The 144179-nt window shown below is 45.1% G+C and overlaps 1 protein-coding gene across 1 annotated transcript; it reads right to left on the bottom strand.

Annotated features, from left to right (window-relative positions):
• Positions 1–6071: 6071 nt before the first annotated feature.
• Positions 6072–46461, bottom strand: PYM1 (PYM homolog 1, exon junction complex associated factor). The gene is made up of 3 exons (XM_082245662.1): positions 46337–46461; positions 23724–23817; positions 6072–6971 (listed from the first exon to the last, which is right to left on the bottom strand). The coding sequence occupies exons 1-3, from the start codon at positions 46365–46367 to the stop codon at positions 6524–6526; spliced, it is 573 nt and encodes a 190-aa protein (XP_082101788.1). The 5' UTR covers positions 46368–46461; the 3' UTR covers positions 6072–6523.
• Positions 46462–144179: the final 97718 nt, after the last annotated feature.

Raw genomic sequence — 144179 nt, forward strand, 5'->3', positions numbered from 1 at the left:
GAGCATGTGACAGGGTGTCTTTGGGTGGGAAGCTAGGTCCCAGGAGGAGGGTGATGGCTGTCTCTCCTCCTGTTGCTGAGGAAGGTGGTCCAGGCAGTCGGCCTAGGGACCAGGGGATGAGCTGTGCTGTAGAGGATCCAGTGTGTGCTGACCAAGTGGAGCTGTGGGGCAGGATTCTTCTGGAAAACAGTATCGTTAGTACCTAAGCATCTGCCCAGGGGTCTGCCTAAGAGAGGGGACCACTCCAGAAAGGTCAAGGGGATCCAAGAGCCAGCTAGTGTTATTGTAAAATGGGGTGCCAAGTTGTAAAGCCCTGAAGATTAGGGGGTAAAGGGGCGCCAGGAAGGGCCCTGAAGTTGCACAGCTGTACAGTCTACTTTAGAGGACAGCTACCTCAGGAAAGGAGTGCCTTAGGAAGCTAAAGGACTCTTTCACAGTCAAAAAGGCAAAGTAAATTAAGCGGCCTAGCTGTGACTAGCTTAACTCATCATTTAATCAGCGTTAAACAGCATTTATCAGATCGTCCCTTCTAATTGTGCATAGTTTAGTTCTGTTGGGAGTATCCCATTCATCCCTTCTCCTATCCAAGTTCCTAATGAAACAGAAAAACCAAAGAAACTAGACTGGACCTTGTCTGAGGTAAAATCACTTGGAAATATGTCTGAATGTTCTACTGTTGCTAATGGTAACCCGTCTTCAGCAGCTCCCTTGGGAGTAGTGCTACACACTAAATTGAACATTCGTTCAGCCCACAGGCGACATGAAAGAAAAAGAACATTCAATATATGCCCAAATGGAACACTTTGTTGTTTTATTGTAATTCTTCCGCACTGAATCTAAAAGCCAGTTATTTTAGATGTGCTGACCTGCAGCATGCTTGATCCAGTTAACAGACCCTATGGTAGTGCAGTCATAGGATTAGCATGATAGCCAGTCAGAGATGGCACCTTCCATATTTATATGTAGACAGGTCTACTCTTCAATAGGGTACTGTAATATACATCTTCTTAAACATAATGGTTGTACCAAAGCAGATAACTTTGTGCTCTGAACTATAACAAATAGTCTCTGGTGTGATTTCCTACAATGTGCAACTTGAAGACAACAGAATTCTGGTGCAAAAATGTACATTTATTACACCTATTTTATTACAAAAAGTAGTAACAAACAGTAAAATATAGGAGTTTAAATAAATGTGATGGTTTAGTTTTTTCACAAAGAAAATGTATACAGAAATGAGACTGGAAAACAGGAATATAGTGGCAGCAGATGCTTCCTAAGTCACTGACAGTATATGTATATCTATGTACATTACATTACCGGTTGAGTGGACATAGCCACTGTTTTCCATATATTTGGTGATGTACAAGTGGCTCTCATTTCCCTCCTGTTGCTCACAGCTGCTTCTCTGCAGGTAACCAGTATATACCTATCTGAACAACTGGTACATTATACTATCTTCAGAAAATAACCAGACATTATCTAATGTACTTTAACATGAATAGACAACAGTTTCTGTTTGACATAATTTTAACACTAAACGTGATCCATGATCAACATTTAGTGTGGCTCAAAATAAATTGGGCTGCTCAGCTCTTGGCAAATCACAGATGTAATTTAAGCTATAGTGTCATCTTATAGGCAAAACATAATTGAGGTGTCCTGGAGTATTATGGAGACAGAATAATGGTGTTTAAAACAGGCCTCAATTTTCTCCTACTGTATCCCATGATCCCCAGCAAAGACTCTTGTTGCACCCCACCTTAGACTCTGAATGTTACTTGACTGCTATAAAAGGAAAACTACAGTGTATTTTCAGTGAGTACACATTATATTAGGGATAGACCAATTATCGGCCTGGCCGATATGCACTTTCCTCAATATATCGGTATCGGCCCCGGAACTAGACAATATTTCCGATATTTTGGGACGTCATTCTGCCTTCTTAGGCCGCCTCCCTCGCCTTGGACAGCCTCGTCTGGAGTCGGGCTAGTCTCACAGGGTGCCAGACAGCCAGTCACCCACAGACAGGGTGCCAGAAAGCCAGTCACCCACAGACAGGGTGCCAGAAAGCCAGCTAGCCACAGGCGCTGTACCAACCAGCAGTTCACAGGCCCTGTACCAGCCAGCCACCCACCTACCTACCAAAGGGTGCCAGCCAGCCAGCCACCCACCCACCAAAGGGTGCCAGCCAGCCACCCACCACAGGGTGCCAGCCAGTCAGCCGCCCACCACAGGGTGCCAGCCAGCCATCCACCACAGGGTGCCACCCATTCACCACAGGGTGCCATCCAGCCACTCACCACAGGGTGCCAGCCAGCCACCCACCACAGGGTGCCAGCCAGCCAGCAAGCATTAAACAAAAATTAACATGTTCAGTACCAGATTTGTGTAAAAAATTGTCTTTATTTTTCAAAACTTTAAATGTATAAAATATCGTTCAATACCGATACGTTGTGACCAAAATATCGGTATCAGCCCTGAAAAAAACATATTGGTCTATCCCTACATTATATGTCATTACTTTTACCTAAACATACTATTTTATGCAAGTATAACATTTTTACTTGCTTGCAGATTTTAATTATGGTATATTACACAAACACAAGAACATGTTCCCTCTAGTGGTCATCTGTATGCACTTTTTCAATAGCAAGAAAAAAAAAAAAAACTGGATTTTTGACTTACCGTAAAACCCTTTTCTCTGAGGTTCACGGACAGACACAGCTTCAATTCTTCAGACCATTGGGTATTATGATGTCTCTCTTCAGGAGTAGGACTAGGCAGAAACCTTTTTGGTTATGCCCCTGGGGCAGTCCCAGAGGGTATACCATCACTTCCTGCTGTAGGACTCCAGTTTGTAACAAGCAGTGTCAGAAGAACAAATAACTCAACCTAACAGAGGGGCAGGTGCTGTGTCCATCAGTGAAACTCAGAGAAAAGGATTTTACAGTAAGACAAAAATCCAGTTTTCGCTGTCATTCACTGACAGACACAGCTTCAATTCTTCAGACCATTGGGATGTCCCAAAGTAGTATCATTATGAGGGGTAGGGAAAATACACAGCAAACGCAGAATTCCCAACAAGGCTAAACATAGCAAACCAGGTAACAACGGGAGCTCAACTAGGAACTGGAGCTCACCACCAGGAAAAAAAATTTCACCCTCAAGAATCGGAAGCTTCTGCAACCGCCGCCTGCAAAACTTTGTGGCCAAACGCTGCACCCGAAGATACAAGTACATCCACCTTATAAAATTTTGAGAATGTGTGTACAGACGAACACGTAGCCGCATTGCACAGCTGAACCACCGACGCCGGATGATGGAAGGCCCATGAAGCACTAAGCACCCTCGTACAATGCACTTTAACAGGGAAAGGAGGAACTTGACCCTTAATGGATTAGGCCTCCACCACCGTGTGCATCATCCACTTGGAAATGGTTGCAGCAGATGCAGCCTGCCCCTTACGAGGTCCATCCATAAGAACAAACAAAGAATTGGATTTTCTAATCGGTTCAGTCACCGCCAGGTAAACCCAAATCGCCCCTACCACATCTAAAGAATGTAAGACAATTTCCTTAGGATGTATAGGCTTGGGACATAGGGATGGTAGCACAATGTCTTCATTCAAATGAAACCCGAGACAACCTTAGGAAGGAATGCCTGACAGGGTCACAACACCACTTTGTCCCTATGAATCACCAAGTAAGGTGACCGACAGGACAACGTAGCCAACTCCGACACACGACGTGCAGAAGTAATAGCCACTAAGAAAGCCACCTTATGTGATAGAGTGAGCAGAACAATTTCATGATAAACCTTCCTGGAAGTAGATTTCCTTGCCTTCAACAATGTAGGAATCACCGACTCCGCCAGTCCTCTGTCTTTCAGCACCTGGCTTTCAATAGCCAAGCCGTTAAAGCCAGCGACTGTAAGGCAGGATGAAAGATTATTCCCTGAGACAGAAGATCTTCCCTGAGAGGAAGTTTCCCAGGGAACGTCTACTACCAGCCTTACCAGGCCTGCGTGCCAAGACCAGCGAGGCCAAACTGATGCCACCAGAAAGACTAGAATTCCTTCTATCTCGATTCTGCATAGCAGACTCGACAGAAGTTGTATTGGAGGAAAGGCGTAAATCAGATGATACTGACCCCATGGTGCCACCAGAGCGTCTGCAGCGTAAGCCAGAGGATCCTAATACCTTGCCCTGAACCTCTGCACCTTCCTGTTGAGATGGGAAGCCAGAAGGGCCACATCGGGAGTCCCCCCCTGAAGACACATTTGATTGTAGTTCAAATAGGAACAAAAACAGCAAAAGAAAAAGTAAAAAATTATATTTAAATAGGAAGGAATAGGAATTAAATACCAGGACCATAGATTCCAGCAGAGAGCCAGGTCCTTACTCCTGACTAGGCAGAAAAAAACTGAAGTCCTACAGAAGGAAGTGATGGTATACCCTCTGGTACTGCCTCAGGGGCGTAACCAAAAAGGTTTCCGCCTAGTCCTACTCTTGAAGAGACAGCATAATACCCCATGGTCTGAAGAATTGAAGCAGTGTCTGTAAGTGAACGAAAGAGAAATGGTAATACCCTCCCACCCCCCCCCCCTTTTTTTTTTTTCTATCTGTGTCCTGGTTAGGAAGATTCATTGCCTCCATTTGTTCTGGTTGCAAATGTCAATGACACAGGGACAGAAAGTGATAGAAAATTAAAAGGGCTCAGTTACACACTCAGCCTTGTGTAGTGTGAAGAGTCATGTGTTTACATTTCTCGAATGATTAAATGCTGATTGTAGCGCAAAATGCGTCGTCTCCCACTGTACTTGCACTGTCTGTCATCTGGTTGTAATGTTCGTATTGAATAAAATTGATTGTTGGGAGTGCAGCCATCCAGATTTTCCTTGTTTGACATTGTGCAGCACTTGAGCTGGGCTGGAACTTAACTGGAGGAGCTGTAAAGCGATTAGCAGAAGTCTCACACCTGGAGAGGTAATATAGTGCTTCTTTTGTACTTGCGGCAAGCTGCATGGCAGTCCATACTAGTAAATGAAAGAGCATTGAGTGTAGAGATTCACCTGCACAGCCAAGTTTAACAGGTATGCAAGGATGGGTGCAGTTTCCCCCAACGCAGAGTCTGTGCATTTAAGTCCGAGAACCCATTCCTGTGTACCTGCCAAACCTGGCTGCTGTTCAGGTGAGTCCTTACAGCCATTGCACTTTCCCTATAGCAACATGGGCTGCCTGCACGCAGCTTGTCACAAGTACAAACACACAACTCTTCCCGCTATACCAGCCTGAGCACCCATGTGAATGAGCGCCCATTCTAACAGCTGTCAGACACCTCTAAGAGGGGATTTCACTTATAGCTGTCAGAGACCTCTAAGAGGGGATTTCACTACTTTTGGAGAGATTTCCTCTCCACTTCTGTTAAGCTTTAACAGAGATTAAAAATAAATCTGCCCAAAGAAACAAACATGGCTAAAAAAAGCAGACAGGGGTTTTAAGCATTTCCTACTAACAAAAAAAAGAAATATTTTAAGCAGAATATTCTGCTTCAAGCAGACCTAACCTAACCCATTTGTGCAGAGGATGGAATAATGAAGCACAGTCACTGTGCAGAACCACTAAGAAGGAAGCAGAGCCTGCATATGCAAAAAGAAAATATAGCTGCCCATGTAAAAAAATAATTACAAAGTACACATAGAAACAAGGGTTTTTAACACATCATCAGGGTTATCACACTGACATACATATCTAAAAACACTGTAAAAAAAAAAAAAAAAAAAAAAAAGACTATAGTTTCCCTTTAAATTTATAACTGCAACTCATCTACATACATTTCATTGAACTAATCATTTATTAGACCAAGATGGGTTTCCTGTAATATGTAGCGGGTGGTAGGAAATGTCCCCCTAAAAAGCAAAATACATAAGAGTGGTCTTAATTCTTTTAGCTCTGTCCCTGCACTCCTAAACAGATTCACTGCAACACCACCCTGGTAGCCTAGATGTCTTAACATTTCATAATAGTCCTGAGACCACCAATTTACATACCTCCTCCTCCAAGTTGCCAGTTTCATTTAAATTAATAGATTTTTTTTTCAGGACTCCAAATCTTCTCCTACCAAGTTGTTAAATAAAAACAGTAATATACTGTCATTTTGCACATGACAAAATTCACCCTAGGTATTATTGCTTTATACTGTAAATGTACTTAATGAAGTTCTGTTCATAAGGTATCACTGTCCAGTTAGCCCAAGTGGGTCTTACTAATTTATAGCTGCACCCCATTTACTTGGCTGATTTATTATTTAAGTGGTAGAGGTCGAAAAACTGATGGCAAAGAAGATCCCAATAATCAAGGCAGTCTGAAAAAGTTATCTCCTGGAAAATTCCCACATATTATCCTAGGAAAACTACAATGAAACAAGTGAACAAGAAATAAAGAAAACAGAAAATGCCAAACATGTCCCCAGGAAATCTAGCCCACAATGAATGCCTTCTGCTACTACTTATTTGAAGCCATCTACAAGTCCAGTTCTAGGTCTTCAATTTCTTCCTCTAATGCTTTTCTCCTGGCCAGCTTTTCTAACTGCTCTTTGGATGGCTGTTTAATCTCTCCACAGTCTATTTTTTGCTGTAGTTCCTCCACCTGTCGAAGCTTCTTACGGAGATTCTTGAGTTTCTTTGCCTTCTCAGCTGCTTGGTTCTCGTTAGCCGTTTTGTCCTTTGCTTCTGTGGTTTCTGAAATGTTAACCTTCTCCAGTTCCTGCCTGACCTCTTCCACTGGCTCCCGCTCGCCTTTTTCTTGCTTTCTTTTCTCCTTGCGCTTCAGATTCCTTTTGGCTGTCTTAGAAAGGGCAGTTTCTGTTTCTGTGGACTGCTGCGTCTTGTTAGCAGAGGGCTCTGTATGGCTCAGGCCTGGAGGAAGTGAAGGCTTGCTTTTGAAAAATTTGACATACTTGTTTTCATAACTGTGGGAGGAGAGAACATATATTTTTTTTTAAATGCAGAACACACAACAATTTTACAAAAAAAAAATGTACACAAAATTTTATGTGACCTTTTTTAAAAAAAAAATATTTTCATCAGCTTAAAAAGAGACCTGAATGGGCAAAGTGCCAGTGTCCCTTTATGGCCTTGTGTTCACAAAACTGCTGTTCCCCCCATCAGCTTAGAAAGAGTTTAATCTTTTGGCACCAGCCGCAAGCAAATATGACAGCCAATCACGGCGGTCACATGATCTTAAGGCACGCCCTGCCTCCCAGCATCTTAAACCTCTTAAAGAGTCGGGAGGCGTGAAGAGGTTAAATGCATCTCAGAAAGAGTTCAGAAGCACCTATGAAGGATCTCAGAAGCATTTTAAACTGCTCCGATATGCAAGCTGAATGTAACTGAAAGCAAGCTGCATCTGCCTATCTACACAAGCCATAGGAGACCAGTTTACACCACATGCAGTCCAATGTGTTTTATTTCCTGTATTAAAAATGCATGGAGAGAAGGTTATATGGTTTTCAATGGCATAGTTCACACCAGTGCGGTCAGTTCTAGAAAAAAAAACGAAAGTAGAACATGCATTTTTTCTAAAAAAACGCATCCGGAATGCACAAAAACGCACCAAAAACACACTGAAAGACACATATCCTTATTTAAAGGTGAAGAAGAAAGAGGGGGGGGGGATGCGTATTAAAAGCGAATCAGAATGCATAAAAAAGGAGCATGCAGAAAAGCATCTGGAATGCATCCGAACTGCATTTCTATGGTGTGAACTGGCCCTGAAGGCACCTTAGAGGGGGGGGGGGGGGGTTAGCAAGTAGGTATGATCTACCACTCTAAACGGAAAATCCCTAAAATGCTGCAGAGAACTCTATATACATAACACTTCTAAGCTTGGTTAAAGTGGAGTTCCACCCAAAAGTGGAATTTCCACTCCTTTGCTTCCCCCCTCTCTCTGGTGCCACATTTGCACATTTGGCACCTTTTAAGGGAGGGGGGGGGGGGGGGGAGACAGATACCTGTGTTTGACAGGTACCCATTCCCCACTTCCGAGAGACAGCGCTGCCCCTCGGAAGTTCTGTCCTCTTTCTCCGCCGCCGAGCCAATCAGAATGTGCAGTGCGCTTTACCCATGCGGTAGGGAGCCGGCTGTGAAGCCGAAAGACTTCATTGCCGGTTTCCCTTCCAGCAAATGCCGGCGGCAGCATCCGGCAGCCGATCCGAAAATCGGCTGGGGTGCCGACATCGAGGGCTCCCTGGACAGGTAAGTGTCTATATATTAAAAGTCAGCAGCTACAGTATTTGTAGCGGCTGACCTAATTTTTTTTTCCACAGCTGGAACTCCTCTAAGTTTACAAGCAGTGTTAGTGCTGATGGGAGAGGATTTGGCAAGGAGTATCATCAATCTAACGGAGAAACAGTTTTGAAAACTTCAAACCCTCCAAATTATTGTTTTTTCCCAGCATTGTCATTTAGAGACAAGAGACTGAGCGACCTGATTTTCTATTGTTGCAGAAACATATTCCCTAGTTCCTAGATCAGGCTCTCTCAACCTTTTTTTTTTCTTTATAGAGGAACCCTTGAAAAAAAAAAAAAAAATGTTCATGTCATGGGCTACCACTGCTAAATGATTACAACTCTAGCTCAAAGCACATTTGCATAGTCAGTAAGTTTCAAATATAAAACCTAAAATAATAAAAAAAAGGTGGTGTATCTGGCATATTTGACACAAATTGATTTTAATTTTTAACATTTCCCTCCCCTATAAGAAAAAAATTGTTTCAGTAACAAACATGAAACAATAATGATAATACTTCTTGAAAAAATGGGATATTTGACTTATCGTAAAATCAAAGTTCATTGACGGACACAGCTCATTTTTCAGAATCATAGGGTTACATTGCCCCCTACAGGAGTAGGACACTAGGCAGAAAAAAAACTTGGCTACGCCTATGGGCGGTCCCAGGTGGTGTACTCCATCTCTCTGCTTTGGGTCTTCAGTTTAGTATGAAGCAGCGTCAGAAGTATTACAACTCCACAGAGGGGCGGGTGCTGTGTCCATCAATGAACTCAGGAGACATGGATTTTACAGTAAGTCAAAAATCCCATTTTCTCTTTCGTTCATTGACGGACACAGCTCTTCATTATTCATAACCAATGGGATGTACCCAAGCTGTTCCAAACATGAGGGGTGGGACAAAAAAAATCCCAAGGTTAAACACAATAGCCAACCAGGTAAAAAGGAGCTCAACCAACAACTGGAGCCCAATCTGAAAAATAAACCCCCAAAGAGGGAACAGACCCTCTCAACAGCAGCCTGCAAAACTTTGCAGCCAATGAAAGCATCTGCAAATGCCAACACATCCACTATGTAGAAATTAGTGAAAGTGTGCACCGACGACCAAGTGGCCGCGTGCACATCTGCGCCATTGAGGCCTGATGACGGAAGGGCCAAGAAGCACTAAGCGCCTGAGTAGAGTGCGCTATTACAGGGAAAGGAGGAACTTGACCCTTGATAGATTAGGCCTGAGTCATTGACTGTTTGATCCAACTGGAAATGGGGGGCGAGAAACCCACAGGGACCACCAACATTCAGGGGGGTCTGAGGGGAATCCACAGGTCCGACCGTCCCAGGGAGGGGCCCGCGTCTACCCCAAAACCCCCCCAGGGGGAGAGGGGGGACATCTACTCATCATACCAGCAACCAGGTGGGCAACGCTCCAGACAGAACCTCCTCGCCATCGGAATGGGGGGCTGTCGGCCAGGAGGAATGCTGCGACCCCGCGAGGCGATTATCTCGCAGGCCAGCCCACATCCAGTGGGGTTATGTCGCGGCCGACCTAGCGCGGAGCTGTGGTCTGCGCGCACTCGCTGGCCAGACTGGGGTAACCACTGGATCTAGATTATCCAACCCGCCACCAGTCTGACAGTTAGATCTCGCAGAAAAATAACAGGAGAAAAAAAGCCATTTAAAAAGGAAGAAAATTGCCAGGACCAGAGATCCCAGCAGGGAACTAGGTCCTTACTCCTGACTAGGCAGACAAAAAAAAAAAAAAACACTGAAGACCTATAGCAGAGAGGTGTCAGTATAAAAAAAGTGTCAGTATTCAAAAATGCTGATTTTAGACCCCAGATCCCTCCATAGAGTACCGGTCACTGCCTATTACTGTCACAAGGGAACATTCTTATATAAAAAAAAATAAAAATAAATAAATAGGAGAAAAAATGTTTTTAAAGCGTCCCCGTTGTCGTGAGCTCGCGCAGCAAAGAAAATGCATCTGTGAGTCGTGCCCGCAAATGTAAACAGTGTTCAAATCACATGTGAGGTATCGCGGCGATTGCCAGAGCGAGAGCAATAATTCTAGCAAAAGACCTCCTCTGTAACTCTAAACTGGTAACCATTAAATATTTTTAAAGCGTCGCCTATGAAGATTTTTAAGTACCGTAGTTTGTCGCCATTTCATGAGTGAGCGCAATTTTAAACCAAAACGTTAGGTATCCATTTACTCAGCGTGACAATCTTTCACAATATACAAATAAATTGGGCTAACTTTATGGTTTAGTTTTTTTTTATTTTTTTCCCCAAAAAATTGCGTTTGAAAGACCGCTGCGTAAATACAGCATAACAAACAAAATTTGCATTGCCTGCCATTTTGTTCTCCAGAGTCTTTGCTAAAAAATATATATAATGTTTGATGGTTCTAAGTAATTTTCTAGCAAAAAAATATGATTTTAACTTGTAAATAATATGTGTCAGAAATAAGCTTTGTCCTTTTAGTGGAATAAAGTAACGCAGTGCCGTATCGCAATAATTGGCCTGATCATGAAGGAGTGGTAAATCTTTCAGAGGCCAAGTGTTTAATTGTAGGAGTTTTATGTTTTAAGGCGGCACATGCATGGATCGAAATTAGAAAGGTTCAGCACCTGCAGGCATCACCTCGGTACCTTTTTTTTTTTTTTTTTAGAGCCGATGGTCGGCTTTCTCGTAATAAAAACCGATGTGGCTAATCAGCCGTTCTACTGTTCTTACAAGCAGCAGGAGGGGAGATCCCTCCATAAAGAGTAACATGCCACTGCCTATTACTGTCACAATGGATATTTATATTCCTTGTAACAGCAGAAATAAGAAAAAAGATATATATATATTTTTTTTAAAAGGGACAGCGTAAAATGAAAAAAATAATAAAATAAATAATAATTAAAAAATGTGCCCCATCCCTCTGTGCTCGTGCGCAGAAATAAACGTATACAGTCGCGCCCACAAATGTAAACTGTGTTCAAACCACACGTGAGGTATCACCGCAATCGTTCGAGAGAGAGAGAGCATTAATTCTAGCACTTCCTCTGTAGTTCTAAACTGGTAACCTTAAAAAATTTTTGTTTTTCCCTGTGTTCACGGAACACTTAGATATGCATGGAGCCTGAAGGTCGTTAAAGTGGAGTTCCGCCCATTTTTAATAACTTGGATTACATAGATGTATGTAATCCCCTTTAAAACGACTTTTACCAGCGGAAACCTTTTTTTTTTTTTTTTTGCTAGTAAATACCTTATTTTCTTGTTTATTCCTCCTCTCCTCACTCCCGGGTCCGATCGGCGATGACGTCATTCGGCGATTCGCAGGGGGTGCTGGGATGTATTCCATGGCATGAAATCTCGCAGTATTACACAGGAGCTGAGCTGTACTGTATGTATTGAGGCCGTGACCTGCCCCGCCTCCTCTCAGTGAGCTGTACTGTATGTATTGTATTTGGGCCGTGCTCTGCCCCGCCTCCGCCCCGCCTCCTCTCAGTGAGGATATAATGCTTTCAGTCCTCGCTCACTGAGAGGAGGCGGGGCAGAGCACGGCCTGAATACAATACATACAGTACAGCTCAGCTCCTGTGTAATACTGCGAGATTTCATGCCATGGAATACATCCCAGCACCCCCTGCGAATCGCCGAATGACGCCATCGCCGATCGGACCCGGAAGTGAGGAGAGGAGGAACAAACAAGAAAATAAGGTATTTACTAGCAAAAAAAAAAAAAAAGTTTCCATTGGTAAAAGTCGTTTTAAAGGGGATTACATATATCTAAAGTTACTAAAATGGGTAAACTCCACTTTAAGTGTCTGATCGCACCATCTGATACTTTTTGAACAGTGGGCTCAAAAGCACAAGACTCTGAAGGGCTCCACTGTTGCATAATCGACAAGCCACAATGCTTCTGGGAGAATGTCCTCTTGAAAGAGGAGACAAAACAAAAACTTTTTGCCATGTCCCATGAGCTCTATGTTAGGAGACAAAAAAACTGAATTTTTGTAAAATCTTACCGTAAAATTCCTTTCTCTGAGTCCTCCGACAGTCGCCGCCACTTCATAATCTTCACTAATGGGGTAATTGACCTTTTCTCCGCAGGAGTAGCTAGGCAACAAGATTTGTTAATATCAAAGCTTTTAGCATATCACCCCCCTAGGGGGCGGTCCCCTCAGTCAATACCTCCCTGCTTCCAGCATTCTCAACTCAGTTTCAGTAGCATAGCAGTAGAGTACATAAACAAACCCCAAAAGAGGGGCGGGGGCGGCGACTGTCGGAGGACTCAGAGAAAGGAATTTTACGGTAAGATTTTACAAAAATTCAGTTTTCTCTTACGTCCTCCGAAAGTCGCCGCCACTTCATAATCTTCACTAATGGGGACGTCCCAAAGCAGTGTAGACATAAGGGATGGGAAAAAACGCAGCCGCGCATAAAGCAACGCAGTACCCACATCAGAGAAAGGAACCTTACCAAAGTAAGAGAACCAACCTGGCAACAGGAAAACGTGCTCAACAGGAGCAACAACCCAGGGGTAAAAACACCCCAACAGCCAAGGGCCCTAACAAGGGACCCTAAGGCACTGCCGCACTAAGAACTTTACGGCCAAAGGAAGCATCTGCCGATGCCTGAACATCCACTTTGTAAAATTTTGAGAAGGTGTGAACGGACGACCAAGTCGCCGCCTTACACACCTGGGCCACAGAAGCCTGATGACGATAAGCCCAAGACGTACTCAGAGATCTGGTAGAGTGCGCCTTCACAGGGAAAGGAGGAACCTTCCCCCTCAAAGCATAGGCTTGCACAATCGTCTGTCTGATCCATTTGGCGATGGTAGCAGCCGACGCCGCCATGCTCTTCCGAGGTCCCTCTGGAAGGACGAATAGGGAATCCGACTAGCGAAAGGACTTAGTCGATGACAGGTAAACCCTGATCGCCCGAACAACATCCAAGGCATGCAAAGCCACCTCCTTCGGATGCTTAGGCTTCGCGCAAAGCGAAGGCAAGACAATGTCCTCATTCAGGTGAAACTCCGAGATCTTTTTCGGAAGAAAAGATGGGTTAGGTCGCAAGACCACCTTATCCAAGAATCACCAAGTAGGGAGAGCAGCAGGACAAAGCCGCCAGCTCCGACCCTGCGAGCCGAAGTGATCGCCACCAAAAAGGCAACCTTTTTGGACAACAGAGACAACGAGATTTCCCTGATCTTTTCAAAGGGAGCCTGTTGCAACACGGACAGAACCAAGTTCAAGTCCCATGGAGGCAAAGGTTCCCTCCTAGGAGGGGCCAAATGTCGCACCCCCTGAACAAAGGTGCTAACCAATGAATTAGACGCCACAGGGCGTTGAAAAAGAACGGCCAGCGCAGAAATCTGACCCTTAATTGTGGCCAGCGCCAAACGCTGGTCCACTCCAGTTTGGAGGAAAGTCAACACTCTCGACACCGAGTATGAGCGAGGGGAATACCCCCTGGACTCACACCAGGCAACGTACGCTTTCCAAGTACGGTAGTAAATTTTTCCCGAAGAGGCTTTTCTAGCCTTGATCAAAGTGGGAATGACATCAGGGGAGAGACCCCCATCCTTCAGGACCTGGCTTTCAACAGCCAGGCCGTTAAAGCCAGCGACTGTAAAGCAGGATGGAATATCGGCCCTTGAGACAGAAGGTCTTCCCGAAGCGGCAGACGCCATGGAGCGTCAACTGCCAGATTTACGAGGTCTGCGTACCAAGACCGGCGAAGCCAGTCCGGTGCCACCAGAATCACTGCGTGCGGTTCCGAGGCCAATCTGCGAAGCAGCCTGGACAGCAGCTGAATCGGTGGAAAGGCATACATCAGACGATACTGATGCCAGGGCGCCACTAACGCGTCTGAGGCGTCTGCCTGAGGATCGCGCGTCCTTGCCACGAACCTTTCCACCTTGTTGTTCAGACGAGATGCGAACAGGTCCACATCCGGAAGACCCCACTTCGCGCACAACATCTGGAAGACATCCGGGTGAAGGGACCATTCTCCCTGGTCCAGGGTCTGGCGACTCAGATAGTCCTCCTGCCAGTTTTCCACCCCCGGAATGTGCCCATCCGTTATCGCCGGGATGTGTGTCTCGGCCCACGACAGAATGCCGTTTACTTCCCGAGCAGCACGGGCACTCCTGGTGCCCCCTTGATGGTTGATGTAGGCCACCGATGTGGCATTGTCCGTCTGAACCCGGACCGGACGGCCCTGAAGCCGTTCCGACCAATGCAGAAGGCAAAGTTTTATCGCTCGCAATTCCAGAATGTTGATCGGAAGGGAGGATTCCTCCTTCGACCAAGTTCCCTGGGCGGACAGAACGCCCAGAACACCACCCCAGCCCGACAGGCTGGCATTCGTGGTGATCACCATCCACGACAAAGGACTAAAGGACTTGCCCCCAGACACCACCGGGGACTGGAGCCACCACAAAAGACCCCTCCGGGTGTGGCGGCTCAACGAAAGCTGCCGATCCAGAGATTGCGGACGCCCGTCCCACTTGGCCAGGAACTCCGCCTGAAGACCCCGCGTGTGAAACTGGGCGAAGGGAATCGCCTCGAAAGCCAAGACCATTAGACCTAGACATCGCATACATGTCCGGAGGGACGAACACTGAGTGTCCCTGAGGGACCTGACCTCGTCCCGAAGTGTCCGGAGCTTGTATTCCGGCAGGAAGACCTTCGCTTGAGCAGAGTCCAGGATCATCCCCAGGTAGGGAAGACGAACCGACGGGCACAACGTTGATTTTGGAAAATTTATCGTCCAACCAAACTCCTGCAGAGTCTGCATCGTGGTGGACAGGTCGTTCACCAGGCCCTGACTGGTCGCAGACCGAAGCAAGATATCGTCCAGATACCCCAAGACAGAGATGCCCTGGGCTCTCAATAAAGCCAGGACCGGCGCAAGCACCTTGGTGAAAACCTGCGGAGCCGAAGCGAGACCGAAGGGTAACGCCACGAATTGGTAATGATCCTCCGCAATGGCGAATCGAAGGTACCTCTGGTGACCCTCGAAAATGGGGATGTGAAGGTACGCATCCTTCAGATCGATGGAGGCCATGAATTCTCCTGGACTCAGGGCAGCCACCACTGAGCGCAGGGATTCCATGCGGAACTTGCGAACCCGCACAAAGCGGTTCAGAGCTTTCAAGTCCAGAATCGGACGCACTTTGCCCTCCTTTCTGGGCACAGTGAACAGATTGGAGTAGAACCCCCGAAATCTGTCCCGATGAGGCACCGGAACCACCACTCCCTGGGCCCGCAGATCCCGCACCGCCAGGTGCAGATCCTGCAAACGCTCCGGAGACAGCTGAAGATTTGAGGGAAAAAATCTGCTCGCCGGCCGAGAGAGAAACTCGATCTTGTATCCAGATCGAACGATTTCCTGAACCCACCTGTCCCGAATGCGGGCCAGCCAGGGTTGAAGAAAACCGAGCAAACGTCCCCCCACCCCAGAACCGGGTGAGGGTGCCCCTTCAGGCCGAATTGGTATGGGCAGCGGACCCGGACTGACCGGACTTCTGCTTACCTGCCCACGGCTTCTTCTGGGAGCCTTGGCCCTTGAAGGGCTTGCCCTTGTATTGCGACCGAAAGGCACGAAAGGACCCCTGAGAGGGCCTAAACGAGGTATTCTTCTTACCGCGAACAAACTTATTCTTGTGAGTTTGGGGTAAGAGAGTGCTCTTACCCCCGGAAATTCCCTTTATCAGAGAATCCAAAGACTCGCCAAAAAGGCGAGATCCCGCGTAGGGAAGATTAGCTAGAGTCTTGCGAGAAGATTGGTCAACCGACCAACATTTCAGCCATATCAGGCGACGGTTCAACACCGCTACACTGGAGAGGCGTGCAGCCAAAGGGACTAAATCCAAGTCTGCATCGCACAAATACATGACACCCTGATGAATTTGATCTACCATAGCCAACGTTGTCGGCGGAGCAGAGTCAGCCACCAGGGTGCGCCTGAGCACCTGCGTCCAATCCGCAATAGCTTGGGCTGCCATAATGGAAGCAAAAATAGGCTTCAGCATAGAACCAGCAACCGTATAAGTATGACGGGCCAGAGACTCCAATCTCCTGTCCGTAGAGTCCCGAAACACCGGGGTATCCTCAGCAGGAATCGCAGTAGATTTATTCAAAACTGCCACTGCGTGATCCACCTGAGGCGGCACACACCAACGCTCATCAGTGGTGGGTGTCAACGGATAACGCAGCTTGAACTTGGCACAGTAAAAGGCTTCTTTAAATTGCGCCATTGCTCATCAACAGCGCGCTGAAATTTCGCAGGACAGGGAAAAACCTGCGCGGATTTGCGTTTCCTTTTCGTCCCATAAGAGGACATCAAAGCAGGAGGACATGGTTCATCCTGCAGATGCAGTGTTTCCTTGATAGAAGTAATCAGCTCATCCATGAGTGCAAGCTCTTCAGGCGAGCCAGGGGGAGAAGAATCAACCCCTTCTACCTCAGCCTCCCCCTCTGACCCCACAAGGTCCAGAGATGAACGAGACCCTGAGAAGGGCACTCCAGCCATAGCAGCCCCATCGCCCTCTGAATCAGAGGAAATAGATAATCTGGGCCGTTTTGCGGATCGATCAGCCATTAGCATCTGCACCTGAGAAGCCAAGGTTGCTACAACAGCAGCCAGATCAGCCCCCTCGGGGGATGCAGCAGCCCCTTGGCCCCCCACCAGGGTGGGAGGAAACTTGCAATCCTGAGAATCCATGCCCCAGTATCAACTGAAATAAAGGACTGCCCCTTTAAGACTGCGGCGAGCACAGCCCACCGCACACTACTGTATGTACCGACCCCCGCAGGGATGAGGAGCACTGAGCAAGGAAATACAGGATAAGGAAGGTAAAAACCTGGAGAGACCACACAGGCTGCTGCCACCGATCGCTGTTCCAGAGCAAAAGGAAGTGATGCAATGACTGACCGCCCTATATAGCCTATGAGGCTTCACAAACATGGCCGCTCGGCTGAGGGAATCAAGGCAATAAGAAAATGGCGCCGACATGTGCTCGCAGGAGCGATCGCCGCCACAATGGCGGCGTCTGGCGCCAAAACACCGCGCTGTACCACACAGGGCCGGTCACCACAGTTTGCCGAGAAAAATGGCGGGCCGCATCAGCGGTCACCGCACAGCATGTCTGAGCCCAGTCTGCCCCACACATCACACACAGCAGATCGGGAGAGCCCCCCCCCCCCCGCAGCCCACAGAAAGGCAGCTATTCCACACAGGAATCTGACAGGGAGATCAGCATTTACACAGACATGCAGGGTCACACAGTCACAGACTGACACCCAAACAGACAGGTCCCCACATAGAAATTTATTTACCAGTACGGATGGCGTGGGGAGCCCTCTCTAGCGACCAAACCGCTGTACTGAGGACAGGGAGTGTCGCAGCAAGGACGCAGTGGACTGCGGTGCGAAACCGCAAATGGCGTCCGGTGAGGTAGCCACCTCACAGGCAGCATCCCTGCAGCGAACAGGGATGGGTCGTTCAATATGCCAGGAAAACCTGAGCTGAACGCTCGATGGCAGGCTGGGGAAACCCCTGGCCAGACCGAGAACCAGCTCCGCATGATCATCTTCATCCGAAGAAAACTAAACTAATGCTGAGAAAAAAACAGCTAAGTAAAAGAAAGAGAAAAATACTTGAAATAAAATCAAAAAAGAGGATAGAAGGCTGAGACTGAAAGCCCCAGCACAGGAACAGCCAGCTACTCCTAAGCTAGGCAATTGAAAACTGAGTTGAGAATGCTGGAAGCAGGGAGGTATTGACTGAGGGGACCGCCCCCTAGGGGGGTGATATGCTAAAAGCTTTGATATTAACAAATTTTGTTGCCTAGCTACTCCTGCGGAGCAAAGGTCAATTACCCCATTAGTGAAGATTATGAAGTGGCGGCGACTGTCGGAGGACGTAAGAGAAATTAAGTTTTCAAAGAGTACCGTACCTACTGCGAGACATGGAGGAAGATTCAATGTATAGTAAAATGACTGGTGAACACTGCCAGTACAGTGTGATCGCAGTGACCAATCACAGCAGATCACATGGCAATTGTAAACAATGAATAGCTTCCTTTCATGCCATCCATTATATACAATTGTGCTGCTAGCTGTGATTGGTCACAGTGATCAAATTTTTTAAATAATTGACAATTTTTATTAAGGTTTTATGCTCAATCATAGAAAAACAGAGAAAGAAAAAAGAAAAATGAAAAAAAAAAATAGATAGAACATACAGAGAAAGTCGTGCAAGATTTCAACAGCAGTCATTTATATGGTATAGAAATTTTTTTGGGTATTAAGTAGAGCCGACAGAACTGCAACAAGGTTCTTATATCAGTAAATGTAAGTATTCTACAAGAGAAAAACAATCTAGTCATGTTACAATAATGCAGAGGGTACCTGTGGGAGCATTTCCAAAACCCAAACTTCAAACCCAAAAAGGTAAAATAAGTATCCATTGGATTCACACAACAAAAAAAAAAAAGGGAGGGAAGTAAAGACATTAGAGGGACAGAGAGTAGGAATATTAGAGGAGAGATACGGCTCGTCACTCCTGGGCCTAGGAAGAGTCAATATTACGGACGGGGAAAGGAATGCGTGTCCTCTTCTCCCCTCCCTGTTCCCCTCAGTGATGGTGAACCTTGGCACTCCAGATGTTTTGGAACTACATTTCCCATGATGCTCCACTACACTGCAGAGTGCTATGGCATCAGAGGAAATATAGTTCCAAAACATCTGGGGTGCCAAGGTTCACCATCACTGTCCTATATCCTTTTCCGGTCATTGGGCTTCAGGGGGGATCTTCCCTGAGGTGCCAAGGTTCCCAGACTGCACAATTGCACTCCACCCTATCAGCCAGACGTGCCATCATGGATTCCATGGTTTCTACATCCTTGATCCTAGCGTAAAGCTCTGTTGGATTGGGAGGTGTTTTGTTTTTCCAGTGGAGAGCTATTAAGTACCTAGCCGCCGTCAAGCTATGACTGGCCAGTCTTTTGGCTAGGCCTGATAGCTTGAGGGGGAGCAGCCCCAAAAGAAAGCTTTTAGGATTGAAAGGATTATCAACCTCGAGTAAACGGTGAAGGAGGCCCTGGAAAGAGCGCCAATATGACTGCAAAAATAGGCATTGCCAATAGATGTGAAGCAAGGTGCCTCGATCTTTACAGCACCTCCAGCAGTGGTCCGAGGTCGATGGATGAACCAATAAAAAATAAAAAAAGTATCTTGTATGTGTTTTCCTTATAAAGCGTGCAAATAGAGCTTTTGGCTGCTCAGGACCCTAAAATTTGCCATTGGTGGATGGGGAACTCCTCTCATACAGCTTGCTCCCACTTAATCATGTAAGTATATTTATTTTGGGAGTCTATGGTGTTTTTTTTTTTTTCAAATATTTTATTTATTCAAAATGAAATGGTACATACAAGTTAATTCCAACTCAATACATCACTTTCATTACTTATCCATGACTTTAATAAGCTGTGTCAACAAAAAAGAAAATGTTAGATGGTAGAATATTAACTGAGAAAAGGAAAAGGAAAAAAAAAATAGTAATAGCCATCAAAAGAAGCATCAAAGAACAGATCCTAAGAATAATGTTCTGTACATTTGGCTACCACGCATGTCACAATAACCACCTCACCTCCTTCTTAATTTTCCAAAAAAAAACACCATGAGTCTATGGTGTGTGCGTTTAGTAATTATATATATATATATATATCCGAGGTTAAACCGATTTGTGATGGGTCCGAAAGAATAGGGCATTCAAATGGAGATAATTTAAAAAACTGAAGGTTGGGTGCAAAAGTTAGATTGTAGCGCCGAATTTGTAGATAACCAAACAAGGCACTACGAGGTAAATTGTGCTTTTCCCTGAGCTCCTCAAATGAGAGCAGCACCCTAGTCACAGGGTTCACTAAGTGGCCATAATGGAAGAGATTATTTTGCAACCAAGGAGAGATCACCTGATAGGGGTGGCTGTCTGGGAGCTTAGGGTTGTAGAGAGAGGCTGACAATAAGGATGCTTTGGATTGGAGGGAGTGAGCTTGCCGTAGCTGTCGTCAGATATTGCGCAATAGGGCCAAAGTGTGCAGGAGAGAGGTAGAAGGTATGTCCACATCAGTATTCCATAACAGGTTATCAGGGTGGATTGGGACTACCCATAGTTTGTCCATTTGTGTCCAGCGCAGTTATACGCCGGAAGTGTGACCCACAAGGCAATTGTCCATAATTGGGCAGCATGATAATATTGCATGAGGTTGGGGAAAGCTAGCCCCCCCCCTTACTCTGAGAGGCAAAGAGTGTAGAGCGAGGTACCCGATGTGGTTTGTAATTCCATATATAAACTTTAAGAGGTCTGCTTGAAATTTCTTAAGCTGTGCTTGTGGAACAGGTATCAGTAATGTCAAGAAATAGTAAAGGATCTTGGGTAAAATTGTCAGTGATCACATTTTACAGACTGGAACACTCACAGCCCATCTGTTCCAAGTGATTAGATGGGGCTAATCACAACAAAAACTGAACTGGGAAAAAAAAAATACTGATCACTTTTCCAGAGTAGTACAATGTTATTATTGTAACATTATATTGTTCTGGTCAACGTATGTTAAAAATAAATTGAAAAAAAATATATACAGTATTTTTTTTTTTCATACTGTCACCAGTCAGTTTTCCTGATCAACATCACATCAATTATATGATGAGACTGTACTGCATTGGTGACCTGTTGTGATTGATTACAGCGGTTACATGGTACCGGCAGCGGGCTGGTACAGTGATCACTTGGCAGACACAGCCGGAGACAGACTGCCCTGCAGCGTGGCCCCGCATGAAGACTTCATATGACACCCAGCTGAATTGACGAGAGTCTCGCCCAGCGGTAATTTTGCTATAGGCTGCGTGAGAAGTCATTAAAAAAATGTTTTTTTAAAAAAGACCCAAAACACTGTTTTGCAGATTTTGAGACAGGACTTTAATAAAATATTATGCATGACAGACTTTCTTGTCATAGGCAGGTAACTTGATACAAGCTAAATGCGCCTGCTGTCACTAAGGCTGGCCATACATTATAAATGTCCCTTTGGATTTATCAGACCACATAATATGAAGTCAAATTTTCAATTTGTATGCAATAAGGCAGGCCCTCGCACTACAAAGTTTCTAAAAGAAATGTGCAAGACAATTGTACAATGTATGACCATCTTAAAGAGGTTGTAAACCCTAGGGAAACAAAACCCCTCATAAAACCTGTAAGACAAAGGCATAATGAGCTAATTATGCTAGTGAGCTCATTATAAAATACTTACCTTAGAACAAAGCCCTCCAGCGGCGCCCGCACACCACTGAGATGGCTGACCTCGTCCCCGATGTTTCTTCTGAGTTCACAGGCTCCTGTGTTGAGAGTGGGCGGAGCCGCAATGACGTCGCTCACAGCACAGGGCTCTGAAAAAATGGCACGGGCGGCGTCTATGGTAAATATCTCCTAAACTGTGCAAGTTTAGGAGAAATTTAAAGTACCTATAGGTACAACAAATCAGGGAAGTTTACTTCCTCTTTAAGACATTTAGCGTTATGCTTTTTGTATCACTTGTCATTATGAGGTTAAAAAACCAAAATTTGGCCCTTGAGCTAGGGATGCACCGAAATTTCGGCCACCGAAATTATCGGCCGAAAATGAGCCTCTCTCATTTCGGCCGATAATGGGTTAACAGTGCCGAAAATAAAAATGGCCGCCGTGGGGAAGGAGGAGGGCGCAGCGCAGCGCAGGGCAGGTTTCAAAAGTCCCGCCTCTGGCCGGCCGTCCGCCTCTTAATAATGTCCCTACTACTCTGTGCATTATGAATGGACATACTAGGCGGGGGGCGGGGCGAGCGGCCGCTATAGAGAGAACTATTGTGATCCTTCACTGTCAGCTCCTCACGTCTATGTATGAATGAGAACTGAACTGAGCTGACACCGGGCGGGGGGGCGGGCGGAGCGGCCGCTATTAGCTGTGACTATGTGAGCGCTTCACTTCCCTGACAGGCACGTATCTCCGCTGACAAGGAAGAGAAGCTCTCACATAGTCACAGCTAATAGCGGCCGCTCCGCCCGCCCCCCCGCCCGGTGTCAGCTCAGTTCAGTTCTCATTCATACATAGACGTGAGGAGCTGACAGTGAAGGATCACAATAGTTCTCTCTATAGCGGCCGCTCGCCCCGCCCCCCGCCTAGTATGTCCATTCATAATGCACAGAGTAGTAGGGACATCATTGAGAGGCGGTGCCGCCGGCCAGAGGCGGGACTTTTGAATGCAGGAGAGGACACCCGAGGAGGAGGACGCTGAGGCAGTGGGGGAGGGGGGAGGGGAGCTGAGGCAGCTTACCAATGCTATTAGTATTATGAGGCATGAGGGGTTAATGTATTGTCACTGCTGGTCACTCATCTATTAGTGACTGACCAGTGGCAGTTAATTAACCCCTTTTGTGCTGCATTAGTGCAACCAGTGTCAGTGTTAATTAACACTGGTTGCACTAATGCAGCACAAAGGGGTTAATTACCTGCCACTGGTCAGTCACTAATAGATGAGTGACCAGCAGTGACAATACATTAACCCCTCATGCCTCATAATACTAATAGCATTGGTAATTAAATTAACCTCTTGCCAACCCATCACAGTACATATACTGTGACAGGGTGGCAGCGACAGGTTTAGGTGTACGTCGCTGCCTGTTTTTGGTTTATGTCCCTGTTCTATCCATTTCAAATTTTTTTGGGGGAAAAAGTCATTTTCGGTTTCGGTTTCGGTTTTCGGCCAAGGGCATCCTGCATTTTCGGTTTCGGTTTCGGCCCAAAATTTTCATTTCGGTGCATCCCTACCTTGAGCATATATGCGAGCTGCATTGTATTTACAAATAATGCATTCTGTATGCAGGCCAGAGATTCGGCTGACTAACAAAATTGATAGATTAATAGGTTGAGAACTATATTTATAATCAATGTCGATTAGTTGTTTCAGCACTAAACGCAATACACTACCCACATTTTTCAATAAAACATAAGGTTGCTTCAAGTAAATAGACAACTAGCACATCGAGCCTTAAAATTGCGTGCACCTGTGAACCAACAACAAGCTTTGATACCAAATATTTTCCATAGGCAACATTTTAAAAGCATCTACAGTTCATCCGTTTGGAGGTAACCGTGAATAATGGGCAGTTTAGAGTTAGTTTAGCACTCACAGGGGTGACCGCTTACTGTCAGCTGTCAGATGGAAGAGATAGGGAGGCTGTGCAGCTAATGGATCACTTCCAACTGACAGTCAGCTCGTTAGGTTTACACACACTCCTGGAGAGAGCTACCTGGAGTGTGTGTAAAACTCCCCGCCAGTAAAGGCAGTATAAGGAATAAAGCCTTCTACAACAAGCTACATTTTTAAATAAAATACTTACACAGGAACCTCTTCTTGAGGCACATAGCCATCCTTTACTTTCCGCTGTTTCCGCCATGTACCATCGGGACGCTGAGTGGCTGCTATGTATTTTCCTACAAAAAAAAAAAAAGCAACGCAATAACAAAATAGTAACGATATTAATCATGATCACATTTTTATTTTGCATGAGCGCACTCTTATCAGCAGCCTTTCTTCTGTATCTAGAATCATCTCTAATAGATTTACATGCATATGACAACAATAGAGGTAGTTGGACCACCAATCCAAGCCCCAATTACATATAATAAACATACAGAACGACCGCTTAAAGTGTTTAATGTCACATTACCTAACTATACAAATTAACATCAAGAAGAATCAGTCATTCATGCAGGGCTTGACAAATTTGCTTTGAATCTAGGAACCAGTTAAAAAGTAAAGAGCCAGTTCTAACTAACAAACATGTAACATGTTCCTGAAGGTGAACTTATCCTTCAACTCTTTCACTGCCAGAGTCATTTTTGTGTTTTTTGCACACGTTTAAAAAACTCATTTTAAGCCTGAAGATTAAATAAACCCCTCATACATATATTTTCTGAAAGCAGGCCCCTGGAGAAGAAATTAGTGGTAGTTCCAATTTTTTATGTCACACGATATTACCGCGAAGATCTAGGAAACATACAATTTCAGTAAAAAAAAAAACACATTAAAAGTTAATTTGAGGGGGCAAAAAAAAATGCAATTACTGACCCAATTTTTGGGTAAAATAAAAAAGCCGAGGTTGCACCAAGTAAATAGGTATCCAACATGCCCTTAAACATGCCCTATATTTTTGCATAGACAACGCTTTAAAAGCCCCCTACCGATCATCAGTTTAGCGTTACGAAGGAGGTCTGGTGTGAAACATGTATCGCAATCAATGTTTTCAGGCGTAGGCGCTCACCGCATGCATTCTTTTTTTTTTTTTGGATGGGGGGGGGGGGGGGGATTTTATGTGCTTCAGTGTAACTTTAATTTTACACAATAATAATAAAAAAAAATAATAATTTTACTTTTTCACATAGGGCACATTTTAACAAGACATCCAGGGTCTAAAAGACTGTGCATGTCTCCCCTGCATGTAACGCAATGCACATTGCATTACATTCTTTCCCGGCCTTGATGGTCAGGGAAACTGAACGGGAATCTGGAAGTGCCATCACATGTCACTTCCAGGTCAACAACTAAAAGGGGAGAAGAATCTCTCTCCTCCTTCCCCTCTACCCAGCGTCACCAGATATGCTCGTCCTGGACCCACATTCGGGCGGGGCGCCAACACAAAACTTCTTGTCTCCATGGTGACCTGGCACCTGGGGTTTGTTGAGCCCTGCATCCTCTGTACAAGCCTTCGTTTTGCAAATTACTGTAGATTTGAACACTGTCCTTACAAAGGGTTAAAAATGTAGAAATCACCTTCCTGCATTCTATGTTTTTGAGGTATGGCTCACTCTGCGTGGGAACAGACACAGAGAAACTGTCCAGAAATTCTTATGCTGGACATACAGCGGGTAAAATAGGTATTGAACATGTCACCATTTCTTCAGGTAAATACATTTCTAATATATTTCTAACGGTGCACCACATGTCAGTAACAATCCATGCAATCCATGCATACAAAGAAACCAAAAAAAAATAGATTCAGAAATTAAGTTATGTGCAATACAATGGAGTGACACAGGGAAAAGGTATTGGACACATGAACAAAGGGAGGTGCAAAAAGGCAGGGAAAGCCAAGACACCAGCTGAAATCTATCAGAAATTAGAAGGAAATGCTTCCCCTTGTCAGTGAAAATTAATATCAGCTGGTTCAGTCTCAACTGATGGCCTATAAAAAGGTGTCTCATTACCAAGGTATCACACAAGAAACATCTCATGATGGGTACAAGCAAAGAGCTCTCTCAAGACCTTCACAACCTTATTGTTGCAAAACATACTGATAGCATTGGTTACAGAAGGATTTTTAAACTTCTGGATTTTCCAATGAGCACTGTTGGGGCCATAATTCAGAAGTGAAAAAAACATAACTTCTCCATAAATTGACCATGACCAGGTGCTCCTTACAAGATTTCTTACAGAGGAGTGAAAAGAATGGTCAGAAGAGTTGTCCAAGAGCCAAGAACAACTTGTGGAGAGCTTCAGAAAGACCTGGAATTAGCAGGTACAATTGTTTCAAAGGAAACAATAAGTAATGCACTCAACCGCCATTGCCTGTATGCACACTCACCACACAAGACATTGCTGAAGAAAAAGCATGTTGAAGCTCATTTAAAGTTTGCTGCACAAAATTTAGACAAGCCTGTGAAATATTGGGAGAATATAGTCTGGTCAGGTGAGACCAAAATTCAACTCTTTGGATGCCCTAATGCACACCATATTTGGAGGTCAAATGGCTCTGCACATCACCCCAAAAACACCATATCAACAGTGAAGTTCAAATCTGTAACCCACCCCCTCGATGATACGCCAGTGGCCTCACCAGCAGGATATAGGACGAGGAAGGGGGTGTCCAGGGACACCCGCCTTGGACAGGGTAGTAAAATAACAAACAGGGGATGAATGTCATCTTCAGCTCATGCCTGCAGGACAGGAAACACAAGAACTGATGGGTAGCTGGTGGGCGGCCATTTTAAACATATCTGTGCTTGTGTTTCCTGTAGGAGGAGGAGCCTATCTCTCATGTGACCGTCCTGGAGGATGACTTGGGAAAAGAGTATATGAAATATTCACAGAAAAAGATATTATAAGAGAGATAAGCAACAGTAAAAATAAAGGATTTTAAAACGAAAAAATACTTTGTCCACCTGGTTAGCAGTGTAGAGTTTGGATCAACTTAAAGGATAAGTTCACTCTTTGGAAAAAAAAATATATAGAGGTTAAAATAAAAAATGCATTTATTATTTTTTTTTTCTAAGGAGCCTGCTGAGCATTGTACCCACAATCAGCAGGTCGGGCGTGCATGCTGAACATGTTACACCCCACCTAAATACCAGTGTAATATTTAACATGTTCAGAAGGGTGAACGTAGCCTTTAGGATTAACCATTTGCCCACCTGCCGCACTACACATACTATGGCAGGTCAGCTCGTACAGGCACCGAAACATATTTGTACGCCGTGGCTTTCTTCCAGGTCTGCTCGGGCACTCGCACCAGGAAACTTGAGCTACCATTCACTGCAGAACAAGCCGATCAGTGGGTCCTAGGCAAAGATTTATGGCCAGGACCTGTTGATCGGCTCAGCCAATGACAGCAGTGATATGCCATTTTTTTCTCCCTGCCAAGTAAAATCAGCACACATTACACATAGTAAACATTGTTAGGCACACAGTTAACCTCTTGATTGCCTTTAAATGTTAAACCTTTCCCAGCCAGTGTCATTAGTACAGTGACAGTGTTTAATATTAGCTCTGATCACTGTATTAGTGTCACTGGTGAGGTCAGTTAGGCAGTTCTACCCCCCCCCCCCCATGTCAGTTAGGGGTTGATTTACTAAAACCACAAAAAATAAAAAAAACAGAGGTGATCAAATACCACCAAAAGAAAACTCTATTTGTGTGAAAAAAAAAAAATACATACATTTCCTGTGTGTACATTTTTGCAGGGCAGTGCAATTATGAGGTAAAGTAGCGCAGTGCAAAATAGCAAAAAATGACCTGGTCATGAAGGGGGATAAACCTTCCAGAGTTGCAGTGGTTAAAGAGGAACTTTTGATTTTCAAGTCCGTAGTGTTAATTTTGTCAACGAAAACATTTGTCAAAATTTTCATCACCAGCCTTTTTACGATGATGAATGCTAAACAAAAAAGTACACCACATTTTTGTCCACTGAAAAAACTATGGTGAAAATCAATTACGTTTTCGTTAACGAACAAAACGAAATTGTGAGGCAGGGACGTTTACCCTCACAAACTTCTGTTTTCCACAGAGAGCCGCCTGCTTCTGCTCCCAGCAAGTGAGCGACGAGTCAGTAGCGTGCTTCGCTTAGGGGCAGTTAGCAGGCCGTGCAGCCAGCATTGCAGGCCTCCGAGTCCTCAGACGACTGTCCAGAGCAGCACTGTGCATTACAGGCCTCCTCACGAAAGTCCCACTCCCAACAACGACCGTCCAGAGCAGAGAGCACTGTGAGTGTGTACATTACAATTACAGGCCTCTCCTCAGACCATCGTCCATCCAAACCACTGTGTGCATTACTCTGACCACTGTGCATTACAGACCATCCCTTAGACCTGAGACCACAAACCAGCACCGTGCTGCATTACAGACCTCTCAGTCATACCACCATCCCTAAGCACTGTGCATTACAAGCCTCCCCTCAGACCACACTCCATAGCACTGTGCAGCATTACAGGCTTCTCTCATACCACCATCCAGAGCACTGTTCAGTATTACAGGCCTCTCAGACCACCGTCTAGAGCACTTTGCAGCATTACAGCCACCGTCCCGAGCACTGTGCAGCGTTACAGGCCTCCTCGGACCACTGTCCAGAGCACTGTGTGGAAGGCATTTAAAGTCCTTCTCTTCAGACTATCCATGTCAAGAGCACTGTGTGCATTACAGGCCTACTCAGACCACTGTCGAGAGCACTGTTCAGCATTACAGGCCTCCTCAGACCACCTAGAGTGGCTAAATCTGTATCTGTGAGTTTGTTCAAACCTTTAGTCCCCGTTCACACTAAGGCGACCTGTGAGGCGACCTGGTCGCCTCACAGGTCGCCTTCCATAGGGAAGCTGCGGACCCGTTCTAATAGGAGCGACACAAGTCGCTCCGACTTAGAAAAAGGGTCCGGAGCTTCTTTGGGGCGACCCGGAGGCGACCGCCATAGACTTCAATGTTATGAAGTCCGTGTCGGCCGCTCCGAGGTCGCGGCGCACTGCTCGCACCACGACCTCGGAGGTCGCCCCCCCCACGTCGGATCGCGGCAATGTGAACGGGGCCTAAAGTGATTGTAATGTAAAGACTTTTTTTATTTAAAAATAACAAACATGTTATGCTTACCTGCTCTGTGCAGTTGGTTTGGCACAGAGCAGCCCAGATCTTCTTCTTCTCAGATCCCTCCTCCGTTCTCCTGGCCCCTACAGCAAGCAAATTGCTATGAGGGCACCCAAGCCAAGCCATTAGCTAACTGACTTTGATTGACAGCAGCGGGAGCCAATGGCGCCGTTGCTGTGTCTCAGCCAACTAGGAGAGAGAGAGTCCCGGACGGCCGAGTCTCTTGTGCAACATCGCTGGATAGAAATGATTAAATAGGACTCCCTCTGCTCCAAAAATGCTCCAAAGCAGCTCATGTACCAATTTATAGCACTGAGCCAGATGCGTTGTTCCCACGTTTTGCTGCGATTCTGGAATCGCAGGCAGTGTTGCGCAATACAGTGTGCTTAGGTGTGAACAGGACCTAAAAAAGTAGGTAATTACTAGTCCCTGGAGTCCAGAGTTGTATTCCCAAAGCTAATGGTACCAATAAAATTCAAAATTATGCAATTTTAGAAAAAAGACAAACTTCTAGAGTCACAGAACTCTCTTCACCTAGCCAGTTACCATGTGTCACCACAAGCGAGTGCTGCCAACTAAATGTTCTAAATAACTCAGACGAATGAATGTAGGTCACATAGAAAAAAAAAAAAACACATCAATTTGTCACACCCATCTTAACTTAATTAAAATGTACAAAATACAGGCTTTAAAAATTCACATCCACATATGGTAACCAACTAAATACTTTTTTTCCCATCACTTTCAAACCACAAATGCAAAAGGACCATTGCATGTAACAAAAAAAAACATCAAAAAGGAAGAGCTGGAAGCATTCAAAATAAAACATAATTAGAAGCTGTTGGCAAAAACTAGTTATTACTATTTTTCACAATATTCATATGATGTTTATGTAAACAGCCGACTTCCTTCTCATTGTGTATGGACATCTCCGCTGACAACCGCTGCTATCCGATCCTGTCAGTGAAATCCGGACTGATGGAAACCTTATTTTCTATTCGTCTGGAGGATCGGATTGGATGAGAACTGGCCGGCGGTCTATTCTCATCCGATCTCCCCATAGAGGAGAGCGGGGATCTGACAGATGTGTCTCTGCACACAGAGTGGAGATGGAGCTCGGTGGATCGATCCCCCGCTGAGCATAACGGACTCCGTCGGGCGCATCGCCCGTGTGAAGGAAGCCCAAGTCATACTGTAATAACTGATTCCATTAAAACAGGGAACACAAATGCAAGGACCTTGGGGGAGGGGGGGTTTCCCTGCTTGCGATATATTGGGTAATGGATTACATGATCCGTCATATTTAGTGCTGGACCTGATAAAGTTATATTCTTGATGATGTGAGCAGGGAAACCAAGCAGTCACCCATCCCACTGTGTTTACCCAGCCATGTTCTATAATTTCCACCTAGTGTGTGGGAAAGGAAGATAAAGCTTGTGTTACTTATTTGTACATACTGGTCAAGGTTTGAGAATTGGGAAACCTATGCTGAAAATTCTGTCCCATTGAGACTGTTTTTTTCTTCGCCTCCAGTTCTGGGGACTGACAAATGTTGGGCTTACGATTATTTTCTATCACATTAACAACTACCATCAGCACAGTAACCAAGCACGGATCTTCCCAACAAGGACACAGACAGCAATAAGTCCTGGTTCACATATGTGCGATGTCAAACATCGCATGTGATTCGGAGCGCACTGCTCTGCAAAACACATGCAATGTCTGTGCAATGCGAATTCAGCCATACAGATTGTATGGCTGAATTTGCATCGCATTCGGACACAACTCGCACAGGACCCTTTTTTGGGTCCACAGAAGAATCGGATTGCATGGTGGTTCACAACTATGAGATCCGATTCATGTCCGAACTGATCTGGGGGTGTTAACTTTGTATTGACACCCCCAGAAATTAGCATATGACAGTGTGAATTGCCTGCGATTTGAATGTGATGCGAGAACCCGCAGTGGATTCACAGGGTTCCCGCATCGCATATACGTGAACCAGGACTAAAAACCTAAAAAAGTTACTACAGAAAAAAAAACTGTTTCCCACATGCATTAACATTATTAATCACATATCTTGAAGTTGAATTAACTTCAGACGTATAATTAAAGTGATTGTAAAGTCTAATTTTTTTTAAAAAATAACAAATATGTTATACTTGCCTGCTCTGTGCAATGGTATTGCGCATAAAGCCTCCAAGCTGTATATCTGAAGTGTAAGATCTAAGGTAGGGGTGCTCAACCCATGGCCTGCAGAGTTCTGTTCTGATGTGGCCTGCAAACTCAAATCAGGGAAGTGCGTGCCAATGCTCTGGGATGGCGGGTTGGCAAGTTCAGATCAGGATCAACTGGTTGCTGACTCGCCATCCCAGACCAGCGGAGTGCATAGAGCCGATGCCGGCAGCAGACGGCTGTAGAGGGAACAGGAGCCACTAAGCCTAAGCTTCCTCAGTAGAGTCGCCTCCTGTCCCAGGCAAAGCGCTACCAAGTGCACTTCGCCTGGGACCTTTCTAGCAGCCCGGAGAGCGATGCCAGCAGAAGCTAAAAGAGGAATAGGTCAGTGTTTTAAACCTCTCACACACACTGCACTTTTGCAATGGGCATATTGACACCTATAAAAGGGTTAACTATGAGGCTGCTTTCACACGGATTCACGGGTGCAGCTCAGTCCCCCTTTGGGGGTTAGCTTAAACGCACTGAGCCATAGACTTCTATTATTTCATGTGGGTTTGATGAGCTTTCTGAAAATGCACCACGCTTGCAAGGTATAATAGAAGTCTTTGGCAAAGCACACCTAACCCCAAAGAAAGCAAGATGCGGGTAAACTGTAGTGCACAATTGTGAAATCAGCCTTATAGGGGGCTCAGGACAGTAAGGACTTGTTTACATTTAAGGTTTTGGGGGGCGGTAAAGCTGAGGCATGTTTTTACCACACTCCCACAACCACTGTGTAGCGTCACAGGTCACAATGGCGATCCTGCCCCACGCTCCAGGAGGTCCCGTGCGGCCTCCCTGTCACGTTCTGATTTACACTGAGAAAGGAGGAGTGGCATATACAGGAAATTAACTTTTCAATTTTTCTCCTGAAACCGCTGAAATAGACAAAGAGTACTTCTAAAAAGTAAACAAAGTCAGTGTTCACACCAGTGTCATCCACTCTTTCTGTGATTAAACAGTAGGTAAACATCCAACAGGGATTGGTCCCACAGAAAACGATAGCCCTAATTTGTTGGCGCTATATAAATCCTGTATAATGTTATTAATTGTTGTTTAAAACCTATATTAGGCTATCCAAAATAAAAAATTAAAATTCGAAAACCATTTAATTGTGACCCATGACTGGTTACCAAATTACTTATTTGGCCCGCACTCTTCAAAAGGTTGAGCACAACTGATCTAAGGCATCGCTGCCTCTGACTGCTAGTCTCAGAAGATAAAAGGAAAGAAAAACAGGCGATATACAGTAACTTTAGGGCCGAAACAACTAATCAATTAATTGATTATGAAAATAGTTGTCAACTATTTTTATAATCGATTAGTCAGCCGATTACTTGGCCTGCAAACAGAATGTAATATTTGTTTACATATCAGGAAATACAGCGCAGCACACATTCAGCTCAGTACACAGTCCATACATGTCAGTAAGTGCCTGAGAACGTGTGAATGTGAGGAGCAATGCCTTATGGGACATGTAGTCCTGGGCAGGAAGGGAGTGGTTCTAAAGGCAGAAGTTTTTATACCTTGCTATAGGGACACTCTATACCAGGGGTAATGAATTAAAATTCAAGGAGGTCCGGTCGCCAAAATTTTCTTTGGGCCGAGGTCCGAATCTGAAGTCTGTGCTTTGACTCAGAAAGATGGGCAAAACAAAACTTGTCCATCAGCGTTGCTCTTAACATAAAATATGCCCATTAGAGTGCTCCTTAACATAAAATGTGTCCATCAGCGTGCCCCTTAACATAAAATGTGTCCATCAGCGTGACCCTTAACATAAAATAAGGGGCACTCTGATGGGCACATTTTGTTAGGGGGCACTCTGATGGGCACATTTTATGTTAAGGGGCACTCTGATGGGCACATTTTACACATTTTTTGTTAGGGGGCACTCTGATGGGCATATTTTATGTTAGGGGGCACTCTGATGGGCAAAACAAAACGTGTCCATCAGCGTTGCTCTTAATATAAAATATGCCCATTAGAGTGCACCCTAACATAAAATGTGTAAAATGTGCCCCCTAACATAAAATGTGCCCATCAGCGTGCCCCTTAGCATAAAATTTGCCCATCAGCGTGACGCTTAACATAAAATAAGGGGCACGCTGATGGGCACATTTTATGTTAGGGGGCACTCTGATGGGCATTTTATGTTAAGGGGCACTCTGATGGGCACATTTTATGTTAGGGGGCACTCTGATGGTCAAAACAAAACATGTAAATCAGCGTTGCTCTTAACATAAAATATGCCCATTAAAGTGCCCCTTAACATAAAATATGCCCATCAGCGTGACCCTTGACATAAAATATGCCCATTAGAGTGCCCCTTAACATAAAATATGCCCATCAGTGTGACCCTTAACATAAAATATGCCCATTAGAGTGCCCCTTAACATAAAAAATGCCCATCAGCGTAAAATAAGGGGCACACTGATGGGCACATTTTATGTTAGGGGGCACTCTGATGGGCACATTTTTTTTTTATGGGGCACTCCAATGAACACTACAAAATATGCCCATCACTTTAAAAACCTCTCATCAGCTTTAAGTGCAGCTTTAAAATTGGGGACCACATTGCTTTTTCCCCTTGTGCTCCACATACCTGAAGCCAGTAGTCGAGCCAGGAGCCACGAGCAGCGGTGGGCGGGGCGCGCACATAATGTTACGCCCCAACTCGCTGCCCGGCTGAATGGAAGCCGCAGTAAGGAGCAGGGGGCGGGGCGCGCACGTGACGTCACGCCCCTACTCGCGGCCCGGCAGGACACCGGCTGGGAGTGAGCCGGTGTAAGGAGGGGGCGTGGAGCACACACAGCACGTCACTGGTTGCTGGGACACCCGCGGTCCCAGCAAACCAGTGACTGATAACAGGAGGCAGCCTCGCGGTCCGGGCGGAAGCATCGTGCGGGCCGCCAATGGACCGCGGGCCGCCATTTAGTGACGGCCGCTCTATACTATAGAAGGGATGTGCTGGAACTGGAGAGAGAGTCCAAAGAAGGGCAACAGAGGTAATTAGGGGAATGGAGGACATCAGCTATGAGAAAAGACTACAAGCACTGAACTTATTCTCTCTGGAGAAGAGACGATTGAGGGGGGATATGATATCAATGTACAAATACTGTACTGGCGACCCTAGCATAAGGAACAAACTATTCAGAGAAAGGGAATACAAAAAGACACGTGGCCACTCACTAAAACTAGAAGAAAAGCAGTTTAACCTTAAAATATGTAAGGGGTTCTTTACTATCAGAGTGGTAAGGATGTGGAATTCTCTTCCACAAGCATCAGCAGGGAGCATCGATAGTTTCAAAAAACGATTAGATGGGCACCTTAAAGACCACAACGTATAGGGGTATACGATGCACGGTTACCAGTAAACACACGCACACACACGTTTAAAGACCGACTCACACTAGATGCAGCCCATTGCACTTTTAATCTGCATCAAAAATGCATGCACATTGTTTTCAATGTATTCCAATGGCCCTAGTTCATACCAGTGCAGTTAACAAAAGTAAAAGATTTAGCATATTTTCTGTAGGGAACGCATCTGGAATAGGGCAAAATGCATAAAAAATGTACTGAAACACATCTAAAAAGTGCACTGGAATGCACATGTAATGAACTGAAATGAAGAAAAATAGAGGGGGGGGGACGCATCACAAACACACAAGAACGCATCAAAAATGTGCATGTAGGCAGGTATCCAGGACACAGAAATTGCAACCGACCCTAATGCTGGCCATATATATATATATATATATATATATATATATATATATTCGTCAGGAAATTTTTGAAGAAATTTTCGTTTGATTTTCTAATCGTTAGTGGGGTCAAATCAAATTTTCAGGCAGTGTATGTGGTTATCACTCAGAAATTACATTCATTTTAAAATTGAACGTTAAAAGTAAAAGACAATTTTCGAACGACATTTGTCCATTCATCGAATATTCAAATAATTTTCTTACGAATGTTGTACAAACATTCTCGTCCAAAAATCTATACCTGTATGGCCAGCATTAATGAATGAATCTGCACTTTGCCCATGCAAGAACATGCAACAGATCGACTTTGATAGCAGCTCCTCCGGGAGACAAAAGGGAAGATAAAGTAAATACTTCTAGGCTTAGGGTAGCGTGACCCACTCTGCTACCTTCCATGCGATAGCACCGCTGCCAACTTGGAGCTTACCCAGTAAACCATCAGGGACTGTGGAACACTTTGCATTTCATTTGGAAAGCAAGGTCCCAGAGTCTGGAGGAAGAGTGGAGAGGCACAGAATCCAAGTTGCATGAGGTCCAGTGTGAAGTTTCCAGTCATTGATGATTTGGGGAGCCATGTAATCTGCTGGTGTTGTTCCACTGTGTTTTATCAAGTTCAAAATCAGCGCAGCCCTCTACCAATAAATTCTAGAGCACTTCATGCTTCCCTCTGCTGACCAGCTTTATGGAGATGCTGATTTCATTATACAGCAGGACTTGGCAACTGCCCACACTGCCAAAAGTATCAATACCTGGTTTAATCACTGTGCTTAAATGGGCAGAAAACTTGCCTTACCTAAACCTCATAGAGAATCTGTGGGATATTGTCAAGAGGAAGATGAGACACCAGACCCAACAATGCAGACAAGCTGAAGGCCGCTATCAAAGCAACCTTGGAACTCAGCAGTGCCATAGGCTGATCGCCTCCATGCCACACCACACTGGCGCAAAAGGACCCCCCGACCAATTATTGGTATAGTGCATACTATACTTTTTTAGTAAGCCAACATTTCCGTATTAAAAATCCTTTTATTGGCCTTATGTAATCTTCAAATATTCTGAGATACTAAATTTTGGGTTTTCGCTATCTGTAAGCCATAATCATCAAAATAAAAAGAAATGCTTGAAATATATCACTCTGTGTGTAAGGCATCTATATAAAATATGAGTTTCACTTTTTGAATTGAATTACTGAAATAAAATTCACTTTTTGATATTCTAATTTTATGAGATGCACGTGTATATTCAGCATATAAACAGCAGCAAAGGTAAAGGCAATTAATTTGTAGGGAGAGTGAAATTCCTTTTAAATGTCCTCCAGTTTCTAAGATGTCAAATCAACATGCTAGAGGTGTGGTCTTGACCAAGGTGTGTACAGATGTGGTGTAGATAAAAGATCTCCCTATGTTGTTTGTATCATAAAACTGCCTGCATAGGAATAGTAACGCTTTTGTAGGTAGTTTCTATATACTGTACATACCAGTGGCGGCCGGTCGATAGGGGGCGCCACCCCCCAATCATCTTCAAAGAAAAAAAAAAATACCATTAAAGTCCACTATGGGGCGCCGGACTTATTGCTGGCTATGGGGGGGGGTTGGCATCCCACATGGGCCCAGGCAGAGGCGCCGATTGGCGGCCGTTCTGGGTGTCACCGGGGCGCAAGCAATGCGCCCCGACACTCCCCACTAGTCGTGTCCTGGCTGTGATTGGTCCAGACTCCAGCCGAAGAGGACTCGAGGAGAGGAGCAGCGCACCATGGACGTCTCGCAGGCAGTGTGAGTGTGGAGTGTCACGGTCGAGTCAGCGAGCCAGACCAGGAGAGCAGGTAAGTGAACAGTGATTGCAGCGCGATGCCATGACCTGCGACATGCCTGTGCCATGCCTGTGCCATGACCTGTGCCATGCCCTTACCATCACCTGTGCCATGCCCTGTGCCATGACCTGTGCCATGCCCTGTGCCATGACCTGTGACATGCCCGTACCATGACCTGTGACATGCCCGTACCATGACCTGTGACATGCCCTTGCCATGACCTGTGACATGCCCTTGCCATGACCTGTGACATGCCCTTGCCATGACCTGTGACATGCCCGTGCCATGACCTGTGACATGCCCGTGCCATGACCTGTGACATGCCCGTGCCATGACCTGTGACATGCCCATACCATCACCTGTGCCATGACCTGTGCCATGCCCTTACCATGACCTGTTCCATGCCCTTACCATGACCTGTTCCATGCCCTTACCATGACCTGTTCCATGCATTGTGACATGCCTATATCATCACCTGTGCCATGACCTGTGCCATGCCCGTGCCATGACCTGTGCCATGCCCGTGCCATGACCTGTGCCATGCCCGTGCCATGACCTGTGACATGCCCGTGCCATGACCTGTGACATGCCCGTGCCATGACCTGTGACATGCCCGTGCCATGACCTGTGACATGACCTGTGCCATGCCCTGTGACATGCCTATATCATCACCCGTGCCATGCCCGTACCATGACCTGTGCCATGCCCTTACCATGACCTGTGCCGTGCCATGCCCTTACCATGACCTGTGCCATGCCCTTACCATGCCTTTACCATGACCTGTGCCATGCCCTTACCATCACCTGTGCCATGCCCTTACCATCACCTGTGCCATGCCCTTACCATCACCTGTGACATGCCCTTACCATCACCTGTGACATGCCCTTACCATCACCTGTGACATGCCCGTGCCATCACCTGTGACATGCCCGTGCCATCACCTGTGACATGCCCGTGCCATCACCTGTGACATGCCCGTGCCATGACCTGTGACATGCCCGTACCATGACCTGTGAAATGCCTGTACCATGACCTGTGCCATGCCTATATCATCATCTGTGCCATGCCCTTAACCATCTCCTGTACCATGACCTGTGACATGCCTGTACCATCCATCACCTGTGCCATGCCTATACCATGACCTGTGCCATGCCTATACCATCTCCTGTACCATCAACTGTGCCATGCCTGTACCACCTCAAAGTCACGCAATTTTTTACCGCGTTTTTTGCCGCGAAGCAATACCTAATACATTTTTCTTTTTGCGCCCCCCCAAAAAAAATTTTGAGCACCAGCCGCCACTGATACATACAGTATATAGGAACTCTTTACATAGTTGTTTGCTTGGAGTTTAGCTTTAAAGGACTTCCCATGTCACAGCACGCTACATGAAACACAACTTTAGCAAAGCAGCACTTCTTATCTTTTGAATGTATCAAGTTCCAGTTAAAGATAGTACTATAGTGTCTGTCTCTCAGATCAGATTTCATGTCATTGAATCTGCTGCTGCTACAAATTACAAGGGTCACATCATTTATTCACCAGTGCTCTTTTATAGCAATAAACACATGGTGATGGAAGTGCCTTAGAGAGAAGGCTTCGCAGGAGAGATCCCCTGGATGGAGGGAGCCTACAGAAGCAATGAATAAGACAAGTACACTGCTCAAAAAAACTTAAAGGAACACTTTTTAATCAGAGTATGGCATCAAGTCAATTCAACTCCTGGGATATTGATCTGGTCAGTTAAGTAGCAGTGGGGGTTGTTAATCCGTTCCAGCTGCTTTGGTGTTAATGAAATTAACAGGTGCACTAGATGGGCAACAATGAAACAACCTCCAAAACAGGAATAGTTTTACAGGTGGAGGTCATTTTTTTTCCTACTCATCTGTATTGACTGTTTTTCACTAGTTTTGCATTTGGCTAGGGTCAGTGTCACTACTGGTAGCATGAGGCGATACCTGGACCCTATAGAAGTTGCACAAGCAGTCCAACTCCTCCGGGAATGCACATCAATATGTGCCATTGCCAGGTTTGCTGTGTCTCCCAGCATTGTCTCAAGAGCATGGAGGCAATTCCAGGAGACAGGCAGTTACTCTAGGAGAGAGCTGTAGTGGATATGCACATGGTATGACTGTTGGTGCAAGACAGGATGGTCTGAGTATTTAGAAAACTGCTGATTTACTGGGATTTTCATGCACAACCATCTCTAGGGTTTATAGAGAATGGTCCCAAAAATAGAAACTATCCAGTGAGTGTCAGTCGGGTGTGTGGACGAAAATGCCTCAATGGTCAGAGGAGAATGGGCAGACTGCTTTGAAATAATAGAAAGGCAACAGTAACGCAAATAACGACTCCATTAGAGCTGCACGATTCCGGATAAAATCAGAATCACTATTTTTTTGCTTAGAATAACGATAACGATTCCCTCACAAATCTCGGCGTAACATCTTTTACATTACACAAAAAAATTGGGCTAAATTTACAGATTAGGTTTTTTTTAATTCATTAAAGTGTATTTTTCCCCCCCAAAAAAAAACTTAGTTTGAAAGACTTTTGCGCAAATACAGTGTAACATAAAAGATTGCAACGATCGCCATGTTATTCTCTAGGTTCTCTGCTAAAGAAAAATATGTTTGGGGGTTCTAAGTAATTTTCTAGCAAAAAAACTTGTAAGCAACAAATGTCAGAAAAAAGCTTAGTCTAAGGGCTCTTTCACACGGGCGGTCCGATCAGATCCGCCTGTCAGTTTTTTAGGCGGATCTGATCGGATCCTCCATGCAGCTCTATGGGGCAGCGGATGTCAGTGGAGACACCTCCGCTGCCATCCGTATCCGATCCTGTCCGTGAAATCCGGACGGATGGAAACCCTATTTTTCCATCCGTTCAGGGATCGGATGAGAGCGGACAGGCGGTCCGCTCTCATCCGATCCCCCATAGAGAGCAGCGAGAGCTGTGACACCTCCCTCTCTGCACTGCAAGCAGAGACGGAGCTGTCATCCGACGGCTTAGCGGGGATTGGCGGATCGATCCTCGCTGAGCAGCATTGATCCGCCTACAGAGGCGGACCGTGTGAAAGAGCCCTAAGAGATTAAGCTGCCCTCACAGTGCCTTGCGAAAGTATTCGGCCCCCTTGAACTTTGCGACCTTTTGCCACATTTCAGGCTTCAAACATAAAGATATAAAACTGTAATTTTTTGTGAAGAATCAACAACAAGTGGGACACAATCATGAAGTGGAACGAAATTTATTGGATATTTCAAACTTTTTTTAACAAATACAAAACTGAAAAATTGGGCGTGCAAAATTACTCAGCCCCCCTTAGGTTAATACTTTGTAGCGCCACCTTTTGCTGCGATTACAGCTGTAAGTGGCTTGGGGTATGTCTCTATCAGTCTTGCACATCGAGAGACTGAAATTTTTGCCCATTCCTCCTTGCAAAACAGCTAGAGCTCAGTGAGGTTGGATGGAGAGCGTTTGTGAACAGCAGTTTTCAGTTCTTTCCACAGATTCTCGATTGGATTCAGGTCTGGACTTTGACTTGGCCATTCTAACACCTGGATATGTTTATTTGTGAACCATTCCATTGTAGATTTTGCTTTATGTTTTGGATCATTGTCTTGTTGGAAGACAAATCCACGTCCCAGTCTCAGGTCTTTTGCAGACTCCATCAGTTTTTCTTCCAGAATGGTCCTGTATTTGGCTCCATCCATCTTCCCATTAATTTTAACCATCTTCCCTGTCCCTGCTGAAGAAAAGCAGGCCCAAACCATGATGCTGCCACCACCATGTTTGACAGTGGGGATGGTGTGTTCAGGGTGATGAGCTGGGTTGCTTTTACACCAAACATAACGTTTTGCATTGTTGCCAAAAAGTTCGATTTTGGTTTCATCTGACCAGAGCACCTTCTTCCATGTGTTTGGTGTGTCTCCCAGGTGGCTTGTGGCAAACTTTAAACAACACTTTTTATGGATATCTTTAAGAAATGGCTTTAATGGCAGTATACGACTGATTGTTGTCCTATGGACAGAGTCTCCCACCTCAGCTGTAGATCTCTGCAGTTCATCCAGAGTGATCATGGGCCTCTTGGCTGCATCTCTGATCAGTCTTCTCCTTGTATGAGCTGAAAGTTTAGAGGGACGGCCAGGTCTTCGTAGATTTGCAGTGGTCTGATACTTCAATATGATTGCTTGCACAGTGCTCCTTGGGATGTTTAAAGCTTGGGAAATCTTTTTGTATCCAAATCCGGCTTTAAACTTCTCCACAACAGTATCTCGGACCTGCCTGGTGTGTTCCTTGTTCTTCATGATGCTCTCTGCACTTTAAACAGACCTCTGAGACTATCACAGTGCAGGTGCATTTATATGGAGACTTGATTACACACAGGTGGATTCTTATTTATCATCATTAGTCATTTAGGTCAACATTGGATCATTCAGAGATCCTCACTGAACTTCTGGAGAGAGTTTGCTGCACTGAAATTAAAGGGGCTGAATAATTTTGCACGCCCAATTTTTCAGTTTTTTATTTGTTAACAAAGTTTGAAATATCCAAAAAATTTTGTTCCACTTCATGATTGTGTCCCACTTGTTGATTCTTCAAAAAATATTACAGTTTTATATCTTTATGTTTGAAGCCTGAAATGTGGCAAAAGGTCGAAAAGTTCAAGGGGGCTGAATACTTTCGCAATGCACTGTAGGCTCCATTCACACCTGGGCGTTTTTGAGCGTTTTGCAGCTCCAAAAACGCTAAAAAAAACGTTCCAAAACGCCCAACAAGTAAAACCCCATTCAGTTAAATGGCCCCTGTTCACATCTGAGCGTTTTAACACCTGAAGCAAAACGCCTGTAGCTGAAAAAAGTACATAAGCTTCTTTTTGGGCTGATTACCAGCGTTTTTGATAGATGTCAATGCCTGCCTCCAAAAACGCCTGAAAATCGTGGTAAAAATGGCTGTAACAATCGCGTAAAAAACACGCGAAAACGCTACGCTCAAGTGTGAATGCAGCCTAAGGGCTCTTTCACACGGCCGCTCTGTGTGAGAGCTCCGCTGCGGTCCTTTTTTTTTTCCATCATCCGCATATCATCCCATCCGTTTGCGGATGATATGCGGACATAATGTAAGTCTATGGGGATTGTGGATGTCAGCGGATGACACCGCTGACATCCGATTTTCCTTCCTTTCCGTTTTTTGAACGGAACAAAAATAGGGTTTTGTTCAGTTCCAAAAAACGGAACAGAACTGACAGGAAGAAAATCGGATGTCAGCGGATGGTATTCCGCTGACATCCGCAATGCCATAGACTTACATTATGTCCACAAATCATCCGCAAAAAAATAGGATGATTTGCGGACATACGGAGCGCCCGTGTGAAAGGGCCCTAACAGACAGAAGTCCATTCCTTTGATCTAAAAGAAGGAAAAGATACATTGTAAAGCATTGTGTTTATAGTTATCTAGCAGCCTTAACAATGTAGATAAACATTTGCCAGGGCTCTTTTTTTTTTTTTTCTAGCTTGAAAAAGGAGCGCGTGCTGGTATCCCACCGCAGTGCGCATGCTCCGAAACGTGTCGTCAGCAAGCCGGAAGATCCTCGGACGGCGAGTGTGGCTCACCGTGCGGTCCTAGCCTCAGTCTGACTCCAGATACACCACCTCACTTCCTGCTGGACAGGAACCAGAAAGACACAGAGGATCACTGAACATCAGCGGTGGCCCCATGCCGATCATGGACGCCGGAAAACCTATCTACATTTACTTACTCAGATGTAAGTTTTTAATGTACCTCGCTGATTAAATGTTGCAGTCTTTACTCAGAGGCACCTGTCTTCTCTCTTTGGGTCTTGCATGTCTGGAGATTGCTTCCGCTCCCCACTAGGCTGGCCTTGAGTTCATGGACTGTTTCTCTTCCCACATCACAAAGACTATTAGGGCAGCCTACATGGCTACCCCATGGAAAACAATTTAGTGTTTTATGCTATCTGCTTGCGCCACCATGTATATACTTTTTATCTTTTTTTTTTTTGACAGCTGTGAGTGAGCAGAGAACGGCACTAAGTTTCCATTCACATATAGGCATTTCGGATCACGGGCATAAATACCACAATTCTGCCCGCAATCCCGGACCATTGCAAGTCGCGGGATGCCCGTGTGATTCCCATGACTTGCAATGGCACCACAAACATGGCACGATTTTGCCGCGATTGTCGCCCGACCAATCGCAGTGAAATCGTGCAAACAGAATCGCGGGACGCCTGTCACCCAAAACAAGTTCTTGTACTGTTTGCACGACAGACGACAATCGCGCCATGCGTGGGGTGCCATTGCAAGTCATGCGAATCACACGGGCATCCCGCAACTTGCAAAGGTTCAGGATCGTGGGCAGAATCGTGGCAATTCTGCCCGTGATCCGAAATGCCTATATGTGAATGGAGCCTAAGAATCGAGGACATGCTGTTTTAAGATAGTGAGGGGGGGTGAATCGAGATTGCGATTTTTTAACAATTATTCATGCAGCTCTACACTCGATATAACCAAGGCATGCAGAATACCATCTCTGATACACAACACATCAAACCATGAAGCAGATGGGCTACAGCAGCAGCAGACCACACCAGGTTTCACTCCTGTCAGTTAACAGGAACCTAAGGCCACAATTTACACATGCTCAGAAAAATTGGACAATAGATGATTGGAAAAACGTTGCCTGGTCTGATTGATCTCGATTTCAGCTGCAAAATTTATATTGTAGGGTTGGAATTTGGCGTAAACAACATGAAAGCATGGATCCATACTGCCTTTTAACAACGGTTCAGGCTGGTGGTGGTGTAATGGTGTGGGGGATATTTTCTTGGCATACTCTGGGCCCCATAGTACCCATTGAGCATCGTTTAAAGAGGAAGTAAACCCTCCTCTGCAACTTGTACCTATAGGTACGCCTTATCATAGGCTTACCTATAGGTACTGTAAATATCTCCTAAACATGCACCGTTGACATGACATCATTGGCGCATGTGCTCTGAAGGAACGGCCGCTCATGCCGTTCCTTCAGAGCCCCGTGCCGTGACCGGCGGCATGCGCGGGAGTGACGTCATCGTGGCTCCAGCCAATCAGATGCCACAAACCCGGAAGAAGGGTGACCGAACATGTCATCCATGAGACAGGTGAGCGGGCGGCACTGCAGGGCTTCGTTCTAAGGTAAGTATTTCATAATGAGCTAGTATGCGATGCATACTAGCTCATTATGTGTTTGTCTTTCAGGTGTTCGTTTTTTTAAAAAAAAAATTCTGAGGTTTAAAACCTCTTTAACTGCCACAGCCTACCATATCCATCCCTTTATGACTAGTGTACCCATCTTCTGATGGCTACATCGAGCACCATGTCCCAAAGCTCAAATCATCTCACCACTGGTTTCTTGAACATGACAATGAGTTCACTGTACTCCAATGGCCTCCACAGTCACCAGATCTCAATCCAATAGAGCACCTTTGGGATGTGGTGGAACGGGAGATTCACCTCATGGATACGCAGCCGACAAATCTGCAGCAACTGTGTAATGCTATCATGTCACTATGGACCGAAAACTCTGAGGAATGTTTCCAACACCTTTTTGAATCTATGCCTCAAATAATTAAGGCAAAAGGGGTCCTACCAAGTACTAGCAAGCAAGGTGTACCCAATAGAGTGGTCAGGGAGTGTATGTAAGCTGTAGAGTGGAGAAAAGGGTTGAAGGAAAGAGAACACAACCGTGAGAAGGAAAGGTAGGGAGTACATGTTACAAGGTGGAGAGATTAGGAAGCAGACTGGTAAAAGAAAGATGAAAAAGTAGGATGGAGAAACATTGGATACCTGAAGTCTGGTATTTTGCAAAGCAGTTTGTTAGCAATTTTCTTTTTGTGCCTTAACTTAAAGCATATCCTACCCACCCCTTCCCCTCCAACGTCATTTTTTTTTTTTAAACCCCTTCTTCAGAGTTCAGCACAGTTCAGATACTCCCGCTGACCCAATGACGCCCCACTAGGATCGCCCCCTCCATCTTTACTAAATAAAAGGCTTTGCCTCCTGGAATATGTGACATGTATATCCCAGGAGGCAAAGAGGACAGTGCACCTTATTTGCATAGGCAAACAGGGGAGCAGGGCTGGACACTTTATCAAAAGTAGGTATTTAAAGAAAAAAAGAAAAAGGATATCCATGAAGAGAACCGGGGGAGGGATCATGTTTTAGAGGGTGAAGATCTGCTTGAAGTGCAATGCTTAAGTGTACTTGGTACTTCAAGGTGGTACCTAAATAAATATACGCGATAAGGGGGTGTGCGCAGGGAGTAAACATACGCGATAAGGGGGTGTGCGCAGCGAGCAAACATAAGCGATAGGGGGGTTTGCACAGCAAGCAAACATTCACAATAGGGGGGCTGTGCGCACTGCGCAGCAAGCAAACATACGCGATAGGGGGTGTGCGCAGGGAGTAAACATACGTGATAAGGGGGTGTGCGCAGGGAGAAAACATACGGGATAAGTGGGTGTGCGCAGGGAGAAAACATACGCGATAAGGGGGTGTGCGCAGGGAGTAAACATACGCGATAAGGGGGTGTGCGCAGGGAGTAAACATACGCGATAAGGGGGTGTGCGCAGGGAGTAAACATACGCGATAAGGGGGTGTGCGCAGGGAGTAAACATACGCGATAAGGGGGTGTGCGCAGGGAGTAAACATATGCGATAAGGGGGTGTGCGCAGGGAGTAAACACAGGCGATAAGGGGGTGTGCGCAGGGAGTAAACACACGCGATAAGGGGGTGTGCGCAGGGAGTAAACACACGCGATAAGGGGGTGTGCGCAGGGAGTAAACATACGCGATAAGGGGGTGTGCGCAGGGAGTAAACATACGCGATAAGGGGGTGTGCGCAGGGAGTAAACATACCCGATAAGGGGGTGTGCGCAGGGAGTAAACACACGCGATAAGGGGGTGTGCGCAGGGAGTAAACACACGCGATAAGGGGGTGTGCGCAGGGAGTAAACACACGCGATAAGGGGGTGTGCGCAGGGAGTAAACACGTGATAAGGGGGTGTGCGCAGGGAATAAACCTGCATGACATCACCACCTGTTGATGACGCTTGCCTATTCTCTACCATGTAAAGTTGATGGCTGAGTTTTCCACACGTGTCTTGTTGGGTTAATTTTTAATTTGGTTTGCAGCAGCCAGTTCATTTCCATGGAATATTTGCAAGCAGGATTTTCATTTTTCCTCACCATACTCTCTTTACAAGTCATGTGTCTGAGAACATGTTTGTACATATTAGTAACAGTGTTACCCCCTGTGAATGACCGTTCTGCCACCAAGGGCTTGTTTTTTAATGCAGAAATCCCATGAGCCAATCCAATGAGCCTAGTTCACACCATTGCAGCGCTTTCATGTGCATATAAAAACAATACATCATGCTGCATTTTTCCACACTGCAACACACAAATGTATACAAATGCAACTTAGTAAAAGAAATAAACTGAAATGAATAAAATATAGTAAAACAGGCATGTAAATACACTGATACACTGCAAACAGAAAGACAAAGTGAGTGCAGAGAGAATGATATAAATGAGCCCTGAAGTAGGGATCTAATGAAGGGGGAGGGGACAGGTGTCAGTGTGTGCAGTGAATGGAGCATGATGCTGCCACCATACAGCACACTACGATCAGGGGATGCTCTGGGGACACACTACACACTCATACACCGCTAGAAACACGTTGAAAAAAGCTTTCCGGTGAGTTAGCAGTCAGTGATGTGCACAGCACACACCATTGCCTTCTAGCAGCCCTCCACTCACCGGATTCATCGGTCACATAGGGAGTGGCCATCTTGGTCCTCTCAACACGTTCACTTCCGTCGCCGCCGGTGTAACGTGAAAGCAAGCATGCGGGAATCTCTGCCTGCGTGCCCGTTCCCGCGCGCGCGCCCCCGCTGTGAGTACTGCGCATGTGCGTCCGTCCTGCAGGAGGTGTTGCTCGTCACGTGGGGCGGAGTAGTGGTGTTGCGTGAAATATTTCGGAGTGTCTGTGATTAGTGCGGGTATGTGCCTTGGCTTCTCCATTTATCCTCGTGTCTGTAACCTAACAAGGATTTAAAATGTCATTTTTGCATAGTATGGGCAATGGCTCCTGTCCACAGGGTCACTTTAACCACTGACCCTGGCATTTTCTGACATTTGTTTACAAGTTAAAGTGGTTGTAAATCCACGCTAAAGACTTTTACCTATAGGTAAGTCTATAGCCCCGTACACACGTACCGAATGTCTGCCGAACGATCGGCCGTCTTTTGTCCGGTGCTGTCCTGTCGGCTGAAAAGTGCTAAAGACTGCACACAAATTTTGTCGGCCAACAACAGCCGACTGCAGAAGTGATGTCATGTGATGGTTAACTTTCCTTGTCTTTTTTTTTTTCTGAGCATGCCCAGTCTTGCTAATCTGCTGTTTGTCGGCCGAATTCTGTACTGACTAAGGAACAATCAGCCGTTCTGGTGACGGCCAACAAAAATTTTATAGCCTGCACACCCGATTCTGTTCGCCCAAAAAGTCGTTGTCGGAAGCATCATACTAACAAGCCGACAATCGGCCGATCGTTCGGCGGCCGAATATTTACGGCCGACAATCGGTACGGGCCTTTAAGGCTTACTTATAGGTGCTATAAATATCTCCTAAACTTGCACCATTTAGGAGATATTTACAGTGCATGCAGCCGATGACGTCATCAGCGCATGCCCTCTGAAGGAACGGGCACCCATGCTGTTCCTTCAGAGCCCAGTGGCGTGAACGGCGGCTCCCACGCGCATGCGTGGGAGTGATGTTATCGCGCCTCTGGCCAATCAGATGGCCGGAGGATGCGATCCAGGAAGCAGGACAGCCGAACATGTCGGCCGTCCTGTCGGCACTGCGGGGGCTTTGTTTTTAGGTAAGTACTTCTTAAAGCGGAGTTCCGGGCACAAAATCGATATTTTTTTTTTTTTGTGCCCGTCCGCTTCTTCCCCTTAACCTGAAACAGAATTGGATAGTTAGATTTTTTTTTTCTATTCACTCACCTTGTAATTGAAGATCGAAGATACTCACCTAGTCTTCACTTCCTCCCTCTGCGCCGCGGCTCACCCGTCACTTCCTGGCTTGCACTGATTCCTGGGAGCTGAACGTCATCGCTCCCAGGAATCAATGCGACGGCACCGGCCCCGCTCGTCACTTCCGGGCGACGCCGCATTCCCCTGCTAAACAGCTTCTGGGCATGCCCAGAAGCTGTGGAGGAATGCGGCGCCGCACCGGAAGTGACGAGAGGGGCCGGTGCAGGCGCATTCTGGGACAAGAAGACGCGGAAGAAGACACAGAAGAGGACCGCGCCGGCTTCAGCTGCCCACAAGAGAGATGGAAACGCTGTGGAAGAAATTTTATAAGTAAGTATTTCTTCTTGCAGGTAAGTGAGAACCGGGACAGATCAGAGGCTAGCCATTGTGGAATGTGCTAGCCCTGACTGTCCCGGGGGTATGTTCAGTGAAAAATGAATTCTGTGCCCGGAACTCCGCTTTAATGAGCTAGTATGCGATGCATACTAGCTCATTATGCCTTTGTCTTTACAGGTTTTTGTTTTTTCACATTTTTTTCAGCAGGTTTACTTCCTCTTTAAAATCAGTATTTCTCTTTCATTCATTGACGGACACCGCTCCTGATATTCTTAACCATTGGGTTATACTGCCCCCTACAAGAGTAGGACACTAGGCAGAAAAAAAGTCTGGCTACACCCACGGGCAGTCCCAGGGCGTTCACTCCCTCTCTCTCCCTGATATAGGCACTCCGTTTTTTCTGCCTAGTCAGGAGTAAGGACCTAGCTCCTTGCTGGGCTCTCTGGTCCTTGGCAACATTTTTTCTTTTAGCTATAATTTTTATTCCTTTGAAATCTACAATCAACTGCTGGACTGGGCAACGGGCTGGATAATCTAAATCCAGTGGTCACCCCTGTCTGGCCAGCGAGCGCCAGGAGATACTTTAGCTCTGCACTAGGTCGGCCGCGACATATCCTCACTGGACAGGGGCTGGCCTGTGAGTTATACGCCTCGTGAGTTCGCATACAATTAGGTCTCGGCGTAAGTCGCAGTGTTCCTCCTGGCCAGCAGCCCCTCCATTTCGATGGGGAGGGGTTCTGTCTGGAGTAGTGGCTGCCTGGTTCCTGGTATGGTGAGTAACTGTTCCCCCTGACCCCCTGGGGGGTTTTGGGGTGGACGTGGGCCCCTCCATGGTATGGTCAGACCCCCGGGTTTCCCTCCTTCCCGCTAGGCACCTCCCCCACCTGTCTCCTCATCCTACCCCCCTCCACTAATGCTGTGTGGGTGGTCTGGTACACCTCCCCATGGGGGCAGGGTGCTATGGGGGTGGGGGTTATGCCCCTGGCAACTGATCGATTGACTGTGCGGGTTGTTGTACCTGGTGGGATTTTTACATTTTCTTGTAGCTTTTTTGCTGCAATGCACAGCGGCCATGTTTGTGTAGTCTGGTGGCCATTTTGCGGTGGTCTGCTATAGAAAACAGCGGCGGCCATGACAGTGGAGCCCTATGGGTGGCTATTTTCGACGGTGGGAGCCCCTTCCTCATCCCCCTGGTGCTGACTCCTGGATCCTTTCCTTTCCTAATCGCCGTACATGCAGTACAGATTCTCCTTGTGGCTACAGTGCCTGGTTTCTGTGGGGTGGTGAGTCTGGTGGGGTCCTCTCCCTTTCTGAGGATTGATTGGGGCTCTGTGACTGGCAACCGGGTGTGCTGCCAGAGGGGTTGGGTTGTCCCTTTGTAGTGTTGTACGCTTTTTTGTGGGGTCCCCCTGGTGACTCATGGAGTCTTTTTTAGAGCACATCTCCCCACCTGACCCCCTCTCTGAGGCGGCAGGGCCCTCCATTTCAGACCACTGACGGCGGTCCTGGAGTTCTTTGTGTTCTGGGTATAGTTAGCTTTTGGGTGACGGGTCGGCAAAAAAAGCGCCCCCTGCCTCATCTGTCCCCTCAGATCCTTAATCTGATTTGACCGCCGCTGACGTGGGTCAACCTGCTTGTGTCTGCGAACACACGCCCTGAATCCTCGAATAGTGAGGAGGAATCCTCTCCTACAACCACACACAAAAATGCGCTTGGGGTCGCACTAATTGTATCTGTGCGTGAGACCCTAAAGATAGAGGACACCGCTGCAACGGAGGTGCAGGTCCCCTTTGGCACTCACAAGCCATCTAGAGCACCAATGTGTAGCCTTTCCCCTCCTATTTTGACAGAATTGTCAATACAGAGTGGGGACGACCAAAGCATCCCCTTGGGGTCCCTAAGCGCTTTGCTAGGCGATACCCCTGTAAGGAGTCCCTTCTTAAGAAGTGGACTGTTTCACCAGTGGTGGACCCTCTGGTTTCCAGATTAAACAAGGTAACCATAATTCTGGTTGAAGAGTCCCTGGCCTTTAAGGACCCGGCTGACAGGAAGGTGGAGGCTGTGGTCCGCAATATGTACACCCTGGTTGGTTCGGCACTGAGGCCAATATTCACCATTGCCTTGGTGTCGCAGACACTGAGTTAAATTGGCTAAGCTGTTTCGCCATTACCTGGAGGGGGAGCAGCCCCCTCCTGCATTTGCTAAGCTGGCCGGCCAGCTGGTCCAGAGGCTGCAGTTTATCTGTGATGCCTCTTTGTATGCGGCTCCCCTAGTGGCTCGGCTCTCTGTTTCTACAGTGATTCTTTGGCATGTCTTTTGTCTCTAATGCGGGTCTGTGGACCAGACTTCTAAAAAGACCTTGACTGATCTTCCCGTCTAAGGAGATTGTCTGTTTGGTGCTACCCTGGATGACATCATTAAAGGTCTCACAGGGGGGAAGCGTACCCTTCTTCCACAGGTTACTAAGGGCAAGGACCCTCTTTGTAGATGTGGGCCCTCCTTCTCGGCTCAGAAGAAGTTTTTTTTTTTTTCATCCCTCAGGGTCAACTGACAAGAGATCGATGCCCTTCAGGGCCTCCTCTGGAGGATCCAAGCGAACTTGGTCTGGCAAGTCAAGAGCGGGCTTCTTCAGACCTGAGGACAAGGCCCGTTCAGCTTAAAGGTGTGCCCTCACCCATATCTGGGGTGGGGGAGGTCTTCGCTGGTTCCAGGACCCGTGGACTTTCCCGGTACAAGACAAGTGGGTCCACAAAGTCATACGGTCAGGCTACAAAATCAAGTTTCGTTCCTACCCTCTGGAAAGGTTCTTTCCTTACAACGTGCAACTGGACTGTCCCCGGTCCGCTTACAGGCTCTCTTTGGGGCGGTGCAAGAGCTTTTACTTCAAGGGGTGATTGTCCCGGCTCCAATTTCGAAACATTTTCAGGGTTTTTTCTTAAACCTGTTTACAGTCCCCAGAAGGGAAGGCAAGGTGCGTCCAATTCTGGGCCTCCAGGTGCTGAACTGCTTGTGCAGGTGCAGAAGGTTATTGCCTCCATCGACATCAAGGACGCTTACCTTCACATTTCAATATGTGTCAGTCACCAGCACTTCCTCCGCTTTGCTGTGGGAGAGGAGCATTATCAGTTTGCGGCGTTACCCCTTGGTCTCACCTCCGCTCTTCAGGTTTTCACGAAATTGTTGACCCCGGTGCTAGCATTGTTATGTGACTGGGGGATCGAGGTCCTTGGTTACTTAGATGACCTTCATCTGAGAGCAGAGTCTCCTACTGCACTGGTGGAAAACCTCAAGATCTCCATACAGACTGTGTGAGGAAGTTCGGCTGGATTCTGAATCTTCAGAAGTCTGCCTTGTTTCCTTCCATGAAACTAGACTATCTAGGTCTGACTCTGGACTCAGCCCTAGCCAGAGTACTCCTTCCTCTGGACAAACTCCAGAAACTGCAGGCTGTACTTTGCCTCCTGCTGTACAGCAGATGGTCATTCCTCTGGAATTGCGTGCGAGTGCTGGGCCTGATGGTGTCTACCTTTTGAGGCGGTCCTGTTTGCACAGTTCCATAGGAGGTCCCTGCAGGGAGATTCTGATGAAATGGGACAAGATTCCGCAGTCTCTGGACAACCAAATCCAGCCGAGCCGGTGTGAAAAAGGGTCCCTGATCTGGTGGCTTCATTCTCCGGCACTCTGCCAGGGCAAATCTATCCTCCCATGTATTGGTCGGTGGTCACCACGGATGCCAGCCTGTCGGATTGGGTAGGCGTTCTCTACAGAAATTCTGCTCAGGGTGTCTGAACCATGCAAGAGTCCAGACTACCGATCATTATCCTGGAGCTCCGACCGATCAGACTGTGCCTGGAACATTGGATGGATCATCTCCAAGGATGTCTAGTGCGTATTCAATCAGACAATGACACAGTCGTGGCTTATGTCAATCACCAAGGGGGCACAAGAAGTGTCTCGGCGGCTCTGGAGGTACCTGGCATTCTCAGGTGGGCAGAATGTTCGTTCCAGCCCTTTCTGCCGTACACATTCCCGGAGTGGAAAACTGGTAGGTGGATTACCTTAGTCGGCAGGCATTGGATCAGGGGGAATAGTCTCTTCATCCAGAGGTGTTTCATCAGTTGTGTCTCTGGTGGGGTACCTCCGGGGTGGATCTGTTGGCGTTTCGGTTCAACAGAAAGATGCAGAGGTTCATGGCACAGTCACGGGATCCTTCTGGCGGATGCAACAGGCGTGCTGGTGACCCCCCTTGGTATCGTCTGATTTACGCCTTCCCTCCTCTCAAGCTTCTGCCATGACTTCTACGCAGGATGGAGGCAGAAGGTATTCTGGTCATCTTAGTGGCCTCAGACTGGCCTCGCCGGGCTTGGTACACCGATCTGGTGCTGCTGATCACCGATGTTCCTTGGAAGCTTCTTTTCATGGAGGATCTGTTGTCCCAAGGGCCAATCTTCCACCCTGCTTTACAGTCACTGGCTTTGATGGCTTGACTGTTGAAAGCCAGGTACTGAAGGATAGGGGTTTGTCTAAATCTGTGATTCCAACGCTGTTAAAAAGCTAGGAAATCAACTTCTAGGAAGATCTACCATCGTACATTGAAGGCGTACATCGCGTGGTGTGAGACCCTTGGGGTTCATCCTCGCTCCTTCTCAGTGGCACGGATCTTGAATTTCCTTCACGGGGGCTTGAACAGAATTGGCCTTGAGTACCATCAAAGGTCAGGTGTCAACTTTTGGTAGTCTTCTTTCAACGACCCTTGGCCACCCTGCTGCGTACCTTTTTTCAGGGTGTTAGCCATTTGGTTTCTCCAGTGCGGTCTCCGTTGCCACCTTGGGTCCTCAATTTGGTGCTTTTGGTCCTCCAGAAGTTTATCTTTAGAATTCTTCAGGAGATTCTCTTGTTTATGCTGTCTCAGAAAGTGGGAATGAAGACATTGTGTTGACTGGTGGCGTTATCCTGTCGTTGACCTTACTTGGTGGTTCACAGAGATAAAGTGGTTCTTCACCCCTGTCCGTCATTCTTTCCAAAGGTTGTCTCTGATTTCCATTTGAATGAAGATATTGTGTTGCCTTCCCTGTGTCCCAGGCCAAAAATTCCGAAGGAAATTTCCTTGCATGCCTTGCATGTGGTTCGGGCAATTAGGGTGTACCTGACACTTTCACAATATTCTATGAAGTGGATGTGTTGGCATCTGCAGATGCCTATTTTGGACGCAAGGTTTTGCCGGCTGCTGTTTAGAGGACTTGGTCCTCTTTGAGGGTGTATTGTTTTTTTGTTGTTTTTTTTCAGGTGGGGTTCAGTTGTTTTGGTTGAGCCCCTGTTGCCTGGTTGGGGACTGTTTTTAGCCTTGGGAATTTTACTGTTCCCACCCCCATGTTTAACACTGCTTTGGGACGTCCCAATGGTTAAGAATATAGGAAGCTGTGTCCATCAATAAACGAAAGAGAAAATGGGATTTTTGACTTACCGTAAAATCCATTTCTCTGATGTTCATTGACGGACACGGCACCCACCCCTCTGTGGAGTTGTATTTTCTCTGACACTGCTTGTAACAAAACTGAGTACCTATAGCAGAGAGAGGGAGTATATCCCCTGCGATTGCCTATAGGCGTAGCCATACTTTTTTTCTGCCTAGTGTCATACTCCTGTAGGCAGCAGTATAACCTAATGGTTAAGAATATCAGGAGCTGTGTCCGTCAATGACCATCAGAGAAATTGATTTTACAGTAAGTCAAAAATCAATTTATTTTTTTTGCTGGAAAATCACTTAGAACCCCCAAACATATATATATATATATATATATATATATATATATATATATATCTTAGCAGAGACCCTAGAGCAGGGGTATTCAAACTATGGCCCTCCAGTTGTTCAGGAACTACAATTCCCATCATGCCTAGTCATGTCTGTGAATGTCAGAGTTTTACAATGCCTCATGGAATGTGTAGTTCCGCAACAGCTGCAGGGCCGTAGTTTGAGGATACCTGCCCTAGAGAATAAAATGGCTGTTGTTGCAATATTTTATGTCACACGGTATTTGAGCAGTGGTCTTTCAAATGCAATTTTTTGGGGAAAAAATACACTTTACTGAATTTAAAAAAACTAAACCATAGAGTTAGCCCAATTTTTTTGTATATTGTGAAAGATGAGGACACGTTGAGTAAATAGATACCTAACATGTTACGGTTTAAAATTGCGCAAACTCGTGGAATGGCAACAAACTACGGTACCTAAAAATCTCGATAGGCGATGCTTTAAACATTTTTAACAGTTACCAGTTTTTAGTTACAGAGGAGGTCTTTTGCTAAAATTATTGCTCTCACTCTGATGATCGCGGTGATACCTCACATTTGGGATTTGAACACTGTTTACATTTACGGCGTGACTTACATATGCATTGTCTTTGGTGTGCGAGCACGCCGGGACAGGGGCAATTTTACATTTTTTTTTTTTATTTTATTCATTTTTTTTTGTGTTTTTCACTGTCCCTTCAAAAAAAAAAATAAATAAATAAAATCTGATCCTTTTTATTGCTGTCACAAGGAATGTAAACATCCCTTGTGACAGTTAGGCCTCTTTCACACTTGTGCGACTTGTCTTACGATTTGGGATTGCAAAGTCACATGACAAGTCATACTCCATGATTTCCAATGAGTACCATTCATATCTGTGCGACTTCAAGTTGCAACAACTTCAAAGTGCACTACTTTGGTCCGACTTTGTGTTTTGAGGTCCATAGACATAGGCATTGCTTCAAGTCCAGTCAAAATCGCGGCAAAATCGTGTGACTTTTAGGTTGCACAAGTGTGAAAGGGGTCTGATAGGTAGTAACAGGTACTCTTTATGGAGGGATCTGGGGTCTAAAAGACCCCAAATCCCTCCTATGTACTTAAAAATATTCAAAACGCCAAAATCTGCCTTTGATATTTTTTTTTTAAATCTGCACAATTGGCAACCGAGTAAACTGGAAGTGACGTCACTTCCAGGTTACTACATCCTAGACCCGATCTAAGCCGAATCCAGCTTTGTTTGGGACTCCAGGTAGCCAACAGACATGCCGACTGGTTGCTCCGGTCTCCCGGTGGGACAGGTAACCTGGGCGGAGTGTTGAAAGGGGGGTCCCCTCCCGCTCTATGTGATAACGGCCAAGCAGCTGCTAAGCCTTATCAGTTGTTATCATAGGAAAGCCAACCGCTGGCTCAGTCTAAACAACCGTACCGGGGTGATGCCTCTAGCTGCAGGCATCACTCCAGTACAACCACTTACTCAAACTGACGTACAGGTACTTCGGTTTGCGGGAAGTGGTTAATGAATAAAAAATAATTAAATAATAAAGTTAGCCCAATTGTTTTTGTATAATGTGAAAGATGATGTTACGCCGAGTAAATAGACATCTAACATGTTACGCTTTAAAATTGCGCACGCTCGTGAAATGGCAACAAACTACGGGACTTAACCTTCCTGGCGGTCTGATTATGTCAGGATTTCTGTGCTAAAAGCGGTACATTGTTTTGCATGGAAATCTATTGTTTTATATTTAAATACTCACCCTCCCCTGAGATCCCCCCGCTGTCCTTCAGCCATCCTTCCGTTGTCCTCCCAGCCGATGCCGTCACCTGTCTTCCGGTTCCCTTCCCTGCGAGCGTTGCGACGCAGGGGGGTGAAACCGGCGGTAATTTCAAAAATTTAAATAAACCAAATGACATGATACAAAGTTGTGATCCTAACGGATTACACTGCATCATGCCATTTCACCACAGGATTGCACCTGGTGACTTTTCCAGTGCCCTGCCTGTGCTTTTCCAGTGCTTTGTGCCTGGAAAATGGAGAACGACCATGGCATCCAAAAAGCGTTCTTTTTGCGCAAAAGTGCTTTTAGACGAACTGGAAAACATCGACAGCGAAACTGAGTTACTTGAAGAACTGAGTGATAGCGATTCGTTGAAAAATTTGTCATCAGGTACGGAAAGTGACGACAGCGACGATTCTGATGTCTCTTTCTGGCACATCAGAATCATCGCTGTTGTCACTTTCCGTACCTGTTGACGAATTTTCCCATGAATCGCTATCGCTCAGTTCTTCAAATTACTCCGTTTCGCTGTTGCTGTTTTCCAGTTCGTCTGAAAGCGCTTTTGTGCAAAAAAACGCTTTTTGCACACCACAGTCGTTCTCTATTTTCCAGGCACAAAGCACTGGAAAAGCACAGGCAGGGCACTGGAAAAGCCACCAGGTGAAATTCTGTGGTGAAATGGCATGATACATTGTAATCTGTTAGGATCACAGCTTTGTATCATGTCATTTAGTGTATTTATATTTTTGAATTTGCCGCCGGTTCCACCCCCCTGCGTCGCAACACTCGCAGGGAATGGATTTGGAAGGCAAGTGCCGGCATCTGCCGAGCACACAGCAGGGAGAGAGTGTGAGGACGGCGGGGGTTCGCGGAGGGGGATCGCAGAGAAGGGGAGTGTGCTTCTGGGGTAATCCCGAGTGTGGCTCGGGGTTACCGCTTTTGGTACTGAAAGGTAACCCCGAGCCACACTCGGTAATACCGCCAGGGAGGTTAAAATTCTCCATAGACAACGCTTTAAAAATGTTTTACAGGTTGCCTGTTTAGAGTTACAGAGGTGGTCTTGTGCTAGAAATATTGCTCTTGCCCTAACGATCATGGCGATACCTCCCATGTGTGGTTTGAACACCATTCACATATAAAGGAGCAACTTAAGTATGTGGTGGCTTCTGCGTGTGAGCTTGAAAGGGATGGGGCACTTTAATTTTTTTTCTTTTTTCTTTTACACTGTCCCTTTAAATTTTTACTTATTTTTTCATCACTTTTATTCTTATTGCAAGGAATTTAAACATCCGTTGTAAAAGAAATAAGGCATGGCAGGTCTTCTTTATTGAGAGCTCTGGGGTCAAAAAACCCAGATCTCTCATTTACCTTTAAAAGCAAAAAAAAAAAAAGAACAAAACATTTTTCCTTTAACCACTTGCCGACTGCCTAACGACTATCTACGTCGGCAGTCAGCCCCTCACAGGCAAAGTGACGTAGTACTACGTCGCTAGCCTGTGAGGCTCTAGGGAGCGAGCGCGCGCCGCCAGAGGCGCACTCCCGCTTGCTCACGGACCCCCTCCCCCCCCCCCGCGCGTGTGAGCGGCGGACTCGATGTCCACCACTCACTCGCGATCGTCGGTTACACCGGGAGAAAGGCAGACGGCTAATGTAAACAAAGCCGCCTGTCAATCTCCCTTGTGTAACAGCAGAGATCATACGGTCCTGCTATGTAGGACTGTAGATCTCTGCTGTTACATGAAAAGCCACATCCAATCACAGTTAGAAGCGCACCCCTAGGGACACACTTAACCCCTCCTTCTCCAATAAAGTTAACCCCTTCCCTGCCAGTGTCATTTTTACAGTAACAGTGCATATGTATAGCACTGATTACTGTAGTAATGTCACTGGTACCTCCAAAAGTGTAAAAAATGTCAGTCAAGGGTCCGATCTGTCCGCCGCAATGTCGCAGTCCCGCAAAAAAATCGCAGATCGCCGCCATTACCCGTTAAAAAAAAAAAACAATAAAATTACATAAATCTTTCCCGTAGTTAGTAAACGCAATAACTTTTGCGCAAACCAATCAAAATACGCTTCTTGCGATTTTTTTTTTTTTTTTTTTCTTTTTTTTTTTTTTACCAAACATATGTAGCAGAAAACAAATTTGCCTAAAATGTTAAAAAATTTAGATTTTTACATTTTTTTGGGGGAATTTCATATAAAAAAATGTGAAAAATATTGTTATTTTTGCAAAATTGTCGCTTTTTTTTTGTTTATAGCGCATGATCAAAAAATCGCACAGGTGATCAAATACCACCAAAAGAAAGCTCTGTTTGTGGGAAAAAAGGACGTCAATTTCATTTGGGTACAGCGTCGCACGACCGCGCAATTGTCCGTTAAAGTCACGCATTGCCGAATCGCAGAATAGGCCCTGGTCAGGAAGGGGGTAAAATCTTCCGGGGCTTAAGTGGTTAAAGGAAAAAAAATCCCTTGTTTATGCCCGAGAGGCGGAAGTAACATCGCACATCGCTTTGGTCCTCCAAGGGCATAGAGCAGAGTGGGGGCTATCTCGCCCTGACTCTGCTTCCTGCCTAACCATCGGCCATACCGGTGTAGCATGCAGATCAGTGTCCTATGAAATATGGTATCCCATCCCGCAAATGTATACGCGCCGGTTTCAGCCAAAACAAGCTGAGCACCGAGCTGAGACAGCTTCATAGAAATAACCACTTACATGATGGAGCGAAGCCACAGGATGCCACAGAGGACAGAGCAGAGCCACAAGATGCCACAGAGGACGGAGCGGAGCCACAGGATAGCACAGAGGACAGAGCGGAGCCACAGGATGGCACAGAGGAAGGAGCAGGCCCACAGTATGGCACAGAGGACAGAGCGGGCCCACAGGATGAATCAATCAAATGATGGGGGGGTTGCAGTGGGGTGTGCGTTAATTGGGGCAATTCGGTAGTGGGATGGGCGTTAATTGCTGGATGGTGGTCTGTCAGTGGGGGGCATGGGTTCATTACTGGTGGGGTGGAGGTCTGTTGGGGGGGGGGAATTGTTAGTGGGGGATGGGCATTAGTTGGTGGGGGTCTTGTAGTGTGGTGTGGGGGTGGCGGTAGTTGGTGGTCTGTCAGTGGATGGCAGGGGTCATTAGTGGTGGGGCGGGGGTCTGTTAGTGCGGAGTGGGGGAAGGGAGTCTGGTAATGGGTGAGGGGGCGGTCCCTATTTAGGGGGATATAGGTCTGTTGGTGGGGAATGGGGGAGTTGTAGTTGGGGAAGGTGTGGGTCTGTCATTGGGGGGCAGGGGACATTAGTTCCAGTACCAATCCATGCCCTATTTGCACTAGGGCAGCAAAGTCTGCACTGAAAGAGGTGCAGTAGGCAAGCGGAGAGATGACATCATGGTCTCTCCCCACCCTGCATCACCACTGTTCTGCCTTCTGACTGTCATAAGATGGCAGTATAGCTAATGCGCATGTGCCAGTGTTTTGCTGAAAACTACCAACTCCTCAAAATCTCCAACTACGCCCGTCACTTCCGATGACCCTTCAGCAGCAATAATTGGAGATTTTCGATGAGTTGCTTTTTTTACAGAACACTGGCAGCGTATACACTCCGGTACGCAATCAGTTTTCTCCAGTCGCCTTTCAGGACAGCACATTGAGAGAGCGCAGCTCCACCCACTTCAACATGAAACACTGCAAGATTAAAAGCTCCACCTCTTCCACCATGCCTCAGTTTTTGTGTTTCCTCCTCCATGAGGAGACACTGCATGGAACCAGTGTGTGGGGCTGTGCTCTCTCCAGGTGGAGTAGGGTGGGCTTACCCCGTTTTTCATGTTTTGCGGAGACCATCCCAGCACCCCTCCCTGAGGACAAAGGGGTTGTTACGGAGCAGCCGCCTTTTCGAGCTCAGGGGAGCAGAGCTTCGCCGGAGGGTCTCGCCTGTGGGCCGGGGTCCGCTGGTGGGGCTGGTAGGCAGCTCGGGCGGATGTTTCTCTTCCGCATATCGGTCCCTGGTCCCGGCTGTTGGGGGACGGCAGCATCGGTAGGCGGGACTTCGGGCGGGGGCGTGGTGGCTTCGGTTCCAGCCACTAACAGCGCAGAAGGAGGCAGCAGGTCAAGGGTCGGTGCTTCCGCTTCCGGTCTCCACAGGGGGACGCGGGAAGCGGACATTTAAATTCAAATACATGCGGGGAGGATCTGCCCAGCTTGCTGCAGGCTCTGCGATGGAGGACAGAGCCGCAGCGTTGGTGGAAACAGGCGCCGTCAGCACCGGCCCAGCCCAGGTAAGAGAGGTACAGGGGTGCTTCTTTTCTTTACTATTGGGCCTATAGGTTGTTTGGTTGTTCCTCCTTGGGAGCCTGCCCTGCAGTCGGAGGTGTATGTCCTTAGGCTTGCAGGATTGTATGTATTGTCTGGGGGGCTGTTTGTTTTTTAATCAGCAACTAAGTTAGTTATCTGATAGGTGGTTTCTGGTGTGTTTTTTCTTAGGTTAAAGCCACAGTTAAAGCCAGGGCTTCAGCATCTTCAAGGAAGTGTCCTTCTTGCAAGAATCCTCTTAAGGATACCTGGCCTAAGCCACTTTGCAGATCATGTATAGCTGATCTGTTAAAGGAAGAAACAGCCCAACAGAATAGTGATCTGTTTTCATCTGTACAGGAGCGTAAGGATACTTTAAATTCCCTATTAGCTAGGGGATCAGCCTCCCAGACAGATTCCCAGACAGAACAAAATGTATGGGCAATTTCTCAAGCATCCACCTCTAAGTCAGCTGAAGCTTATGACTTATGTGAATGGAAGGACCCTGAGAGGGCCCCCTTTTTCTCCAAATCCCTAAAGAGAAGATTTCCTTTTGAGGATGATGTAGCACATCCCTGGAATAAAAAACCTAAGTTGGATGCGGCTTTTTCACAGGTTTTACGCCGAACAGATCTGGCGTTTGAAGACATGGGGATTTTGAAGGATGCTATGGATAAAAGGGCAGACTCCCTCCTGAAAAAGGCCTGGGATTCCTCTACATCCAGCCTTAGACCGGCCATGGCTTCCACAGTGGTAGCCAGAAACTTAGAATGCTTAGATCAGCTCAGGGGGCATGTGGAGGCTGGAACGGCTAGGAAAGACCTTCTTGATTCCTTTCCACTGCTCATTAAGGCCGTCAAATACATGGCTGATGCCTCAGCTGAATCAATTAGAATGGCAGCAAGGTCGTCGGCTCTGGTGAATTCAGCAAAACGTGCGATTTGGTTGAAAACTTGGACGGGTGACTCGGCCTCTAAGGCCAGACTCTGTGGTTTACCGTTTTCAGGAGACCTGCTCTTTGGTCCGGATTTGGAAACTATCCTGGATAGGACGGCGGATAAGAAAAAGGCCTTTCCTTCCAAGAAGAAACCACCACCAAAGAAAAATGTTCGTCCTTTTCAGCAAACCCAGAAAAGAGATCTGAATCAGAGAACAAAGTTGTCCTCACAGAGAGGAAGAGGAAGGGGTGGTATACTGTTTAAACCACCTGAACAGTCTACAAAAACCAAGTGACATTCCCCTCCCGGTGGGGGGGAGATTGTTAAAATTTCTCCCACAGTGGGAAAAGTATCCTCAAGCCTTTTCGTAAAGATCATTGTGGCTCAGGGGTACAGTCTCGAATTTTCAAGAACCCCTCCAAGCAGGTTTTGGATGACTCCACTTCCAAGAGATCGGGAACAGGCCTCTGCAATGATATCTCTGTTAAAAGAGTTCATTTCTCAAGAGGTAATCACCCAAGTTCCCAGGGGTCAGGAAGGTCAGGGGTTCTATTCACACGTTTTTCTGGTGAAAAAACCTTCGGGCAAGTATCGGTTGATTTTAAATCTGAAGATCTTGAACAAATCAATCAGATACAAGCATTTCAGGATGGATACCATTTATTCTGTAACCAAACTTCTGTCCCCAGGTTGCTTCATGGCTCTGGTGGATTTAAGGGACGCGTATCTACATGTCCCGATAAATCTGTCCTATCAGAAATTCCTGAGATTGGCGATCAATCTAGGAGATTCGGTCTGGCATCTTCAGTTCAGGGCCCTTCCCTTCGGTCTTTCCTCCTCTCCAAGGATATTCACCAAGGTGTTGGCAGAAGCCCTACAGCCTCTGAGACTGAGGGGGATCTCCATCGTTCCATACTTGGACGATCTCCTGATTTTTGCAGATTCCAACAGTCAGTGCCTGTTGCACATTCAAGAAACAAGATTCCATCTAGAGAGATTGGGGTGGCTGCTAAATCTAGAGAAGTCCAATCTAGTTCCTTCCCAAAGGATAATGTTTTTGGGGTACACTTTAGACTCGGTTCTTCAAAGGGTTTTTCTACCTCAAGAGAAGATCTTAAAGGTACAGGCTGCAGTCGCTCACATGCAGACCAATATCCAGGTGTCAGTCCGATCCGCTATGGCAGCTCTGGGTCTACTCACCGCTTCCATTCCAGCGGTTCAGTGGGCGAAGTTCCATTCCCGTCTCTTTCAGAGAAATATACTACAAAGTTGGTCACATCTGGAACCTCTGGAAAAATCCATCAAAATTTCCGAAAAAACAAAAAGAGCTCTTTGGTGGTGGAGAGATACCAGGAATCTGGAGAAGGGTCTGATGTGGTCCTTCCCCCGGAACAAACGTCTGACCACAGACGCCAGCGCCTGGGGATGGGGAGCCCATCTAGATGGTCGGACAGTACAGGGGACCTGGTCCAAACTGGAATCCAAAAGGTCATCCAACTGGAGAGAGTTGAAGGCTATATTTCTGGGTCTTCAGGAGTTTCAGGAAATAATCAAGGGTCAGCATGTACAGATCCTTTCGGACAACATAACAGCAGTGACTTACGTTACAAAACAAGGAGGAACAAGAAGCAGAACTCTCTCAGTTTTGGCGATGCAGCTGCTTTCCTGGGCGGAACAAAATGTGGCCTCCCTAACAGCAATCCACCGAAAGGGGTCACAGAATCTCCTAGCAGACCTGCTAAGCAGAAGGAGAGTATTAGAGGCAGAATGGAGTCTGAATCAGGAGGTTTTCACGATGATTACAGAAGCTTGGGGGTTTCCCCAGGTAGATCTGTTCGCCAACCAACAAAACACCAAGGTTGCGAGATTCTTTTCCCTCCACAGGGAGGATCAGGCTTGGGGGCTGGATGCTCTAGCTCATCAGTGGGACTTCCCTCTGTGTTATGCATTCCCTCCTTTCCAGTTAATACCTCTGGTTCTCAGGAAATTCAAGGAAGAATCCACAGATCTAATTTTGATCACGCCCTTCTTGCCAAAAAGGCCTTGGTTTGCCCTGTTGCTGAATCTGGCTTCAAAATCACAGTGGAAGCTTCCGTCCAGAAGAGATCTTCTGTTTCAGGGGACCCTGTATCATCCGGAATCAGATCAACTTCAGTTGCTGGCGTGGTTTCTGAGGAAGACCTCTTAAAATCCCGGGGTCTTTCTGAGAAACTCATTACCACCCTTCTCTCCAGCAGGAAGAAGGTTACCAGGGACATTTACATGAAGATTTGGAAAAAGTATAATTCATGGTGTTCCACGAAAAAGTTTGAACTTTTGAATTTAATTTCAGTGCTGGAATTTCTCCATGAGGCAATGGAGATGGGATTGGCAGCCAGCACTCTTAAAACCCAAGTAGCGGCACTTTCAGTTTTCTTTGAGAGAACCTTATCTCAAGAGACTTTAATTATAAGATTTTTTAGGGCATTAGCTCGCAATAGACCAGTAGCACTCAAGGTGTTCCCTAGATGGGACCTGTCCATTGTGTTACAGCGATTAACCAAGTTTCCGTTTGAACCTTTGGATGAAGTTCCTTTAACGAATTTAGTTCTGAAAACAATCTTTTTAGTTGCTATCACCTCAGCCAGGAGAGTTAGTGAAATCCAGGCACTTTCAGTTGCGGATCCTTTTATGTCAGTATTTCCGGATCGAGTAGTACTTCGTACAGATCCAGCTTTTCTTCCAAAGGTTGTATCCAATTTTCACCGTACCCAGGAAATTGTGCTCCCAACTTTTTCCTCGATGCCTGCTAACTCGCAAGAGGAGACCTTTCATACATTGGATGTAAGAAGATGTCTTCTTCGTTTCCTTTCTGTAACCAAGGAGTTCAGGAAAACTAATGCTTTATTTGTGCTATTTTTGGGCCCGCGTAAGGGTGAAAGTGCATCCAAAAGTACTTTAGGAAGATGGCTTAGATGGGCCATTGAACAAGCTTACTTGGCCCAGGGGAAAGAACCTCCAGAAGGTGTGGTGGCACATTCAACAAGGTCAGTGGCAACCTCATGGGCTGAAGGGGCTGGTGCTTCGCCTGAGCAGATTTGCAAAGCAGCTACCTGGTCGAGTTTTTCGACTTTCCTCAGACACTACAGGTTGGATCTGTTGTCAGCCACGGATCAGGCTTTTGGCAGAAAGGTTCTGCAAGCTGTAGTCCCACCCTAGGTGTAAGTTACTCGCTTATCCTCTCAATGTGCTGTCCTGAAAGGCGACTGGAGAAAACCTAAGTTACTTACCGGTGACGGTATTTCTAAGAGCCTTTCAGGACAGCAGCAACTACCCTCCCTGGTTTTTTTTATCTTTGTGTTATTTTATTAACAATATTAACCTGTGGTGGTTGTTATGTTTCATTATGTTTTCCAGCATGTCGGAGGATACTCTATAACTGAGGCATGGTGGAAGAGGTGGAGCTTTTAATCTTGCAGTGTTTCCTGTTGAAGTGGGTGGAGCTGCGCTCTCTCAATGTGCTGTCCTGAAAGGCTCTTCGAAATACCGTCACCGGTAAGTAACTTAGGTTTTCGCTTTTCAGGAGGGGATACCATCTTTCATGAGATACTGATCTGCACACAGGATGGAGCGGGAGGAGATATCTTTCATGGGATAAGGAAGACACAATGAGTCGGCGCACGACAGAAGAGATCTCAGAAAAGACTCTGACCAAGTCTACCAATGTCAGAATCGCAGCGAGACGTCTTAAGATATAGGAAGATGCTGGAGAAAAAAGGGGGTCTCACTACTTATAATATATAGACAGACCAGATAATTAAATCAGAAGTCAGCAGGTATACGAAACATATATGATCCAACTCTTGCAAACTAATCCGATTCCGTTAAAATCCTTAAAAAATCCCTATATCTGTCTGAGGTGTATGAAGGTGGGAAGTAAATCCTACTTGTAGACAACTTTCATCAGGTCAATCTATAAACAAAGGAGGTATAAGACGACATATATAATGCGAATCTTTAAAAACATCCAAATCCGATTCCTTGACACTAATTAAAAATTCTAAAATATTAATTCCCAGTAGAATAAAAAGCCTCCTTTTCTAAAAACGACACATAAAGATAAAATGACCTTGATAATCGCAACAGCCAACTGAATCGCAGTAATAGTTGGCTAATTCACAAATGGTGCATGTGTGACCAAATAAATATATATATATATATAAAGTGCCACTGCGCCTATACTATCACGGCTCACTCTGGATCACAGCGCGGGATATTCACAATAGTGCCTTAGAAAATCACTAATTGTCACCTATTAATTGTGCACGGATGAACTTTATTTTTATCACTGCACCAACTGTATTCACCGCACACGGATCATCATTTGCACAAAGATTTGTTTATATATATATATATATATATATATATATATATATACACACCTTTTATGCACATGGACTGTTGAGTGCACATAGAATTATTGATATATATTTATTTTTGATCACTGCACCAGATTGATATATGCGCTTTAAATTATTTATCAGGAATACACACGTATTTGTTATACACCTTTTAGATATTTATTGATATTTGATTATTTTATATTATTTATTGATTCATCATAGCACTTTATATTTATATTATATATATATATTTGGTCACACATGCACCATTTGTGAATTAGCCAACTATTACTGCGATTCAGTTGGCTGTTGCGATTATCAAGGTCATTTTATCTTTATGTGTCGTTTTTAGAAAAGGAGGCTTTTTATTCTACTGGGAATTCATATTTTAGAATTTTTAATTAGTGTCAAGGAATCCGATTTGGATGTTTTTAAAGATTCGCATTATATATGTCTTCTTATACCTCCCTTTGTTTATAGATTGACCTGATGAAAGTTGTCTACAAGTAGGATTTACTTCCCACCTTCATACACCTCAGACAGATATAGGGATTTTTTAAGGATTTTAAAGGAATCGGATTAGTTTGCAAGAGTTGGATCATATATGTTTCGTATACCTGCTGACTTCTGATTTAATTATCTGGTCTGTCTATATATTATAAGTAGTGAGACCCCCTTTTTTCTAAAGCATCTTCCTATATCTTAAGACGTCTCGCTGCGATTCTGACATTGGTAGACTTGGTCAGAGTCTTTTCTGAGATCTCTTCTGTCGTGCGCCGTCTCATTGTGTCTTCCTTATTGTATTGGTATTTAGTGATTAATACTAGAGTTGGCTGCATATAGAATCGGATTGAATCCGAATCTCAGAGTCATTATTTATTTATTTATTCATTTATAACGAGCTGCGGCATATTAGAGGAATCCTCCCACTCGGATACATACGTGACAGCGCATTTATCACCCCACTATTTTATCTTTCATGGGATACCGATCTGCACACAGGATGGAGCGGGAGGGGATACCATCTTTAATGGGATACCGATCTGCACACAGGATAGAGCAGGAGGGATACCATCTTTCGTGGGATACCAATCTTCACACAGGATGGAGCGGGAGGGGATACCATCTTTCATGGGATACCAATCTGCACACAGGAGTGGGAGGGGATATCTTTCATGGGATACCGATCTGCACACAGGATGGAGCGGAAGGGGATACCATCTTTCATGAGATACTGATCTGCACACAGGATGAAGCGGAGGGGATACCATCTTTAATGGGATACCGATCTGCACACAGGATAGAGCAGGAGGGGATACCATCTTTCATGGGATACCAATCTGCACACAGGAGTGGGAGGGGATACCATCTTTCATGGGATACCGATCTGCACACAGGAGTGGGAGGGGATACCATCTTTCATGGAATACCGTTTGGCACACAGGATGGAGAGGGAGGGGATACCATCTTTCATGGGATACCGATCTGCACACAGGATGACAGGAGCGGGAGGGGATACCATCTTTCATGAGATACCGATCTGCACACAGGAGTGGGAGGGGATACCATCTTTCATGGAATACCGTTTGGCACACAGGATGGAGAGGGAGGGGATACCATCTTTCATGAGATACCCATCTGCACACAGGATGACAGGAGCGGGCATACAGGATGAATTAATCACTTGAATGCTGATTGTTTAGTGGTTATCTCCAGGGATTTCACAGGGGTTTGGATTCTGTTGTTGGGCAGTTGGGTGTGCGTTAGTTGGGGGGTGTTAGTTTGATGGGGGGGTCTGTCAGTGGGGGGCAGGGGTCATTACTGGTGGGGTGGAGGTCTGGTAGTGGGGTGGGTGGTAGTTGGGGGGTTGGTTTGGGGGGGCGAGCAATGGTGGAGCAGTAGTTGGGGGGGGGGGGCGGTCTGGTAGTGGGAGCGGGGCAGTAGTTGGTGGGGTGGGGTCAGTGGGGAGTGGCTGAGCAGTAGTGGGGGGGGGGGGCTGGCAGTGGATTGGGCGGTAGTTGGGGGGTGGGGGTCAGTGGGGAGCAACGGCGCAGTAGTCCAGGGGTTGGGGTCTGGTAGTGGGGTGGGGTGTCGGTCGGCCTGGAGGATGTCATCGCGTGTGGAGTTGTGGTCTGTCAGTGGGGGTCAGATTTTCTCAGACTGCATTACGATGGGTGAATATAGATGGGATGCAGAATTTCACAGTCTGTATGAGTCATTCTGTGTTGTCATTAGTTGGCGGTGACGTGTATTAGTGGAAGGGGCTCAGTCTGGTGTTTCAGTTGGATGGGGGTCAGTCTTAGGTGTCAGTAGTTTTGTTGTAGGGGGGTGTCAAGCTGGCTGTAGTGCGGGTCTTTCAGTCTTTGGTATCAACAGGGGGTGCAGTCTGGGGTGTCATTAGTTGGTAGTGGGGGTTGTCAGTCTGGAGAGTGGTGATCTATCAATCTGCATAGATAGCGACCAGGAATTCTTAATTTTTAGTGGTTTGGAGTTAGTAGGTTTCCTCACTCATTTAGTGTACTTATTACATTTTTTTTTTTTTTTAAATCAGAAACAAAGTTTATTGAAAAACTTCAAACAACGTACAGTTTATACAATTCCCAAAGAGCAATATCCCGATACAACTTCATGTCATCACAACGATACATAGACATATTCCCACGTTTCACAAACAGTGTCAAAGCATAACTTAATTAAACATTAAAACCCTGGCCCACCCATTTCTTAGCTAACAAGAGTTAATGAAGTATAATAAATATATAATGTAATATAAATAATATAATATTTATATATTTTTTGCAGTTTTCTTTTTCAGCTTCCCCATTTGTTTTGGCTGTCACCATTAGGGATGAGCTTTGAGTTTGAGTCGAAGCTAAGTTAGACTCGAACATCGGTCATTCGATCATTCGTCGAAGAACGAACAAATGTGCTCCTTCACAAGAAATTCAAGCGCCCATAATGCACTGCGCGCGCAGTACGTTATGTGATTGGCCAAAGCATGCACCCTGACTTCCAGGCTTTGGCCAATGAAATCATCTGGGCCATGATTGGACAAAAGGCAAGCTGCCTTTAGCCAATCATGGCTCAGGGGCTAAATACACGCCCCACACTATATAAAGGCTGCTCGCACAGCCGTAGTGTGATTGTGTGGGTGAGACAGAGAGAGAAAAGTGTTTGAGGCAGGGAGAGAATAGTTATTTTGCAGTTTGTTAGACAGTGCAGTGAGACATTGCTAGCAGTGTGAGTATAGGGAGGGAGAGGATCGTGTTTTTCAGGTAGGGAGAGCAAAGTGATTTGCAGTTTTTCAGACAGTGCAGTGAGACATTGCTAGCAATTACTTAGGCAGGGAGAGGATCGTGTTTTTCAACCAGGGAGAGCAAAGTTATTTGCAGTTTTTCAGACAGTGCAGTGTAGTCTAATTAGAGACATTGCTAGCAGTTAGGCAGGGATTTAATTTATATTAAATAATTTAGATAATTTAAGGGATAGACTGGTACACAATGTGGTTGACCCTCCAAGGACCCAGCTATCATTGTTTAATGACCTGAAGGGTTTCTATCCATGTAACAAATGCATGATATGCACCCTAGGCCGAAATAGATTAAGGAAAGTTACCCATTTTTCATCTAAAATAACTGGGAAAACCTACAAAGTAGATTCTTTTATAACTTGTGAATCTAGGCATGTGGTGTACCTATTAGAATGCGGTTGTGGCAAACAGAGGTTAAGGGATCCACTTAGAGAGCATATATATTGCATAAGAACTGGCTTCTGTAAACATAGTCTATCTTTACATTACATACAGTGCCACAACCGTGATCCAAAATGTCTGAAATTTGTAGGTATTGCTCTAACTAGACCCCAATGGAGAGGCTGTAATAAAACTAGGGAGGTTTCCAGACTTAAGATGTACTGGTTGTATGAACTCAGGTCTTACTCCCCTTATGGGCATAATGTACACTGGGACATAAACTGCTTCATTGACAATAGTTGAAAGTGCAATTCACTTATAGGAGTATCTATTATTATTTTTTGAACTTTGACCTTCTGAAATTCCTTTTTAATTCCTTTTATCAAAGAGGTTAAAACATTCATTGTGTCTCCTTGAGTGGTGAATAATTGTGACAATCAAGTGTGTCTCTTATCTAGGTAGGTTCATGGTAGATATACTTATTCACCACAAGATGGGGACATTCTGATTGCTGATATTGACCTATGTTTTATTGGCTATCTACGTTTTTGTTTTTATTTTTATTTTATTTTCATATTAATAGCTGGCTTACTATTTTGATTTATTCATTTAGATGTTCAAATTAGACAGTTACAATATGGTGAATCTTTTGAGTATTATATACTGATTATATGCCGTGATAGATCAGTATGAGGAGTCTTATGGTACATTGTTTTAAGTAACATTAATCTATTTGGACATACACGTATGCATAATAATTTTGATTTTTAGGTTCTGATTAGTGGATGTTTGCCTCTCTGGAATGGTGAATGGCTGTTCATCCTGGTTTGTTTACATAAGGTTTCATTACAGTAATCCCCCGCTACATCGCGGTTCAGTTTTTGCGGTCCCGGTAATTTGCGGGTTTTTTTTGTAATGTTATTTTACTATATAAATCATTAAAAATGAACGATTTTTGTGTTTTTCATAGCTCTTGCTCTGTCTCTAAGTATCTTTTATGTGTTTAAATGAGTTTCTATTGTTTTAAAAGTGTGTTTAAAGACCTTAAAATGCTTCTACACGTACAGTGACAGTAAAAAAAACATGCCTACAATGCATTTTAATAGGGTTTTTCTATTTCGCGGAATTTCACTTTTCGCGGCTGGGCCTGGAACGTAACCCCCCGCAATGGAGAGGGGTTTACTGTATATCCGGAGGAGACTTCAGTAAAATGGCACCGAACCGGATATGACGCGCCGTACTTATTCCAAAATGGCATCATCCTGGAAATGATTTTAATGTTTACACGACTGTATGACATGTACTAGTATGGATATACATTTATATATATTATTTTCTATTTCTGGGTTCAGCTTAGCGGTTGTTTGCCCCTTTGGAATAGTAATTGGCGGATCGCTCCGGACTATTTGCATCATGTCCGGAGGAGACTTTGTGAAAATGACGCTGAACCGGATATGACGTACTGCACCTATTCCAAAATGGCAACATCCTGGAAATGACCGTAAAGTTCATACAACAGAATAACATGTATAAATATGGCTGAGTAAAAAGACACCTCAGGCCCCTTGATGATCGACTGTAGTCGGAAACGCGTTAGGCGTGGTTGCCGAGCATGGTTGCGCCTAGGGATGCACCGAAATGAAAATTTTGGGCCGAAATCGAAAATGCAGGATGCCCTTGGCCAAAAACCGAAAATGACTTTTCCCCCCAAAAAAATGTAAAATGGATAGAAGAGGGGCATACGCCAAAAACAGGCAGCGACGTACACCTGTCGCTGCCAGCCTGTCACAGTATATGTACTGTGATGGGTTGGCAAGAGGTTAATTTAATTACCAATGGTATTTGTATTATGCAGCATGAGGGGTTAATGTATTGTTACTGCTGGTCACTCATCTATTAGTGACCGACCAGTGGCAGGTAATTAACCCCTTTGTGCTGCATTAGTGCAACCAGTGTTAATTAACACTGATACTGGTTGTACCAATGCAGCACAAAGGGGTTAATTACCTGCCACTGGTCGGTCACTAATAGATGAGTGACCAGCCGTGACAATACATTAACCCCTCATGCTTCATAATACAAAAACCATTGGTAAGCTGCCTCAGCTTCCCCCCCCCCCCCCTGCCTCAGCGTCCCCCTCGGCAGTGCCCCCCCCCCCCTCCTCTGGCTCAGCGTCCCTCCTCGGGTGTCCTTCATTCAAAAGTCCCGCCTCTGGCCGGCGGCCCGCCTCCCGGTGATGTCACTACTACGATCTGTGTTGAATAAAGTGACATACCGGGCGGGAGGGCGGGGTGAGCGGCCGCTATTGATATAACTATGTGATCCATCCCTGTCAGCTCAGCGCGAATATGTGTGAATGAGAAGTGACCTGACATCGGGCGGGGGGAGCGGCCGCTAATAACTATAACTATGTGAGCTTCACTGTCAGCGGAGATACATGCCTGACAGTGAAGTGAAGCTCACATAGTTATAGTTATTAGCGGCCGCTCCCCCCGCCCGATGTCAGGTCACTTCTCACTCACACATATTCGCGCTGAGCTGACAGGGATGGATCACATAGTTCTAGTATCTATAGCGGCCGCTCGCACCGCCCCCCCCCCCCCCCCCCGCCTGGTATGTCCATTCAACACAGATCTAGTAGTAGGGACGTCATTGAGAGGCGGGCGGCCGGCCAGAGGCGGTACTTTTAAAACCTGCCCTGCCCTGCTCTGCGCCCTCCTCCTTCCTCACGGCGGCCATTATTTTCGGCAATGTTAACCCATTATCGGCCGAAATGGGATAGGCCCATTTTCGGCCGATAATTTCGGTGGCCGAAATTTCGGTGCATCCCTAGTTGCGCCCCTGTTTTTGTTTCAGGCAGCGAAGTGACAAGAGTGAGTAACCGTGCTTTTATCTTTATTTGTCACCCAATGTCAATAAATATGGATTCTTCTTTTAACCACCGGTGTCTCTCCTATTGCTGACTGTGAGAGCTGAAGTGTGGAGGTTCTATTCTTTGTGAATGTGTGATGACGGAGCTTTGCAAACTACTCTCTTGAAATGCCTACATAAGTTTGGTCTGGTGGGTTTGCATTACATGTGGGGAAGAAAGAAGAGAGCACAACGTGTTTGTCTGATTATACCATCACTGATGGGACCCTCCCCCCACTTCTGGCATACCGATCTATCGCAGCATCACACCATGTTGGATCTTTTTATCTTCTGTTTCTATGTTTCACCAGAATTACTTACTTGTGAATCTTTGGGACAGTCGTGTTACAGTTGAACGTATGGATTTTCATGATTTTTGAACTTTTTACTATTTAGAAGAGTGAGTGGTTACCCTGTTCACCTATTTTAATATATAGCGCTGCAATTTATTATCTTTGTTCTGTATAGAAAGGTGTTTTTTTTCTATGTATTGCATGCTGCTTCTCTATACAGTGTGCGCTGATTCTCATATTTTTTACTAGAGAGATTTGTCCTTTTTACAAGTTAAGAGATCAGATAGTGAAGTATATTCAGTAGAGCAGTATATACCATAGACCATATACCATACATTGATCTCTATCTATATATAGGGCAATAGATTAGATATCAGGCCATTGAGAATCTATCGGTCACTTGCATATACCCTATATTTATCCGATCTCTATCTATATATAGGGCTATTGATTAGATCATATCAGGTCAGTGAGTATCTATCGGTCACTTGCGTATACCCTATATTGATCTGATCTCTATCTGTATATAGGGCAATTGATTAGATCATATCAGGTCATTGAGTATCTATCGGTCACTTGCGTATACCGTATTGATCTCTATCTACATGATGTCCGAACGGCCGACAAGGAGAGGCAGACGCTCACAGGCCACGAAAAGAGGGCAGGCAGCCTCTGTGTCCATAGTGAAAAGTAATGGTCACAGTCAACATGGTGCATCCTCTGCAGGCGGGTCACGCCTGGCCTTTATTTCCAGTGCTGCCCGTGTTATTCAGCCACAACATGTGGAAGAGTTGGTGGAGTGGATAAATAAGCCGTCCTCATCCTCCGCGTCCTCTTGACACCCACGCTCACAGTATTTTGCCTTCCATCGCAGCTGCCAAAGCGGCCCGTTCCACAGGCTCCTTCTCCACAGCTACTCCTTCTGTCGCCCCACCATCATGCACTTTGGAGTCATCTGAACTATTTGATCATAGTGTCAGTGACATGCTGCTGAAGGATCGGTTGTGCAGCAATTTGAAAGCTGTGATGTTGATTCCCAGGTTGATGAAGGGAATAACTTGAGCCTAGAGAGAGGGGGTGACAATGACGGACAAGAAACTAGCAGTCATGTTCCCACAGCTGCAGCATACTGCCAAGTTTGCTCCAGTGACGAGGAGGGAGGGGATGATGAAGTCACTGACTGTACTTGGGTGCCTGACAGGATAGAGGGGGGGAGGAGGAGGAGGCACAAATCCAACGAGGCAGGATGTGCTCCAGGGGCCACCATAGGAGTAGCCAACCTATTGCATCAAAGCACAGAGCTCCACAGGTACAGGGTGCTGCAAATTCCCCGCAGACCCCCAAAAGTTGATTAGTGTGGGCTTTTTTCAGCACATGTGCAGTAGACTGCAGCGTTGCTGTTTGTAACCTCTGTCTGAAGCGGATCAAGCGTGGCCAGAACACCAGCTGCTTGGGCACCACATGCTTGACAAGGTATATGACGACCTGCCATGCAGTCCGTTGGCAACAGCACCTGAAACGGCCACAAGCATACTGCACCTTGCTCCTCATCTACGATCTCTAACCCTACTATACCTCATATCTTCTCAAATACCTGTATTGAGAGGGATGATGGTATAGCAATGAGTGCCACAGAGACTTGCACTCAATCTGCTAGCAGTACTCCACCGCTTGATTTGAGCAGCAGGCAAATTTCACTACCCCAGTTGCTGAACCGTAGAAAGAAATACTGTCCCAGCCATCCACATGCTCAGCGTCTTAATGCTAGCTTGGCCAAATTGCTAGCATTAGAATTGCTGCCTTTACATCTGGTAGACTCTGCTCCCTTTCGTGAATTTGTGGAATGTGCTTACCAAAAAGGCATTTCTTGTTGCGTAAGGCCATTCTGGCTCTCTACCGTCATGTGAAAGGTAGTGTTTTGGCCTCGTTGGAAAGAGCAGTCAGCAGGAAGGTGTACATTACTGCTGACTCTTGGTCCAGCAGGCATGGATAGGGACGTTACATTTCTTTCACGGAACACTGGGTAACTCTGCTGGCAGCTGGGAAGGATGCAGCACAGGGTTAAGTGTTGAAGCTTGTTTTGCCTCCACACCTCCAAAAAGCTGGTGCTGGTTCTACAACATCTGGCTGCTCCACCACCTCATTCTCCTCCTATTCTTCCTCCATGTCCTCTTCTGCTCAATTCTCCTCTGAAGCAGCAGTGCTCCCTAAGCGTTCAAGGGCCTACGCAAGCAGTCCGGCTAAAAGATGCCACGCCGTGCTTCAGTTGGTCTGCCTAGGGATAGGAGTCACACCGAGGCAGAGATTCTGTCAGCTCTGCAGAGGCATGCTCAGAGATGGTTGACGCCACAACAGCTTGAGCCAGGAATGGTTGTATGCGACAATGGCACCAACCTTCTCTCCACCCTCCGTCAGGGACACTTGACACATGTTCCATGCTTGGCACATGTCCTGAATCTCTTGGTGCAGCATTTCTTGACCAGATACCCGGGCTTCCAAGATCTCCTGAGGCAGGCCAGAAAAGTCTGTGGCCATTTCCAGCATTCATACAATGCCAGTGCTCGCTTATCTGACATTCAACAGGAATTCAACCTGCCCACCAGGTGGAACTCAACATTGGCAACGCTGCAGCGGATGCACACGCAGCAGAGGGCCATCAATAAGTACCTGTGTGAGTATGGCACAAGGACAGGGTCAGGGGAGCTCGGCTTTTCTTCGCCACACCAGTGGCCTTTGATAAAGGATGCATGCATCGTCCTGTCACCATTTGAGGAGGCCACAAGGATGGTGAGCCGGGACGATGCATGCATCAGTGACACTATCCCTCTAGTCTACCTGCTGGAGCACACGCTTCGTGGAATCATGGACAGTGCTGCGGGAGGAAGAGGAGGACTTCCTTTCCTCACAAGGCCCCCTTTTTGCAGATATCATCCCTGCAGGGACTCAAAACACACAGGAAGATAAGAAGGAGGAGGATTGCGGCAGCATGGATGTAGAGGATAGCATACAGCAGTCTTCAAGGGATGGTTTTTATTTCCCCAGAAACCCCAGGAGTTGAACGTGGTTGGGGAGAGGTTGCTCCTGCTGACAATGTTATCCTTAGTGACCCAGAGGACTCAGAAGCTCATGCCTCCTCCAACTTCCGTTGAATCGGCTCCCTGGTTCTGCAAAGCCTGCGAAAGGACCCGGACCCCCATACACTTTTTTGGGGCAATAAGCCTTTAAAATGAGGCTGTTTGATTTATGACGTTCAAGTCCCATAGACTTCAATGGGGTTAGTTTATTCAAACAAACTTTTCCTCTGTTCGCGGTGTTCTGGTGCGAACTGAACTGGGGGGTGTTCGGCTCATCACTAGTCACCATGCAGATCTGCAATTTTTTCATCAATACATGACTACTAGTTGTTTATCCAGCTCACCTTTAAAATTTTCTACTCTTGTATCGTCTGTCAGCAGATGGATTATCGATCAAACTGACCTGGCCCACTCTTCCTTTTCATAGTTATACCCATTCTTTGTTATTGATATTGATGCCCATCTTTTTTGTTAAACATTGTGATTAAATACTTTAATGGACTATTATTATATAGTATGAGTCTTGCTGTCTGAGCTTTGGTGTCGGGTATTTATGTAGTTTTATTTTTGTTTTTATGTCCCATTTATTAAATATAATTGTTTTTAAGAGTTTGAAAATTATACATTTTTTGCAATAAAATGGCCAATGCCAATTTTAGCCTATACTGTTGTTGTTTCTTATTTCCTTAACTTTTCTCTTTTAGTTTCTTTTTTTTTTTTCATGACCATGGTAATGTTTGCTATTCAGCACAGTGCTACTTTAACCAGTTCTGGACCGGAAGGATTTGCCCCCTTAATGACCAGGCCATTTTTTGCGATTCGGCACTGCGTTACTTTAAGAGGCAATTGCGCGGTCGTGCGACGCTGTACCCAAATAAAATTGATGTCCTTTTTTCACCACAAATAGAGCTTTCTTTTGGTGGTATTTGATCACCTCTGCAATTTTTATTTTTTGCGCTATAAACAAAAAAAGAGCAACATTTCTGAAAAAAATATATATATATATATTTTTCACATTCTGCTATATAACATTCCAAAAAAAAAATTGTAAAAATCAAATTTTTTTTAACATTTTAGGCCAATTTGTTTTCTTCTACATATTTTTGGTAAAACAAAATCGCAATTAGCGTGTATTGATTGGTTTGCGCAAAAGTTATCACGTCTACGAACTACGGGAAAGATTTATGTCATTTTTATTGTTTTGTTTTTTTTACTAGTATTGGCAGTGATCTGCAATTTTTTTTTTTAGTGGGACTGCGACATTGCGGCGGACAGATCGGACCCCTAACTGACATTTTACACTTTTGGGGGGACCAGTGACATTACTACAGTAATCGGTGCTAAAAATATGCACTGTTACTGTAACAATTACATTGGCAGGGAAGGGGTTAACACAGTGGGTGATTAAGGGGGTTAAATGTAAGCCTAGGGGAGTGTTTCTAACTGTGGGGGGATGGGCTTTTTAAATGATCACAGAGACCTGTGATCCTACATAGAAGGATCACAGGCGCTCCTGTGATCATTCCAGAGAGAAGAACAGTCAGCTGTGTTTACAACAGCTGACCTTCCTTCTCTCTCAGCGGGGAACGATCGCAGGTGCCCGGCTGCAATCGGAGCCGCCGGCCCCATGCATCGGAGTCCCCGCTGAGAGAGAAGGATGCACGACTGACGTACAGCTACGTCGGTTCGCACAGGAGGGCCTGCCTGCCACAGTAAATCTGCGGCAGGCGGACAGGAAGAGGTTAAATGGCAACTGCTTAGTCATGCAATACTTTACTACCCAAAAAATTTTTATAGAATTTTTTCAAAAATAAAGCTTTCTTTTAGTGGTATTTGATCACCTCTGTATATTAAATGTTTTATGATAGCACAGTACAAACACTGTAAATTATTGTGAACGAAAAATTCTGCTTTGTGTTATAAAACATATCCAATAAACTAAAATTTCTTTATAAATTCAGGCCAAAATTCATTCTTCTACATGTCTTTGGTTAAATAAATCTGAAGCAGCGTATATTATTTCATATATGTGTCATGTGTCACTAGCCTGAATTTTCCCAGTACCATTGGAAGTATGTGGCCTTCAGGGGGGAAGGTGGAGAGGATAGTGCTTGGTCCCGCAGGAATCTCTGGGCTCTTAGTTAACCAACAGTACCTGCAGAGCAGGGTTCTGCAGTTCCTGTGTCCTGCGGTGTTTAGCCAAAGTCTATCACCATTCAAGTACCCTTGAAGTTAAGTATTGGCCCTCTAAAGTTTGTGTGGCCTCTGGGGGTCCTATATTATCCCTCTGCAAAGCTTGGTGCCCCTGTGCCCTGTGTTTTGCCTACCATGGGGTCCTAAATTTAGGCTACCTTGGCCCGCTATGTTAATCTATGGCACAGTTGTGGTAGTGAACTTTGAGGGGCCACAGCTCTGGCTCCATACATGTCTAGGGCCTTGAGCTGTGGGGGCCCAGACTCGTTTGGGGCCTGAGCTGTGGTCTCTTAAAGTTCTCTACCATGACCGCATCTTAAGTAACATCACTGGTACAAGCTGGCTGTAAATTCTGGGGTAGAGGCACAGATATACTACAGGAACCCTAGGAGCTACACATATTTTTTGTGGCCTATTCCTAATTTTATTGGGGACCAGCATGGGGGTAGACTATGCCCCCCCCCCATGGTCCATGGATTCTGGTGGGACCCAGCACTTCCTATTCTGTGGTGCTGCCAGAGGCCCACACGTTCTTTAAGGGCCACAGAAATAGTCAACCTGGAAATTTCAGGCCAGCAACCACATATATTTTGGGGTGGTAGATGTAGACCTCCCCTACCTCTGTAAAAAATTTGGGCTCATGGGCCACGAAAATGTTCCCTACTGTGATCACACTGATGGTAATATGATGGGCCAAAGTGGCCGATCTTTAGGACCCCACAGCAGCCAAAGCAAAGGGCCCAGGGTCAAAATACTTTGCACATAGATATTATAGGACCCCCAGGACCCACACAAATTTTTCTGGTCTGATGCTTAATTTTTTAAGGGGACCAGCGTGGGGGTCGGTCTGAATCCCCTTTGCTAGAAATGCAGGTTTTGAAATTTGGGATCCCCTCTATTTCTCCTTTGATTGTAATAATGCAGCCTAGGAAATTGTGCCCATCGTAATATCCCTGACCCCTACTGACAGAACCAAAACTGACATCCCACAGGCCAAACTATTGCCCCCTGCCCCTCACTGACATACACTGCCCCATTACTATCCACTGACAGACCTCCCCCACCCCTCAACTAACTGCCCCCCCCCCCCCCACTGACAGACCTCCACACACCAACTACTGACCACAAACCCTCACTAACAGACCACCCCATCCCCAAAAGTAATTGACCCTCTCACCACTGACAATCCCCCACCTCTCAACTGTTGGGCCTTTACCCCCTCTCCTAGTGAAATGTTACACACTTTTACCATCTGGGTAAAACCCAATTTTTCAGAACCAGAAGTGCACTTTATGTGAACTCAACATTTCAGCTTGGTTTCTACTGCTGTGACATCAAAGTGAATCCAACTTGAAGGGGACTTTGATGTTTTTAAAATTTTGTTATGGTCAATTATAGCAATACAGAGTGTGACACAATTCATTTTTCATCTGCAATGATTTATTCTTCTTTTTTAGGTCTTTGTTTACAGCCCTGTATGGTGCTTAGCAGTCTTGTCCCAACTAAGGCTGTCATGCCTACTCTATGAATGATTGCACAGTCTGCATAAGTTCAATTCTCACGGCCAATTTCTACTCATGGCACATTTTTTCTAAACACTCCTAAGAGTAATGTTTTACATGCAGTGTGCTAACGGAGATGCACCTGCATTTTTTTAGGACATCAGCTGCAGAACATATATTAATGTACGCAGTGTGTGGTTTGGCTAGCTCCCTTCACTTTGAGAAACTTCTAGAGTAGACATGTCCAGTACTGTGGGTCTGTGCTCCTTCATCCTCCTCTGTCAACAGAGTCCATCTCCTCTTCCTGCTGCTCTTACTCCTCTTCTTAACACTCTACCGTGTTGTCCCCGTGTTAGCTACAGTGTTAGTATAGGAATGTACCTGTTTAATAAACTGTGTAAGCTCAGAAAAACCCTAAAACCAATGTAAACTTGGTGTTATATCTCCTGGATTTCCCTCCAAGTCAAACCAGGTGTTTAAACCCCTTTTTTTAGTGTAGAAGTGGAATTTCACTGCTCATTGTGGACAATAAATCCTTCATGACAACACTATTAGAGACTGCAGGGTATGTGTTCAGCAAAAAAAGTGACCTTGTGAAGAAGGGGTTAAATTTACTTCAAAAAAAGGGAAATGCAAACTGCGGCCCTCCTGAGGTTGCAGGACTACAAGTCAAATGGGTCATAGCAAGACTCTAACAGCCACCAGCATGACACCCAGAGGCTGATTCACGATGGAACTTATAGTTTTGCAACAGCTGGAGGGCCACAGTTTGCATATCCCTGTTATAGACATTGCTCATCTAGACATTCTCTGACTTGCCCTTCACCTTCTCCTTCTCGTAAAACGTAATTTTGGTACATGATGCACTGTCGTCAATAAGTAAATCTATAGGTTTTTGAAGATAAGAAATGCCTTTAGATCTAAGCATACAGTGTTAGATTATTTTACTGTGTTAAGCAAATTAATGTTGGTTTAGGTTAGAAATTATTATGTCAACCCTTTTGTAATTTTTTTTTTTGGGGGGGGGGGGGTTTAATGGCTTGTTTCAAATAATAAAGATTTTTTTTTCATATTACCTGCCATCCCACCCACCCCTAGCTAACTGCAACCATTTATTTTCTCTTTTAGGGTCAGTTCAAACCATGCCCACATGTGCACAGTACATTTCTGGTGCGATTCAGACTGCATGCAAAATGGACTGCATTTGCAATCTGCATTTGGGGTGTCTATACCTTTTCTATTGACACCCACTGCAGATCATAAATGGAGTGCGTTTTGAATCGCACAGGAATTCATAATGCATTTCTGTATGATTCATGTGCTGGCATGGTGTAAACCGGCCCTTAGAGTACATATCAATCCTACATGTCAGCTGCCAAGCATCAGACATGCTAAGGCTGGCCATACATTAATCATTTTTTTTTTTTTTTTGGTTCAACCAGCGAGTTGAACAAAAAAATGACGTGACTCACTCATTCACACACTGATGTCTGTGGAATCATTTCCCCTGAGCTATGTGTGTACTGATGGCTGGGATACTTCCCCTCCGTCAGATTACTGATCAGTACTGCAGCCTATAGCTGGCAGCATTAACTGATGAGAAAAAAACTGACAGGCTGGTTGTACAGAAGTCGATCTACTACTCTACTTCTGTACAACCAGCCTGTCCATACATTGATCAAATTTCAGTTGGGTCCTGCTGAAGTAGCCGAATTTTGATCCATGTATGACTGGCATAAGAAAGCCGTCTCGTGAAATATGCTCCTCTCTGTCATTGAGGTGTACTGCTCTCCTGTTTCTCATCATAGATGTCCACTCTGCTCTGCCATTATATATGATGATATGTGAGTGCTGCAGACACAGGGTTCTAGATGAACACATACCCTGCAGTCTCTAATAGTGTTGTCATGAAGGATTTATTGTCCACAATGAGCAGTGAAATTCCACTTCTACACTAAAAAAAAAGGGTTTAAACACCTGGTCTGACTTGGAGGGAAATCCAGGAGATATAACACCAAGTTTACATTGGTTTTAGGGTTTTTCTGAGCTTACACAGTTTATTAAACAGGTACATTCCTATACTAACACTGTAGCTAACACGGGGACAACACGGTAGAGTGAAGAGAGGTGATATTTGGTTCTTACCTTAGTTAACACGGTTTATTAAACACCTCTTAGGAAATTACCGCCGTGATTCACTGTGATAAGGCTTATCACCACTTTACACCTGTTTAACACCGGTTATTAAATGTACACCTTGGTCGGGGAGGAGAATTTTAGTGTGGATACAAAAATTAACACATACTCAGCTTTGTGGCTGCAGCTTTGCTCATGGTCACAGAAGATCAAATCTAAGCATACTCCTGTGACCCACAGAAGTAGTACTGAAAAAGTGTGTTTGACATTATTCTGGGTTTTCATTTTGTATTAGATTAGGATTTCTATGAACATGAATGAATGGGTCCTGTTCTTATTGTAATGTTTTCCTCAAACAGATGGTTTACTACATTATGTTGGTGGACTTAAAAACAAGTGTGTCAAAGTAGTGACCAGCCAAAAATAAGCCACTGAACTTTTTCACCAGTTTCACAATAGTGCTGTTGGTGGACACAGTGGAAAGTGGAATTGTAAGGACCACGGAAACGATAAAAGTCGATTCTATTGGCCTGGGATGATAGTAGATATTCGTAGATGGGTAGGTTTATTTTCTAAAAATTAACTTTGACAAGCTGTTCAAAAATGTTAAACACATCTTTATTACAATTTTGTGACTTTTTAGGATTGTGAATTACATGATGCACCCTTGTACATCCTACAGTTCTGTGGTTATGAAATTTAAATTCAGGAGGTCCCGTTAAGAAAAATTGCCTTACAGCAGAGTTCCTAATTGCATTTTCTGCAATGATGCACTTGTTTTAAATCACTGCTCACTTCTGTTATAAGCTAATCACATTACTACCTTGGTGTAATCAACACCTTTATATCACAATCCCGGTTTAGATCAGAAACCCAAACTTCACATCACTGTTCTGCTTTCACAGTATTGTACTCAGGCCCATTTCACATCACCACCACCCCCTTTATAGTAGTCTTCATTTACATCAGTGTCCTCCAACTCCCTTCAAATCAACACAAACTACAATTAGTGAACCCTACCTCCCTTCACATCCTTTTCCCCAGTAGTGACCTCCATTGCACACTAACACCCCCACCGTAGCGTCCTTCTCTGCATCTTACACGATTCAATGGTGATGTCATTCTCTTTACACTTCACCATCCACAGTTGATTCCTCCTCTTCCCCCATTTCACTCCACCTCAAAAGCATTGTATTCTTCTTTCCCAATTCCCCCTGACAGTAGGGTCCTTTTTTCTTGGCTTTATCATCACCGCTCACCACCCCAATTCTTCACAACCATGTCTTAGTCGATTCACTCCCATACCTCACAGGGCTCACAGCAGAGCAGAGTGTGGCAAGCAAAGCAGCACTGGATGGAAGTTGGTAGCGTGATCTGCTGAAGATAACTTTTTATATTAACTAGCTATAGTTCTGCCTAATATTGATATGATCTTATAATCTACAGTACATTTGTATTTGCAGGGACCATGTATCTGGATTTGCTGCATATAAATTTTATCCTCATCCCTGGAGAAAGAGAGTAGTGAACACATGCAGTGCCATCACAGCCCCACTGCATGGTAAAAAAACAAATTTTGCCTGCAGTTGTGCTTTAATGCATACACATGATGCATCGCTAAGCTTATGGTGTGTATGTGTCAATAATATCTGGTTATTATAGCCCTAATGTTTAATTTTAGATATGTCTATGTAATAGTGATTTAAGCATCAGCAACAACAAAATATATTTTAAAATGTATCAAATTAGTCAGTAAAAAATTATTATTATTAGACAATTTATACTCACCCTATATTGATTGTGTTCCACCCAAAACAGTATTTGTTGTTTATATTTGCAGTGGTGCTCTAAAAAAATGAGATCAAACACAAGTGTCAATTATGCAACATCTTTCGATCTCGTGTGTGCATTCTTCATCTCATCATGTAACACAACCATGCAGGTATTATATGATAGAGCAGGGCATGTGATCTGCATGATCACACAACATGTTGCATCTTCCATCATCGTTTTAAAAGCTCTTGATGTTTTAAACTTGCCAATAGATTATTCAAAAATGTGTTGATTCAGCAGGGACTGGACTAATTTACATCAATGTTTGGGTAGGCCGCTTGTACACTATTCATCAATGTACCGATAGACTTGTGTACAACCAGCCTTTGATTACATGTTCTCTAGATCAGCACCCTTAGTCTTTAGCCAGTGGTGATAATCAGTGTATTTGGATGGCGGGAAATGTCACCACTGTCCTAATTCAATGTCACAGCGGCATTCTAAATCTAATGTATGGATGGTGTAATAGAAGCATTTTCTTTGATTATAAATGTCTTATGTAAAAAAAAAAAGAAATCTATGGCCAGACCTATGCTGGCCATACACTATACTAAAAAAAATTTAAACTCGTTTTAGAGAAACTAACGCTAGGCTGTGAGAGCAAACGATAGTGCCATCATGTAATGCCTTATAAATCTTTCAATGGGCATAAATAATCCTTTTTTTTGTGACACATATACCTAGTGCAAACAGTTTGGATAGGAAACACATTAACCTTTCAATTTATCGTTCGTTATAAAATTTCCAAACTGGTCCTTTTTTTTGGCCCAAAAACGTCACAAACAATTACAGATTTGTTCCCATTAACTGTCCGAAAATAGAATGAACTGTCTAAATGACCAAATTTTTGCCAATTTTTCGTATAGTGCATGTCCAGCATTTACTAACAGTGACTCTTTCAAAATCTGGTGCAGCTGTGCATGGCAGACAATCCGCTTCTAACTTCAACTTTTTCAATGAAGCTTAGCCAAAAACACCTGGAAGTTTCTATGCAGAGCTGCACCAGGACTTCGCACTCTCCAATTTTATTAAATCAACCCCTTAAATTTATAGTGACTTAGGTTATGTGGTAAAGGGACAATCATCTACCGATTATGAAAACATTTAAAAAAATTAAGGGTGAAGGTCAGGTTGACTACAAACACTCTGTTTTAACCTGGGGTGAGCACCCCATGTAAAGGTGAGAAACCATGTAAAAAATGTTTTTTTCCAAACCACCTAAAAAAAGTAATTTAAAAAATTGTTTAAAAACGTTGTTATGGAAAAGTGTGTGATGCTAAAAAAAAAAAAGAAAATTTACATACTCACGAGTTGCGATGGTACAATGCTGCATCTGTTCCCTACCAATTCTTACAATGATAAATACACAAGCACATTACAATTTAATGCTTTGTTCTCAGTCATAATTGAGCACACTTCTTTGACTCATGACTGTAACTGAGGTTCTCTGCTCTGTCCCTTCAGCACTAGGGAAGAGGGGGAGGTAGAGGATGGCTCATGCTCTCAGTGGTTCACTGAGGCAGAGCTCAGCCGGCTGTCAGTCATGCATCTAGGTGGATCCGGACAATATTTTCAAGATGCTTCCAGACCCTGGAGAGGAACTGTGATGTCGGCCAACAGCAAGCACAAGAACAAGTGCACTCACAGGAGAAGTAGGGGCCAAATAGATGTGACCATATATCTATTTTAAGTTGGTGATTTAATTGATCATTAAACAACATTAGCCTTTCACAGTTATAAATATAACGTTTTATCTTTTTCAACAATTTTCTTTAGATCACGGAACCATGGTTCTCGATTGGGATGGACTTGATAGGTCTACTTGTCCCCACCAAGTGCGGTCATGGCTACTTATGTGTAATTGTTGATTATTATACTCGATGGGTAGAAGCATACCCGCTACAAAATAAAACTGCACTAGAGACAAGCAAAGTGCTTCTCTCCATTATTTTGTGCCATGAAGCAGCAAAAAGGTTGCCTACTGATCAAGGGTGTGAATTTGTAAATGAGGTAAGTTACCTAATGAAATCCTAATTTGGCCCAAAGTCCTATCTGTAATTCAATAAGATTTTGGACTTTTTAAAAATAACTGACATTCAATGCACCTTCAGTCATATAAGGTATTATTTTTATTGTAATACAAAACTGTAACAGTACACATATCATTTAACCACTTCCGCACTGCTCACTAGAGCTGTACTGCGGCAAAGTGGCTCGATAACGTCTGGCGACGTAGACCTACGTCAACACACATTCCCCCTTCTCGGCGGGGCGCTCCCGCTGTATTCAGACACAGCGGGAGTCGGGCCAGGGGAGGAGCGGCGGCGATCGCCGCTGCTCTTCCCCGATCGTCGGGGAATCGAGTGTGGAGATCCGCATGCTTGTGTAAACACAAGCGGGCGGATCTCCTAAGTGACAGGCAGGGTCAGATTGCAGGGTTCAGCATAGCTGAACCTGCGATTTGTCCTTGTGTCACATAGTCCCCTCCCCCCACACACGTCAGTAAGCACCAGGCATACATTAACCCCTTAATCACCAATAAAAATTAACCCTTTCCCTGCCAGTGTCATTTTTACAGTAACAGTGCATATTTATAGCACTGATTACTGTAGTAATGTCACTGGTACCCCCAAAAGTGTCAAAAATGTCAGTCAAGGGTCCAATCTGTCCGCCGCAATGTCGCAGTCCCGCAAAAAAAATCACAGATCGCCGCCATTACTCATTGAAAAAAAGCACCAAAAATGACATAAATCTTTCCCTTAGTTAGTAAACGCAATAACTTTTATACGCTTATTGCAATTTTTTTACCAAACATAGGTAACAGAAAACAAATTGACCAAAAATTAAAAAAAATTTTGATTTTTACATTTTTTTTGGGGGGGGGGGGGGGAATTTCATATTGAAAAATATAATTTTTTCAAAATTTATGCTTTTTTTTGTTTATAGCACAAAAAGTAAAAATCGCACAGGTGATCAAATACCACCAAAAGAAAGCTCTGTTTGTGGGAAAAAAAGGACGTAATTTTCATTTGGGTACGGCGTCGCACGTCCGTGCAATTGTCAGTTAAAGTCGCACAGTGCCGAATCGCAAAAAGTGGCCCAGACATAAGACAGCAAAATCCTCCGGTGGTAAAGTGGTTAAGAAGCCCTAATTACTTAAATTTTTTAATTCAATAAGTATTTATTTACTCTGTGTCTCTCTCACTTTTCACATTATCTTTCCTTATTGCTCATTTTATTCATTAACAATTCTATATAATGTATTTTAAAAATGTATTATAACATTTTCATTAGCTCTCTTCAAATTTTATTATTTTTTATACATAAGAATTATTATTTGTGAAGCCGATGATTTCTTAAAGCGGTTGTGTCCGCAGCTTTTTACATTTTTGCCTAAAAAGAGGTAGGTAAAAACAAATATCTCCTACACCTCCACTGTTTAGGAGATATTCACCCTGCATGCAGCCAGTGATAGCAGCGGCGCATGTGCTCTGGAGGTCCGGCGTATCTTGCCGGACCTTCAGAGCTCCTTGCTGGAATGAGAACTCCCGCGTGTCATCGCAGCTCTGGCCACTCACAGCCCCAGAGCCGCCGAACTTGGAAGAGACACCAAGGGAACATGTCAGCTCCCTCAGCGGTGACCGTGCGACCGTGCAGGGTCTTCATTCTAAGGTAATATTTGATAATGTGCTAGTATGCAGTGCATACTAGTACATTATGACACTGTCCTGCAGGTTTTTTATTTTTTTTGTTTTTTTTTCCAGGGGATACAACCGCTTAAAGATGACAGATGGGACATGGATGCATCAGGACATGGATGCATCAATAAGATATTTAGTGTGTTAATCAATGTTATATTAAAACTAGCATATTCAATGTACATTTCTAACCAATACATTTTTGAAGAAAAATTAAAAAAAAAAATGATTTCTCACAATTTTATTTCTAACGGATTAACTTTAATAACAACGTTTTTCTGAATACTATTAAAATGTTGCTTCTTTACTCAAAATTTAAAAAAAGGTAATTTTTTTTTTTTTTTTAAAGGTCACTAACTAAATTAATAAATTAAAAAAAGATAATTGTGATGAATATATTGAGGCGGTATTATTCGGACTTAGAGGGAAAAAACAATTTACAACCAAATATTCCCTGCTTTTTCTATTATATGGCAGAGAAGCCAGATTTCCAGTAGAAGTGCCAACTGATTTTAATGTAAGTGAAAACATTTTTTTTTTTGTGGTGTTAATAATGAGACATGGGAAATTAAGTTAGGGCATATACAATTTTAAACAATGTATCTAAATTAATCATTTTCATTACATGTATTACAAGAGAAGTATGGATTGTTTTATTTTTTGAATATTTATACTTACCTAGGTGGATGCAGCATCAGTCCTCCGACAGTTCTAATATTGAGAATTGAGCGATCTAACACTGCAGATCGCTCCATTCTCAGAGCTGCCTGAGCAGGGAGCTGCTGGCTATCAGCCAGGATCTCTCTGCTCTGCCCCCTCCTCCCTCATTGGAGCGCTTGGCTGTGGAGGGGGGTAGAGTAGCTCGCTGAGAGGCTGAACTGGTCCCGACATGTGGGTGGATCCCGAGTTCATTGTTACGATCTTGCCTAAGCCTGAACTGGCTCTGTGACTTTAGCCGACAGCAGACTTCAGCCCACTGTCTGCTGAAAACATGTCACAGGAGTGCAGAATTAACTGCACTCCTGTGATCCCCAGGAGAAGTACAGCTAAATGACCTTTCCCTTTACTTCTCCTTTAATATTTAAAAGGACACAGGCATTATCTATATTAATTACTAGTTGAGCTTAAATTTATATTCGAATCATCCAAGCTAAATATTTTAGGTGAATTATAATGGTGAGTATTATACAGAATGTTACTATTTGAATTGTGTGTGCCTCTAATACTGAGGACTTCAAGAAGACATTAGGGCTTTTTTTACATTTTAGTTAAAAAAAAAAAAAATGATGTTATGCTTACCCTTTCTGTGCAATAATTTTGCACATAGAGGAGAGGTCACTTCACAACTCTGAAAATACACCACTGGACCGGTCTTCTCCCTCTTCCTCTTTACCAAGCAACGTAACAGTTTGGTACCAGTGCTCCTGATCAGGCCTATGTGCATACATAGACAACCACATAGTGGTTTCTCCGTACACCAAACATTCTCTAATAAAAATAGAAAGCTAGAGGAATGATGCTCTGCAGCTAAGGGAACACAGATCAGTGAAAAGGTTCATTAATTTATTTAGGAATGAGGGGAAGGGGAACCGATAGTGGTGTATGTTTTTACATGATAGCAATTTTAAAAGTATACATTTGATTTTTAAATAATAAAAATGTCTTCCCTTCTGTGTGTAATAGTTTTGCAAAGGGCATCAGCAATCCTCTCTTCTGGGGTCCTCCGCCAGGGCTTATGGTTCACCCTTCTCTCCGAGTGGCTACATAGCAGTCCGCTTGCTAAAGGAGCATTTGTGTGGTCTCGATCACAAACCAGAATGACAAATATTCTGGTGCTGAAAAGTACATGTAACATGTGTGACCAGTCATTTTACATTGCTCAAAATGTCTAATTTAGGTCTATCCGTATAGCTATGGCGAGCTGCATATGAAATTAACATTTTTCAGTACTGTACTGTCGGTATGTAGAGTACTGTCTGTGGAGTAAGGGTTTCTAAACTTCATATTTCCAAATATTTTTTTTTTTTTTTTGGAAGAGAGATTAGAGTCATACAAATATTAAGAAATCAATAGTATTAGACACATAGGAAAAATTGTAATATACAGTATCTGTTTTTTTTCTCATAGTATGAAGAGTATGACATTTAAGGCACAATAGAAGATGAATTAATAAATGAGGGGCTAATCATGAAAAACAAAATTCTCAATATCGTCAAAAAAAATGTTGAAAAATCGATAGAAAAAATCAAAATCGTAAAAGAAAAACATACTGGAGAGTTGTTGACAAACGGGGATGAGGTTAGTGGCCAACATGAAAAGTAGGCAGAGGAAAGGAGACCAGTTACAGCCATTTTTTGAAGGTCACTTTTAGGCCCCATGCACACGGGGCGTTAAAAAAAACATGCGTCAAAGTTAGTTCTGACGCCGGAAAAAGCAGCTGTAAAAACGTGCTTTCAGTACCTTTTTCCATTTGCGTTATTGCGCGTTTTGCCACGTCGCTTTTAGCAGCGTTTTTTTCTGCCTCCATTCAAAATCAATGGTTCCCTATGGGAGCCTATTGATTTGAATGGAAGTCACACCGCACCGCACACCGAAGGATGATCCGACTTGCGCTGTGAGAATCTTGAGGGGGAACTCCACGCCAAAATGGGGAAAAAAACGGCGTGGGGGTCCCCCCCCCCGGTTCCAAACCAGGCCCTTCGGGTCTGGTATGGAATTTGAGGGTAGCCCCACGCCGAAAAAACGGCGTGGGGTCCCCCCTAAAATCCATACCAGACCCTTATCCGAGCATGCAGCCCGGCAGGCCAGGAAAGGGGAGGGGACGAGCGAGTGGCCCCACCCCCCCTGGACCACACCAGGCCACATGCCCTCAACATGGGGGGTGTTGGTGCTTTGGGGCAGGGGGGACAAGGGCCTCATCCCCACAACCCTGGCCGGTGGTTGTGGGGGTCTGCGGGCAGGGGGCTCATCGGAATCTGGAAGCCCCCTTTAACAAGGGGGCCCCCAGATCCCGGACCCCCTCCCTATGGGTATGGGGTACACTGTACCCCTACCCATTCACCCCATAAAAGGCAGTGTATGTGAATAACGACAGGAGACGTTTTGGAAAGTTTATTTAAAATCTTCATCCGGTCTGATCTTCTCCTCTTTGCTCTTTTGCTCTTGGCTCTTCTTCTTCCTCCGGTCCTCCTCCGACGCTGTCCCAGGTGATTATGCCGGTCTGCGGTCTCTGCAGCTTATTATATAGCCATTAGGGGCGTGGCCGCTCGGTGACGTCATTGGGAGACCCCGCCCCTTATGTCACAGATGACGTCGTCTGTGACATAAGGGGGCGTGGTCTCCCGATTACGTCACTGAGCGGCCACGCCCCTAATGGCTATATATTAAGCTGCAGAGACCGGAGACCGGCATAATCACCAGAGACATCGTCCGAGGAGGACCGGAGGAAGAAGAAGAAGAGCCAAGAGCAAAAGAGCAGAAGAGCAGACAGCAAAAGAGCAGTAGATTGGACAGCAGAAGAGCGGAGAGGAGAAGATCAAAAGAGCAGAGTGGAGAAGACCGGATGAAGATTTTAAATAAACTTTCCAAAACGTCTCCTGTCGTTATTCACATACACTGCCTTTTATGGGGTGAAAGGGTAGGGGTACAGTGTACCCCATACCCATTCACATAGAGAGGGGGTCCGGGATCTGGGGGGCCCCCTTGTTAAAGGGGGGCTTCCAGATTCCGATGAGCCCCCTGCCCGCAGACCCCCACAACCACCGGCCAGGGTTGTGGGGATGAAGCCCTTGTCCTCATCAATATGGGGGCAAGGTGCAGAGCCCCCCCAGCCCCAAAACACCCCCCCATGTTGAGGGCATGTGGTCCAGGGGGGGTGGGGCCACTCGCTCGTCCCCTCCCCTTTCCTGGCCTTCCGGGCTGCATGCTCGGATAAGGGTCTGGTATGGATCTTAGGGGGGACCCCACGCCGTTTTTGCGGCGTGGGGCTACCCTCAAATTCCATACCAGACCCGAAGGGCCTAGTTTGGAACCTGGGGGGGACCCCCACGTCATTTTTTCCCATTTTGGCGTGGAGTTCCCCCTCAAGATTCTCACAGTGCAAGTCGCACCGCAAGTCGGATCATCCTGATCCGACTTGTGGTGCGACTTCCATTCAAATCAATAGGCTCCCATAGGGAACCATTGATTTTGAATGGAAGAAAAAAAACGTATAACGTGGCTTAACGCACGTTAAGCAACGTTATTCAGCCTTTAGCAGCGTCAGACGTTTTTACAGCTGTAACGCTGGTCCTCAGAACGCGCAGGTCGTGGTTTCTTGTTGCAGCTTAAAAACGCCTAAGGCCACTTACAGCTCAAAAACGTCTGTGTGTGCATGAGGCCATAGAATAACATGGAGGTGCGTTTTTAGGCTGCAAAAAGAAAACGCCTGGCGCTACTTACAGCGGCGTAAAAATGCCCCGTGTGCATGGGGCCTTAAAATTGTTGATGTTTGTGGAAAGCTTGCAACAATTGAAACCAATCAAGGAAAACTAAGAAAATTTCATGTAGACCATGTTAAAAAAAATTAAAGCGAACACAAAAGATAACTGAAGAAAGTATTGACATGAGGGCACTATCGCACTCTGAAACAGATTTAAACGTGGAGAGTAGAATTACGATATTAACAGCAGATTTGATCCTTGAGAAAAATGAAAGTGACACATCGTTTGTCAAAAATCACACTGCTGATACAAAGAGTTCAGAAAATGTAGACTCCAAAGGTTCGACGTCAATAATTAAAAGTAATTACATATTATATATGTATATCATATTTTAAAAAAAATATTATATATTTATTAGTCACAATATTGATTTATATAACAGCTAATTAATTTGTAAAATCCTTCAGATATTGAAAAGCATGGAACAATGACATTGGCCCCTATAAAAATTTTTGATGCGGGCTTACGAGACTGCAGCCAGGAATGGAGCTTGAAAGTGAGGTATTGTATCAACTTGAACAATTGTCTAAAAATGTTAAAGTGTTACTAAATTTAGGAGCCAGTATTCACTATATGTTGTCTGCCGCAGTAAACATAACATGGACATGCATTTTACTAAATAGAAACTGCGAAATACCTTTTCTCCATCTGCAGTATTTTGCAGTTTTGGGACTTCTATCAATGTCTGGTTAAAGCTTGTAGGATAAGTTTTTATTCTCCTCTGACTGTCCTATCAGACTGTGTGAACCCTGACTTTGCCTAGACAGTGCCGATTGGCCCTGTGCTGACCATATGTACCCTCCCAAAAAGAATTAAGCAATACACACTGAATTGAGCATGTGCAAAGGGACCCTAAAGGCCCGTACACAGGTGCTGATTGTCGGCCGAAAAGCTTCGGCCGACGACCGATCTGCTGATTGTAGGCTTGTTAGTATGATGCCGCCGACAGCGCACATTCGGCCGAAAAGAATCTGTCATGCAAGCATTAAAATTTTTGTATGCCGACACCAGAACGGCCGATTGTTCGCCAGTCAGTACAGAATTCGGCCGACAGACCGCAGATTTGCAAGACTGGGCATGCTCAGAAAAGGAAAAACACAGGGAAAGTTAACCATTACATGACATCACTTCTGCAGTTGGCTGTAGTCGGCGGACAAAATTCATGTGCTGTCTTTGCACTTTTCAACAGACACCGACAGCCCGGGGACAAAAGACGGCCGATCATTCGCTGACGATCAGTACGTGTGTACGGGGCTTAAGGCTCTGTTCTAACAGCAGATAGATTGGTAAATGTGGAAGGAGAGGAGAATCAGAGAAGACAGGATCAGACAGCCTTTTTACAGGATCACCACTTATTTTCCATGGTGCATATAACAAGCATGCTTTACTTTTAATGCTGTGGGTTTAATAACACTTTAACTGAGATAACGTGAATTATGTTGCAGGACGATGCTCCATATTTGCAGTTTATTCTCATAACTTTGCTTTTTAACATCTAGGAAAGTGTTCTATTTTAATCTACTGTTTAACCACTTTACCACCAGAGGATTTTCCTGCTTTACGTCCAGGCCACTTTTTGCAACTTGGCACTGTGCGACTTTAACTGACAATTGCGCGGTAATGCAACGCCGTACCCAAACGGAATTTACGTCCTTTTTTCCCCACAAACAGAGCTTTCTTTTGGTGGTATTTGATCATCTCTGCGATTTTTAATTTTTTGCGATATTAATAAAAAAATAACAATATTTTCTACTTTGACAGTTATATTCAATTTTTGTCATATATTTAGGCCAAAATGTATTTAGCTACATGTCTTTGACAAAAAAATTCTTAATGAGCGTATTTTTAACCGCTTTAAGACCGGAAGATTTTACCCCATTCCTGACCAGGCCATATTTTGCGATTCTGCACTGCGTTAGTTTAACGGACAATTGTGTGGGCATGCGACGCTGTACCCAAATTATATTTATGTCCTTTTTTTCCCCACAAATAGAGCTTTCTTTTGGTGGTATTTGATCACCTGTGCGATTTTTACTTTTTGCTCTATAAACAAAAAATCGTGACAATTTAAAAAAAAATAATATTTTTCACATTTTTTTATATGAAATCCCCCCCAAAAAATGTAAAAATCAAAATTTTTTAACATTTTAGGCCAGTTTGTTTTCTGCTACATATGTTTGGTAAAAAAAAAATCGCAATAAGCATATTTTGATTGGTTTTCACAAAAGTTATCGCAGCTACTAACTACGGGAAAGATTTATGTAATTTTTATTGTTTTTTTTTTTTTTTTAACGAGTAATGGTGGCGATCCGCGATTTTTTTTTTTTATTTTTTTTTGTGGGACTGCGACATTGCGGCGGACAGATCCGACCCTTGACTGACATTTTTGACATTTTTGGGGGGACCAGTGACATTACTACAGTAATCAGTGCTATAAATATACACTGTTACTGTAATAATGACACTGGCAGGGAAGGGGTTAACTTTATTGTTGATCAAGGGATTAAATGTATGCCTGGTGCTTACTGATGTGTGTGGGGGGAGGGGATTGTGTGACACAGGCACAGATCGCAGGTTCAGCTATGCTGAATCCTGTAATCTGTCCCTGCCTGTCACATAGGAGATCCGCCCGCTTTGTTTACACAAGCGGGCGGATTTCCTCACGCGATCCCCGTCGATCGGGGAAGAGCGGCGGGGATCATCGCCTCTCCTCCCCTGGCCCGACTCCCGCTGTGTCTGAATCCAGCGGGAGCGAACCTCCGCCGGTGGGCGCGTGCCGCCCACAAGGGGAGGAGTCCAGTGATGTAGGTCTACGTCGCTGGACGGAATCAAGCCATTTTGCCGCAGTACGCTCAATGTGAGCGGTCGACAAGTGGTTAAATTAACATTGAGTAACAATGTTGTATTTCAGATAATAAATGCCTATCTGCAGATACTGTCCAAGCGCACTGAGGAACAAACAAATGAAAAAATAAAAATTGACACGTTTCAAATTACCTCAATGTGGGAAGGAAGAACATACAATCCATTTTGGGTAAAAAAATAAAAATATATTTCTCTTGCGTCCTCCGACAGTTGCCGCCTCTTCATATTCGTCACTAATGGGGATTATTGACCTTTGCTCCGTAGGAGTAGCTAGGCAACAGAATATATTAATATCAAAGCTTTTAGCATATCCCACCCCCAGGGGGTGGTCCCCTCAGTCCATACCTCCCTGCTTCCTGCATTTCCAACTCAGTTTCTAATGCCTAGCTCAGGAGTATGCAGGCTGTTCCTGTGCTGGGGCTCTTAGTCTCAGCTTCTTTTCTCTTTTTGATTTTATTTGAAGTTTTTTCTCTTTCTTTTACTTAGCTGTTTATTTTCAGCGTTAGCCTCTTCTGATGAAGATGATCGTGCGGAGCTGGGTCTCAGCCTGGCCACCCTGGATCCCAGGGCTCAGGGCCAGGGGCTTCCCAGCCTGCCATCGAGCGTTCAGCTTAGGTTTTGCCCTGGCACATTGAACGACCCATCCCTGTTCGCTGCAGGGATGCTATCGGTGAGGTGGCTACCTCACTGGACGCCATTGCGGTTTCGCACCGCAGTTCCGCTGCGTCATGCTTGCGACACTCCCTGTCCTCAGTACAGCGGTTTTGGTCGCTGGAGCAGGCTCCCCACGCCATCCGGACGGGTAAGTGTAACTCTATGTGGGGACCTGTCTATATGGGTGTCAGTCTGTTACTGTGTGACCCTGCATGTCTGTGTGGCTGCTCTGCTCCCTGTCAGTTCCTGTGTGAACTTGCTGCCTGTGTGTGGGCTGTGAAGGGGGGGGCTCTCCCGCTCTGCTGGGTGTCATAGTGAAGCAGTCAGATTTTAGGCATGCTGTGCGGCGATCGCTGCGGCGATCCGCCATTTTTTTGGGGCAAAATCATGGTGGCAGGTCCTGTGAGGTACTGCACGGCGTTTTTGGCGCCAAACGCCGCCATTTTGGGCGGCGATCGATCAGGCCACATGTCGGCGCCATGTTCTGTTTGCCCAGGGATTCCTCAGCCGAGCGGCCATGTTTGTGTAGCCTTGCATAGGCTTCATAGGGGCGGTCAGTCTTGCATCACTTCCTTTTGCTCTGGGACAGCGATCGGTGCAGCAGCCTGTGTGATCTCTCCAGGTTTTTATATTTCCTTTTTTCCTGTATTCCTTGCCCAGTTTCTTGTCCCTGTGGGGGTCAGTGTATTCAGTGGGTGCGGTGGGCTTGCGCTCGCCGCGATCTTAAAGGGGCAGTACCCTTTATTACTTTTTTGTTGGGGCATGGATTCTCAGGATTGCAAGTTTCCTCCCACCTTGGTGGGGGGCCAAGGGGCTGCTGCTTCCCCCGAGGGGGCTGATCTGGCCACTATTGTGGCAAACTTAGCTGCTCAAGTGCAGATGCTGGTGGCTGATCGATCCACAAAAAGGCCCAGAGTGTCTATTTCCTCTGATTCAGAGGGCGATGCGGCTGCTATGGCTGGAGTGCCCTTCTCAGGGTCTCACTCATCCCTAGACCTTGTGGGGTCTGACGGGGAGGCTGAGGTGGAAGGGGTTGATAATTCTCCCCCTGGCTCGTCTGAAGAGCTTGCACTCATGGATGAGTTGGTTGCTTCTATCAAACAAACGCTGCATTTGCAGGATGAACCATGTCCTCCTGCTTTGATGTCCTCTTATGGGACGCAAAGGAAACGCAAAACATCGCAGGTTTTTCCTTGCTCTACGGAATTTCAGCGCGCTGTTGATGAAGCCTTTTGCTGTGCCGAGTAGGTTCAAGCTGCGTTATCCTTTTACACCAGCTACTGATGAGCGTTGGTGTGTGCCTCCTCAGGTGGATCACGCGGTGGCGATTTTGAATAAATCGACTGCGATCCCTGCTGAGGATACCCCGGTTTTCCGGGACCCGACGGAAAGGAGGTTGGAATCTCTGGCCCGTCATGCTTATACGGTTGCTGGCTCTATGCTGAAGCCTATTTTTGCTTCCATTATGGCAGCCCAGGCTATTGCGGATTGGACGCAGGTGCTCAAGCGCACTCTGATGGCTGACTCTGCCCCGCCGACAGCTTTGGCTATGGTGGATCAGATTCATCAGGGTGTCATGTATTTGTGTGACGCGGACTTGGATTTAGTCCCTTTGGCTGCGCGTCTTTCTAGTGTGGCGGTCTTGAACCGTCGCCTGATATGGCTGAAATGTTGGTCTGTTGATCAGTCTTCCCGCAAGACTTTAGCTAATTTGCCCTACGCGGGATCTCGCCTTTTTGGCGAATCTTTGGATACTCTGATAAAGGGAATTTCTGGGGGTAAGAGTACTCTTGCCCCAATCTCACAAGACTAAGTTTGTTCGTGGTAAGAAGAATGCCTCGTTTAGACCCTCTCAGGGGTCCTTTCGTGCCTTTCGGTCGCACTATAAGGGCAAGCCCTTCAAAGGCCAAGGCTCCCAGAAGAAGCCGTGGACGGGTAAGCAGAAGTCCGGCCAGTCCGGGTCCGCTGCCCATAACAATGCAGCCTGTAGGGGCGCCCTCACCCACTTCTGGGGTGGGGGGACGTTTGCTCGGTTTTCTTCAACCCTGGCTGGACCGCGTTCGGGACAGGTGGGTTCAGGAAATCGTTCGATCTGGATACAAGATCGAGTTTCTCTCTCGGCCGGTGGGCAGATTTTTCCCCTCAAACCTTCAGCTGACTCCGGAGCGCTTGCAGGATCTGCACCTGGCGGTGCGGGACCTGCGGGCCCAGGGAGTGGTGGTTCCGGTGCCTCATCGGGACAGATTTCGGGGGTTCTATTCCAATCTGTTCACTGTGCCCAGAAAGGAGGGCACAGTACGTCCGATTCTGGACTTGAAAGCTCTGAACCGCTTTGTGCGGGTTCGCAAGTTCCGAATGGAATCCCTGCGATCAGTGGTGGCTGCCCTGGTTCCGGGGGAATTCATGGCCTCCATCGACTTGAAGGATGCGTACCTTCACATCCCCATTTTCGAGGGTCACCAGAGGTACCTTCGGTTTGCCATTGCGGAGGATCATTATCAATTCGTGGCGTTGCCCTTTGGTCTCGCTTCGGCTCCGCGGTTTTTCACCAAGGTGCTTGCGCCGGTTCTGGCCTTATTGAGGGCCCAGGGCATTTCTGTCCTGGGGTATCTGGACGATATCCTGATTCGGTCCGCGACCAGTCAGGGCCTGGTGAACGACCTGTCCATCACGATGCAGACTCTGCAGGAATTCGGCTGGACGATAAATTTTCCAAAGTCAACGTTGTGTCCGTCGGTTCGTCTTCCCTACCTGGGGATGATTCTGGACTCGGTTCAAGCGAAGGTCTTCCTGCCGGAAGACAAGCTTCGGACACTTCAGTGCGAAGTCAGGTCCCTCAGGGACAATCAGTGCTCGTCCCTCCGGACGTGTATGAGGTGTCTGGGTTTGATGGTTTCGGCCTTCGAGGCGATTCCCTAGCCCAGTTTCACACACGGGAGCTTCAGGCGGAGGTCCTGGCCAAGTGGGACGGGCGTCCGCAATCCCTGGATCTGCGGCTGTCGTTGAGCCATCTCACCCGAAGGGGTCTCTTGTGGTGGCTCCAGTCCCCGGCGGTGTCGGGGGGCAAGTCATTTCGTCCTTTGTCATGGACGGTGATCACCAGGGATGCCAGCCTGTCGGGCTGGGTTGGTGTTCTGGGCGTTCTGTCCACCCAGGGAACTTGGTCGGAGGAGGAATCCTCCCTTCCGATCAACATTCTGGAATTGCGAGCGATAAATCTCTGTCTTCTGCGTTGGACGGACAGGCTTCAGGGCCGTCCAGTTCGGGTACAGACGGACAATGCCACAGCGGTGGCCTACATCAACCACCAAGGGGGCACCAGGAGTGCCCGAGCGGCTCGGGAAGTAGCCGACATTCTGTCTTGGGCCGAGACGCCCATCCCGGCGATATCTGCAGTTCACATTCCGGGGGTGGAGAACTGGCAGGCGGATTATCTGAGCCGCCAGACCCTGGACCAGGCAGAATGGTCCCTTCACCCGGATGTCTTCCAGTTGTTGTGCGCAAAGTGGGGGTCCCCAGATGTGGATCTGTTCGCGTCTCGTCTAAACAACAAGGTGGAAAGGTTTGTGGCAAGGACGCGCGATCCTCGGGCAGACGCCTCAGACGCGTTAGTGGCGCCCTGGCATCAGTATCGCCTGATGTATGCCTTTCCACCGATTCAGCTGCTGTCCAGGCTCCTTCGCAGGTTAGCCTCGGAACCGCACGTGGTGATTCTGGTGGCACCGGACTGGCCTCGCCGGTCTTGGTACGCAGACCTCGTGAATCTGGCGGTCGACGCTCCGTGGCGTCTGCCACTTCGGGAAGATCTCCTGTCTCAAGGACCGATATTCCATCCTGCTTTACAGTCGCTGGCTTTAACGGCCTGGCTGTTGAAAGCCAGGTCCTGAAGGATAGGGGTCTTTCCCCTGAGGTCATTCCCACTTTGATCAAGGCTAGGAAGGCCTCTTCGGGAAAGATTTACTACCGTACTTGGAAAGCATACTTTGCCTGGTGTGAGTCCAGGGGGTTTTCCCCTCGCTCATACTCGGTGTCCAGAGTGTTGGCTTTCCTCCAACCTGGAGTGGACCAGCGTTTGGTGCTGGCCACGATTAAGGGCCAGATTTCTGCGCTGGACGTTCTTTTTCAGCGCCCTGTGGCGTCAAACTCGTTGATCCGCACCTTTGTTCAAGGGGTGCGCCATTTGGCCCCTCCACGGAGGGAGCCTTTGCCTCCGTGGGACTTGAACCTGGTTCTGTCCGCATTGCAACATGCTCCCTTTGAAAAGATCAGGGAGATCTCGTTGCCTCTGTTGTCCAAAAAGGTGGCCTTTTTGGTGGCGATCACGTCGGCTCGCAGGGTGTCGGAGCTGGCGGCTTTGTCCTGCAGCTCTCCCTAGTGGTGATCCACAAGGATAAGGTGGTCTTGCGACCTAACCCGTCCTTTCTGCTGAAAGTGATCTCGGATTTTCACCTTAATGAGGAAATTATCTTGCCTTCGCTCTGCGCGAAGCCGAAGCATCCTAAGGAGATTGCCTTACATTCCTTGGATGTTGTCCGGGCGGTCAGGGTTTACCTGTCGTCCACTAAGCCTTTTCGCAAGTCGGATTCCCTCTTTGTCCTTCCTGAGGGACCTCGGAAGGGCATGGCGGCGTCGGCCGCGACTATCGCCAAATGGATTAGACAAACCATTGTGCAGGCCTATGCAAGGGGGGAAGATTTACTACCGTACTTGGAAGGCTTATTTTGCCTGGTGTGAGTCCAGGGGGGTATTCCCCTCGCTCGTATTCGGTGTCGAGAGTGTTGGCTTTCCTTCAAACGGGCGTGGACCAGTGTTTGGCGTTGGCCACGATTAAGGGTCAGATTTCTGCGCTGGCCGTTCTCTTTCAACGCCCTGTGGCGTCTAACTCTTTGGTTGGCACCTTTGTTCAAGGGGTGCGACATTTGGTCCCTCCTAGGAGGGAGCCTTTGCCTCCGTGGGATTTGAACCTTGTTCTGTCCGTGTTGCAACATGCTCCTTTTGAAAATATCAGGGAGATCTCGTTGTCTCTGTTGTCCAAGAAGGTTGCCTTCTTGGTAGCGATCACTTCGGCGCGCAGGGTGTCGGAGCTGGCGGCCTTGTCCTGCAAGTCTCCGTATTTGGTGATTCACTTGGATAAGGTGGTCTTGCGACCTAACCTGTCTTTTCTTCCGAAGAGGATCTCGGAATTTCACCTCAATGAGGATATTGTTCTGCCTTCACTTTGCGCGAAGCCTAAGCATCCGAAGGAGGTGGCTTTGCATTCCTTGGATGTTGTTAGGGCGATCAGGGTTTACCTGTCATCTACAAAATCCTTTCGCAAGTCGGATTCTCTCTTTGTCCTTCCTGAGGGACCTCGGAAGGGCATGGCGGCGTCGGCTGCGACCATCGCCAAATGGATCAGACAGACGATTGTGCAAGCCTATGCTTTGAAGGGGAAGGTTCCTCCTTTTCCTGTGAATGCGCACTCTACCAGGTCTCTGAGTACATCTTGGGCCTATCGTCATCAGGCTTCTGTGGCCCAGGTTTGTAAGGCGGCGACTTGGTCGTCCGTTCACACCTTTTCAAAATTTTACAAAGTGGATGTTCAGGCATCGGCAGATGCTTCCTTTGGCCCTAAAGTTCTTAGTGCGGCGGTGCCTTAGGGTCCCTTGTTTTGGGTCCTTGGCTGTTGGGGTGTTTTTACCCCTAGGTTACTTGTTCTTTCCTGGGTTGATGCTCCTGTTGAGCACGTCTTCCTGTTGCCCAGTTGGTTCTCTTACTTTGGTAAGGTGCCTTTCTCTGATGTGGGTACGGCGTTGCTTTAGGCACGGCTGCTTTTTTCCCACCCCTCATGTCTATACTGCTATGGGACGTCCCCATTAGTGATGAATATGAAGAGGCGGCGACTGTCGGAGGACGTAAGAGAAAATTGAATTTTTGTAAAATCTTACCTGTAAAATTCCTTTCTCTGAATCCTCCGACAGTCGCCGCCCCCGCCCCTCTTTTGGGGTTTGTTTATGTACTCTACTGCTATGCTACTGAAACTGAGTTGGAAATGCAGGAAGCAGGGAGGTATGGATTGAGGGGACCACCCCCTGGGGGTGGAATATGCTAAAAGCTTTGATATTAATATATTCTGTTGCCTAGCTACTCCTACGGAGCAAAGGTCAATAACCCCCATTAGTGACGAATATGAAGAGGCAGCGACTGTCAGAGGACTCAGAGAAAGGAATTTTACAAAAATTCCGTTATGTAGCACTACTCCCAAGCTGCTGGTTACGGGTTCCCCTCGGTTACCATTATCAACAATAGAACATTCTGGCATTTCCCCAAGTGTTTTACCTCAAACAAGAATCAGTCCAGTATCTTTGGTTTTTATGTTTTATTTGGAACTTGGATAGGAGAAGGGATGAGTGGGATACTCCAGCTGAATAGAACTACCGTATGCACAATAAGCAGGGACGACTTGAATAAATGCTGGTTAACACTGAGTAATGCTGAATACACTGAAATTGAGCTAGTCACGGCTAGGCTGCTACTTCAGGCTAGGCTGCTACTTCACTTTGCCCTTGGCTATGAAATGTTTTGCTTAAGCTTCCTGAGGTAAACTCTATCCTGAGGCAAGCTGTACTTTGAGGTAGACTGTACTGCTGAACAACTTCAGGGCCCTTCCTGGCGCCCTCTTTATCCCTATCTTCAGGGTTTAACTACTTGGCACCCCCTTTACTGTAACACTCTGAGTGAGCTGGCTCCTTGATCGCCTGACTTCTCTGGAGTGGTCCCCTCTCTTAGGCAGATCCCTCAGTACTCGCGATACTGTTTTTCCCAAAGTCCTCTGCCCAACAGCTCCACTGGTCAGCACACTGGATCCTCTGCAGCCCCGCTCCACTCCTGGTCCCTAGGCCGACCGCCTGGACCACCTTCCTCGCTCTGCAGGAGGAGAGACAGCCGACCACCTCCTCCTGGGACTTTGCTCCCGCCAAAAGACGCCCTGTCACATGCTCCCTCCGTATTTATTAGCAATCCCAGGATGCATTGCAGCAATGCCCTCCCACTGGAACTGCCATAAAACACAATGTGTCACTGGCTAGGTTTCCTCCACTGTCCAGCAAGCTCCCTCATTGGACACAGTGGGGACACTCCCTCAGACCCAGTGAATCACACCTAGAAACACATGACAGGCACAACTAACAGATCAGGCTCTCCTGATAAGCAGAAAGAGCCACTCTATGCATTTGCCTAGCACCTACCTAGGAGGGTGCAATAGATAGATAAGATAGATTAGATAGATAGATATGTTGCCCAAAAGAACACCTTGAAGTTTTGATTTTGTGACTTATAAAATCACAATATGTGTTGATTAATTGCAATTTATGTATTTCCAAGATAATATTTTGGAATACAGTATGTTGATCGGCTTAGCAAATCAAAATTTCACTGGACACGAATTGTGAGTGCTCTTGATAAGTGCATGCTAAAGAAAAAGCTACTTTAATATGATGCACTTCACTTCCTTTTTCTTTCATTTATATTTATTGTTGTAGTTTGTGTTTTTTGGTTATAATAATGAGCACAAAAAAAGGTGATGCACTATATACTAACAAACGAGTATACATTATAAAGAGGCTACCACCTACACAATAAATGTTAATTTTCAAATGGATTGTTGAAATTAGCACTGCAAGTTCCTGCTTAAAGTGTTACTAAACCCAGATTTACCGTACACAGAACATGAAAATGCAATTATTTTAGTAAATATAAACTGATACTCATCCGTTGTATATAGCAATTAGAGCAATCTTGTGACTTGTATCAGTGATGCTGGTAGAGTGTAGGAGAAGTTTTCAATTCTTTCACGATTAACATATCAGGCTTCAAGACCCTTGATTCTCTGTCTAGACAGTGCTGATTGGCCCTGTGCTGATCACATGTACCCTTACAAGAAAAAAAAAACATCCATCAATCAAGATGTGACATCCCATCCACTGTTATTTTTTAGTTACCGGGAATGGAGGAGGAGGGAGGGACTGGGCTGTCGTTTAGGATCTGTATACACACCCAAATGTGTGATACCACACTCAGAAGTGTTAATAGCATGTGACCTGAATAGCTCAGCTCAAACCAGGAAGTGTTCTCTGAGCAATAGAGACTGAACTGAAGATGTGCAGCCGTACTACACCTACTGTGCCTTATCTGAACTTGTCCATAGTGAACTTGCATGAGGGGGAGGATCTGTGCATACAGGATCACACAGCCTTTTTACACAATGCAGAGGATTAATCACTTAAGTGACAGTGAGTATAGCAAGCATGCTATTCTGCATCTATAGAGGGATTTTACTGTTGCAGGTTTAGTAACACTTTACCATTGTAAAACAGTGTTCCTAATGCAAACATCTCAAGTCTCCCGCAAGTTGCGGGAGTCTCCCGCATTTCGCCCTGCACTCACAGACACTCATGAGCACAGGGCGATATCCTGGCAGGGCTGAGAATGGCAGTGTCAGAAGGGAGCTCAGCTGTCATGACTGAGAATGGAGCCACTATTTCCCACATAGTACCAGCTCACAGGCGGAGTGATATCAAGTGCACTGCGCCTGTGGGAGAAGGAGCCATACAGAGGGAGCATGCGGCTCTGCTCTCTACTGCAGCCGTGTGCTTCCTCTGTATGACTCCTCCTCTCACAGGCAAAGTGCACTTGATATCACTCCACCTGTGAGCCGGTACTATGGAGGAAATAGCAGCTCCATTCTCACAGTCTTGACAGCTTGAGCTTTGACACTGCCGCCCTCAGCCCTGCTGGGATATTCACAGCATACCACAGAGCCCAGCATACCACAGAGACCGGCACCACAGAGCCCAGCATACCACAGAGCCCAACATACCACAGAGCCCAGCATACCACAGAGACCGGCACCACAGAGCCCAGCATACCACAGAGACAGATACAACAGAGACCAGCATAGCACAGAGAACGATACCCCAGATATCACAGAGACCAGCATAGCACAGAGACCAGAATAGTCTGCAAAATAAGTAGAAAAGGTATGTGCATTAGTGTGTGTAAATTGTTGCAATGAGTTTTTAATACCTAGCTGTGTTCTGTCATAATAAAATGTCATGTCCTTCTTCATACATGTATGTCATGACATGACATTTTCTGTCTGCCTAAATCACATGTGCTAGGGGTGCATCTAGCCCCCAGCACATGCCTGAAAATGTCCCAGCATGTGTTTCCAGTGGCGTAGCGTGGGGGGTGCTGCCGGTGCGGGCCGCCCCGGGCGCAATATTCAGAGGGGCGCAGTTTTGTATCTGCAGACTGTCACCTTCATGTGTGTTACTAGTGCAGTGCTGTGTGTACTGACAGGTACCGCGGCACTCCACTGTCCGCTCACACCCTCACTCCCCGTTCACTTCCTCGGCAGCACAGTGTGTCTGTGGGGTATTGAACAGCTACCGGCCGGCCCAACCAATGACAGGCTCAGTTAAATCCTACCTCCGGTCCCAGACTTCAGGGGCCGTTTCTATGGTGAGCGTTGCAGGAGCCTTCCCCGCCCCATCTGTCCAGCCACTGTTGCAATTGGAGCTAGCAATGGGGGGGCGGGGGGGCCATGTATCTGCTGGAAGGGGTGGGCGGAGTGGAGGAGTATTGCACAAGGTGTGCATTTCCTCAGCTAAAAACTAGGCCTCCTGCGCGCCGTTTTCAAATCAGTCCTCTGCTGCAAATCAGTGCCAGTGTGTGATCATTTATCCTAGCAGCTTTTTGAGTTCCCTCCTGAACAACGCCGCCAGGCACAGGTAGGGAGACTCTCCACTGCGTGCTGTGTAAATGGCTGGTGTGTACCCTCAGCTGTGACTTGCGTTGTCCTGTACTATCTGGAGAAGGACCAGTCCAGAGGGGGGGGTGCAGTGACAGTGTGGTGAGACTGTGGGGTGCGGTGCGTCTGTGGGGTGCAGTGATGCTGTGGTGTGTCTGTGGGGTGCAGTTTGTCTGTGGGGGTGCAGTGACTGTGGGGTGGAGTTTGTGGGGGTACAGTGACTGTGCGGTGTGTCTGTGGGTGCAGTTTATCTGTGGGGGTGCAGTGACTGTGCCGTGTGTCTGTGGGGTGCAGTTTGTCTGTGGGGGTGCAATGACTGTGTGGTGTGTCTGTGGGGTGCAGTTTGTCTGTGGGGGGTGCAGTGACTGTGCAGTGTGTCTGTGGGGTGCAGTTTGTCTCTGGGGGGTGCAGTGACTGTGCGGTGTGTCTGTGGGGGTGCAGTGACGGTGCGGTGTGTCTGTGGGGTGCAGTGATTGTGCAGTGTGTCTGTGGGGAGTGATACGTTTGTGTGGGGTGCAGTGATTGTGCGGTGTGTCTGTGGGGTGCAGTGACTGTGCAATGTCTCTATGGGAGTGGTGAGTTTGTGTGGGGTGCAGTGACGGAGTGCTGTGTCTATGGGTTGCAGTGTTTCTGTGGGGTGCAGTGACTGCAAGGTGTCTGTGGGTTCATTATTTTTCTGTGGGGTGCAGTCTTTTTCTGTGGGGACAGTCTCTCTGTGGTCTGTGGGAATGGTTACTCTGTTCTGGGCAGCCCTAAGTTTCAACAAGCTTTGCGCTTTGAAGAGTGATCTACATTCAGATTGCTCTTCAGAGAGCATTTTACAGGTGGTGAGGAAGAGCTGTATTACCTCCTCACTGCCTGCCTAACCCCTTGATTGTGGCTGTGCAGCGCTTGCAGAGTGACCCCTTTCCCTGCAGATAAGTGACCGGGGTATAACTCCTGCTGCAAAGTGCTGCGGTGTATATACACCTCCAATGGCGGCCTCTAGCTAAAGGGAGTAGTGGTTGGGTTTAGTAAAGGTGCGGCTCCCACTGCAGGGTCTCACTATCCCCCAACCGCTTGTGTGAGTCCTTACCGTAAACTTCACGTAGTGCAGATTAGACCTATGTACTAAAATCAGACACCTCGTAATCCCAGGTATAGAGCAAGTACAGACCTCTGCAGTACCTAAAAGAACACAACCTCCTCCATCCATCTCCCCCCCCCCCCCCCACTCTGTCACTGATGTAAGGAGGGTGGGGGATACTGATATTATTTACAGTCTTAATTTTGGATTGGCTGCCCGCAGCCTTTTATTATTGGTTGAATCTGAGAAGATATCTTTTTGACTAATATAATCAAAGAGATATCTCAGAGTCATCCAATAATAATAGCCAATCAAAGGCTCAGGCTGTGAGTAGAGGAACACTTTGTTTCCACAGCTACAGTTTATTACTGTACTAGTGGAAGGGACTCGGGGAGTGCAAAAAGTCCACGGGTGGGGGGGCGCAAACTACTTGCCTTGCCCTGGGCGCTGACAACCCATGCTACGCCACTGAGTGTTTCTGACTCCTACCACCATGACCACCACTACAAATCATTGAAGTGGTCATGGTGCTTACAGTGTTCCTTTTATAACTCCCAGAAGTAAACCTCCGTATACTGATTACATTTCATTTCATTATCCTCTGGTTGTGTTAAATTGGGAAGGAGGATGGCGCGGCGGCGGGGGGGGGGGGGGGGGGGCGTGGGTTGCGGTGCCACCTCCCTGAATTGAGTTTTTGCAGGTTGGGATGTCTGCTAATGATCCAATATGACCATAAATAACTATAGTTTTAAAATTTCATGGTAAAGAGTGTACAGTAAATAGTGTTTGCATACAACGTTGTTTGATACGGAGACAACCCCCCTCTTTTTTGTTACATTGTTCCTCTGTTAATTTTATGCTCGTTTTCACTGTACGCATTTTGTCTCGCTGTTCTTATTTCAATAAACATTTATTAAACAAAAAATAGTGTTTGCAATTACATAATAATTAGTAATGGCTTGTTAGAAATTTTGTGTTGTTTTTTTTTTTTTTTTTTTTTTAGATCTTGTTTCCGAAAAAATAATCTGAATATTTCCAGAGCAAAATGTGAAACAAGGTGCCACCCGAATCAACTAGACAGTGTGTCTTGTGAGGTATTTGTAAGGTACTATATTTCATAATAGAATAAAAAGTAATCCTGTTTAAAGTGAATAATAAGACTGTAAAAGGATTTAAAGCATTATGATCAACAACTTTATTTCATTCAGTTTGGAGAGCTGATCATAGAAAAAAAAAAGAAATAGAATTTGATAATTCCATTAGTAAAGTTAATGAAATTCGGTTTGAGATATCGAAAACAATTCTTCAAGAAAGTGGTATGTAATAATTGTTAGTGTAAATTATAATGTGTATGTAAAGGTGTTTTCTCCTGTCACTTGAGGGGGAGTGTCTTGTCACTCCAGGCCCCACCCACTCAAACATTTCCCTCCGAGCAAGAAAAGTATGCTTTTTTAAGAGGGTGATGTACCATGTGTATAAATGCAACAATAACCGCTAATTAGCAGATTGATTGCTTTTACAAACGGCAGAAGGAGTCCTGTGCTGTGCTTTCTCATAATTTATCAAAAAAAAAAAGTCTAAGAAACATATTCTTTTTCAGTCACGCACATTGATTGATACTAATGATTGGCTGTTAAATTCAGAACATGCTAATGCAGCAGTGTTCATATCTCAATTGAAAACCAATACAACTGCATTTAGATACAAAGACTTCTTTTTTTTTTTTTTAATTATGCCTTAACTGCTTCAATACCGGGCACTTTTACCCCTTCCTGTCCAGGCCAATTTTCAGATTTCAGCGCTGTCACAGTTTCAATAACAATTGCGCGGTCATGCAACACTGTGCTCATATGACATTTGTATCATTTTTGGAGATACGTAGACCTTTGTTTTAGTGGTATTTTTTCACCCTGGGTCTTTTATTGTTTGATTTTCCAAAAAACAAAAAAAAGACCAAATATTTAACAAAAAAAAAAAAATTCTGTTTGAAAACGTAAGTCATTTTTGTGCTTCACTGATATGCACTGATGGCCACTAATAGGCTGCAGTGATGGTCACTGATGATGCGGAACTAATGGGCGCTGATGAGGAGGCACAAATATTTAGCACTGATGGATGGCACTGAAATGCAGTACTGATGAGCACTGAAAGGCAGAACTGATTGGCACCACTGATTGGCATCAAGCGCACAAGAGTGGGACGACGTCAAAAATGACAAGGACGCATAATGAATTGCACAACACTCGAAATATACATGTAAATAGCTCAAAAATTGCTGTCAGTAAAAACATACATTTATAAAATTTACATTATAATGAGTGTTTTACTAAATGCATAGAAAAACTAAAAAATATATGAACTAATTACTTTACTCATTCACTTTTTTTCCCCTTCTACATTTCTTTTTCACAGATGATTTTCATGGCCTTTGCAGACTATATGGAGAAAAAGAGGACTTGAACGAAAGTACCTCCACAGTCAAATGGGTACATTGAATAAAATTTATACTCAAAAAATATTATAATTTTTGGCCATACCAACATGACATGCAAAAAAAAATATATATATAAAAAAGAAAATACCTTGCATGCCCAGCTTTATTGGATATCTCTCTAACAGTGGTGTAAATTGTTTCCAATTACAAGATATATTGTTGAAAAAAATGGGGATGATTACAAAAAGGTGCAAAATCTGGTGGAGCTGTGCATGATAGCAATCCAGCTTCTAACTTCAGCTTGTTCAATTAAGCTTTGACAGAAAAAAAAAAACATTAAAATTTACGGGTACTATTCTGCGCTTCACCAAATTTTGCACTCTTCCATCTTGGTAAATCAATTCCTATGTGTTTCACCATTGACAGAGATTCTCTCTCTACATATACGACTTCACCAACAAATAATTTTTATCCTACAATATATCATTTTCATTTTGTTTTACAGATTGCATGTTAAAAAAGTGTGCCTTGTGGTTTCACTTATCCTGCATTGGACAACAAGTAAAGGAAGAGGGGGAATACATATGCACATTGTGCCTAACAATTAATGCTTAAATGTTTAAATATTGTAAATAAGTTGGATGGTCCCTGAATATAGGAACTTTGTTTTTTAAGATGTTAGTAGCTATTAAAAATTGTTTACTGAGGTTTATCTCGATTTTTCAGTTTATGTTTATAAAAACTAAACGAAAATTGTGATATGTTAACACAATTTAAATTGATATAAAAAATATGTAAGTGTGTGAGGAATTATAAATATTTTTGTAAGGCTCATTGACACTTGCTTTAACCACTTAAGCCCCGGTGGATTTGGCTGCTCAAAGACAAGGGCCTATTTTGCGATTTGACACTGCGTGAATTTAATGGACATTTGCGTGGTCGTGCGACACTGTACCCAAATGAAATTGATGTCCTTTTTTTCCCCACAAACAGAGCTTTCTTTTGGTGGTATTTGATCACCTGTGCGATTTTTACTTTTTGCGCTATAAACAAAAAAAAGTGACAATTTTGAAAAAATAACAATATTTCTCACATTTTTTTTATATGAAATTCCCCCAAAAAAATGTAAAAATCAAATTTTTTTAACATTTTAGGCCAATTTGTTTTCTGCTACATATGTTTGGTAAAAAAAATCGCAATTAGCCTATTTTGATTGGTTTGCGCAAAAGTTATTGCGTCTACTAACTACGGGAAAGATTTATGTCATTTTTATTGTTTTTTTTTTACTATTAATGGCAGCGATCTGCGATTTTTTTTTTTTTTTTGCGGGAATGCGACATTGCGGCGGACAGATCGGACCCTTGACTGAAATTTTTTACACTTTTGGGGGTACCAGTGACATTACTACAGTAATCAGTTCTATAAATATGCACTGTTACTGTAAAAATGACACTGGCAGGGTAGGGGTTAACTTTATTAGAGCTCAAGGGGTTAAGTGTGTCCCTAGGGGCGTGCTTCTAACTGTAAAGGGGCATGGCTTTTTATGTAACCACAGAGACATACGATCCTACATAGCCGTATCGTATGATCTCTGCTGTTACACCAGGGAGAATGACAGGCGGCTTTGTTCACATTAGCCGCCTGCCTTTCTCCCTCTCCAGCGGGAGATCGCGAGTGACCGGCGGACATCGGAGCCGTCAGTCACTCGCGCGGGGAAGGCAGTGAACGAGCGGGGGCAGGAGCGCGCCTCCGGCGGCGCGCGCTCGCCCCCTAGAGGCTCGTGGGCGAGCGACGTAGCCCTACTTCGTTTTGCCTGTAGGGGGCTGACTGCCGCCTTAAATAGTCGTGTGGCGGTCGGTAAGCGGTTAATACATGACTTCGGACATGCTTTTTTAAAGCTCTCTGAACACTAGTCAAAGCCCCTGTCAATAACTTAAATGGTTAGCTTACAGTCCAGTTTACACCTTGCATTGCTTTGTATTCCCTTCAGAACTTACTCCCCATGTAGCTTTAGTGTTGCTTCAATGGCTCCATCGACAAAGCTCACTTGAAGCAACACACAAACAGGGCATCTGCCAAGCTTCAAAAAATTTGAAACATCACCTAAGCACCAAAAACACATCCAAAAAGCATGTGGAAGCGGTAGGCGCTTTAATGTGTGTTGAAGTTGAAGCAAGCATAAATGAGCCCTAAGAGGATCTAAGTTTTCTCAGCCTTTTCATCAGATATTATTTTAAAATATAATATATAAATGATATGGGACGTTACAAGGGTTTTACAACTGATATACAATATAGATCAGACTGACTAGTAAATAAGGAATTTCACAACGGGTGAAGTATGGGATCCCCACACTTAAGCCAGGTACACATGGGTCCGTTATCACAGACTAAGCCCTGCAACAATGATACCCCAGACCCCCCTCCCCCCCACCTAGCACAAACTAACACACCTCCACCACCCCAAGACTGTCAAAACCCTTGCTAAATGCTGACATAATCATTTGATATCGCTCCACTGTATAGTGCAGGCAGTGATGTTCTCTATTCTGTATTTCCTACCCACTATAACTACTATGCTGATAATGCATCCTGAGAAATTCTGCCCCCCACCAACAGACCATTACTGTACACACAGTGACATCCTCTAGGCTAGTGGTCCAAAATCTTTTTGGCACTGGAGACGAGTTTAGTGATAGAACTGTTGCGGGTAATTTGTCCGGGCAATGGCTGGTGTTAGTTCTTCAATCATAACAACACCATAGTCAATATGGTGTCAGGATGATTGAAGCGCACTATTTATGTTAATACATTATAATATAAAACGAAACAGTTCCAACTCTGCATAATCAGTGGGAATCCGGAGCATGTCACTTGCTACCACCTCCTGACACCAAATGCAGCTTGTCACTTGCCACCGTCACCGCTCGTCACTATCCTGGGACCAGATGCAGCTTCCCGCTGTAACCTGCCAGCACAAACAATAGATGCAGCTTGCAACTTTATGGCCAATTTGTAAAGGTTTTATGCAGTGAAAACACTTACATGGAGCCCTCTTCTTGCCGCCTCTACACAATGGTACTGCATCTGGAGCATCTCACATTCAAAAGCTGGGAAGCCAGTGTTCTGCCAAAAACTCCAACTTGCCAAAAACTTCAACTTGCCAAAATCTCAAACACCTTCACTTCCGGTGACTCTCCAGCACCAATAATTGGAGTTTTTGATGAGTTGCGGTTTTCACAGACCACCTGTAGCCACTACACTCCGGTACACGCTATAATGACTGGACATTGCTAGTAACGCCCACTACTCGCTATCAACATGGCCGTCTCAAAGGCGGCAATAACTTTTTTCCTTCTTACCCAATGTTCTGTGAAAAGCGAAAACTGATTGTGTACCGGAATGTGTACGCTGCCAGTGTTCTGTAAAAAAAAAAAAGCAACTCATCAAAATCTCCAATTATTGCTGCTGAAGGGTCATCGGAAGTGACGTAGTTGGAGATTTTGAGGAGTTGGAGTTTTCAGCAGAACACTGGCACATGCGCATTAGCTATACTGCCGTCTTATGACAGTCAGAAGGCAGAACAGTGGTGATGCAGGGTGGGGAGAGACCATGATGTCATCTCTCTGCTTGCCTACCCACCTCTTTCAGTGCAGCCTTCGCTGACCCAGTGCAAATAGGGCATGGACTGGTACTGGGGACCCCTGCTCTACACCAAACTAATGTTCCCTGCCCCCCAATGACAGACCCACACCCTCCCCAAATACAGCTCCCCCATTCCACACTGACAGGCCTACATCCTCCGATGTTGGTCATCGAAAATCCCCGCTAACAGACCTACATCCCCCTAAATAGGATAAGGAGAAAAAGAGGCACCTCTAAGTGTAGACTTGTAAACACATTTATTTAATAAAAGTATGCACGCACATCTAAAAATGAGCAGGTACGCATAAAAGACCCTCCTGGAGGTTCCAAGATAGGTGGGTGGTAGGTAGTGTCATCCAGTCTGTGCAGCCATCCCGCTGGGACTGACTCCTCTTCACCGTGGCCGGCAGTGATGGCGGAATAGGAGCGGGAGCGAGGCTCGGAGTCCAGCGATGAAAGCGAGGCTTGGTCAGCAGTCGTATGTGGATGACGTCACTGGGGATGCGACGCGTTTCCGAGCGTGCGTACTGCCGGGGGGAGGCAGCTGTGCTCCTTGTTCACAGTGCTGTGTAAATGCTTAAATCGGTTGTAAACCCTATAAAAAAAAAAACCTGCAAGACAAAGGCATAATGAGCTAGTATGCATCGCATACTAGCCCATTATGTTTAACTTACCTTAAAACGAAGCCCCGACACGGACCCCCGGACATCGATGCGGGCGCTGCCATGATCCCTCGTCGTCTCTTCCGGGTTCGGCGGCTCCGACGCGCTGATTGGCCGGAAGAGACGGCTCCAGCGCGCTGATTGGCCGGAGCCGCGATGACGTCACTCCCGCGCATGCGCGCGGGAGTGATTTTTCCGGCAAGCTCCCGGCAACTTAATTGAAGGTCCCCCCGGACCTTCAGAGCGCATGCGCCGCTCGCGCGAGCGGCTGCATGCACTGTAAATATCTCCTAAACTGTGCCGGTTTAGGAGATATTATTTGTACCTACAGGTAAGCCTTATTATAGGCTTACCTGTAGGTAAAAGTGTCAAAAAGCGGGATACAACCGCTTTAATTACTTCTAGTTTAAAGGGGGGGGATGTATACATCCATTATTATACATAGCATCTCCGCCAGCATACAATATAAAAATATGTATCATTCCTCACCATCTATATTTTCTTGCCTACAGGAGAATTTCTTTAACCTATGTATTAGGTTACTCGTTCCTCTTGAATATGATGTATTATGTACTGAATATTAATGATAAGAGAATCCTTTACGTCTAAACCGTTTATTTTGTTAAATGTGTCTCCTGTAGGCAAAGGACAGCTACTCCAAAAGTTGAAACAAACTTAAATAGAGCTATTTTTTTTAATGGATCGCCTAATTCCCCTCAAATTCCATGAGCAAATCGTAACTCCTTCATTCTTTTTTACTCAAAAGAAAAAAAATAGAAAAAAATCAATACGCGTGTAGGTTTGTAAACTACCCTATGTAAGTAGGGGCCATAGGCTATATTCCTTTAACCCATACCCTCTGTGCTTTATATTAGGGAAAGACCGATTATTGGCAAGGCCAATATATCAGGGGCTGATATGCACTTTCCCCGGAACTGGCCGATATTGCTGATATCTTTGTGACGTCATTCTGCCTTCTTAGGCCGCCTCCCTCGCCTTGGACAGCCTCGTCTGAAGTCAGGACTAGTATCACAGCCATACACCCACGCACAGCAGCCCGGTGCCAGACAGCCACCCACATCCACAGGCCCTGTACCAGCAAGCCAGCCATCCACCCAAAGGCCCTGTACCAGCCAGCCAGCCACCCAAAGGCCCTGTACCAGCCAGCCACCCACAGCCCCTGTGTCAGCCACCCACCTACCACAGGGTGCCAGCCAGCCATCCACCACAGGGTACCTGCCAGCCACCCACCACAGGGTGCCAGCAAGCCAGCCATTAAGCATTAAAGAAAAATTAACATGTTCAGTACCAGATTTGTGTCAAAAATTGTCTTTATTTTTCAAAACTTTAAATGTACAAAATATCGGCCGATACCAATACGTTGTGACCAAAATATCGGTATCAGCCCTGAAAAAAACATATCGGTCTATCCCTAATTTATATACAATATCCTTAATTTTATTAAACAATTCTCCCAACGTGTACTTATATTTAAATTCCATTGTACCTTTTTCATAACAAATACCTGAGTCTGTTTTTTTTCATTCCCTTCTCACTATTTTGAGTCCCCCCCCCCCCCCTCCCAAAAAAAAAAAAAAACACCCAACCCCTTTCCCTCCAATCCCCCTCCCCTCCCTCCCTCATCTCCCCTTTCTCTATCCTCTCCCTCCCCCCCCCCCAAAAAAAAATTGGGGGCATTGATTGTAACCCCATAATCTTCCTGTGTGAATATCAACATTTCTATCTACTAAGAATACCATGTGGGAGTCTAAGCACTTACAACTCTCAAAACAATCACACCTTCTAACCTGTAACTCCATTCTGATGCTCCTATTTAAACAAAAAAGAAAAGAAAATCCTGTGTCATTATTTCAAACATTTTACCACACCTCTGCTAATATTTATATAGTTTTCTCATTTCTTTCCAACCAAGAGGCGGTTGCGGCAGGCGCATCAAAAAAATGAATAGTACCACTACTCTGTCATGCCAGGTATAACATGGCACATTTAACTGCCGCAGGCACCTCTTGATATATACAAATTTCACCCTTCCTTTGCTGTACTTCTGCTAAGAAGTCTGTAAAAAAATGAAATGTTCACCCCATTAAGTCTTACATGCTTCATTTCTCTTGCTGTTCGAAATATTGTTTTTCTGTCCTTAAAAAAAAAAAGTAGTTTTATAAGCACAGGCCTTGGTATCCCACCCAAAGGAGGGGTTCTGTCAGGGATACCACATGCAGGCATCCAGCAGGGACATGAGACAAGGAAAGCAGGGAGCCAGGTAGAGGAAGCAGGGTACAGGACTCAGTATCAGAATACAGGTTTTAGGGTGCAGGTTTCAGGATCAGGGTACAGGATCAGGCTCAGACAGGGACACAGCTTGCAGAAAAAATACTGAAGCACTGAACCTCAGTGAAGGGCGGGCTTATATTATATTCTCTCAGCAGTCCTCCTCAGGTGCAGCCTAATTAAAAGTACAGTCCAGCTGCTGAGAGACACCCGCTGGTGGGCCCTGGAACTGCACCCTTCAGTTCCAGGAACAGCAGTGCCAGCAGCAGCTGACCCAGTAATGACACTGATCCTGACAGGTTCTCAATGGGACTCTATGAGCCCTTTTGATTGCAAACAAGGGTGAGAATTCTTCTCTCCCAAAAATCTCTAGGATCCATTTTTCCAAAAAATCTCTCATATTGTTTCCTTCACTTCTCCCTGGCAAACCCACTACAGTATTAGAATATTTTTTCTCCTTAGCTGGTTTTCTAGATCTTCCAATCCATCATTTTGCCTTTCGACTGTTCCCTTTAAGAGTTCAATCTCCTGTTTTCATAGGTGTCCATTTTCAACCCCACTTATTCTGCCCTCCAGTTCTGTAGTGCGCTCACGAACTCTTTTTTGTAGATCATGTATTACAAATGACATTTACTCCCCAATACCCTTCAGTTGGTCTGTCATTTCTGACAAGACAGATTTGCACCCATTAACCACCATCATAACTTCTCTCAAGGAGGGTTTCTCTGCCATTGAAACTTCCAAGGCTGAGAGATCATGTGGGCATGCTATGATTGGGTGCAGGGTGCTGACGCTGCCTTAGGAGGTCTACTATGTGGGCTTGATCCCTTCAGAGCTAAGGAGGGTGGTGAGGATAATTTTAGTTGCTGTCCCTTCCCGGTGTTCTGAGATGGATTATGGGCAAATTTCTCCAGTTTTGCTGCTGCTTCCTTGCTTTTTTCTTTGGCCTTTTGTGACTGTAAACTAGTCACATCCTGTGATGCTGGTATATCCCCCCTTTTTTTGTCATCATTCCCAGCTTAACAGTAATAATGAGGAGTTCAGAAAATAGCAGAAATAAATGATGCTAACAGTTCCGTTTCCTCCTTTATCTCTCAGTAATGTTTAAAAAAATGTAGAAAAGGGAAAAAAAAAACAGTTGATCTGTATACGGATGATCAGGAGGGAACTAATAAAACACAGGAGTCCCGCCAGAGTTCCACCTGCACCATAGGGAAACAGCCAGTCCTAATCAGCAAACTGCAATGGCTAAGAGCTCTAGGACAGCAGGTGAGCAACGTCAGTAAGATCTAATAGAGATATGTATGGTCCATCTGAGGCTAAGGTGAACTTGCAGAGTCCAGGACAGACCAATGATAGCTAAAACCCACCGATTGTATCCGAGGAAGGCCGACTAGAGCTGTTCTGAGCCGACAGGAGACAAGGAAAGCTGAGGGAGGCCGCTGATCATGGCTGAGAAATCTCGGCTGGCTGGCCACTCCCCAGCTTTTTAGGCAGGCATGCACCGACACTGGCACCCAGCAGTGCAGGCAGACTGAACAGACCAAACACCACTTCCCACCACCACTGACCCCCCAGCCTCCAGCTCGCACTCCACACCGCAAAGTGCTGCCCAATCTCTGGACACTCCACCCAGACACACCGGTCAGCTGTTAGGATGAAGGAGCTCCAGGTGATTTACAAATGTCAGCTCACATCAGCGTTAGGCCACACCCTCCACTGACCTTGATGCCTTGTGCACCCTGTGGACTCCAAACTGTGAGTGCTGGTGTGCTGATATCAGCCTAAAGTAAATGGGGAGCGTACATGTTATGGTGGTCACACGCACTCTGATAAACAATCTATTTATTTTGCAATCGATCTCTCCTGATAGGAATAATGAATACATATTTGAAAACTCATTTAATCCATATGGCACACTCAGGAAATTGGATTTGGATTGATAGTTGGAAGATATGATAGTAATTTATCAATCACATTTTCTTTTTCACCATTTCAAATTCCAATTAAATTTATGAACAAAGCATCTCAGTGCTTCCAATTGATCCAACAGGATCAATATTTATCCCACCCTGGCCAATCAAATCAGTTTAATCTGATCTAAATCGAATCTAAACTGATCAAAAGGGAATATATGCCTATTTGACCATTCTGAATCAATCAGATAATAAAATGTAGGTCCTTATGGCCACCATTAGGGTGACAATGCTACTCCTGTAACATGCTAGAAGACTTTTTTTTTTTTTTTTTTAATAATTGATGGTCCTAATTAGACCCAAAGTAGTTTCAAGGTGCCACATCCCTATATAGTTGTATCAAGAAGGTGAATTAGTGGCCTGGGATTTTTAATTGGCACCAAGAATACAAACAACTGAATTAAAATTCACAAAATGTATTAACACAATTTCTACTAAAAAAGTTAATAATTAATAAATTAAATAACATTTAATAAATATTGTGAATTTTATTTCAGTTGTTTGTATTCTTGGTGCAAATTAAAAATGGCAGGCCACTAATTCACCTTCTTAATACGATTTTTTTTTTTTATTTTTAGTTTGAATTGTTGTGATCATTTATTGTAACCACTAGATGGGGCTAGCTTTAAAGAAAAAGAAATAACACTCTCCAGGGATCCTTAAACTACGGCCCTCCGACTGTTGCGGAACTACACATCCCATGAGGCATTGTAAAACTCTGACATTCACAGACATGACTAGGCATGTAGTTCCTGAACACCTGGAGAGCCATAGTTTGAAGACCCCTGCTTGAATATATAATAGAGTCTATAAGAATGGATTTTCTGTTTTGTGTAGGTAAACGTCAGCAGTTGTATAAATGCAAATTCTTGCAAGAATTGCTGTTGCATTCACATAAATCACCCCCTTATTTTCTGTTAGTGTTCAAGTTCATGGGCATTCTTCTCAAATGCTGCTTTTGACCTGCTTTGCATACAGTTCAAATGCACCCTAAAAGGACATGCTGCCTGTGTCCAAAGAAACACAGCACAACATGAAGCAGGTCAAATGCAGCCTCTTAACTGCCATGGGTACTGCTCAATTTAAGTCAATGGGATTATGCAGGACTGCTTTTGACGTGTGTTCTGAACACACATCAAACACAGAAAAACAATGCCTGTTGATATGAGCCCTTCTTCCTTCTTTGGAATGGGCAGATAGCTGGAACTTTGCTCCTTAAAGAGGTTGTAAACCGAGAAAAAAAATTTTTCTCTTCTTTACATCCTGAAAGAGAAACACATAATGAGCTAGTATGCATCGCATAGTAGCTCATTATGAAATACTTACCTTAGAACGAGCCCCCGCCGTGCCGTCCGCTTACCTGTATGACGGGCGACATGTATAGTCGCCCGTCTTCCGGGATCGCGGCATCCGGCCATCTGATTGGCCGGAGCCGCGGTGACGTCACTCCCGCGCACGCGCGCGGGAGCCGACAGTCACGGCACGGGGCTCTGAAGGAACGGCACGATCAGCCGTTCCTTCAGAGCGCATGCGCCAGTGACGTCACTGGCTGCATTAAAGGTAAATATCTCCTAAACGGTACATGTTTAGGAGATATTTACAGTACCTATAGGTAAGCCTTAATATAGGCTTACCTATAGGTACAACTTCCTGAGGAGGGTTTACTTCCTCTTTAATGGCTAATGACCTTCAGTGATCTGTCTTAAAATGGCCAAACATGAGTCTAAATTTTGATTAATGTTGAATTTCAATCCACACGTGACCCCTTATGCTCGACAGAAGTCGATCTAACATCCACCTCACTTGTGTGGATGGTGAAATGTGTTTCACCAAGAAATCCAAAATTTTGCGTTGTTACCAGAACAGTAATAGAGGGGAAATCTTCCAACGGGGACATTCGTTTTAATTAAAACCAGGGATTCCCTAGCTTTGGAGGGATTTCCTATCAATTCCTGCTTTGGCTGTGGGACAGGAAGTGATGGGCAATCTTCCCAATGGAACACAGATTGCAAGAAAAAAAAGCAGGCGGGTTATAACCCTCCCTTACTCTATCCAAATGGAAAAAGACATTTTGCCATTAGTTCTACTTTAAAGCTACTTTGTCCCTTGTATAAAAAAAAAACCTCCAACCTGTTAAAGAGGAAGCTGCATACTTTGGGTGGGAAAAAAACTCTTAAAGCGGAGCTCCACTCAAAAGGGAAAGCCCCGCTTGTTCGCACCCTTTTAATTTAGGCACTTTTTTTGGGGGGGTGGGGGGGTTGTGAGGCTGGTACCTGTTTTTGAAAGGTACCCGCTCCCTCCCACTTCCAGGTAAGATCGCTGCGGCGATCTCCTATTATTTCCGGCTCCTCTTCCTCCCCCCAGCCTTTGTGGACACACATAGAAAGCACAGCATGGCTCATGAAGTGAAGATGCCGGCGCCTACACCCAAAGCCTATTGACGAATCGGCTCGGGGTGCCAACAGGTGTGTGTCCTACTTTCAATTTTTTTGCCCAAACTGGAGCTCTTTTTTCCATAGCCATGCCCACTTCAACAGAACAGGTTATCAATGTTTAGGATTTTTTAATAATTATATAGTATATATATTTTTCATTTTAATTGAACATGTAAAACCCTACTGAGGGATTGATAAACTGTGTGAGTTCGTTATTATGTAATTGTACCTACAGGTAAACCTATAATAAGCATATAATAATGACGTCCTCGGCGCATGGCGTGGCGGGACCTTCAGAGCCTGTGCTGCAAATGACGGCTCCGGTGCGCATGCGCGGTAGTGACGTCATCGTGGCTCTAGCCACTCACAGTGCCGGAGCCCCTGAACCCGGAAAAAACATCAGAGAAGATGTCAACCATCTCGGCGGTGTGCGGGCGCTGCTTAGACAGCTTCGTTCTAAGGTAAATATTTCATAAAGAGCTAGCAGGCGGTGCATACTAGCTCATTGTGCCTTTGTCTTAGAGCCGGTTCACACTGCCACGACTTGTCAGGCGACTTGGACGCCTTACAAGTAGCGCTCCATTCTGTGCAATGGAACCGTTCTAATCAGAGCGACTCAAGCCGCTCCGACTTAGAAAAAGGTTCCTGCACTACTTCTGGGCGAAGTCGGAGCGACTTACATTGACTTCTATTATGAGAAGTCGTTTGCAAGCCGTAATGAAGTCGTGCTGCACGGGCGACTTCAAAGTCGGGGCGACTTTGAGTCGCCCCGGTGTGAACCGACTCTTACAGGTTTGGTTTTTTTTTTTTTGTTTGTTTGTTTGTACAACCTCTTTAATGTGTGTGTTTGTGTGTCTTTTAATTGTCTTCATGGGTTAGGTCTCTTGGATAAATAAAATTATAATAATGTTTATGTACTGAATATTTATCATATTTCAACATTTTTTAACATTTGAGGTATAAGGGCTATTTTTCTTCAAACATGTTGTAAATTCTTTGTAGGGGTTTGCATAGAGCAATAAAATAAATGCAAATACATGCACATGACAAGAAAAGACTGCATTGGACATGCTTTGCATGCAGTTTCAAGGCACCTCAACCAGACAGGCTGGTTCCAAAGAAATACAGCGCAGTGCAAAGCAGGTCAAAGCACAGCCTTTGAACTGCCATGTGTACTGCTCAAAGTGGTATTAAACCCAAATTCTAAAAATGTAATATATTGTAGTTTACCGATGCTCAAAGAGTATGTTACCCCAATATTTCAAATTTGGCTGGTTTCTGTTTACCACTTAAGCCCCGGAAGATTTTACCCCCTTCCTGACCAGGGGGTATTTTGCGATTCGGCCCTGCGTGACTTTAACGGACAATTGCGCGGTCGTGCGACGCTGTACCTAAACAAATTTGACGTCCTTTTTTTCCCACAAACAGAGCTTTCTTTTGGTGGTATTTGATCACCTGTGCGATTTTTTGATCACGCGCTATAAACAAAAAAAGAGCATCAATTTTGCAAAAATAACAATATTTTTCACATTTTTTTATATGAAATTCCCAAAAAAAAAAGTAAAAATCAAAATTTTTTAACATTTTCGGCCAATTTGTTTTATGCTACATATGTTTGGTAAAAAAAAAAAAAAAAAATCGCAAAAAGCGTATTTTGATTGGTTTGCGCAAAAGTTATCGCGTTTACTAACAAAGGGAAAGATTTTTGTCATTTTTGTTGTTTTTTTTTTTTTACGCGTAATGGCGGCGATCTGCGATTTTTTTTTGCGGGACTGCGACATTGCGGCGGACAGATTGGACCCTTGACTGACATTTTTGACACTTTTGGGGTTACCAGTGACATTTCTACAGTAATCAGTGCTATATATATGCACTGTTACTGTAAAAATACACTGGCAGTGAAGGGGTTAACTTTATTTGAGAGGGAGGGGCTGTGTGTGTCCCTAGGGGCGTGATTCTAACTGTGATTGGCTGTGGCTTGAGGTGTAGTTACACTGATCAACTGTTCTACATAATAGAACCGTATGATCAGTGTTTCTACACAGGGAGAACTGACAGGCAGCTTGTTTACACAAGCTGCCTGCCTTTCTCCCTCTCCCCCGACGATCGCAGAGTGACCGGCGGACATCGGCTCCGCTGGTCACACGCGCGGGGGGGTGCGTGACCACGCGGGAGGGCGGCGTGCACTCGCTCCCCAGACCCTCCCAGGCTAGTGACGTACCGATACGTCACTCTGCCTGTGAGGGGCTGACCGCCGCAGTATATGTTCGTGCGGCGGTCGGCAAGTGGTTAAAGGGGCATGACCAAAAAAGGTCTGTCAATCAGATCCCGATCAGCGCTCTCAGCCATTGGCAGAGAGTTCTGGTGGGGGGCCGCCCACCTGTCAGAACACAATAGCACAGCAGGGGAGATCACTATACTAAAGTCGGGTAGTTAGTACAGCATGTCCTCCTTTGCTGTCAGTTTTTTTTTTTTCATTCAGCCCTGCTGGGTTGAACAAAAAAAAAATTACTAGTATGTACAAGGAAAATTGTACAAGATGATTGTATAATGTATGGCCAGCCTTAGTGTTTTTTCTATGGTGCATCTGCTTTTGAAAATAACTTGGATTGGTGACTATACCCCTAACACCCTCAAAGCACTTGCAAAAAAACAATGGCTGGAGCCAGCCCTGTGCATAACTATGTTCTTGTTACGTCATTCATCATTTACAAGGCAGAAGATTGTTTCTGTGATAAAGTTACAGTCATATGTATTATTTCTTTCAGTGATTTCCAGTCTAATGTCATTCAGTATTAATCTGTAATGCACAGACTGGTCATATCGTTCTTCTTCTGAAACATGTAGCGTGATAAATGATGACTGCATGTTTCATCCATCCCACGGTAGCTTATCACACACTCTGCAGGGATCCCTTTCAGAGATTGAGGTATGCAAATAGGCTATACGTCACAGCAGCTGTTTGTAGCTGATTTAGCACTTCTCTTTTTTCCAAAAGTAGCAGTTCATTTTTCTCTCACATAAAAACAGCGATCCTCTTCTTGTTCCTTACTATGATAAAAGGAAGTGTCTCCATTTTTATTTCAGGTCAGTGACCTACTAAACTAGAAAATACAGTACTTAGGGCACTTTTCAGGAAATGTAGTCTCTATTAAATGCAGTTATATACAGCAGCCTCACTAATCCACATAGTTCCTTCACTTATCCAATCAAGACAAAAGTATGCAAAACTTAGCAGTCAGTAGCCAGAGTAAGAAATAGCCATACAAGTGGGGTAGGGAGTTCCAAAGAAGGGGAGAGGCTCTGGAGAAGTCGTGGATTGGAGCATGAATAGACGTAACGAGGGCGCTAGAAAGCAGGAGGTCTTGGGAGAAGCAAAGAGGTTAGTTTGGGGTATATTTTGAAATGAGTTTGGTGATATAGCTTGGATATATAGTTGTGGATGGCTATGTAAGTTGTTGCTAGTGGAAGAGGGAGTTGCAATAGTCGAACCAAGAGATAACAAGCAAGTGAATCAAAGTGGGTTGGAGCCCTTCATTGCAGAACTTAAAATAACATTTTTCCTCCTGGAATTGGGCTCTAAAGTATATCTAAAACAAAAAAAAAAACGTTGAGGCCGGGTTCACATATGTGCAGCCTCGGTCTGTGCCTGGGGCCTGGTGCACATTTGTTCACCGGTTCAAGTGCAATTTAGGCCAGAATTGTTGCTGAATTTGCAACTGAACTGGACCCAAAGACGCACAGGACCCTTCTGTTTTCCAGACTGTGGCCTCCCTGAACTTGTGTGAACTGGCTCCATTGAGAGTTGGTCACACTCGCCTGTCATGCGAATTGGATACGGGGAAACTAGGCTTGCACCAATACCAATACTTGTATCGGTGCTGATACTAGGCATTTGTACGGGTATCAGTACTCATGCAAATGTACCGATACCCAAAATCAGTGATGGCGAATCTTGACACCCCAGATGTTTTGGATCACATTTCCCATGATGCTCATGAACTCTGCAGCGTAGTTGAGCATCATGGGAAATGTAGTTACAAAACATCTGAGGTGCCAAGGTTCACTATCACTGCCAGAAACCGATACCTTCTGTCTTCTTTTTTTTCAGCAGTCAGTGGGATTTCCCAGCTAACAGCTGAATTGTAAAGAAAATAATGCCGGCAATTATTGATTGTTAAGGAGCGGAGCTGTCGCATCCTTAACAACCAAAGATATTTCAGCCACCCACCACAAGGGTGACACCATTAGGTAGCACTGTGGTGGGTTTGGAGGGGGGAGCTGTGCCGATGCTCAAGGACCGGCTGTACACTAACAGGCAGAGGAAAACTACAGCTCCCACCATGCAGTGCAGGCCTCACACTGTGAGCGAGCTTCCTAGTTGTTGAGCAAGCAGGCGGGTGGCCCCTCCTTGGAGCTTTGTCATTGCTGACTTTGACTGCTGTAGCAGGGCTATGAAAGTGAGCCCATGGTGTGTTCCAGAGTGAGGGCAGAGATGGAGCTCCTCTGGAGCTCTTCAAGCATCAAGGAGTGCTGGAGCTGCTGGTATTCAACTTTTCTGCTCATCCTCACCATCTGGCTCTTTAGGCTTCTGCATGAGAATGAAGGGGCCATGGTGTATGATGAGGGCATTGCCTGGCACTGTAAGGGTTAAACCTAGGGGTGGAGGGCAGATTACATAGACAGGAAAGAGAAGTCCTCTGCTGCATCCTCATCACCCCTGTGCTTCTTCATTCTTACTTATCCCCCTACACCCCCCCCACCCTGCCCTCACTTAACCTCCTACTCCCCCCCCCCTCGTCCTCACTTGCCCCCCTACCCCTCCTACCCTGCCCTCACCCCAGCTTCACCCAACTCCCTAACTCCCCACCTCCCAAACCACCCCTCTGCCTACTCTTCCTAGACGATAGGTGTCGGTAATTGGTATCGGCGAGTACTTGGTGTTAAAAAAATGGTATTGGTGCATCCCTAGTGGAAACCCACATCCAAACCGCATATATGTGAACCCAGACTGAGAGAGTGGTGAGGGATTTCAATAATTGTCATGTTTGTATTGCTGTTTGTGCCCCTGTGAAGAAGATTAACTCAATTAGTGAGAGAAAATCCAAAATTCTGAGTTGCCACCAGAACCGGACTAAATTGAAAATCTTCCTATGGGGTTACTGCTTCTGGTAACAACTGTCTAAGAGGTAACTTTCCTTTTTTTGGAGAGATGTCCTCCAACTTCCTGTTGCGGTTATGGGACAGGAAGTGCGGCCCACCGCTGGCATCTCACGGTCACCCGCAAGTCCTGGCTGCCGTGGGAGACTTGGGATGTCTGCAGTCAGCGACAGAGCCACTGCTTCCTGTATAGTTCCGGCTCTGTCACAGGCGGAGTGATATAAAAATGCCATACAGGAAGCAGCAACTCTGCTCTCTACTGCAGCCACTGCTTCCTCCAGCACCCGCATGACCAGCATTACCCGCCAGCTGTGCCAGCAGTATCCACCAGCATTACCCGCCAGCAGTAACCACAAGCATTACCCGCCAGCAGTACCCCCACCAGAATTACCCACCAGCAGTTACCGCCAGAAGTAACCGCCAGCAGTAACTGCGAGCGTTACCCACCAACACTACCCTCCAGCAGTACTCACCAGCAGTACCCGCCAGCAGTATTCGCCAACAGTAACCACTAGCATTACCCACCAGCAGTAACCACCAGCAGTACCCACCAGCACTACCTGCCAGCAGTAACCACCAGCACTACCCATCAGCAGTAACCACCAGCAGTAATCACCAGCAGTAACCGCCAGCATTACCCGCCAGCAGTAACTGCACCAGCAGTACCCACCAGCAGTAACTGCCAGCAGTAGCTGCACCAGCAGTACCCGCTAGCAGTAACCACCAGCAGTCTGCAAAATAAGTAGAAAAGGTATGTGCATTAGCGTGTGTAAATTGTTGCAATATGTTTTTTAATAACTAGTTGTGTTTTATCGTAATATGTCATGTCCTTGTTCATACATGTATGAATAAGGACATGACATTTTCTGGCTGCCTAAGTCATATGTGCTAGGGGTGCAACTAGCCCCCAGCACATAACTGTAATGCCCAGTACACACGATCCGAAAATCGGGCGACGTTCCATCCGTTATTTTTCGTATTCTAGCAGCTCTCAATAATATTCGCTTAACGGGAGAGGTTACTCACGATACGAATTTTCTTGGACGATAATTCTTAGCTTCCGGTATGCGTAACCACGCTGTAGCGTGTGAGGGGAAAATGATGTCTACTGCTCATGCGCTGTCTACTGCTCACTATATTTTTCGGACGAACAACATACTGATAATACGATTATCGTACGACCGGATAATATCGGGTGAACTGTCGTGATCGCCTCTCGTAAGCTGTGTACTAACGATCCGATTATCGTCCGATCCTTTCACAAGCGTTAATTTTCGTCCGATTTTCGGGTCGTGTGTACGGGCCATAAATATCCCAGCATATGCAGTGTTTCTGTTTCCTACCACCATGACCACTCCAAATCACTGAAGTGGTCATGATGGTTAGAGTGTTCCTGTAATATCTCTCAGAAGAAGTAGACCTCTGTATACTGATTCCATTTCATTTGATTGTCCTCTAGTTGTGTTAAATTAGTGCGGAGGGGGGGGGGCACGGGAAGGGCGCAGCAGCGTTTTATTACTTATATACCTTAACTATAGTATATATTTTATATGTGGCCCGAGAAAATTTCTCTACACTCAGTGTGGCCCAGAGAAGCCAAAAGGTTGGACACCCATGGTCTAGAGAGTAATTTGGAAAAAAAAAATAGCAAAATGCATTCTTATATGTCCCTATATATCTGATATATCCATTTGAGAATGTTCACACAATAATTTGTGTGAAGATTCACTTCAATTATTCAATCATGTGCAGATCATGTGTGTGTAAGTAAAAAGGGATTTTCTCTCCATGTAATAGGATAATTGAAGTGAATGTTCACTGTTATTTTGTGAACATTCTCAAATTCTTGAGTAAATCAACCTCACTGTGTTTAAACTGTAGAACTGCCTTGATTTACAGTTAGGGTGGAACTTTTATTTAGTACATTCCAAAGTGGGGATCTGCAAGCCCCCCCCCCCCCCCCCCCAGCCTTGCTGACCCCCATTTGAGGTGCTTCCCCCCTATCTGAACAGTGAGAGGGGAAACAACTTGCCTAGTGTACTGAACTGATTGAAAAACAAACACGCCCTGCTACTTCCACTTCACTAATCCTCTTGATAAGAAATGCTCTGGCAGACAGATGCAGGCTCTAGTTAGACTGTATCATGATGAAAAAGCAAGCACTATGGTAATATTCACAAACAAATCTTTATTTGTAAGAAACAATGCATAAAATCAACTAAAAAGGCCAACACGTTTCGCTGCTAGCCCTAATCATGGGTAACAATAAACAACTTTAACACACTTTATATAAAATATAGATAGACATGTCATAGTGAAGGGCAGAGTGAGTTAAAACACAGCTATATGCAAACATTCGTCCAGAGTATGAAAAAACAATACAAAAATCTGCTAGCAAAAACACTAATACACAGAACAAAGTAAATTAAATATCAAGCTGTAAGAAAGGTTTTTTTTTTTTTTTAGGGTGCAAATTAACATCCCAGTGGTAATTGAGACCGTGGGGTGCACGGGTTTGAAGTTTATAAATCCGCCTAACTTCTCTTTGCAGAAGCCAGGGATACTTATCACCTCCTCTCTCCATCCTAAGCAGTCTTTCTTTTCCATAAATACGAAAGATGACATTTGACTATTGTGTACGCTTCTGAAGTGTTAAGACACATATTTTTGGCATTCATATTTACCTCCTCATAATACAGTTCTCCTACCCTTGTACACAAGTAGAGGGTAGTGCAACCCACATATAGCATGTGACAACTGATACATTGAATTACATATATCACATAAGTGGTACCACAATTTATGTATTGTTTAATAGGATTCTGTTGTCCTGTGGTGGGAGAGGTGACTGTTTTGGTATCTTTATGTACATGGCAGTACTTACCGTACATGTACTGTATTAAGGCCACAATGAAATGATCCAAAATAAGGCATCCAGTTGTCTTTGTTTTTGCTGTGACTAGAAAAATAGCCTCTAGACCAAATAGAATGTAATTCTCTATCAGAGTAAAGTAAATGAAGGTTCTTTGATTATTTTACCTATTTAGGTCTCTTGAACACCACAGCTTATAAAAGCTCAGTACAGCTTTTTTTTAACTGAGCTAAAATACAGCTCATTATTTGTAATGTGATTATACACACAGGCATGTACACAAGCGCTTCACATTCCTCAGTAAAAAAATAAAAAATAAAAAAAAATCGAACAATCTGCACTTGATTTGGACTTGATAAAACATAGTGGACCAACACCAGCAGCTGTCATGGCTTACCAAATCATCACTGACTGTGGAAACTTCACACTGGACCTCATGCAACTTGGATTCTGTGTCTCTCCACTCTTCCTCCAGACTCTGGGACCTTGCTTTCCAAAATAAATGCAAAATTGTCCAAAGTCAGTGATGATTTAGGGAGCCATGTCATCTGGTGATGTTCCACTGTGTTTTATTAAGTCCAAAGTCAGCGCAGCCCTCTACCAGGAAATTCTAGAGCACTTCATGCTTCCCTCTGCTGACCAGCTTTATGGAGATGCTGATTTCATTTTCCAGAAGGACTTGGCACCTGCCCACACTGCCAAAAGTACCAGTACCTGGTTTAATGATCATGATATCACTGTGCTTGATTGGCCAGTAAACTCGCCTGACCTAAACCCCACAGAGACAATCTGTGGGGTATTGTCAAGAGAAAGATAAGAGACACCAGACCCAACAATGCAGATGAGCTGAAGGCCCCTATCAAAACAACCTGGGCTTCCAAAACACCTCAGCAATGCCACAGGCTGATTGCCTCCATACTATGCCGCATTGATGTAGTAATTCATGCAAAAGGAGCCCCGACCAAGTATTGAGTGCACACTATACTGTACATGGACATACTTTTCAGTAAGCCAACATTTCTGTATTAAAAATCCTATTTTTTTTATTGGTCTTAGGTAATTTTTCTGAGATACTGATTTTTTTTCACTAGCTGTAAGCCATAATCATCAAAATTAAAAGAAAGGATTGCTTCAAACATATCACATTTATTATGCATAACTTTTTAATGATATTCTAATTTTATGAGACGCACCTGTATATTTAAAAAAAATGCATCCTTCATGTTTTGTTACATTACTCTTAGCCCCCGTTCACACTGGGGCGACCTGTCAGGCGACCTGGTCGCCTGACAGGTCGCCGTAGGTCGCCTTCCATAGAGAAGCTGCGGACCCATTCTAATAGGAGCGATACAAGTCGCTCCGACTTAGAAAAAGGGTCCGGAGCTTCTTTGGGGCGACCCAGAGCGACCTGCATAGACTTCAATGTTATGAAGTCCGTGCCGGCCGCTCCGAGGTCACGGGGCGAGCAGCGCGCCGCAACCTGTGAGGTCGCCCGGCGAAGTAGCGTCGCCCCAGTGTGAACGGGGGCTTAACAAAATAAAGGCCCTGGAGCCACATGTTTTTAAATATGTGTTGTTATTCTGCCCATAAAAACAAATATATATTTTTTTAAATAGAATACAGATGCAAATATTTTTAGTTTTTTTTCTTAGTTACCCAAAACGTCTTGTTTGAAATGTCCCATACCCAATTATACTTGAAATTAGAATCTCTTTTAAATGAGATTGTGTTTTTTTCATATTTGTTTGCCTTTTTTAACCACTTCAGCTCCGGAAGGTTTTCCCCCTTTAATGGCCAGGCCATTTTTTGCGATTCGGCACTGCATTGCTTTAACTGACAATTGCGCGGTCGTGCGATGCTGTACTCAAATACAATTGATGTCCTTTTTTTCCCCTACAAATAGAGCTTTCTTTTGGTGGTATTTTATCACCTTTGCAATTTTTCATTTTTGTGCTATAAACAAAAAAAAGCGTCAATTTTGAAAAAACACCAATATTTTTTACTTTTTGCTATAAAACATTCCCAATAAACTTTTTCTAAAAAATCTAATTTTTTTATCATTTTATGCCAATTTTTATTTTTGGTACAAATTTTTTGGTAAAAAAAAAAAAAAATCCCAAAAAGCATATAATAATTGGTTAACGCAAAAGTTATAACGTTTACAAACTACGGGATAGATTTATGGACTTTTTATTTTTTTTATTAGTAATGGTGGCGATCAGTGATTTTTATCGGGGCTGCGACATTGCGGCGGACAAATTTGACACTAAATGACACTTTTTGGGGACCTGTGTCATTAATACAGTAATCAGTGCCAAATAATATGCACTGTTACTGTATAAATTACACTGGCAGGGAAGGGGCTAACACTGGGGGTGATCAAGGTGTTAAATGTGTTCCCTATTGGTGCTTACTAACTGTGGGGGGGGATGGATTGAACAGAGGCAGAGAGAGATCTGTGATTCAGCTTAGCTGAGTCACACAATCTTTCCCTGCCTCTCTGACAGGAGAGCCGTCTTGCATTGTTTACATACCAGAAGGCTCTCCTGTCAGTATTGTCGAAGATGACGGGAGGCCTGTGGTGATCGACCCCGCTCCACCCGTGGTCTGCCTCCTGCTGTGTCTAATCACAGCAGGAGCGAGGCTCCAGTGGCGCGTGCGAGCTGCCGAAACCGCATGCACATAATTACGTAGATCTACGTGATTATGCGCAGCAGAGCCGCCCTGCCGCAGTATATCTGCGTGGGGTGGTCGGCAAGTGGTTAACAAGCATCAGTTACTGAGGAGAAAAATTGCCTAGCAAACATTAATAATCTTTTAAAGTATAACTAAGGGCAAAACTTTTTTCTTCGTTTTGGATAGAGTGAAGATAGAATAGAACCAATGTCCGTTTTTCATTGTTGACCATGCCCCAGCTAGGGAGATTCCCTCCTCTCTATTTGTCCTGTTTACCATTAGCATTATCACTATCAAAGTGAAAGTAAAAGAAAATCTCAAATTCTGGGTTGTCCCCAGAAAAGTAATAGAGGCAAAATCTTCCAATGAGGACACTAGTTCTGGTTACCTGCGGGTCCCCAATGAATTCCCTTTATTTGCAGCGATTTCTTCTCACTTTCTGTTTGGCTATGGGACAGGAAGTGAAGGGAATTATCCACAATGGGACAGAGATGGCGAATAAAAATCTGATCAGGTCTTCATATTTTCATAGACAATCTCCTTTAGAAACAATATATTTTTTTAACTGATGTAAATTGGGTTACTTAGTGGTAAAGAATACATTTACCCACAAGCAATAACAAAAGATTAAAAAAAAAACATAGTATATTTTACCTTAAAGGGTAACTCCTCTTTCGTGGGGAAAAGAAATAGCAAATAAAGAAAAAAACAATGTAGCAAATACAATTGCGAGACAAATCATATTGTAATTGAATGTTATTAAAAATGACCATTCCTTTCAATCTCCAGCTGTTGTAATTTCTCTGTCGCTCATTGACAGACGTAGTCCTCTTTGATTCACATCAATTGGGTTATGTTGTCTCCGCAGGAGTAGGACTAGGCAGAAAGAAAAAACGTTCTGGCTCCACCCTAGGGGCAGTCCCAGAGGGTATATCCTCCCTCTCTCTGCTACAGGAAATCAGTTTTTTTTCTGTCTAGTCAGGAGTAAGGACCTAAGTTCCTTGCTGGGATCTCTGGTCCTGGCAAGATTTTTTTTTAGAAAAAATATTTTTTTAGGTAGTTTCTCCAGTGTTTTTTCCTGTGAGATCTTCGCATGGAAGTCCTACATTGCATGGTGTGAACCCCTGGGGTTCCACCCACGATCTTATTCGGTTAGTCGAATATTAGCTTTTCTGCAACAAGGGGTTGAGCAGAAACTGGCCTTGAGCACTATCAAGGGTCAGGTCTCAGCATTAGCTATCTTCTTTCAGAAGCCTTTGGCTACTCATTCCTTGGTGCGGAATTTCATCCAGGGGGTGCGACATCTGGCTCCGCCAGTGCGCGCGCCGTTACCACCCTGGGATCTTAATTTAGTATTGTCGGTTCTTCAGAAACCTCCCTTTGAAGATATTAGGGAGATTCCTCTACCTACGTTGTCCCAGAAGGTGGCCTTCTTGGTGGCTATCACTTCTGCACGCAGGGTGTCAGAACTGGCTGCATTATCTTGTCGTTCCCCATATCTGGTGGTTCATAGAGATAAGGTGGTTCTTCGTCCGAATCCATCCTTCCTACCAAAAGTGGTTTCAGAATTTCATCTGAATGAAGAAATTGTATTACCTTCCCTGTGTCCTAAGCCCAGTCATCCTCGGGAGTTTGCTTTACACTCCTTGGATGTGGTCCGGGCGATCAGGGTATACTTGAAAACGACAGACTCGTTTCGCAAGACGGATTCACTTTTTGTGGTCCCGGATGGACCCAAAAAGGGGTTGCCTGCATCTGCCGCGACTATTTCCAAATGGATCAGACAGACGGTGGTACAGGCTTATTCTATTAAGGGTCGGGAGCCCCCGTTCCCTGTTAAGGCGCACTCCACTCGGGCACTTAGTGCGTCATGGGCCTTTCGCCATCAGGCGTCAGTGGTCCAGGTGTGCAAGGCGGCTACCTGGTCGTCGGTGCATACCTTTACAAAACATTATAAAGTTGATGTAATGGCATCGTCGGATGCCTCGTTTGGCCGCAAGGTTTTGCAGGCCGCAATTTGAGGAGACCAGTGGTCTACCTCGAGGGTTTTTTTTTTCCGTTGGAAATTTTTATTTGAGTCTCATTCTTTGTTTATAATGAGCCTTTAAAACTTCTAGTTGGCACCGGTTGGGCCTTCTAGATTGGATTTTGATTTCTGTCAATCCCACCCCTCATTTGTGGCACTGCTTCTGGATGTCCCAATTGATGTGAATCAAAGAGGACTACGTCTGTCAATGAGCGACAGAGAAAATCGGATTTTTGTAAGATCTTACCGTAAAATCCTTTTCTCTTAGCTCATTGACAGACGTAGTACCCGCCCCTCTATCATTGAGTTGGGTTGGGTTAAATTCTCTGTTGCTGCTTTATAACAGAACTGATTCCTTGTAGCAGAGAGAGGGAGGATATACCCTCTTGGACTGCCCCTAGGGTGGAGCCAGAACGTTTTTTCTTTCTGCCTAGTCCTACTCCTGCGGAGACAACATAACCCAATTGATGTGAATCAAAGAGGACTACGTCTGTCAATGAGCTAAGAGAAAAGGATTTTACGGTAAGATCTTACAAAAATCCGATTTTTGCTACCTGGAGCTGTTCTGTACACAGAATGTGTACTGGCCACACCCCAGAAACATAATTTCCTGCTTGTGTGATTGGCTCACCACTTTTCCCAGAAGTCTGCACTAAGATACAAGTCAGATTTCTGGCATCCCCTTCAACAAAAATGTCATTTTTGGTGAGATACTCCCAATAGGAACACGTCTAAAGGGGTGCAGGCCCAGCAGCTTTCCTAATTAGAGCCCTGCAGCTGCCACAGCTGATAGATAATTATGAAACCACTCCCATTTGACCCACTCAGCACAGAGGCATGGAGGAACAAACAATGATTCCTTCAGAATAACAAAAGGTAGGAATCTGCAACAAAGTTTGTTAAAAATCCTTGTAATGTACATATATCCCCCAGAGGTGGAATGTTTTTTTTCTCAACAAAAGTGGAGTTACGCTTTAATGCAAATCTTGGCTCCATTCACATCTGCATGTTCCAGGAATGCATGCAGAAATGTGCAATCCCCTGTGCATTCCCAGAATTTGCAAAAAACGTGCATTGCGCTTGCAGTGCCATTGATTGTTAATGGCATGCCAAATGTGGCTAGATGTGGTTTGATCATGCGACAAACGCGGCAAAATGCACAGTAAAAAAACGTGCAAATGTAAAGCAGAAAAATGCTCCAAGAGCTATTTTGTTGAATTTGTTGCATGTAGGGCTGTCACGTGATAAAGCATGCATTAGCACAACATGCAGGGATGAATGGGGCCCAATAATGTAGTAAAATGTAACGGACTAGTGGTGTCAGATTGTCAGTATCAGTGGTTGTGACATAACCGGAGGATGTTTCTCAACATCCTCAAATAAAATAACAGGATGTTAATGGACTAGTGGTGTCAGATTGTCAATATCAGCAGTGCTACAACCCTCGAAGCTCGTTTTTTTTTTTTTTTTCAGGTAGAGCCTCACCTACCTCCCCTGACTGCACGTTCCTGCTCCCGATCAGCGCTTGGGAAGGGGGGGAGCAGGGGGGATCACTGCACTAACGTCAGATATTTAGTACAGCGGCTGTTCAGCCCTGCTGGGTTGAACAAAAAAAATCTACTATAATGTATACTAGGCTTATGTCTGCTACAAACAACAGATAAAATAGCAGGATAGATTTGGTATCATTGTTCTGTGATTCTCTGATGATAGGATAGTGACACAGTGCTGCAATTCCTTGCCTATGGGAAGTTCATCTGACACACACTATTGGATGTTCCAAAGATTTGATCATTCACTTTGTGTGGCCAGCCGTCACATTTTCTGGAAACTACATAATAGTGGATAACAACATATGGCTCATGTTTATGAACCTCATTTTAAAATACCTAAACCATTCAATATAAAGAGATAAGACATAACTACTGTTTGTTTTCTTGCAGTGAGTCAAACTATTTCTAAAATTCTAAATTAAAGGTGGGATGATTTATTACTCCATAACAGAGGGGGATTGTAACTATACCATTGAAACCGTCCTCTTTAAAAGAATTTACAGTAAGATGATGAGATTTGTTACTTCATAACAGAGGAGGATTGTGAATATACCATTAAAACCTTTCTCTGGAAGAATATACAGAAAGATAATGAAGTGCTTTTTAAAACCATATAATTATTTAAACCACAGTTAGTCACTAAATTAGTCTGGGTTCACATTGATGCGAATCGGATGTGTGTTTCTCCGCATCTGATTCGCATGACAGGAGAGTGTGACCGACTCTCAATGGAGCCGGTCCACACACCTATGGGGCGGCCATGGTCCGCACTGGAAAAAGGTCCTGTGTGTCTTTGGCTCCGGTTCAGGTCTGAATTCAGGCAAAAATTCAAACCTGATTCACACCTGAAATGGAGAGCAGGGACACACGGATCCCCTGCTGAGAGCCCCAGCCACAGCTAGTATGAACCCAGCCTCATAGTTTAGCCTTTACTATGGTATTGGCCCATATAGACAAGCTCAGATAAAGCAAGTAGAAATAAAAAAGTGGGATGAGATAATAAATTACAATTGTTCAGGATCTCTTTAGTTAATTAGATAATGTTTCTGATAAAAAATTGCAAAAGTGTGCCTGTTTCAGAATGGGCAAGGTTGGGGATTGTACAAAACATTTTAAAGTAGCATTCTAGCAGGCAGTATGTGCAGGAGATAATTGCGGATGGTATGTCAGTGAGCAGTATGGACAGGAGAGGAGTGCGGAGGGTTTGTCAGTGAGCAGTATGCACAGGAGAGGAATGCGGAGGGTATAACAGTGGGCAGTATATGTAGAAGATGAGTGCAGAGGGTATGACAGTGAGCAGTATGTGCAGGAGAGGGGTGAGGAGGATATGAAAATGGGCAGTATGTACAGGAGAGGAGTGTGGAGGGTATGAAAGTGGGCAGTATGTACAGGAGAGGAGTGAGGAGGGTATGACAGTGAGCAGTGTGCACAGGAGAGGAATGCGGAGGGTATAACAGTGGGCAGTATGTACAGCACTTTACACAGCTCATCCTCCCCGCACTACACAGAGCTGAAATAGCATTCCTTTACACACAGCCAGTTAGCCATGGTATTCACAAGGTGTAGCTGCCTACTGCAGTTACACTGCCATTCCAAACAGAGAATTTCACAGGTCCTGAACGGCAACATAACAGCCAGCTACACCTTGTGAAGATGGTGGCTCACTAGCTGTGTGTAAAGGAATGTGATTTCAGCTCTGTGTAGTGTGGGGAGGAGGAGCGGTGTACAGTGCTATGGTGGGAAAGGAGTTCTACCAAGTGCCCTGCCAGCAGTAATTCCTGTCCTTTGACTCTTCAGGGGTGATCCCTGTCCTCTGACTCTCCAGGGGTGATCCCCATTCCCTGACTCTCTCATTCTCCAGTGGTGATTCCTGTCCTCTGATTTTCTAGGGATGATCCCTGTCCTATGACTCTCCAGAGGTGATCCCTGTACTCTGGCTCTCTCCCTCTCCAGGGGTGATCCCTGTGCTCTGACTCTCCAGGGGTGGTCCCTGTCCTCTGACTTTCCAGGGGTGATCCCTGTCCTGTGACTCTCCAGGGGTGATCTCTGGTCCCTGACTCTCTAGCAGTGATCCCTGTCCTCTGACTCTCCAGCAGTGATTCCTGGCCTCTGACTCTCCAGAGGTGACCCCTGTCCTCTGACTCTCCAGGGGTGATCTCTGGTCCCTGACTCTCTAGCAGTGATCCCTGTCCTCTGACTCTCTAGCAGTGATCCCTGTCCTCTGACTCTCCAGCAGTGATTCCTGGCCTCTGACTCTCCAGAGGTGACCCCTGTCCTCTGACTCTCCAGGGGTGATCTCTGGTCCCTGACTCTCTAGCAGTGATCCCTGTCCTCTGACTCTCCAGGGGTGATCTCTGGTCCCTGACTCTCTAGCAGTGATCCCTGTCCTCTCCCTCTCCAGTCCTATCTCCTGTCCTCCCCCATTCTGGTGGTGATCCCTATCCTTTGCCTCTCCAGTGGTGATCTCTGTCCTCTGCCCTGCCACCCCCATCCTCTCCTTCTCCAGCGATGATTCCTGTCCTATGCCTCAACAGCAGTGATCCCTGTACTTTGCTCTGCCTGTCCTCTGACTCTCCAGAGGTGATCCCTGTCCTCTGACTCTCCAGCTGTGATCCCTGTCCTCTGACTCTCACCCTCTCCAGCGGTGATCCCTGTCCTCTGACTCTCCAGTGATGCTGCTACAGATGACATTCTCTCCCCTTGTCTGTCCCTGCACTGTGCTGATCTTCCCACTGTCTCTCATATTCTCTCCTGCTGCCTCACTCATATTATTCCCTCCAACTGCCCCCTGTGGTGGGATTCTTCCAGACCAGCCTTCTGAGCTCCAGCCTGAGGTAAACCCCCCCCATGGGGGTCCCTCAAGCCCTGCTTCTCCATCTTCAAGCAGGGCTTGAGGGACCCCCATGGGGGGGTTTACCTCTATTTATGGGTTATCCCATTTCCCTTCCAGGCCCACTCCTGGGGATTGACTGAGAGCCCATGATTATTCAAGGCAGCTCCTCCTAACCTCCACCCACTAGTTCCTGAATGTTCTCCAACTTTCCAGATACCAGGTAAAGGGACCTTAAAGCTGCCAGGATGAGTCATCCGGCCCTGGCCTTTAATAACCCTGACCCAGATTCCGTGACTCAGGTTTATCTCTGGGCCAGAAAAAGCTTTTTCCTTCTCTCACTTCTAATAGCACACACTAGAGGGTGCTACGTGTAGTAGAGAAGCTTCTGCCATAACGGCTTGTGAAAGGGGCGTAGCAGTGTGCAGGGAGCAAGCCTTACTCTTACTGCTGAACTATGCGCTCTAGACCTGGTGACCCCCGGGAGAATGAAATAGAAGAGAATAGAGTTGCATTTCTGTGCAGTTGGTGAGGAGGGCGTAGCTTTTGTTGTTGATCTCTAGGGGGGGGGGGGGAGTGGAGTTTGGTGCCAGTGCTGTGAGTTGGACATGGGAATGGGAGGGGACAGAAAGGAAGTGGGATGGAGGCAGCAACTGCAGCTGGCTGCAAAGTTGAGGACCAGCCCAATCTACAGTCCCACAATGTATCTATTTGGCATGTTGCCATTGTGAGACAAGAAATAGGGACACGGGTTAATTTACTAAAATTAGAGAGTGCAATATCTGAAGCAGCTGTGCATAGTAGCCAATCAGCTTCTAACTTCAGCTTGTTCAATTAAGCTTTGAGAAAAAAAAACCTGAAAGCTGATTGGTTTCTATGCACAGCTGCACTAGATTTTCCACACTCCGGTTTTAGTAAATCAACCCCACAGTGTTGTGGGTTCACTTGTTCCTAGTACCCCTTTGGCAAAAAGGAAGTATGACATTTCGAATCTATAATTTTTCCTTAATTAAGGATTTTGTCCCTGATTTACTAAAGGAGTAGTGTCCCATTGCATAAATAAGAACACATAGCCTCAATATTTTTGCTGTTTTGATATTTATGTGGGCATTGTACCATTCTCGAATGATAATTAATATGTACTGTACTATTGGAGAGTGTGTTCTTTTCCACTAATATGTATTTTTTTCTGTGTGGTATGGATCTATAGCAGGTTGCCTTTATTTGAAGTATACTAGGCCTTTACTTGTTTACAATGTGATTTTGTTTTTCTCCCTCTGTCCCTCCTGTTTAATGCTAGCTCAGTCCTAACAGACCCTCACTGTTTCTTCCACGTTCCCTCAGTTAGTGTTGGTACTCTGCAGAAACATCGCATAGGAAAGTAATTTTATTCTAACACTTTAAAATGCTGGAAAAACATCCTCTGTACTGCAAGTAAAATTACATTGGATTAAGGACTGTTTTGAGCAATGTCCTAAACTGGTAATTTCCTCAGGGGATTAATTGATACAAACAAAGTTCTTACATCATGTTTATTTTATTTTATTGTGACATTGCACAAAATGAAGGGATAGGGATCCCCGCAGTCCTCGTTAACAGACGCAGTTGGGTACCTATTTTCACATGTTTTGGGAGTGCCCTAAGATACAAGCCTTTTGGTATGATATCTTTGAGTCTATTAACCTCAGGCTCGACTTGTTGATTCCTATGTCTCCAGAACTGGCTCTGTTTGGGATCTCTGATAATGTTCAGAGATCTCATCATAGTAAATTATTGATCTCATAATTACTATTCTATGCTAAGAAGGTGATTATTGGCAAATGGTCCTCCCCTGCTCTGCCATTCTGGGAGGCCATGATTGACGCGTTACCTCTTTATAAGTTGAGATATATCAGCTGTGGTTGCCCTTGGAGATTTGAAATGGTACGGCAGCCGTGGACCTCCCAGTAGTGGGGAGCTTCTGCTTACCCCCTCTCTCTGGGTTATGTAAGATGTAGTGTTATGTTGCCTCTTGAAGTTGAATGGTGCCTCCATCCTCCCCCCCCTCCCCCACTCCCTTCACTTTGGGCCCTGCTCTTTCTCCTTCGGGAGGTGGAGCCGCTTGTCACCTGCTGCTATCCTCTCTCGGCCTTGATGCCGGAAGTCGCGATCTTTGCAGCGGCACCGCTCACGCCCTCCGTGAGGCACTTTACATGCTGAATTTCTTATCATCAAATGTGAGTGGGATTTTTATTGTCCTTTAAATAAAGTAGTTATCAAACGGAGAGTACTTAGAAGTTGTCCTTTCATTTATATGACATTAACTGGTAAACTGGATTCTGTGAAGAGGTTCCCCTGCATATAATGTGGCTGCCTGGATCTTTCTGTGGAGAGTCCCCCTGCATATGCCCTGTTCACCTGCATATACCTTTTGGTACCACCTGTCAGACGTTTATTGGGTTCCTTTAGGTGAGCGTGGTGTATACCTCACTGGTGGAAGGGCTTGGTTGACCATCTTTCTATGCACTTTATCGATCCTCTGAGACTTTCTGGACTATTCCCTTATTAGAATTTATTACACTGCACTTTATATGTAACTTTCTCCTTGTTCCCCGGCTTCTACTGGGAAAATGTAGCTCCTGCTGTTGGTACCATGGGACCATGCCACAGCGGGTTACTCCTTTGCAAAATTGCTGGTCATTTATTTTGTTCCTTTTTCTTTTTACTGTGCATTTGCAACTTGTGTATTGATAGTACTTATGTACTGCCATGTCTGATTGGTTTTGCTCAGTTTTTCTTTCTGTATTTTCTTTATTTTACCCTTTAAAAAAGCAATCCTGATTGTTAAAAAAAAAAATTGCATTGGATTCAACTTCTGTGTAAGTTAAGCTGCCTGTGAATGGTACCAAGTCAGAAGGCGATCATACTCTCTGGACAGAATGGGGTTGATTTACTAAATCTGGAGAGGTAAAAATCTGGTGCAGCTCTGCATGGTAACTATTCAGCTTCTATGCTTATATTTGTCAAAGCTATTGAACAAACTGACATTAGAAGCTGATTGACTACCATGCACAGCTGCACCAGATTTCATACTCTCCAGTTTTAGTAAATCAAATCCACTGGGTCTAATGAGCAATGTCAATGCATAAACTGACATTTGAAATGGAACAGAATGATACATGAACAGAAAAAATAAATTGAGTGAGCCTGTTTGCAGGGAAATGTTCTATCAAAAATAATAACAGCCTATGGCACTCTAAAGTTTGTTTTGACATGTGTAAACAAGACTGTATTGAAATATCCTATTTAACTTTTGTATACATGCTTCACTAGTGAAAAATGTCACTTCTTTATTTACAGTGGAATAACCATTTCAATTTACAAAAAGAACATATGACAGTAACCAGAAAGTAGTCGTAGCCCCAGGATACAAGGTGATACTGCCATAGAATACAGGTGAATTTCCAGGTAGTTATAATTAATACACTTCATTGCAAAAATATGCAGGCTGCTATGCTATGCATGCCTCCTTTTAAAATTGCAGGTAGTGTTAGTGCTGAACTATGGGCTCAAACATAAAAATAGCTTTACAGTTGGGATCTTCTGTGCTTCAAGCGGTAATTGCTCTTGATGTATAGGGGTGGAGGAATAAGGAAAAATAATTACTTTATTCTACGCTTCAACAGGAGGAGGATATTGAAAAGAAAAAAAAAATGTTTCCCCCCCCCTTTGCAGATGAGGAAAGGAGGATTTGGTTTTGCTAGCTTGGTTGGGGCCCTTATGGTGGTGTACAATTGGTTGAGTTCAATCGTCCTTGCTTGCTTAAATTTAGGAGACCAACTGTACCAATGAAAACTGAAGAGCGTTAAAGTGGTTCTAAAGTCAGAAGGTTTTTTTATCCTAATGCATTCTATGCTTTCCTTTTAAAAACTGACCACACAAGGCAGGAGAGTTCATCGTGATCAGTTCCCTAGCTGTGCTTGGAGCTCAGGCTGCTCTGCTCCAATGATCAGACTTGTCCTAACACTCCTCCACTGCACAGCCGTTCACTGGAAAGATCCGTGTACTGCTGTTTCTCCTCCCCCAGCTCTTACGCAGCTGAGAACAGAGGGAACAGAATGAATGTGACCACTTATAAAAAAAAATGGGAAAAAAAGGTATTTATAATTTTTTTTTATATCTATACACAAATGTCTGCCTTTCATTTTTTTTTTAAACGGAATAGGTTGTTTTACAAGGTGATAGTTTACAATCACTTTAAGTATCAGTATCTGCTTTACAGTGTAAGGAATGAGCACTTCTAGAACAGCTGGGAGTAAGCTGACAATCCCTCTTTGTGTCTCTAGAACAGCTGAGGATAGGCTAGCAAACAGGTGCCAGTGATCTCAGCACTGTGCTTTGAACACCTGTCTCTTTCCCTGGTCTCACCAACTGTCCCCGAAACTTCCCAGGCAGTTTATAAAAGTTTTTCCCCCTTTCTCTCCAGTTGCTGGGACTCCTGGGATCTGTAGTTTTTCCCCAACAGAGTGAAGTTCCATTTAAAGGTGATGGAACTATACATCCTATGATCCTCATCTTCAGCACATTCTCCCCTCTGGCACCCTATCTGGGCCAATCAGAAAGAAGCAATGAAAGTCAATAGGAACATAATAGACTAACATGCTGGGACTTTTCTCGTCCCACAACAGTTTGGTGTAGTTGTTCAGTTAAAAATCACTTACAAAGACTTTGTGCAAGTACCTGGCTATATAACTATAGCATATACTTTATGGCAGTGGTGTAAGTTTTAATTATTTTTTCTTTTTTAGAATCGTTTTTAGGGCATATGCGAAGCCAGAAAGCAGTAAAAGCAGATAGCTGAGCTGCAGTTTTGACCCCCCACCCCCCCTTCCTGCCCACTCAGTTAAATTCCCATGTTGCAGCTGCAATACCACCTGTTAAACGCACATATTAGGATAATAGGAGTGTGCTGCAACTGCAAGACACACGCTTTGTTGTGGTGTGCTATTTATTTTAATTCAAAAACCTCTCGAGATTTAAAAAAAATAGACATTCAGAAGACGGCTTGATTGCTTCCTGAACACCTGGGAGTCGCTGCTCTACCACCCTCCTTTTTAGGGGTTGGTAGACACAGGGAGGGCCCTTAGGGTGTTGTAGTGAGTGTATTTTATTTTATAGGTATAGTAAAATCCTTATTTAACCTAAAAACTGAAAAATACATTGGTGAATTCACTGGCTTCTTATGTCTCATGGGGGTTCTGTATGTAAGATCTCCCTTGCAGAGTCGCCTAATCAAAATGAAAAAGGAATTGAAAAGGATTAAGAGAGGTGCCATGTGCTCCCAGAGTGGAGACACTCAAATTAGAAAGTGTTAGGACTGCAGATAAAACAGGGTGCTGTGTTGTGGCTCTGCAGCTTACACATGCGTTTGCAAATGCGTGTCAACTAAACCCCTGTTCTTTATTTATATCATGAGACAGGTCTACTTGGTTGGTGGCAGACTGGAGGGTGAGTACATCAGACTGGGGGCTGGCTGGCTTATATGCACCTCTCTTAATCCTTTTCAATTCGTTTTTTTCCGATACAGGGATGGAGACGCTGGGCATACCTGCTGGTGTCTCACTTAAAGTCCCACATAGCCCACATTGTCTGAGTCGCCTAATCAATTCTCCAGCTTCGCTTTGTATAAAATACATGATTAATTCCACCTGGAGACACATCAGCCCTGAACTGTATTTATTGAACTGACGGACATTGACATCTGTACTGGACGAATATGTCACCCTAACCCAGGCACATGAGGGAGCCCACATTCACATCAGTATCCTCACTTTCACATCAGAGTCTCCCCAATACATCACAAGCAGCCCCCTTTATATCAGAATCCCCCCCCCCCCCATCTTATCAGAGTCCCCTCTTCACATTAGAGTGTCCCCTCCCATCAAATCAGAGGATTCCCCTTCACATTAGAGTCATTCTTTTCACTCCAGGTTTCCCCTTCACATCAGAGCCCTCCGATCACATCAGATTCCTTTTCTTCACATCTTAGCCCTCCCTTTTACATCAGATTCACATTAAAGTCCCCTCTACAAAGCTATTGAACAAACTGACATTAGAAGCTGATTGGCTACCATGCACAGCTGCACCAGATTTCATACTCTCCAGTTTTAGTAAATCAACCCCACTGGGTCTAATGAGCAATGTCAATGCATAAACTGACATTTGAAATGGAACAGAATGATACATGAACAGAAAAAACTATTTGAGTGAGCCTGTTGTTTGCAGGGAAATGTTCTATCAAAAATAATAACAGCCTATGGCACTCTGAAGTTTGTTTTGACATGTGTAAACAAAGACTGTATTGAAATATCCTATTTAACTTTTGTATACATGCTTCACTAGTGAAAAATGTCACTTCTTTATTTTCAGTGGAATAACCCTTTCAATTTACAAAAGGAACATATGACAGTAACCAGAAAGTAGTCGTAGCCCCAGGATACAAGGTGATACTGCCATAGAATACAGGTGAATTTCCAGGTAGTTATAATTAATACCCTTCATTGCAAAAATATGCAGGCTGCTATGCTATGCATGCCTCCTTTTAAAATTGCAGGTAGTGTTAGTGCTGAACTATGGGCTCAAACATAAAAATAGCTTTGCAGTTGGGATCTTCTGTGCTGCAAGCGGTAATTGCTCTTGATGTATAGGGGTGGAGGAATAAGGAAAAATACTTAATTTATTCTATGCTTCAACAGGTTCCCTCTATCAGTGGAACTAGGTCACTGCTGCTTCTCCATTCCCCCAAATGCGTTGGCTTGCTGTACATGTTTATACTTTTAATAAACGTCTTATGAGCTATACATCAAAGTTGCAGTTTTCTGGACACCAGGTGCTCCTTCTATCCGACCCAAGACTTCTCACTAAAAGGACTATAAGGCCATATCAGAAAGGTAGCGGCCCAATCCCCCAAGGGGGTCCACCATCACCATACACCATTGGGCATGACCTACTGTAACGAGACCTCTTCCTCTTTGACCACACAATCACCCATCCACGACCATCGACGATTCAGTCAGTCCAATGTGGTCTCCAGGACAAACCAAGTATTAAAGTTGAGAGTTATGAACAGATACAGCACTGTCTGTGGCTGGACAGGGCTGAACGTGGCACTGAGTGGATGCTGCACCTCTGACTACACTAAAAGACTCTAGTCTAGACGCTCCATATGCAAGGAGCTGTACTGTTTTTATCTTTTTGTAACTAGCGCACCCCCGAAGGAGCCACTGAGTGAATAAGTTCTCTGAGATTAATCTGATGGACGAACTATTGGTGTTACCACTTTGACCACTCTGACATCCCCCCATGCTCAATAAGCCATGCAACACCAAATAGAGAAGGAACTGTGAATCATTTAATATCCAATTAAGAGTAAAGTAACACATCTAATGAACAAAAGGAAACAATAACCCCTAAAGCCTAGTACACACCCAGCGGGCTGAAGGAAAAAAACTGACAGCTCAGGTTGGAGCCTCTGTACTAAAAATCTGATGTTAGTACAGCGATCTCCGCTGCTGTTCTATTGGGTTCCGAACCCCCCCCCCCCCAACCCAACCCTGACAGAACACTCTGGTCATCGCTGTCAGCCATGTCAGCCATTGGCAGAGAGAGCTGTTCGGGAGTCCTTCGTGGCTCTGCAGCTTACACATGCGTTTGCAAATGCGTGTCAACTAAACCCCTGTTCTTTATTTATATCATGAGACAGGTCTACTTGGTTGGTGGCAGACTGGAGGGTAAGTACATCAGACTGGGGGCTGGCTGGCTTATATGCACCTCTCTTATTTCTTTTCAATTCGTTTTTTCCGATACAGGGATGGAGACGCTGGGCATACCTGCTGGTGTCTCACTTAAAGTCCCACATAGCCCACATTGTCTGAGTCGCCTAATCAATTCTCCAGCTTCGCTTTGTATAAAATACATGATTAATTCCACCGGGAGACACATCAGCCCTGAACTGTATTTATTGGACTGACGGACATTGACATCTGTACTGGACGAATATGTCACCCTAACCCAGGCACATGAGGGAGCCCACATTCACATCGGTATCCTCACTTTCACATCAGAGTCTCCCCAATACATCACAGGCAGCCCCCTTTATATCAGAATCCCCCCCCCCATCTTATCAGAGTCCCCTCTTCACATTAGAGTGTCCCCTCCCATCAAATCAGAGGATTCCCCTTCACATTAGAGTCATTCTTTTCACTCCAGGTTTCCCCTTCACATCAGAGCCCTCCGATCACATCAGATTCCTCTTCTTCACATCTTAGCCCTCCG

This window comes from Pelophylax lessonae (genome assembly GCF_965119305.1).
Source record: "Pelophylax lessonae genome assembly, chromosome: 2".
NCBI lineage: Eukaryota > Metazoa > Chordata > Amphibia > Anura > Ranidae > Pelophylax > Pelophylax lessonae.

What these genes read in the sequence shown, in the direction of transcription:
- PYM1 (XM_082245662.1), bottom strand. Translation starts at nt 46,367, where the DNA reads ATGGCCACTCCCTATGTGACCGATGAATCCG. An exon ending in CTATGTGACCGATGAATCCG is followed by an intron (nt 23,818 to 46,336) that starts GTGAGTGGAGGG and finishes TTTTTTTTGTAG; the next exon opens with GAAAATACATAGCAGCCACT. An exon ending in CCTCAAGAAGAGGTTCCTGT is followed by an intron (nt 6,972 to 23,723) that starts GTAAGTATTTTA and finishes CTCCTCCCACAG; the next exon opens with TTATGAAAACAAGTATGTCA.